The sequence below is a fragment of the Dreissena polymorpha genome, chromosome 13 (genome assembly GCF_020536995.1).
Source record: "Dreissena polymorpha isolate Duluth1 chromosome 13, UMN_Dpol_1.0, whole genome shotgun sequence".
NCBI lineage: Eukaryota > Metazoa > Mollusca > Bivalvia > Myida > Dreissenidae > Dreissena > Dreissena polymorpha.
In genome coordinates, this window is record NC_068367.1 from 14530289 (window position 1) to 14674467 (window position 144179).

Sequence of the window (144179 nt, forward strand, 5' to 3'; positions counted from 1 at the left end):
GTATGCTTATCTTTAGCGTTAATTATTTTGAAGAGAATATAAAAAGTAAATGAATAAATATTATATTATATGATTATATATGTACGATTCTCCTCTTGTGTTGTGGATGGATTCAGCTCTGAAGAATGTCAAGACGTATTTCGAATTAAGGAGTATTGTATTGTTTACACAACCACATTGCATACATTGTTTACTGTCTATTACCACGGCCTAGAGTAATTATAAGCAGGCAGTTAATTATGTAAAGCAGTCGTGAAAATCCCTAGTATTAGAAACCCTGGCTGCTTATGATTATCGAACTAGCTCGTGACAGCGGTATTTAAAATTGAAACCAACGAAAAAACATCGCAAAACTTTAATCAAGTTATAATTAAAAAAGAATCACATATTCGATAATACAAATCACAGATGCGATATATTAATGAATAACGTAAATCCAAATTATTGCACAATTATTTGAGATGATTTCAAACACACAAACGAACTAAACGAAACCTAAAAATTAATCAAATTCGGATAACTTTAGTATCTTTTTGAAAAGTAAAGTAAAAGTAAAACAACGAATAAAATAACGTAAAACGATAATGAAGTTACACAAACAAACTGTAAGCTATTATGATTTTTAATCAGTATTCACGGATTTATGTGAAGTCCTCACGTATCGAGAAAGGTTTGTTTTGCGTTTGTACGTTTTGAAACACTCCTCACTACTGTAACAGTTGTCATGCATGTGGGTATTGACGTGCTCTCTGAGGTCATTCTCACTCCTAACTGGTAACATTTCACCAATCCCTCTTTTTTGCACTTTTCTCTCTAGCCACGAGTAGGTACTTGTCCGCAAAGCTCCTGCCGCACTGTACACACACGTGACATTGGGGTCCTTTGTTCGTTGAAGCCTTCTAAGATTGTAGGCATCCTGAGAAAAAAAAACATATTTTATTCACGTGACATTTCAATAAGTAAACACGCTATTTCAAAAATGTTAGTATCTGAAGACACGCGTTCGTTAGTTTTAAATTACAAACGATTTGACGATTATTGAGTTATTTCAAAATATATGATAACCTGAGAGATGAGATATATTGTATATTTGTGTTGTTTCAAGAAAATCCGTTCATCTGTTTGTTAGCATAACTGTATAAAAATGTAACTATTTTTAAGGTATTTAATCTTACCTGAAATGCTTTCCCACAGCAGTTATAGTTTCCAGAGTTAGCGTGTCCCCTAATGTGGCGCAATAATCCAGCTCTGGTCTTCGACATTTTTCCGCATTCGGAGCATTGAGCCATACCTTAAAGCAAATATAATATCAAAAATAATATACGATACATTACTTCACCTGACAGTAGTGTTTGGCGCCAAAATAAAAATGGAATTTGATACAATAACATAAAGTATACACTTATTTAAGGTAAGCATGGACTTGTCATCGATTTAAGATGCTCCAGCGTAAGATTTTAATATTATAATGGGGATTGTACAGCATGCCTGTAAATCATAATTATGTATTAGTTTAATAAGCGGTGCAAGCGTAGTGTATAGCCATTATGTGTTTTACATGCTAGCACATTTAAAAAATCCCGTTTCAAATACATTGTTGACAAGCATTTTCTTAAACAACTAAATAGAACTGAAAAACTTAAAAACAGTATACCACACAGATCCGTTGAAAAACGTATACCACACAGATCATATTACTGTAAGAATAGTTTTCTTGAATTTTGTTTTCTAAATAAATAAAAGAAACCTGAAAATGGATGCAAAATGTTATAGTGTTAGCTCCGCCCATAAAATTTATTTCTTAATTTCACCAGAGGTGATGTTTTTGTGTAAAATAAAATAATGTCCCCACACTGATCCTACCCTTTTCTAACCGTTCAAACGCGCGGTTGCACTTTACTGAAAAAATACTTATTTGTTTTATAAAATCATGATACCTATAGAAAACTCTCATGAATTAGCGGTCTCTCCACTTTATCCTATTAAAAATGGTGACATATTAAAAAAGTTATCCTTAAAAATCTTACCTTCGTCGCGCTTTTGTTGATATTTAACTCCCCACACAGATCTTAAAAAGTCACGTGGTATAGGCACCGTGATATTAACGTACGTGAAATGAATAAACTAAAAACTAATTCGCTCGTTCGTCTTATCTTATTTTACAACCGATTGGGGTATATTAAATCGGGTTTGCATCCCCTGACAAGAACTTGTGATGTGCTTATTGTTTTGTGAAAACTTATTTCCGGCCTACTAGCAGCACTACATACATGATCGCTAACCTAGTCTGGGATTTCCTTTAACGTTGATGGAAACAGGCAATCTTATAATGTTATATTCATGGGTAAATTGACGTTGAAGTTAGGTCATGTATTACATCGAAAGCAAGAATAGGATATTCGTCCAGACTCTGCAGTACAGAAAGCCTCAGACGTTTTACCCATCGTTTGTAAGCCTTTGGAACCAAATGCGAAGCACATTCCCAGTGGTGCCAATATTTAGGCTTATGAGAGGGGGCTTGTGAAATAATATAATCTGCAAAGGTAACATATGAAATCATATGGCTTGTAAAATATGTTTTACTTGTTTGCTCCATAAGTATATTCCGCCGACATACTAAACATGGTCTAATGCGACCCCTATTTGCCTTGTTACTTGTTTGTTAGTTTGAAATATAGATGTTTACTACTTCTGTTTTATTTATTCCTTTTTAAGTTGTATTGTCTTGTTGTTCGGCAAATAGAATTTAGAGATTGTGCTCATACTTACAATATCGTAGTAACGTTTCGGTCTGTATAAGATTATACTGACAAAAACGTCCTAACGTAACGCGACGGTATGTAGAAGATATGATGTTGCGTTCCGACATTAGTGGTGTGTAACCACTATCCCGGCGAGTCAGTTCTGGTTCCCCGCCGTAAGAGTTACGGCTCGTGTTTGTATTGAATAAACCAAGAACCTGTTCTGTTTTTCTTCTGGTAAGTGCACAGTTCTACTTTTTGCTTATTTGTTGTCAATTTACTGTAGCTCTCGAAGGCCAATGAGGCATTCCTGTTTTTGTCTACAGTAACCTCATTTATATGATCGCCATAGCTTGACACTGCCAGCAAAAGAGTTTTCAAACCCCAATTATGGCGACCTTCATTGGTAAACATTGATGCGACCTTCACCTTTGCATAAAGTTTGTTCTTAGGTCATGTAAGAAGGTAAAACATTAGGTAAGTTTCTTAGTAACAAATTTGACTCTACGTTCATTGTACTGATATTGGATAAAGTATTGATATTGGCATGTCTAAAGCATGTCTAGTCGCTCAAAGTTTTGTGATCATCAGAGCAGACAGGGTAGTTCTTGACCATTATATGCGGATGAACAGCCACGGTGTACTACGCTGGCCGCATATAACAGAAGACCCATTTTCTCATGTGCTGCTCATATAAGCCCGCATAAACAATATAGATGTGCAAACATTTTAGGTATTTGCCTAGCTCTTTCAATTAGTGTGAACATCTAAATGAAAACACGTTCGACTTATTGGACATTGGTCATGGTTGCTGGCTATGCCCCTGTAGTTCCAGGACTAGATTTTGTTCAGTTGGAATGCTCAGTGGGGCAAAGCACCTGGCAAAAAAAAAGAAGATAATCTTAGGGGTAAAAAAGAAATATTGAGCATTAAAAGTAATTATTTGGAATGTACTTAATTTACTTAAATTAACTTAATATATAATACCAGTATTTTCCCACAAGCTGTATTTTGCATTTGTCATCATTATTGCCATGAACAATCTCAGGATCTTCAACCTTAGGGGAACACAGTGAGAAGCTTAATTGCTTTGGGAAGGAGTCCAGTACCTATCAAAATAGAAAACTAATTATTTGATGTTTGAAAAAAATAACATGATGTATATATCATGCATGATTGGTTGATTTTGGTGTTAATTTATATACTACATGCATGTATGTTTATTATTAACAACAAAAGACACTTCTTATGTTTACACAATTCTGTCTCCTCAGATTGTTATTTTTCTCTTACAACTTGGGGAAAAAACATGAAATTATACTTGTAGAAATGGGTTAATTATATATTATTTCCTTTCTTTAGTAATATTGCATATTAGAGATGTTTTAAAACAAATTTCTTAATTAATTCTTGCAGATAACATTCTGAATTCGCCAAGGATGTTGAAGGCAGCCGGGTTAAGGGTCCTTAATCAGCCGGTCAAGGTTTGCCATTTTTTGTAGCTCCCCAGAGCACTACATAATCACGGTGGGCTTTTGTGATCGACTTTTGTCCATTATTCTTTGTGTCATGTGTCAGCAATATTAACATTATGAACACTTTAGAGGCCTTATTTAGTGTCGAATCTTCATGAAACTTGGTCACAACTGTTGTTCAAATGATATCTTGGCCAAGTTTGAAACTGGGTTGCTGGAGAGCAGAAATTACGTCACAATGTCAAATTAAAGAAATAGGGTGTGACATTTATTGCTGAATCTTTATGAAACTTGGTCAGACTTTTTTTTATGATGTCTCAGTTGAGTTCGAAAATGGTTCTAGCTCGCGAAAAAGAATGTTTTCCAGATAAAGCTATAGTGAAACCTTGTGAACACTCTAGAAGCAACATGATATGCAATCCAGTCTTAATGAAACTTGGTTTGACCAATTGATAGATTGATAGCTCTCCTGAATTCAAAAATGGTTTTGTTTCATAGTAAAAACATGGCCCCAGGAGGCGGGGCAGTTTATATGCCTATAGTGCAATCAACATTAAACTTGGTCAGAATATTTGTTTTAATGATAGCTCTGCCAAGTAAGAAAATGATTTTGGTTTGACGAATATAAAATTGCCTCTATTGATTGGGGCATTGATCCTTGTATGGCTATAGTGAAGCTTTTTTAACACTCACATTTTTACTCCAACCTTCATGAAACTGCTGGACAGTTGTCCAAATCATATTTTGACTGAGTTTTTAAACTGGGTCATGCGAGGTGAAAACTTACCTTGGACTTCTGATAATCGCGCTTACTTTATGTGTTTGTTTGAAAGCTTATTTTATCTTCGGGTCTCCCATCTGTCCTGAAACGAAGCAAAGGCATTCTTTCGGTTTCATGACTGAATCTTCACAAAACGTTGACACAATCTTAATCTTTACAATATCTGGGCAGAGATCAAATTTGGGTCACCTGTGTCCAAAAAACTAGGTCATCTGTTTACATTTTACAAAAACCTTTTGACTACAATAGAGGCCCAATTTATGATTCAATGGCCAACTAATGTGTGCCCGAAAAGTAGGTCACTAGGTCCAGTTCCGATTCATCATTTAATACTTACTCAGGTGAGCAATTCAGGTCAAACATGGCCCATTTCTAGAAATTTGAATTGAATTTTATGCATGTTCAGGTTTTTTTCTCATCATTTTTTTTTTAATATGACTTATACCTGTGGAATTAGGAATTTTAGCATCAATTTACAACAAACCAGGAAAAAAGATTTCAAAGTACCTCAGTAAGCATCTGCTTTTCTGCACAATCAAACGTTAGTTTTTAGCTTGACAATTCTCCAAGTATTACCAGCCTTTCTTCTCGCCTTAATGTTGTCTAGGCATCTGCGTAATGCTCTGGTTTAAGTTAACTTGCAATACCTCTATAATCACTGTTTCTACTTCAGGTATTCTATTTAAGCTTAACACACATGTTTGGTGTTATTGTGTTTGGTCACTTACAAAATTAATAATTGACCTGAAATTTACAGAATTATGCCCCTTTTTGAACTTGGGCAGTGGCTATGGTAGACATGCTTAATCTCCCTTGTCTCAGTGGTTCTTCTACAGATATTCAATTGAAAATTCTTATATGTGAGGGTCATTGTTGGAGATCATTGTTAAGTTCCATGACTCGGACCTTCAATTTAGCAGAATTATGCATCATTATTTTACTTAGAAAATTGATTAATGTAAACATGCAACATCTCCATGCATGTTTTTACTACAGGCATGCAATTTAAACGTAAAAGAAGTTTTTTTATTCTTTGGACAAGGTCACTTCCAAGACTCTGACCTTCATTTTATTTAAATAGAAAATTCTTGTTAACATTTGCGTGCAGCTGCTCCATTAGCAAACCTTAACCAGAAAACGTACATTATACCATTAAAGGGAAAGAATAATTTAGCGCACTTTGGGCAGCTCTTGTTAGGTTAACTCTAAAGTACTCTAGTAGAGTAATTTTATACCCCTGAAGGTGGTTGCAGCAATCTGCAGTCGAGGTATCCACAGAGAACCCATAGATGAGAAATGGAAGGCTGCAGCGGCCAAAGAACTGAAGGGACAAGATGTGTCTGAAACCCTCACCTGGAAAACACCTGAGGTAAATTACGTATTAGAGAAATATTTACTTTCGTTTCAATTTAGTAAACCTCCAATTTAATGGCAATTGTTGTTAAAAGACGCACAACTGCTTAGAATGAAATAAAGCACAAACAACTAGCCCTTTGTTTTATCAGAACAAAAAACTGAAGAACCTGAAACAGAAAGTCAACCACCTTTATCCAAAAATAATAAATTTAATTCCTTAGCATCAGAACATCAGAGTCTCATGATGCAAAAATGGGCCTTAAAACATATAGGAACCTTGTAGCCACAGAAATGCTTCTGGATCTGTATGGTCTTGTGAGGAGTCATGAGGCCTGCTTATGTACACATTGACCAGGAAACCTTACCTTACTTCATAGGAGATAGGGTAGCTGCTGACCAGATTGCGCAGGCTGGTCTGGAGATACACTAGCTGAATATAGCATAAGACCCATTTTTGCATGATTTGGCTCAAATTGTGGTTTATCGGCAAATTTATACAATAAATTAAAATTTCTTCATTAAATGCCATTTTCCCGCTTTACTTGCAGGGTATTAATGTAAAGCCAGTGTATACTGTGGTAGACACTAAGAACAAGCAGCGTGAGGTCCCGGGAGAATTCCCTTTCACAAGAGGTCCCTATGCTACCATGTATACCCACAGGGCTTGGACCATAAGACAGGTAGGCTACTTATTCTGTAAGAGTTCCAGTTCACCAGAGGTTCCTATGCTACCATGTATACACACAGGGCTTGGACCATAAGACAGGTAGGCTATTTATACTGTAAGAACGTTCCAGTTCACCAGAGGTCCCTATGCTACCATGTATACACACAGGGCTTGGACCATAAGACAGGTAGGCTATTTATACTGTATAATAGTTCCCATTCACCAGAGGTCCCTATGCTACCATGTATACACACAGGGCTTGGACCATAAGACAGGTAGGCTATTTATACTGTAAGAGAGTTCCAGTTCACCAGAGGTCCCTATACTACAATGTATACACACAGGGCTTGGACCATAAGACAGGTAGGCTATTTATACTGTATAATAGTTCCCATTCACCAGAGGTCCCTATGCTACCATGTCTACACACAGGGCTTGGACCATAAGACAGGTAGGCTATTTATACTGTAAGAGAGTTCCAGTTCACCAGAGGTCCCTATGCTACCATGTATACACACAGGGCTTGGACCATAAGACAGGTAGGCTATTTATACTGTAAGAGAGTTCCAGTTCACCAGAGGTCCCTATACTACAATGTATACACACAGGGCTTGGACCATAAGACAGGTAGGCTATTTATACTGTAAGAGAGTTCCAGTTCACCAGAGGTCCCTATACTACAATGTATACACACAGGGCTTGGACCATAAGACAGGTAGGCTATTTATACTGTAAGAGAGTTCCAGTTCACCAGAGGTCCCTATACTACAATGTATACACACAGGGCTTGGACCATAAGACAGGTAGGCTATTTATACTGTAAGAGAGTTCCAGTTCACCAGAGGTCCCTATACTACAATGTATACACACAGGGCTTGGACCATAAGACAGGTAGGCTACTTATTCTGTAAAGAGTTCCAGTTCACCAGAGGTCCCTATACTACAATGTATACACACAGGGCTTGGACCATAAGACAGGTAGGCTATTTATACTGTAAGAGAGTTCCAGTTCACCAGAGGTCCCTATACTACAATGTATACACACAGGGCTTGGACCATAAGACAGGTAGGCTATTTATACTGTAAGAGAGTTCCAGTTCACCAGAGGTCCCTATACTACAATGTATACAAACAGGGCTTGGACCATAAGACAGGTAGGCTATTTATACTGTAAGAGAGTTCCAGTTCACCAGAGGTCCCTATACTACAATGTATACACACAGGGCTTGGACCATAAGACAGATAGGCTTCTTATTCTGTAAAGAGTTCCAGTTCACCAGAGGTCCCTATACTACAATGTATACACACAGGGCTTGGACCATAAGACAGGTAGGCTATTTATACTGTAAGAGAGTTCCAGTTCACCAGAGGTCCCTATACTACAATGTATACACACAGGGCTTGGACCATAAGACAGGTAGGCTATTTATACTGTAAGAGAGTTCCAGTTCACCAGAGGTCCCTATACTACAATGTATACACACAGGGCTTGGACCATAAGACAGGTAGGCTACTTATTCTGTAAAGAGTTCCTGTTAACGAGAGCTACCTATGCATTAGACAGGTAGAATATGGAGATGTTGTGATAGTTGTGTGATTTGGTAATTCAAGTAAAGTATAACCCACTTTATACTGTAAACAAGTTTATGTTAACAAGAAGTCCCTATGCTGCCATGTCCACACACAGGGCTTGGGCCATCAATCAGTTAGGGTATGTCATTGTGATGATAAGTGTGCTGTTGTGGTAAGTCAAGTACAACCCACATAGCAATGTATGAGATTTCCCATTCACACAGGGTACATAAGCTTCCATGAACACCCACTCGGATCAAACCATTGGAATAGGAGGTTATGTATAAATCATAATTCAATGGGATGTGAAATATATTATTCTCTATAACAAGTTAAATTTTGGTCTTAACACTTATTTGATATTAGGAGTTCCTTTATTGCTTTCTTAAAAAATCACATTGTTTTCTGTATTATCTATTTCTGATAAATGTATAACCTTACTTTCTTATGTTGAAATTTCAAAAATGAAGAATTTAGAATAACCTCTGTCTCTTGTAAATCAGAAGTGTTTCATGCTTGTCTGACAACATGTTTGTAAATTATTAACAACAAAAGTTTCCATGGCAGCTTGTTTGTTAACTGTGTTCTTGGTTTAGCACAGTGTAGAAAATGTCTTTCATTTTTATGAAAAAAGATGCAGCAAATTAAATTAATTATCTTGACAACATGAAATGTTACCATGGCATTGTTGGTTGTTTTCAGTATGCGGGGTTCAGTACTGTAGAGGAAAGCAACAAGTTCTACCGGGCCAATATCAAGGCAGGGCAGCAGGGTCTCAGTGTGGCGTTTGATCTGCCCACTCACAGGGGGTACTGACTTCTGTTGTTAAATACGCCTTTATTTTGGTTCCAAGACAGTTTACATTTTTAGCTCGGCTGTTTTCGGAGAAAACCCGAGGTATTGTCATAGCCAGCTCGCCGTTCGCCGTCAGCCGTCCGCCACAGGCGTCGTGCTAAAACCTTAACACTGGCTCTAACATCAAAGTGCTTCCACCTCACTGTGACCTCTGATATAAAACTTTAACATAGGCTCTAAAATCAAAGTGCTTCCACCTACAACTTTGAAACTTCATATGTAGATGCACCTTGATGAGTTCTACACGCCACATCCATTTTTGGGTCACTAGGTCAAAGGTCAAGGTCACTGTGACCTCTAATATAAAACTTTAACATAAACCTTAACATTCGCTCTAAAATCAAAGTGCTGCCACCTACAACTTTGAAACTTCAAATGTACATTCACCTTGATGAGTTTTACATGCCACATCCATTTTTGGGTCACTAGGTCAAAGGTCAAGGTCACTGTGACATCTAATATAAAACTAACTTTGCCTCTAACATCATAGTGCTTCCACCAACAACTTTGAAACTTCATATCTACATGCACCTTGATGACTTCTACTCTAAAATCAAAGTGCTTCCACCTACAACTTTGAAACTTCATATGTAGATACACCTTGATGAGTTTCGCTTTCGCAGCCAAGCTTGCATCTTGAATGTTCAAAATTAAAAGAAGTTTGTGAGTCATATTTACCAAATGAAAAAAAAAGTTTGTGATTAATTTTTTCACAATTTTGACCAGTTTGTGACACATTTTTCACAATTTTCAACAGTTTGCCACTAATGTTTTCGCAATTTTAAAAGTTTGTAAAGCATTTATTTCACAAAATGAAAGGGCAAATGCTGCGTCAAAAAGATGAAAAAAAGCTTTGTTTGATCAAACCCTCCACAATTAGAAGCAAATTGAAATTGGCACTATGCAACCAGCATAGTACCAGAACAGCCTGAGAATAACTCATTCTCTGTTCAGGTTTTATGTTGCTTGCTACTCATCACTACCTTAAGGTTGGAAATGAAACCTTTTAAATTGGAAACTATTTAGAAAGGTTTTGAAATTGATTATATTTTTAAGGGACAACAAACTTGTTAAGTGCGTATCTGAGTGGTAAAGGGTTATCCTTCTTGCCATAATATATCATAGGTATAGGACTGGCCTTCAAACTTATTTTATTCATAGAAAATTTAAACTCTTCATGTTTTAGCTTTAATATACAAATTTATATTATAAGAAAATGCACATTCATAGGATTTTGTTATACTCCAATCTTCAAAATGGAATATTTCAAGGTATGCATTCAATATTATACATTTTCAGGGCTTTTTATCATTTTGGCAATATTACCTATACAAGTGAAACTGTGAATTTTAGCTTCAATTTACTCTAAATGGGGGGGGGGGGGGTTATTGTTTAGTATGTAAATTTTGAACTATTGGTGATAAAATGAACTTAAATTCCAAACATAAATATCAATGAAATTAATATTACAACTTCAAAATTCTTTATTTTTAGACTACAATCTTTAAAATGGAAATTTCAAGGTATGATTCTGACAATCCGCGTGTCCATGGTGATGTGGGAATGGCGGGTGTGGCCATCGACTCGGCAGACGACATGAAACTTCTCTTTGACGGGATCCCACTGAACAAGATATCGACGTCAATGACGATGAATGGTGCAGTGTTGCCTGTTCTTGCCATGTACATTGTAGCCGCTGAGGAACAGGTACCTCAAAATCTGTTGTTTTTGTTGCCTTGGGTATTAGTCTGTTGATGTTCAAAAGGCTCTTTAGACTTTCTACATTGTTCATCATATTTAAATGAATACGCAATTCTAATCAATCATCACAGTTGGGTATCACTTGTTTAGCAATTAAACATTATCTGTAAATAAGCTTTTCACTTTGGAATATAGTTTTCAAACCATCACCTGGTAATATTGTGATTTGGATGAATGGAAAACTAATCCCAATAACAATAGATGGCTAGGAGATCAGATTAGTCATGTCAATTGGCAGATAGGATTATTCTTGTAAAATCATGTGTTTCTTGCTTTACTTTTTCTTAAATGTAAAATAATGAAACATAATGTTTTAACATAATTAAACAGATGTTTACATGAAGAAAAGTAGTTAAAACTGTCATTGTCTCGTCATTAATAATAGAAAAAAAACACTTTCACTAGCCTTAGAACTAAATGCTGATCAATTTGCATTTGTATCATTTATGAAGGCAAATTCTAGTAAAACATGCATACACATTTCCACAATTGGCTTTTATGAGCAACTTGTTCTATCGTATAAAAACTCATATCATACCATATATCACTACCATATAGGGCGTGAAGCAAGCAGAACTCGCAGGGACAATCCAGAATGACATCTTAAAGGAGTTCATGGTACGCAACACCTACATTTTCCCCCCAGAGCCGTCCATGAAGATTATTGGGGACATCTTTGAGTACACCTCTAAGGTAAGGATGTTGTCAAAACAACCAACAACATGTCAGTCATGCACTTGTTAAGTGTTGTGTTGTCTGTTTTAAACTCTTAAAGCCTGTAAATGTAGCATGTATATGTAAGTGCTTGTACGAGTTTCAAGCTATTTAGTAATAATCTAAAAATGTGTGCTTGTATCTAAGTATGAAATGTAAAACATGCCTAAGTTAAACTCCATATAGATCTGTAAGTTGTAGAACATGCCTAAGTTTAACTCCATATAGATCTTTGAGTTGTAGAACATGCCAAAGTTCAACTCCACATAGATCTGTGAGTTGTAAAAAAAAAGAAGCCTACTTTCAACTCCATATAGATCGGTGTGTTGAGAACAAGCCTAAGTTCATCTCCATATAGATCTGTGATTTGAGAACATGCCTTAGTTCATGTCCATATAGATCTGTTAGTTTAGAACATGCCTTAGTTCAACTCCATATAGATTTGTTAGTTTAGAACATGCCAAGGTTCAACTCCTTATAGAACTATGAGTTTATAACATGCCTAAGTTCAACTATATATAGATCTGTTAATTGAGAACATGCCTAAGTTCAACTCCATATCGATATGGGAGTTGAGGACATGCCTAAGTTAACTCCATATAGATCTTTGAGTTGTAGAACATGCCTTAGTTCAACTCCATATAGATCTGTGAGTTGAGAACATGCCTAAGTTCAACTCTTATCAATTTCTGGGTTGTAGAATATGCCCAGGTTCAACATTGTACCCATTTCTTGTATGAACTTGTCCAAATTAGGCTCCATATACTTTAAACTGTTTTTTATTTTCACCAGACCAATCTAAGTGTTTAATGTGCATTATAAGCCCTTCCTACCAATGCATGCTTGACACTGTTAGCTGTCAGTTGTTACTAATAGTGGTGGAATGAACCTATCCACTAGCACTTAATCTTTCTAAATAAGAATTTAAAGGCACAACAAACCTTCAAAGTCTTTTTTGTAGAAATTTGTCAAGTGCAAGTCTTTATTACCCCCAGCAACAGGCGAAGGGATACAGAATTCGCATTGTCCGTCAGTCCATTCGTCTGTCTGCCAGTCACAAAATTTATTTTTTGTCGGGAGATATCAATTCAATGAATTTGCTTGTTGATTTTTGTATTCAACTCTATCTATTTCTTTGTTTTCAAACATGCCCAAGTTAAGCTCTTTATTGATTTCTTTGTTCAACTCCATATCAATTTCTGTGTTATTGAACATGCCCATGTTCAACTTGATTTCAATATCTGTATTATAGAACATGCCCAAGTTAAACTACATATCAATTTCTGTGTTATAGAACATACGCAAGTTCAACTCCATATCAATTTCTGTATTATAGAATATGCCCAAGTACAAATTCATATCAATTTCTGTCTTATAGAACATGCCCGAGTTCAACTCCATATCTATTTCTGTCTTATAGAACATGCCCAAGTTTAAATCCATATTGATTTCAGTCTTATAGAACATGCCAAAGTTCAACTCCATATCGATTTCTGTCTTATAGAACATACTGAAGTTCAACTCCATATTGATTTCTGTGTTATAAAACATGCTCAAGTTCAACTCCATATCGATTTGTGTGTTATAGAACATTCCCAAGTTCAACTCTATATTGATTTCTGTCTTATAGAACATTCCCAAGTTCAACTCTATATTGATTTTTGTCTTATAGAACATGCCCAAGTTCAACTCCATATTGATTTCTGTGTTATAGAACATGCCCAAGTTCAACTCTATATCCATTTTTGTGTTATAAACATGCCCAAGTTGAACTCCATATCGATTTCTTTGTTAAAGAACATGCCCAAGATCGATTCCATATCAATTACTTTGTTACAGAACATGCCCAAGTTCAACTCGATATCTATATCTGGCTATCACATGCAAGAGGCTGGTGCTGACGCTGTCTTGGAGTTGGCCTTCACCATTGCCGATGGTCTGCAGTACATCCGAACAGGTAGGACACTAGTGTGGAGGGTTAAACACGAAACTTGTGTACATCCGAACAGGTAGGCCACTATTGTGTGTGCGGGGGGGGGGGGGGGTAAACATGAAACTTGTGTACATCCGAACAGGTAGTTCACTATTGTGGGTGGTTAAACATGAAACTTGTGTACATCCGAACAGGTAGGCCACTATTGTGGGGGGGTTAAACATGAAACTTGTGTACATCCCAACAGGTAGGCCACTATTGTGGGGGGGTTAAACATGAAACTTGTGTACATCCGAACAGGTAGGCTACTATTGTGGGGGGTTTAACATAAAACTTGTGTACATCCGAACAGGTAGGCCACCATTGTGGGGGGTTAAACATGAAACTTGTGTACCTCATCAGCTCAACATCTCAAGTGTCAATAGTTTTCCTCTTAGGAACTTCATTCCTTTAAAATAACGGTGTAAAGATTTTGTGAAAAGTTAAGAAGGTAAATGCCTTTGAGTAAACATGTCTTGAATAAAAATAAAGATCAAGGGTGAAATAGTATATGGGGTAGTAAATAGTATACCTGTTGGGACCGCCTTTACTGTTGTAACTGAGGGTTATGCTGATAGATATAAATATTCATTTTGGGCATGAAATATTTCCACATCTGCTTCTAATGTTAAGCGAGTGAACTAGAATGATATATGAACATGCCTTAATGCTTGCACAAATATATATCATTTCAAGTATACTATCAAAACCTCTTGTGTACATTTGTAAAACACTGAGACATAAGGAAGGACTATAATTATGTTCATTTACTGGTCAAGAACTGGTGGTCATTTTGATATTTTGCTTCTTTCAAAAGATCATTAACTGTGTTATATTAACAGTAGTGAAACAGACCTTGTTTTCATGAGAAAGTGCTTGCAATTGTACATTTTATAATTTTGTGTGAAATCATACTTTTCAGGCATTGAAAGGGGTCTGAATGTAGACAATTTTGCGCCACGTCTGTCATTCTTCTGGGGCATTGGAATGAACTTGTATATGGTAAGTTATTGTAACAATTGTGCTGGAGTTGAAGTTATTGTACTAATAATGATCCCATGTGACCCAGTTTTAAACTTGGCCGAAGATATTAATGGGATGAATGTTTTGACCACGCTTCTTGAAAATGGGGCACTAATGTTGCTTCTTGAGTGTTCACAAGCATTTATTATTTTACAATTTATCGAAACTCATACTCAAAAAGCATGTTGAGGCAGGTTTTGTTCAAAGAGTATTTTGCAGGGAAGGGAAGGTTGATCAAGCAAGGTAATATGGTGTCGAAAACTGGGTCTCTTGGTAAAATTAAAGAAAAAAGCTTTTTAACACTATAGGCCACAATTATTGCTCAATCATCATAAAGCTTAGTTTGAACAATTGTCCCGATTATTACTCGACTGCTTTCAAAATTGGGTCTTGTGGGTTTAAAAAAACTAGGTCTCTCAGGTATATAAAAGAAAATGTCCGTTATCTCAGTCGGTAGATCACTGGACTACAATTTGGAGGATCTCTGGCATGTCCACCTTAGTTGTGCTCGGTTGGGTATGGAGCTAAAATTCATGTTAAAAATAGAAAGTGCCTCTGGATTTTCAGCTATTTATACGCACGTTTGGATTCTGATCCACTTGTCTTTAGCAACATTTCAGTAGTAGGCAAGATTGCCAGGCAAGATTCTTTAATTTTACATGCTGTTGTTAAAATTTATTCTATAGATAAATGAAGGAGATGTGTACAATAGATTGATCTGGTTATTGCCATGGATCCTCTCTTATTCTGAAAGGAATACCTGGTGATTCCATTTGCCCAAATATCAAATACGTTAACATGGGCTTGTTAAACAATTTAGACAATTGCATTGTAACAGTATTAACAAATTTAATTGTAAAACATGATGTCCACAAGCTTTAGTTGGAAAAATTGCTCATTTCTCCAGATATAATTGACAGTCACGCATGTTATATATACGAGCCTCGTTCTGAAAAACTTGTGAATAAAGTGTCGTCCCAGAATAGCTTATGAAGTCCGCAAAAGCTAATCAGGGACATTTTCTTTTGTTGTTGAATTTTTTATTTGTTTGAGGTCTCTTCTGAAAGAAAATCCAGTGCAGGCGGAAAATGTTTTCCCTGATAGCCTGTGCAGACTGTGCAGGCTAATCTGGGACGACACTTTATGTACATGCTTTAAGCCCAGTTTTCTCAAAAGGAGGCTCATTTTATACAATTTACGATGCCAGGAAATAGCAAAGATGCGTGCTGCGCGCAGGCTGTGGGCCCACCTGGTGAAGGAGAAATTCAGCCCCAAGAGCTCGAAGTCCCTGCTACTACGTGCACATTCACAGACCTCAGGCTGGTCACTTACTGAACAGGTAACAGTGATTGTAATACCATGCTACATGTATGTACCATTTATAAGACATGAATAGGAAGAAACTGCCCCTGTTTTGTTAAAAAAACAAGCTAATATTTGTTACTTGGTCACCTCAAAATTATTTTGTATGTGAATTTAAAGTTTGAAAACATAACTGTGAAAAGAAGCGATTTACATCCCCATCAACCATGTTGTCTACCGTGATAGAACCTATTTGAAAAGCTGTTCTTGTTTTATTTTAGATTTTTAATTAGCCGGATTTTTTTCGAAAAAATCTCGGCTTATAGATTGATGTTGTCGGGCGGGCGGGCGGGCGGGCGGGCGGGCGGGCGGGGTGGCGGCGTGCTCGAAAATGTTAAAGTTCTTATTTCATGGTATAACTTTGGTATGCTTGGACCTAGAGTCTTCAAACTTGACATGAAGGTTGGCCAGGATTAACAGATGACCACTGGTCATTTCAAGGTCATTCATTTGAAGGTCAAGGTCACTGTGACCTTCAATATAAAAAATGTTAAAGTTGTTATAACTTTGGTATGCTTGGACCTAGAGTCTTGAAACTTGACATGAAGGTTGGCCATAACTAGTTAGTAACCACTGGTCATTTCAAGGTCATTCATTTGAAGGTCAAGGTCACTGTGACCTTGAATGTAAAAATGTTAAAGTTCTTATTTCATGGTATAACTTTGGTATGCTTGGACCTAGAGTCTTCAAACTTGACATGAAGGTTGGCCAGGATTAACAGATGACCACTGGTCATTTCAAGGTCATTCATTTGAAGGTGAAGGTCACTGTGACCTTCAATATAAAAATGTTAAAGTTGTTATAACTTTGGTATGCTTGGACCTAGAGTCTTGAAACTTGACATGAAGGTTGGCCAGAACTAGTAAGTAACCACTGGACATTTCAAGGTCATTCATTTGAAGGTCAAGGTCACTGTGACCTTGAATGTAAAAATGTTAAAGTTGTTATAACTTTGGTATGCTTGGACCTAGAGTCTTGAAACTTGACATGAAGGTTGGCCAGAACTAGTAAGTAACCACTGGACATTTCAAGGTCATTCATTTGAAGGTCAAGGTCACTGTGACCTTGAATGTAAAAATGTTCAAGTTCTTATTTCATGTTATAACTTTGGTATGCTTGTACCTAGAGTCTTCAAACTTGAAATAAAGATTGGCCAGTACTAGAAGATGACCACTGGTCATTTCAATGTCATTCATTTGAAGGTCAAGGTCACTGTGACCTTAAATGTTAAAATGTTAAAATTGTTATAACTTTGGTATGCTTGGACATAGAGTCTTCAAACTTGACATGAAGGTTTGCAAGCACACTTAGATGACCACTGGTCATTTCAAGGTCATTCATTCTAAGGTCAAGGTCACTGTGACCTTGAATGTAAAAATGTTAAAGCAAAACAATAAATAGTATTATTTCATCTAAGTTTATTTTCTTACATTTGATAATGAAATTGATGGAAACTTCAAACAATATGTTACTAATTTGCTAATAAAAAAATTGAGATCAAACTTTCCTAATTGTCAATTCAAGTTCATATTTGTGACCTTAAATGTTATTGTTGTTCATGTATATGCATGCATTCAAAACATAACACAAGGTTTGCTCATGCCTTGAAAAGTACTTACATTTCATTTTGACCTTTGAACAATATTTCAGTAATTTAAGTATTGCATTGACAAAAACACGAAAGGTACTTTCCTGTCATTTAAATCAAAAATCCGGCTTCAATGCGGTCATCTCCGACCGCGGAACTCTTGTATTAATCCTTGCTGGACCTAAGATTAGATTGCATTCAACACGTATGGAGAGGATGCAGTGCTAAAGATATAAATATGTTATTTTGTTTTATTGTCCCCTACCAGTTTCAACGGAGGGGACTTATGGTTTGAGCTTTGTCTGTCAGTCTGTCAGTCAGTCAGTCAGTCACACTTTTCTGGATCCTGCGATAACTTTAAAAGTTCTTAATATTTTTTCATGAAACTTGAAACATGGATAGATGGCAATATGGACATTATGCACGTCATTTCACTTGTTCTTATGCCGAAAATTCTGGTTGCTATGGCAACAAATAAAAAATAAAAGTTCTGACAATGGTGGAATTTCTGACAATGGTGGAGCTGGTAGGGAACTATATTGCTTGGCAGTAGTCTTGTTTTTTATGTTTTGCAGTTTTGCATATTGAAAAAAAAAGCCACATACATATTGTGCATTTACTAATTTCTGTACATTTTAAGCCCTCTTATTATAAGAGCAATTATATCGAGCATAATTGCATTATGTGTCCCTAGGACCCTTACAACAACATTATTTGCACAGTCCCCTAATTATAAAAGCTATAATATAGAATACTATTTCATTCTATGTCCCTAGGACCCTTACAACGACATCATTTGCACAGTTCTCTGAATATAAAAGCTATAATATAGAATATCATTATGTTCTACGTCCCTAGGACCCTTACAACAACATCATTCGCACAGTCCTCTGATTTTAAAAGCTATTTTATACAATATCATTGAGTTCTACATCCCTAGGACTCTTACAACAACATCATTTGCACAGTCCTCTGATTATAAAAGCCATAATATACGATATCATTACATTCTACGTCCCTAGGACTCTTACAATATCATTCGCGAAGTCTTCTGATTATAAAATCCATAATATACAATATCATTGAGTTCTACATCCCTAGGACCCTTACGACAACATCATTTGCACAGTCCTCTGATTATAAAATCCATAATATACAATATCATTATGTTCTACGTCCCTAGGACCCTTACGACAACATCATTCGCACAGTCCTCTGATTATAAAATCCATAATATACAATATCATTATGTTCTACGTCCCTAGGACCCTTATGACAACATCATTTGCACAGTCCTCTGATTATAAAAGCTATAATATACAATATCATTATGTTCTACGTCCCTAGGACCCTTGCGACAACATCATTTGCACAGTCCTCTGATTATAAAAGATATAATATACAATATCATTGAGTTCTAAGTTCCTAGGACTCTTAAAACAACATCATTCGCACAGTCCTCTGATAATAAAATCCATAATATACAATATCATTGAGTTCTACGTCCCTAGGACCCTTACGACAACATCATTCGCACAGTCCTCTGATTATAAAAGCTATAATATACAATATCATTGAGTTCTAAGTTCCTAGGACTCTTAAAACAACATCATTTGCACAGTCCTCTGATAATAAAATCCATAATATACAATATCATTGAGTTCTACATCCCTAGGACCCTTACGACAACATCATTCGCACAGTCCTCTGATTATAAAAGCTATAATATACAATATCATTGAGTTCTAAGTTCCTAGGACTCTTAAAACAACATCATCCGCACAGTCCTCTGATTATAAAATCCATAATATACAATATCATTATGTTCTAAGTCCCTAGGACCCTTACGACAACATCATTCGCACAGTCCTCTGATTATAAAAGCTATAATATACAATATCATTGAGTTCTTAGTTCCTAGGACCCTTATGACAACATCATTCGCACAGTCCTCTGATTATAAAAGCCATAATATACAATATCATTGAGTTCTACGTCCCTAGGACCCTTAAAACAACATCATTCGCACAGTCCTCTGATTATAAAAGCCATAATATACAATATCATTGAGTTCTAAGTTCCTAGGACTCTTAAAACAACATCATTCGCACAGTCCTCTGATTATAAAATCCATAATATACAATATCATTGAGTTCTACATCCCTAGGACCCTTACGACAACATCATTCGCACAGTCCTCTGATTATAAAATCCATAATATACAATATCATTGAGTTCTACATCCCTAGGACCCTTACGACAACATCATTCGCACAGTCCTCTGATTATAAAAGCTATAATATACAATATCATTGAGTTCTACGTCCCTAGGACCCTTAAAACAACATCATTCGCACAGTCCTCTGATTATAAAATCCATAATATACAATATCATTGCGTTCTACATCCCTAGGACCCTTACGACAACATCATTCGCACAGTCCACTGATTATAAAAGCTATAATATACAATATTATTGAGTTCTACGTCCCTAGGACTCTTACAACAACATCATTCGCACAGTCCTCTGATTATAAAATCCATAATATACAATATTAATGAGTTCTACGTCCCTAGGACTCTTACAACAACATCATTCGCACAGTCCTCTGATTATAAAATCCATAATATACGATATCATTACATTCTACGTCCCTAGGACTCTTACAATATCATTCGCGAAGTCTTCTGATTATAAAATCCATAATATACAATATCATTGCGTTCTTACATCCCTAGGACCCTTAAAACAACATCATTCGCACAGTCCTCTGATTATAAAAGCTATAATATACAATATCATTGAGTTCTAAGTTCCTAGGACTCTTAAAACAACATCATTCGCACAGTCCTCTGATTATAAAATCCATAATATACAATATCATTATGTTCTACGTCCCTAGGACCCTTATGACAACATCATTTGCACAGTCCTCTGATTATAAAAGCTATAATATACAATATCATTGAGTTCTACGTCCCTAGGACTCTTAAAACAACATCATTCGCACAGTCCTCTGATAATAAAATCCATAATATACAATATCATTGAGTTCTACGTCCCTAGGACCCTTACGACAACATCATTCGCACAGTCCTCTGATTATAAAATCCATAATATACAATATCATTGAGTTCTACATCCCTAGGACTCTTACAACAACATCATTCGTACAGTCCTCTGATTATAAAAGCCATAATATACGATATCATTACATTCTACGTCCCTAGGACTCTTACAATATCATTCGCGAAGTCTACTTATTATAAAATCCATAATATACAATATCATTGCGTTCTACATCCCTAGGACCCTTACAACAACATCATTCGCACAGTCCTCTGATTATAAAATCCATAATATACAATATTATTATGTTCTACGTCCCTAGGACCCTTATGACAACATCATTTGCACAGTCCTCTGATTATAAAAGCTATAATATACAATATTATTGAGTTCTAAGTTCCTAGGACTCTTAAAACAACATCATTCGCACAGTCCTCTGATTATAAAATCCATAATATACAATATCATTGAGTTTTACGTCCCTAGGACTCTTACAACAACATCATTTGTACAGTCCTCTGATTATAAAATCCATAATATACAATATCATTGAGTTCTACGTCCCTAGGACCCTTACGACAACATCATTCGCACAGTCCTCTGATTATAAAAGCTATAATATACAATATCATTGAGTTCTACGTCCCTAGGACTCTTACAACAACATCATTCGCACAGTCCTCTGATTATAAAATCCATAATATACAATATCATTGAGTTCTACGTCCCTAGGACCCTTACGACAACATCATTCGCACAGTCCTCTGATTATAAAATCCATAATATACAATATCATTATGTTCTACGTCCCTAGGACCCTTACGACAACATCATTCGCACAGTCCTCTGATTATAAAAGCTATAATATACAATATCATTGAGTTCTACGTCCCTAGGACTCTTACAACAACATCATTCGCACAGTCCTCTGATTATAAAATCCATAATATACAATATCATTGAGTTCTACGTCCCTAGGACTCTTAAAACAACATCATTCGCGCAGTCTTCTGATTATAAAATCCATAATATACAATATCATTGCGTTCTAGGACCCTTACAACAACATCATTCGCACGGTTGTCGAGGCGATGGGTGCAGTGTTCGGAGGCACGCAGTCCTTGCACACAAATTCGTTTGACGAGGCCCTGGGCCTGCCAACTCCATTCAGTGCCAGGATTGCTAGAAACACGCAGATCATCCTGCAGGAAGAGTCGGGAATCACCAAGGTAACCAGGCATTTAGAAGGTATCTTCATGGGAATGGCAATGTTTATGGAATTAAGTAAGAATCTGTAAAGTTTAAAAATATTTATTTTTAGCTCGATTGCATCAAAAGCCTTAAGCTAATTTAAACACTCTTGAGTCCGTTTCTTGGGTATTCATATTCAGGTGGCAGATCCCTGGGGAGGGTCTTACATGATGGAAAGCCTCACTGACGAGATTTATGAGGCCGCCCTGAAAGTTATCAACGAGGTAGGATATAGCATATTTTTAATTTGAGCCTCGAGGTTTAATGCATGTACATATAGTGTTGTCCCATATTAGCCTGTGAAGTCTGCAAAGGCTAATCAAGGACCTTTATTTATTTTCTTGCTAATCAGGCACATTAATCCCCTTTTATTGTATTTTGTGTTTGATGGGAGACTCTTCTTGGCAAAAATCCAGTGTTGGTGGAAAGTGTCGTTCCTGATTAGCATGTGCCGACTGCCTGTATCAGTATTTGCCTTGATCTTACATTGACATCTCTAATTGGTACTTGTAAGCTGCCCCCGGTAGGGTGGCATATAACAGTTGTAACTGTTCGTCAGTCAGTATGTCAGTATGTGTGTATGTCAGTCCGTCCGTCCGGAAAAAAAAATGAACGTTGACCATAACTTTTGCATTATTGAAGATAGAAACTTGATATTTGGCATGCATGTGTATCTCATGAAGCTGCACATTTTGAGTGGTGAAAGTTCAAGGTCAAGGTCATCCTTCAAGGTCAAAGGTCAATATTTTTTTTAAATAATTTCAAAGCGGCGTTCTCATGAAGCTGCACATTTTGAGTGGTGGAAGTTTAAGGTCAAGGTCATCCTTCAAGGTCAAAGGTCAAAAAAAGATTATTTTTTTATTATTTCAAAGCGGCGCAATAGGGGGCATTGTGTTTCTGACGAACACATCTCTTGTTTATCATAGTATCATCCTAACATTTACACAAGTTATTTCTCCTTTTCAACTTATACACTGCTACATAAAGTGTCAGGAGTATTCTTTATAGACTCTAGTTAATGCTGTTGCTACACATTGGGTCAGGTCTGAATACATGTGGGAAAGCTGTTTTCCCAGATTAGCCTATGCAGTAAGCACAGGCTTATTATTTAGGGACCACACTTTACACCTTAATTGAATATTCGTTTTATTAAAGATTTTTTTTCAACGAACAATTCCATAAAAGCGGAAAGTGTCTTCCCTGATAAGCCTGTGCCAAGTGCACAGGCTTTTCTAGGACACTCGCAACATACATGCATTAAGACCAATGAATTCAGGTAGAGGCTATGGGAGGCATGGCGAAGGCAGTGGCATCTGGCATGCCAAAGCTGAGGATAGAAGAGTGTGCAGCAAAACGTCAGGCACGGATTGACAGTGGATCAGGTAAACACTTCACTTTGAAGACCTGGACCGTTGTATATAAAAATAATGTATCCAGAAAATGAAATGATCAAATTGCAAAATTCAGTTGGGTTTCCTTTAAAAGTAATACCTTGGTAAGTTTTTTCAACAGGATTTTTTTTCAGTAGTTAGGAGTATTTTTTGTGAAAGGCTTCTTATAGTATACATGCCAGCCACCTCGATCTTGGCGGGACAGTCTTGCTTTTGGGGTATTTGTCCCTATATCCCGATGTGACAAAATTTGTCCCGTTATACACACATGCCACATATACTTAAGATGATGGTAGTTTTATACAAATGTCTCCAATATTTTCTATTTCTGAATTATTTTAAACTTAAATATTCTTAAGGCTTAATGTTTGTTATTCAAATTTGCTTAAGCATAGTGTGCCAAAAAGTGGGGCACATTCAAAAATTTCAAGTTTTGAATTCAACTTGAGAATTTTAGCTGATCCTTGCACCTAGAGTGTCTGACCCAATGGAAGTGAGGCATACATTCACAGTTCCCAGTTGTCATTTTATTTACAGAAATATATATATATATATATATATATATATATATATATATATATATATATTCAGTCGAAACCCAATGGCTCGAACTCCCCGGGACGGACAACAAAAGTTTGAGCCATCTGGAATTCGAGCCAATCAATTTCTAATATACTTACGTTTATTAACATCAATCTTCAATTATAGATTTACATCTCGAAGTGAAAGGTATTACCGTAATGCTGCCTAAACTCGGTACTATTTTCTGTTTTTGAATTAATAAGAACCAAATATATACTTAGTATTTTTATTAATCAATACTTAAGAACAGTTTCACATACTTACAAGTACACAAATACCATAATATATAAGTATATTATATCAGCCCGTTTTTACGTTGCACATTTACAGGTACATGTAAGGAACAGCACGAAGAAGCAAAATATTCATAAGCATTATATGCACATCTTTAAAAAATGCCATATTGTATACAAAATATATATACTCAAATAAAATAACAATTGAGTCGATGACATGTTTGCAATTATGGCAAGCCTTTAATCAAGCGCTCCTAATCAATCAATTGCTTTATGCGACCAAAAGGGAGTTCAAGCCAAACCAACAGAATAAAATTTGAAAATTGTGACTGTGACTGTGAAAACAGTTTGAGCCTTCCAATATTGCGACCCTCTCGAATTTGAGCCATCTGACAGAAATTTATATGAATATATAGCAATACAAAATTTGTGCTTCGAGGAGAGTTCTAGCCAACCGGAAATTTGAGCAAAGCCAGTTTTAGCCATCAGGTTTCGATTGTATATGTGTGTGTATACATGTAAATAGAAAGTGTGTTCTCTACAGACTGAACTCAAATATATCTTTTTCGGTCTGGATTATGCAAAGATAGTGGATACAGTGTCTGCTGGTCCTGTGTTATAAATCTGCACCTGAAAGGTTCTCAAGATCTTATCTTAAGACAATGTGTTCTATCCACAAAATAGACACGAGAATGTTGCCATTAGTCTTCCGCTTTCTAGCCAATCGAGCAAAACAAACATGTTTAGACCAAACTTAGATGCATTCCTTGATAATATATGTGTTATTGACAGAGGTGATTGTTGGGGTAAACAGATACAAGCTGGAGAAACCAGAGAGGGTTGACGTCCTGTGCATCGATAATAACGAGGTGCGAGAGAAACAGATTGCTCGCTTGAAGAAAACCAGGGCAAAAAGAGACGAGGCTAAGGTATTTTTTTTCCATTATGATTCCGGCTTAAAGGGGCCATCCAACAGATTGGTAAATTGACAAAATTAAAAAAAGTTGTTTCAGATTCGCAAATTTTTGTTTTTGTTATGATATTTTTGAGGAAATAGTAATACTGACCATTTACCATGCTCTTAAATATCCATTATATGCATCTTTTGACAATTTGAAACCCGAAAATTATAAAGCGTCGTCCAACACGAAACAATTTAATAATTTGGAAAGTTCTGTTGTTGTAGTTATATTTTGGAAAACTACAAGGATTGCTTATATAGGTAAAAAATACATCCACTCTAAGCATGAGCATGGATGGTCGAGTTGTCTAGGCTGGAGACTTTTTGCTCCAGGATTCCCGGGGTCAGTGGTTCGAGCACTGATGAGGGTTACTTATGTTCCTTTTTTATACGCCCGTTTAAAAAAAACGGGACGTATTATAATTTCACCTCGGCGGCGGGCGGGCAGCGTCCACAGCAGTGTCCGCTCTCTAATTCAAATTGTTTTCATCCGATCTTCACCAAACAATATCTAGGTCAAGTTCAAATATGGGTCATGCCGGGTCAAAAACTAGATCACGAGGTCACTTAGTGCATTTCAAGCATTTAGCATGGTGTCCGCTCTTTAATTGAAGTAGTTTTTATCTGATCTTCACCAAATTTGGTCAGAAGTTGTGTCTAGATGATATGTAGGTCAAGTTCAAATATGGGTCATGGTAAAGTTATCAAGTAGTCCAAAACCTTCAAACGGGCGTATCTTGTGACAGTTTGGCACACTTGTTTAAATTGTATTCTTGTGTTTTTACTGGAGATTTTTAGGTCAAATGTTTGAATTGATCAATATAAAGCATTTAATGACATGCTTCAATACATGCCAATATCTGTTGGACGGACCCTTTAAGTATTTATACCAATATGCCATGGGAGGTATAAAGCATTGCACATGGTCGTTCTTTCTTTCTGACACTTGTGTTTTAAACTCCTTAAAGTGCCGGGGGACTCAAAGTTTATCAGTTGAACGACCTTATTACCTTAAGGTGTCGATGACGGTAAAGAAAGAAGTTTTGGCTGGGACCAGTTTTGGAATACTTAAGTTTCTTTGTCTTTTTGTGCATGGTAGATTATTATATTGAATTTGTCTGTGTACATAAATATGTTGTGGTGGCATCAGTGTCTGTGACACATATCTAGTTTGTAAATGATTGAACAAAATGAAATAAACCATACGTCAACTTTTCAATAGTGTACCATTATCGTGGTAGAATCAAAAGCGTTCTGAAAATTGTGTTAGCCATTCTTGGGCAAATGTTTTGTTAATACCATTGTTAAAAATCAATTCTAATGCATAATTTTCATTTTCTTGTTTATTTTACTTATTTATATTTTACTGGTCTAAATGCAAACTTTACAATGCTTTGGATGACATACCCCTGTATTGTGGGTGTGAACTAGGGGAACTTTAATGACACTCAAAATAAGAAGTTGAAGTAAATAAAATAAACAAAGGTATATAATAAACATAATACATAAGTAATCAATCTTGTTTCAAATAAGATTTATTGATTTAAAATTGCCATTAAATGTTTTAGTGGCAAATTTACAAAAAATTAGGTTGAACAATTGAAAGCCATGAATAATTGCGTCATTCTAGGCCCAAGAATCTCTTGCCAACATCACGAAGGCTTGCGAGTCCAACGAAGGGAACCTGCTAGCCCTGACGATTACGGCTTCACGACTGCGCTGCACTGTTGGAGAGATTACTGACGCCATGGAGAAGGTGGGAGGGTAACATCCACTTGGAGATGTTTTTTTACACCTAGGCTGTTAAGTAATTAGGTGGTTTCTGGAATTACCATGGACATGTGTCTGTCTGTCCATAGACGCAAACTTGTCAGATGAAGTGCTCATATAATTGTCAACATAAAACATTAATAATCGCATGAAATGTTCCTTGTGATTTGAAGTTGTACATATGCAATTATGATTATCTTATTTTTTAACCCTTTACCACTTAGATAAGTTTTTTGACGCACTTGTAGTCCCTTAGAAAGTCACATTTAATTAAATACCTTTCTTACTAGATTCAAGTTTAAAAGGCTTCATTTCCAATCCTGAGATACTGATGAGCAGCAAACAGCAAACAACCTGAACAGACTTCGAGTAACTCACAGGCTGTTCTGGATGCTGTTAGCAAATAGTCATTTTCACTTTTCTTCTGATTGGAAAAGAGATAAACTATTACCTCTCTCTTTTTGGCATCAGAGTATTGATTACATGATTACTACAACTTTCAACACAATAACACATTTGAGATTGTTGAGCACTTTTAATTTAGTCCTCACTGCTGTTACAAACTATGGCCATCTTTAATGGAGACAATTAATTTTTGTAATCATGAAGTTTTCTCCTACATAAGGGTTTTTCATCTTACATCATATCAGCATATATAAGTGAATTTAAATCAGATGTCATTGAAAATGTGTTCAAGGTAATAATTTGTTAAATTAAAACATTTTTTAGCATATACCGGTTTTGTGCCACTTGGACCATTCAGAATGGTCTGGAAGACCATGTGAAAAAAACAAAAAAACAATTTCCTTGATATGGGCCTCATTTTGGGAAAAATGGGCTCCATGCGTGTGCAGAAAGTGTTGTTTCTGATTAGCCTATGCAGTCTGCACAGGCTACTCAGGGAAAACACTTTTCACTTTATTACAAGTTTTGCTGAAAGGAAGTGGAAAGTGTTGTCCGTGATTGTGCAGACTGCATAGCCTAATCTGAGACGCCATTTTACGTCCATACTTATGTACTGAACCTCAGAACACGGCTTTTATGAATTCCCATGTTCCTCTACAGGTGTATGGTCGCCATGTGGCGAGCAACCGGTTAGTTAGTGGAGCCTACAAGACAGAGTATGGGCAGGAGAAAGAGATTGATGCAATCATCAAGAGAGTGGAGGTGCCATATTAAATCTTGTTTGTCTGACATTTTCATGTAAAATTGAAAAAAAGAAAAAAAATGTAATTTTCTAAAAAGTTGTGGTTCCATATTTTGTATCTGCGTTTTTGAACAAAATATACCTCTTGCACAAATATTTCAACTTGTTTAAGGTTATTTACAAAATTGTTTAATGCACATAATTTATATTGTAAAATATCTGACATAAAAGTCGTTTGTTGCAAATAAGTAACATTGACTTAATTGCACATAATAGCCCACCATTCTTGCACACAAAACGTATTGTCCAAATATATTAAGAATTTATAGGTCAGACCTTTACAGTTCGCCTTGTATCCTTTTACATAGAAATTCCAAGAAAACGAGGGTCGTCGACCACGTATCCTGGTTGCCAAGGTGGGACAAGATGGCCACGATAGGGGTGGCAAGATTATCGCAACTGGATTCGCTGACATGGGATTTGATGTGGATATCGGCCCACTCTTTGCTGTTTGTGCCTGATTAATTTTATTGGTTTTGACAAATAAACGAATAAAATTACAAGATAACCCTCAAATTTAGAAAACCTCTAACATCTTTGACATTAAACATTGATATGCCAATATTGCTATTTATACTGATAAATATTTTCATTTTGACTAGAGATCTGATTAGGATATTTATAACTAACACCATCACAATTGATGATTTCAATGCTCTTATGGTGTTTCTTTAACAAGAAATCCAAAAACTTACATGTGCTTTAAGTGTCGTCCCTGATTAGCCTGTGAAGTCTGCACAGGCTCAACAGGGACAACACTTTTGGCTAATATTGTTTTTAACCAGGTTTTTAACCAGGTTTTCCGAAGGAAAAAACTGGTTATTAGATTGGCGAATGCGGGCGGGCTGGCTGGCGGGCTTGTCCGGGCCGTAACTATGTCGTTCATTGTCAGATTTTAAAATCATTTGGCACATTTGTTCACCATCATTGGACGGTGTGTCGCGCGAAATAATTACGTCGATATCTCCAAGGTCAAGGTCACACTTTGAGTTCAAAGGTCAAAAATGGCCATAAATGAGCTTGTCCTGGCCATAACTATGTCATTCATTGTGAGATTTTAAAATCATTTGCCACATTTGTTCACCATCATGGGACGGTGTGTCGCACGAAAGAATCACGTCAATATCTCCAATGTCAAGGTCGCCACGACAAAAAATATATTTTTTTTAAAAACAAACTTACAAAGGGGGTTAATTTTGTTTGTTCATTTCAAAAGCTCAGTTTGAGTTTTCTCCCTTTATCAGATTTTTTTTTCACAATGAAAACCTGGTTTTGTGACAATTTTGTCCCTTGTTATGTTTTGAAAGGAAGTCTGTTCTTAGCGAAAAAAATAGTTTGGGCAGAAATTGTTATCCAAGATTAGCACATATATATATCTCATATATATATTTGTTATGCTCCCCCAAAATTTATTTTGGGGGGAGCATATAGTTGCCGTTTCGTCTGTCCGTCCGTCCGTCAGTGTGTCCGTCCGTGCACAATTTTTGTCCGGGCTATTTCTCAGCAACTTATGACCGGAATTGAATGAAACTTTATGGGAAGCTTTACTACCAAGAGGAGATGTGCATATTATCAGTGGATTCTGGTCGGATGATTTTTCACAGAGTTATGGCCCTTTGAAATTTTCCATTAACTGTACAGATAGTGCAATTCTTGTCCGGGCTATTTCTCAGCAACCAATGACCAGAATTCAATGAAACTTAATGGGAAGCTTCACTACCAAGAGGAGATGTGCATATTATCAGCGGGTTATGTTCGGATTATTTTTCACAGAGTTATGGCCCTTTGAAATTTTCTATTAAGTGTACATATAGTGCAATTCTTGTCCGGGCTATTTCTCAGCAACTAATGACTGGAATTCAATGAAACTTCATGGGAAGCTTCACTACCAGGAGGAGATGTGCATATTATCAGCAGGTTCTGGTCGGATGATTTTTCACAGAGTTATGGCCCTTTGAAATTTTCCATTAACTGTACATATAGTGCAATTCTTGTCCGGGCTATTTCTCAGCAACTTATGACCGGAATTCAATGAAACTTTATGGGAAGCTTCACTACCAAGAGGAGATGTGCATATTATCAGCGGGTTCTGGTCGGATGATTTTCACAGAGTTATGGCCCTTTGAAATTTTCTATAAAAAAAATCTTGTCTCCCCCAACTACTGTGGCTTCAAGACGTTTTCTTTTATCTGAATATATAGTGCAATATTGTGACAGAAAAAACTTTGGGGAGCATCACCCATCTCCGACGGTTTCTTGTTGTTGATGGCCACAATATCAGTTTAACATAGTTGTTCTTATCATAAGTAGACCCCCAAATATCTTAACTATGATAATTTTACTGAACATCATCATCATTGATGACTTGATTGTTGATTTTTTAAAAGGCATCCAAAAGTATGATGTTTATTGAACAAGGAATCCAAAACTATAATGTTTCATTAACAAAGTATCCAAAAACTTACCTATCTTGTTGAACTGTGACCATCTTGTCCCAAAACCCCTAAAGAGGCGGCCCAGCAGATAATTGCTGCATACACAATTGATTATTTAAATTTTCTGTATGAGGTTTCTTAAGCAAAAAAATCTCGTATCTTACCCATCATGTTCCACTATGTCCCTCTCGTCCGTAGACTCCCCGAGAGGCGGCCCAGCAGGCTATCGATGCAGACGTTCACGTGGTTGGAGTGAGCTCCCTTGCCGCCGGACACAAGACACTTATTCCCGAGATGGTTAAGGCTCTCAAAGACCTTGGACGCCCGTAAGATAGTATTTAAACATTTTGTTTTTTTCTTGTTCTTTGTTTGTATGTAGGTTACTATGTCTAAGTGGATATGGTGTCCACATAGCAAACGGGAGGTCAGGAGTTCTATCCTCACTGTGGGAACTTTTTATGCTCCCGGATCGAATGTTCGGGGGTATATTGTTTTTGGCCTGTCTGTCTGTCATTGTATGTGTTAGTCATTATCCAAAACTATAACCTTAATCATAACTTATGCAATATATTGAAGATAGCAACTTGATATTTGGCATGCATGTGTATCTCATGGAGCTGCACATTTTGAGTGGTGAAAGGTCAAAGTCATACTTCAATGTCAAAGATCAAATACATGGCTTCAAAGCGGCGCAGTTGGGGGCATTGTGTTTCTGACAAACACATCTCTTGTTTATATCTACCTTTAGATACCAAGTACTGGTTCTACCAAAGAAATTGACTTGAGAGCGTTTCAATAAGCCATGGGCATTTGATGCAATCAAGCCAAAATATATGGGTGTATTTTAAAGTTTTTGAGGTCCTTTAGTGGCTGATTTGTGTGAGAACCTGAGGCATTTTCCAGCATTCCTGCTTAATAAGCTTGTTAGACTCAATGTTATAATTGCCTAAACGATTTCAGTCTATTTAGGTTTACTTTAATTTATAAGCCAGTCTGTGTAAAAACCTTGCTTAATGCATGTGTGAATTATCGTCCCAGATTAGCCAACACTTTTCACCTAGACTGGATTTTTATTTAGAAAAAGTATAAAAATCAATGATATCCACTAAGAGAAGTCTGTATAAACTACACTTGCTAATGTGGTAGGACACTCTACACACATACATTTTGCCTGGTTTTCCCTGAGACTGGCTCATATTAAATGTTGATGTGGTCTTGTGCTGTAAGGACAATTATAGTATAACAGCCCAATAGGGTGACCACAATAATTGCCACAACGATTTGATTTTGTTTCGTTTTGCTTAAATTTATAAGCCAGTTTGTTTGAAAACCTTGCTTAATGCATGTGCTAAAATTATTGTCCCAGATAAACCAACACTTTCCACTTTTCATTTAGAAAAAAGTGGAAAAACTCAATTAAAGGGGAAGTTAATCCTCTACGTGTAGTCTGTATATATCTACACTTGCTCATGTGGTAGGACACTGTACACACATACATTTTGCCTGGTTTTCCCTGAGACTGGCTCATCTTAAATTTTGATGTGGTCTTTTGCTGTGAGAATTATAGTAAACCTGTCATGTAGGGCAACCACCAACTAAACTCACATATGCTGGGAGTGGGAAAAACTGGATGACCTTGCTGAGAAGCGCATGAACTAATAATTGGACTGCCTAGTCCTATTTACTCCCCTTAAATATTATTATCTACTTAAAGGACATTATTTACAGATTGACAAATATATGTTCTGCAATGTTTGCCTCATATTGACTTTTTCATCAATATAAATAACCTCCCATAAGTGGTCTATAAAACTCAAAACAATATGCCTACGTAGTGGTCTTGAAATTCCTTTAAGTCAGCTATGCTTAACATGCAAGGACCTATTCATTCTTATGTTAGTTTTTACACCATGGAATGTGCATACTTCAATAAAGACCTTCTGCAACCATGTTAACAAAGACTTTTAAAGTTGTGTGTAACTTAAACATTTTATTTCGCTACTCCTGTTACAATTTTAAGACTTACCATTTAAGTGTGTAATGGTAACATGTTTTATTGCAGTGACATCTTGATGGTGGCAGGAGGAGTTATTCCCCCTCAGGACTATGAAATGCTGTACAAGGCTGGAGTGTCTGCCATATTTGGACCAGGTAATGGAAACTCCTCATGACTATGAAATGCTGTACCAGTCTGGAGTGTCTGCCATATTAGTACCAGGTATTATTGTACCTCCCCCCCCCCCCCCTCAGGACTATGAAATGCTGTACCGGTCTGGAGTGTCTGTCATATTTGGACCAGGTAATGTTGCCCCCTCAGGACAAGGAAATGCTGTATCAGTCTGGAGTGTCTGCCATATTTGGACCAGGTAATGTTGCCCCCTCATGATTATGAAATGCGGTACCAGTCTGGAGTGTCTGCCATATTTGGACCAGGTAATGTTGCCCCCCTCAGGACTTTGAAATGCTGTACCAGTCTTGAGTGTCTGCCATATTTGAACCAGGTAATGTTGCCCCCCTCGGGACTATGAAATAATGTACCAGTCTGGAATGTCTGTCATATTTGGACCAGGTAATGTTGCCCCCTCAGGACTATGAAATGCTGTACCAGTCTGGAGTGTCTGCCGTATTTGGACCAGGTAATGTTGCCCCCTCAGGATTATGAAATGCTGTACCAGTCTGATTTGTTTGCCATATTTGGACCAGGTAATGTTGCTCCTTCAGAATTATGAAACGCTGTACAAGTCTGGAGTGTCTGCCATATTTGGACCAGGTAGTATTGCCTCCCTCAGGATTATGAAATGCTGTACAAGTCTGGAGTGTCTGCCATTTTTGGACCTGGTAATTTTGTAAGAATGTAAACAAGCAGTGTTTTCAGGTGGCCAACAACTTTGTAAAACAGGAAATTATCATTTAAGTTCCCTAAATATCATAGTAATGATCCTTGGGAAAGAAACTCTGGAAAAAACGTGAGTGTCTGCCATTTTTTGACGAGGTAACATCACTTAAAACATTGTTTATGAGGGATAGTGACAAGTACTGAAATGTTCTTAATAATTTCTGACTTTTAATAACAAGAAACAAATAACGAAGAATTTTGAAATTTGGCAACAATTTCATATAAATAATCATTCTAGGATTAATCCATACAAGTTTACTGCATTTCATTTGAGCTTAGCTCTGGGAAAACCTGAGTTAATGCTTGTGCCTAAACAGTTGTCCCAGATTAACCTGCACAGTATGCACAGGCTAATCAGGGAAGACACTTTACGCACATGCATTAAGTCTGGTTTTCCAAGAGCGCTACTCATTTTTAGCTCATCTATTTTTTTTAAATACATTATGAGATGAAGTTTTGTGTTTAGGTCCATTTTTCTTATAAAGTATCATAATTTATTTTTTGAAGCACCTTTAAAAAAAACACAAATATTTTTGTTTATGCCCCCGGATCGAATGATCGGGGGCATATTGTTTTTGGCCTGTCTGTCTGTCATTCTGTCCCAAAACTTTAACCTTGGTTAAAGTTTTGCGAAAACTTTTGCAATATTGAAGATAGCAACTTGATATTTTGCATGCATGTGTATCTCATGAAGCTGCACATTTTGAGTGGTGAAAGGTCAAGGTCATCCTTGAAGGTCTAAAGTGAAAAAATACAATCCAAGGGAAGTAATAAGCTTTAAAAGGGAGATAACTTCTTAACCTGCCAAATGATATATTGAAATTTTATTTCAAAGCAGCAGAATAGGGTGCATTGTGTTTCTGACAAACACATCTCTTGTTTTTTAACCAGGTTTCCCGAAGGAAAAATCAGGTTATTAGATTTGCGAATGTCGGCGGCGGGCGGGCTGGCAGGCGAAACAAGCTTGTCCGGGCCATAACTTTGTCGTTCATTTTGAGATTTTAAAATCACTTGGCACATTTGTTCACCATCATTAGACGGTGTGTTGCGCGAAAGAATAACGTCAATATCTCCAAGGTCAAGGTCGAACTTTGAGTTCAAAGGTCAAAAATGGCCATAAATGAGCTTGTCCGGGCCATAACTATGTCATTCATTGTGAGATTTTAAAATCATTTGGCACATTTGTTCACCATCATTGGACGGTGTGTCCCACGAAAGAATTACGTCAAATTTAAAAGGTTAAGGTCGCCACGACTAAAAATATATTTATTTTTACACAAAGGGGGTTAATTTTAAACAATCAGTTCAGTTTGAGTTGTCTCCCTTTATCAGACTTTTTCCAAATTGAAAACCTGGTTTTGTGACAATTTTGTCCCTTGTTTTTTTTTTTAAAGACTGTCCAACCATCCCACCCAATTATCCCCTCCCCTCCAAATTTTTTATATAAATTGTTTCATTTATGACAGATAATGTAATAAATGACTACACCCCCACACTATACACCCCTTTCCACTAACACCCTTCCCCGTTTTTGATTGAAGTATTGAGATAGGTCCCTTCACCTTTAAGAGCTGTCTGCACCCGCTAGGCGGTGCTCTTGTTATGTTGTAAACTAACACGCACATATCATAGTATACATGTATGCATGCTGTAGGTACGAGGATACCAGACGCTGCAAACCATGTGATGGATCTCCTGGAGGGGAAAGGCCCTCAGAAGAACAAGGCCACTGCTTAGCTCACATACCAACCAATATAGGACCTGCCAGCATGCAGGGTGTCGTGTGAATGTAGAAAGGAATGATTATACTTCATGTCACAGACAGCTTCCTTAAATGGACACAAACATCTTTACTGGGTTTTTGGTTGGAATTAGTAGAAATAAATTACCTCCTTTGGATTATATGGGTCTGTGTAATATGTAACAAAGAAGCACATAGTCCTGGGGGTTTCAAAATGCAATTGTTGGACATTTTTCGATTGCTGCAGTAGTAACGGCCAACTTTGTATCTATATGTTTATGTATATAGTACTAAGACAGGGAAATATATACCAAAATATACGTACAAGTTCCCTGTTCTTTGAAGATAACTTAACTGTCATTGCCCATTTGATGGGAGTGTCATGAAAAACATGTTGCCCATTCGATGGGAGTGTCATATAAAACATGTGCATGGTATCAAAGTGTGATATGAAGTTGTTTTTAATAAGAAAACTGTTGAAAACAACGAAAATCCAAACACTTAAATAATTAACTAACAAATCAATGCAGGTGATCCAATCAGAAAGACTTATAGAAACCTATTATTATAACAGAAGTTTATTATTTAAATTCGACTTACATCAGAGAAACCATTAATAAAAAAGTGTTCTGAGTTGTGAAAATGCATATTCTGTCAATGAAACTAAGAAAATGTGTTAATTTTGATATTATTTTTTATATTCATTATCAAGTTGCATGTTAATTTTTGACTGTGTTGTTATGAAATGTCTCTAAAATTTATTATTGTAATTTGTTGTATTTGATATCCCACAGTAATATGAAATAGTGAATAAATGAAAGCCTTACTGATACAACATGTGTTTATTATCTTCGATGTTGGATTGAAAGTGGTGAACAGACCCCAATTTACCACTGATTGCGGTTTAACTTTTTTCAAAGCATCTAATTTCATCAATCAAACATCATTTTGAAATAAATATTACAACACAACAACACATAACTAATTGTTTTTTGCTAACTTATTATTTGTCTAGACATGAAAAGAGTATAACAACAACAGTTGATACCGGTACCTCACGTCCTGAAAACATTGTTCAAAGCAAATCTAATATACAGGTTTGAGGAATTTCGTGAAGTCTGCGCCAGATTTGGATTAATTAATTGACCGGGGCCCGTATTCACCAAACAAATCTTAGACTTAAGTCTAAGAATAAAGAAAATTCTTTAAATTAGAATATTCAATAATTTCTTTATTGTTGAGTCAAACTCTGCAGTAAACATCTCTATATTATTCTTCATTTAGAACATTTTGTTAATGACATAATCACCGGTGGAGGCCTGTATATATTCAAACACTGAACACATTTTTCTTGGTTCTAAGTCTATTCTTAAGTCTAAGAATCAGTTGGTGAATACGGGTCCGGAATACCTTTTGCTCTATTATTAACGAATAATGTTCATCCCATAAGACATTGAATACATTTGCGAAAGTGTTAACGTTAGTTCGGGTTGCAATGGGAAACGATAGGAATACATGCGACAAAGTGATCTCTCTGTTTTAGCCAGATTTTTTTGGGGTTGCAAACATACTAATTGACCAGTGTCAGATATTTTATAGGGCTTCACTCTCAAGTTCAAGGTCAGATCTGGTTAGGGTCTTCATATAGATTCAGTAGCCAAGCTCGATGGTTAGACACATTTTGCTTAGGTCTATATACTCAGAGACGTAGATGTTATCTACGTCTCTGATACACTGACTAAGTCAAATCAATGTCGTTGTTTAACCGCATCTTAGCTGTGTCTGCATGTGGACTCAGTGAGGTCAACCTAGCTTTTGAAGCCAGATTTGGTTAGATTTAAGTCCGGTCATATTAAGGGGTCCAACAGACTAGCTTTTGGGTCAAGGTCGCAGGGTTCTAGACTATCCCCTATCAGGAAGTGGAAGGACCATTTCCAAGCTCCCATGTGGTGGTGATATCTCTAGATATAGGGGCTAGTTGTAAGATAAGCCACGCCTACTAGGACAAATAAACATCCACAGACCAACTAGCGATCGCGTCCAATACTAGTACCCCATATGTGCCGCGACAAGATCACCATGAGATCAAGAGGTGTCCATTAACCTTTACCCCCAGGATATATGCTCACATCGGAGGGCCTTTGAACATTCGTTAAGGCTTGGGTAACCCTGACAGAACTCCTTGAGGTCTAGAGAGAAACAACTAGGCTGCACAATCAATACCGCCGAACATGACACTAATGTTTTTGCTTGAGGCTGCATACGGACTCGGGACAATTTTTAAAGGCGCTATGCTTTAGCCGGGTATTGTTGATTTCAATGGGGCAAATGCCGCTATGATACAGCCAGGGATATTTCAAGCTTCATACGAAATCGGTCGGGACAATTTTAAGGTCACTATGTTTTAGCCGAATATGCTTTATGGGCTCACTCAGAACAAATTCGCTATGCTTTAGATAATGTTACTTAAGTCTGCATACGGATTCGGTCTAGAAAATCCTTTAGCCTGTTATTGTTGTTGATTTCAGTCGCGCAATAAACGTTATGTTTTAGTCAAGGTTATTTCAGCTAGGCTGCATAAGACTCAGTAGGACCAATTTAAGTTACAACAAAAAACGTACCCTGGTCAAACTAATTTGAAAAAGTGTAACAAAATATAATACAATAATAAAAATTACAATAATAAGAAAAAACTACCCCAAATATGGTTTTAAAGTACTCTTTTGGTAACAAAGGATTATACAATTTTCATGAAAAAAGGGTTATGAAGAAGAAAACATCAATAAGTACATTAATGTGCTGCGTATTATTGAAATTTACAATGCGAACTTTTCTAATATGTTGGTGTGATTGTGCTTGGTACTTAAAGTGGCCTTTTCACAGATTTTTGCATATTAAGTTTGTCATTCAATGCTTTATATTGATAATTGTAAACATTGGATCTTAAAAGCTCCAGTAAAAAATCAAGAATAAAATTTAAAAAAAAAGTAAAAAAAAGTAGCCGGTACCAGGGCTCGAACCAGTGACCCCCGGAGTCCTGAAGTTAGTCTGAAGTAAAATCGCATTAGCCCTCTCGGCTAATCCGCCAGGTATACACCGTTGAAGTATTGTATACCTCATATAAGCAATCTTCGTAGTTTCGTAAATTTAAACGACAACAACAGAACTCTCCAAATTATTCAATCGTTTCGCGTTGCAACGCTTTATAATTTTTAGGTTTTCAAATCGTCAAAAGATACATATAATGGCTATATTGGACTATGGTAAATGTTCAGTAATACTGTTTCCTCACAAATATCATAACTAAAACGAAAACTTGCGAATCTGAAACAACTTTTTTCAATTTTGTCAATTTACCAAACCGTGAAAAAGATCCCTGTAAAGAACTAATTAAAGTTTGAAAAAAATCCATGAAACACCTGTCACCCAGCATGCTGGCATTGTCCTAAAATATCATTTTAAGCAGGTGTGAAAACTTACATAGAAGGATGTATATAGTCAGTAGTTTCAGGTTGCTGTTTCATTACATATTTTGCGTCAAGGCTGACGTGATTTTGCGTTATTTGTGAGTATTGTGTTCAAAGTTGTGATAGGCGTATTAATCATTTCGTCAAATAATCATGACTTACAGTTCCATGATGTAACGAATACGACGGGAATTTTTCTCAACGAGAACAGATGTCTTGACAATTCCAAAACTTGCTTGCGTCAACAAAATAATGTAGAGTTGGGTAGTCCAAACGTATGTATCTATTATAGACACATTACCCGACTCATTCACTTGAATATTTTATGCTAATGAGCTTTTTACAAATAAATGATTTTAATGTTGTGTATGTTTCCGCTTTGAAAGGAAAGAGTGACATATAGATTTTCTTCTGTCCGCCTGTGACGAATTTTTGTTTCGCGGGTCACTCAAAACGTATTGCTGCTAGAGATTTGAGAATTAACCAAAAATAAATGATAAGCATGTAAATCACAGGTGGTTAGCGTGTGGCTATGATATTAATTAGTGAAAACATCATTTTGAATGATAAATAATTATATTATAACGAAAACTTAAATTTTCTGAAAAAAAAAATCACTATCAAATATATATAAACTATATATTGATAGTGATTTTTTTTCATAAAATTTAATTTTTCGTTATAATATGATTATTTATCATTCAAAATGATGTTTTCACTAATTAATATCATAGCCACACGCTAACCACCTGTGATGTAAATTGAACAACTCCTTACTTTTTTTCAACATATCTTTATTCATGGCCCTTTTCATTAAAAATGACATTTTTAAACTAGTAACGCGCGTATTTAAAAAACAATTACTGCTAGATGACTGACACTTTACAAACATTAATGAACTATGCAAGCATTTTATTTGCAGATACATACTACTGTTCGGGAAATGTACACATAAATACCAAATTTGTGTTCTTAAGTCACAAGTATTACTTCATCGATTCATAGCTTGATCTTTAACATAGTTGATCGAAAAATAACCGTGTCGATAAAATGTACACACAATATGTTTTTTTAAATAATATGTATACACTGATTTTAACAATTTAACTACATTCCGTTTTAAACACACAATAAAACACGATTTTTCGTTCATTATTAACATTTTCATTTCTATACGTAGAACTACTTTGGCGGAAGCATAATTCCCCAAACCAGGAAAATGTGATGCGTCTTAGAATAGAGGTGACAATAACGTAGTGACAACAACATCTATGTATAGAATGACGTAGTGACGTCACCATCTATGTATAGAATGGTAATTGTGGTATTGCATGTGACGTCACAACCGGAACCGCCGCCATTTTGAAGGGCTTCCCTGTTCTAAAAATTGACATCGATACACTTGAGCAAATTTTAATCTTAAAATAGCAAATATGGTCGTTAAATAGAGAATAGCAGGTTACTGTCTGATCTTTTTGTAATATATCAGGCAAGGCTTAGACAGTTACCTGTTTTTCTGTTAATCATACCTCTACGTCCCCGATTTTAAAGAAATAATGAAAAATCGCTTAAAAGCTGCAGTTTTAGTGGAAAAGAATATGACTTTTGTCGTTTGACATGTTAAAAATGACGTCAAAATCACGCGCGCTTAATATTTGTAAAAAAATGTTTTTTGCTGTTTGTGTTGCATTTTGTGTTTAAAATATATTACATCTTGGTATCAAATTGTTTGTTTTGTTAAATCTGATCGGATTTTACTAAAAATGATTACTTTATAGTTGATTCCGAGTCATATAACCATCCTCCACACATAACTGATATACAAACTTTCTGTTGACCATGATATAAAAAAATATATCAGGCAACGTTATATCAGGCAGATATCAACGCGGTGGTATGATAAATGTTCTATTTTTGGTTGTACAAATCGAAACGATCGTAATCAGAGCTAGAGTTTTACCGTTTGCTTGCAGAAAGGTAATCACAAATCAGGGTGAAGGCTGTGAAAACTGAGCTTTTAATTGCGCCGAGTATGGCTGGCAAATATCGGCCAGGACTTCGAAAATAAGAATCTACAGAATGTCAGGGTCTGTTCAGCGCACTTTTTGAATGGTAAGCTTCGTTATTTTGCACTTGCTTGTATAAAATTCTTCATATAAACACAAAACTCGGCAATTTACCTGATTTTACCACCATTTAATGCTCGAATACCCCGCCCACTTATTTTACGCTATGACTTCAAATTTCATTAAAACAGCACAAAGGCTACAGGAAACATGTTCACGGGGTGTTTCCTGTTTATATTAAGACACACTGCATTATTGTAAGATATATTTTCTAATGTAGTATTGAAATGAGTTCTTGATTTATTCAATTTGTATTTTTAAATTTCAGGAAAGAAGTCGTATCTCATTGACAGCCTGTCACCCGACTGGGCCCCAACGCTGAAACTTGGTAAGAAACGGCATGCGTCAGAAACTGCTTCAGATACGTACGACAGAATGTCAGACCGAAACAGGCGAAATTCTGAAATAGATGAATCGGTTGCTGTTGCGGTCGAAGCAGAAACAGAGAATGGCAGGTCACCTGTGGAGACTGGGATGTATTTCAATACCGACATCGACAAAGACCTTGTGGACGCTATGCAGTCAGAGTTGCAGCAGTTACGCACACAGAATACTGTTTTGAAAGATAGGGTCATGTCGTTTGAAACAAAGTTTTCCATGGACTACTTAAGGGACAATAATGAGAAGGTAAGGCACCTCACAGGACTACAGACTTGTACGACTCTAGTGATACTCTACAAATTTCTTGAACCATTTCTCCCGACAAATTTGGTTATAAACAAATTCAAGGTGATGACCCTTACTCTAGTGAAATTACGGTTAAACCTTTCAAACATGTTCCTTGCCTATGAGTTTGAGACCTACCAGTCGACCATTTCGCGATTACTGACATCAACTATTTCCGCAATGTACAATCGTATGAAAAAAAAAACTAATTAAATGGCCTGAACGTGAAACTTTACAGAAAACAATGCCAATAGAATTTCGCAAGAACTTTGGAAAGAAATGTGCTGTGATCATAGACTGTTTCGAAGTAAATGTCGAAAAACAAACCGGACTGAGAGCTAGAGCCGAAACGTGGTCTTCTTACAAGCACCATCATACGATTAAATTTCTGATAGGAATAACACCACGGGGAACTGTTTCGTACATATCAGATGCATGGGGTTGTCGAGTAAGTGATAAGAACATAACAGAACATAGTGGATTTTTAAATAAATTGTTACCGAGAGATATTGTTTTAGCTGACCGCGGGTTCGATATCAGCGATAGTGTTGGGTCTGTTTGCGCGCAGGTTAAAATTCCAGCATTTACGAAAGGGCGAGACCAGTTGTCACCGCTTGATGTAGAGGCCACTCGACAACTGGCACATTCAAGAATTCATGTGGAACGTGTCATCGGATCAGTACAACAAAAAAATACAGTACTGAATGGCTCTTTGCCAATTAACTTCTTGATGAACAAAGAAAGACTCAAACGGGAAAACAGTCACTGATAAACTGGTCACAGTGTGCTGTGGGCTTGTGAATCTATGTGATTCTGTTATGGACTTTAATTGAACAGTATAAAGTTGATTGTACTGGCATTTGTAAAATCACTGTATTCAGGAAACAACATTTCATGTCGATATGGGGAACCCCTTGCTTTCGTTCTGAAGGTTTGAAATCCATATATTGATTTCGAATCTGTAACTTCTCACAATGGTGAGCATATTGTAATATATTCTTAATCAAAGCGCTGAAGGCACTGAAGTTGTTCGCTATTGTATAATCTTAGACGCAACTAAGTTTTCAAAAATCACGTTATAGCTTTTTATATCGCAAGTTTGAAATGAACACAACCCATTCAAATTTCATTCAGAGAGTGTGTCTTAAAGCACAGGTCGAGATGTGTTGTTGTTGTTTTTTCTCTCAAATCAATAATAAAAAAGATAATTTAAGCTTTATTTTGGGAAAACGGGGCTTAATGCATATGCATTAATTGTCATCCCAGTACCAGAGACTCTCTTTAAACGAAACACACTATAAAATCAGAAAATGTCGTCATTGATTAGCTTGTGCGCATTGCACAGGCTAATCAGTGTGCACACGCTAATCTTATTTGACATGCATTAAACCCCTTTTTCCCTGAAAGCAGCCAATATGTACACATTTTAATGATAAACTGGCCGATGTTGTCGCACAAGCTGTTAAACTCTAGACTGGCCAAATTGAATGTCGTCTTACAAGCTGTTAAACATAATTGACCATATACACACACTCGATGTCTGCAGTGTACCAGTGGTGAACTATTAACAGGCAGATGCGGTGGTTATCGTTCCTAGCGTAGTAGAGCAGACGCTCCTAGCATTCGTCGTCTGAATAATTTTACTGCAGGTAGTGCAGGCCTTCGAGTGCTGTCGTTCATGCAAAGCGTGCGCTCTCATTGGCCAATATCGATTTTCCAATACAACGACGCTCCGCCTAGCGTAGTTAACAGCATACTGACTTGCAAAACTCGCTCTACATTAGTTGCTCGCTAGCGCGACCAATTAAAAAGCAGCATGTGGATTTGCGCAACTCTTTATTTTGGTTCGATTGTTTTCGACATACGCGGAGTTAATGCTCATTGTTATACAACCATGACAATTTGTTACTTTGGATCGCGCGATCTTCAAATAGCATTGCAGCTAGAGGGCTGACACTTAACAAACAAACATCAGCATGTAAACTTCCGCATCTGTTATCCGTACTTTGGTTGAATGTGTTGACATAACAAAAGTTATTACCTTTTTTACTTTTTGACTGAGTACTTTCTGGTAAAGGTTCATTTCGATCAAACTGATGCCAACCAAGGATAAATTAAGTTCAAGTCTAGGCTTATTTTATCCTACTTTCAGACTTGAACAAAGATTAGTGTCGCTACGTTTTAGCCAATATTAGTTTCGGACTACTTAAAAATTCATTAGGGTCAAAGTTAAAGTCGCTATATTTTTTGTTTGTGTCTGAATACAAACTCTATCTGATCCCATGTTAACTAATCTATGTTTCGGGCAGATTTTGTTGCTTGTTCATTAGTTTAGACGTTCATGAAGACTAAAGCTAGACCAAAGCTATATGGGTTTATTTTTTTTAAAATCGTTTTTGCACTTCATAATAATAGACTCAGTCGATTCATGGTCAAGGTCGCTTGATTATTTCACTCATATATTATTTTCGGGTCAGGTCAAGGTCATTTAATCCAGCTAGTTTTAAACACCGCTCTGATGTTTATTGACGAATGTTTACCTTCGCGTTGCGTACTGTGAAAATGTCAGTAGCTACGCAACCACTTGTTGAGCGCTTATCCTTCGTATCTGACAAATAACGTATGAGTCACTCGCTAGAAATAACTTGATGGGATGGTAACTTGCTACATGACATTAATGGGCTTACTTTATAACAGTCGTTATATTGTATGGTATGAACTATATGTAATAATTATTTGAATTCGTATGCGGAACACGTTTTCACCTTCATACGTTTTTAGTGTTATTTAATTAATTTAATTGTTGTATGATACTGGCGTACAAAATGTTCTGTTTCGCAACCGAGGCCAACGCTTACTCATCTCGTTTCTCGGACGTGCGTCAGACCCAGAGGATGAAACACCTTCTAATAGAAACATTCTTCAACCTCTTAGAATGAACCCTATTTAAAATACCTACACGTTGAGTGTCTTTAGACAAGTATTAATACAAACACTGAAAAATAATATTTTGAAGACAAGACACTTGACTTTTTACGTAAAATGCAGTTAAAGTAATATATGTTTTACAATTAAAGTAATATTTGTTTTACAACAATCGCTAACATATCTGTTCCTTTAAACCGCATACTAGTATTTAAACGGACGTATACACTCGTAACTTTTTTATGTTAACGCACAGTCATTTTCATGCTTGAGTATCGCTACATCTGTATCCGCATCAGGTTACTCAGGCATTTAAATGTGTCAGATGGCGTAGACTGGTCACTGGCAGGAAATATTGAGGTAACAAAACACTAATTCCCATTTCCATAGGATCCCATTATAAAAATATAAACTTTGAAAGCAATTTTTGCTTTTTTTATGAAACACACTTTGGAACATTTGTATTATTTTAAAGATGGATCTGTCCTCTATCAAAAAGTCCCCAATGAAATGCACACACATGTTTCAGACTCACATAGGATACAGGGAATAATCATACAGAGCATGGATGATATCGCCACATGGCTTTTAAACCAGAAGAGAAAAGACACTCTTTAGAAATAGGCACTATTTTCGATGGATACAAAATGATTTAGGGGTATATAACCTATGGCTTATTCAATATTCAATTGATATCCGGTTTACGTCGGTTTGCTATTTTACGTTGCACAGCTACGTACCGCTAGTCCAACGTGGCTCTAAAGCACATCAAAGTACTTTTACGTGGAAGCATAGCGCATCAACGTGATACGCGCGTAGTGCAACATAGTTGTTTGAATCTATGTATTTTTAGCCCGATTGCATCGAAAGCCTAAGGCTTATTTAAAATGCTCTCGAGTCCGTTCCCTGGGACTAGTACCAGTATTTGGTGTCTAATGGAACGATCTAAAACAATTCCCCTCAGAACGGATCGAACCCGTGAACTCAAGGTCGCTAGGCGGAAACCATATCCATTACGCAACGGCAGTTCAACATAGGGTTAAGCGCACCAATGTGACGCAAATTAGTCGGTGCATTGTTCAACGTGCCAACGTAGCTGTAAAGAGTTTCACCCAAACACAAGTTGCTAGGTGCGTAGTTCAACATGACTCTAAACGTATCAACATGACAAAAGTAGGTGTTTGGGTAGGTCAATGTGGTAGTCTAGCGCATCAACGTGAGCATTTAACAAATCAACATGACACGAGTTGATAAGTACGTTGTTTAACGTTGCCGTTTAAGTGCATCAATATGACACAATTTGGTTTATGCGTAGTTCAACTTGGCAGTATAATCATTATAACACAAGTTCGTAGATGTGTTCTTTAATTTGGCCGTGCCGCGCATCCACATGTCAAACGCATCAGTTTCACATACGTTTTGGTAGGCGCTTGTCAGCGTGGCAATATAGCGAGCGCATCAACGCGACACAAGTTGGTAGGAAAATAGTTTAACGCGGCCGTTAAGCGCATACTCGTTACACAATTTGACAGGTGCGTAATTCAAAGTATCGCTAAGCGCATCAACATTTCCGACGTTGAGGGGCGCGTAGTTCAACGTTGCCGTAAAGCGCACCAAAGCGATGGTAAAACGCATCAACGTAAGGCTCATTTTGGATGATGAGTTCAATTTCTTTATTCAACAACACTGCTGTTTAAAATTGCAGACGTTTTTTTTTTACTGAACTTGGGTTTTGATAAACAAAATACTTAATAATTAGCGGGCTCTTTGCTGTGTAAACTTATTTTACATTTATTTGGTAGATTGTGCACACGACACATTTCAGTTCCTAGCCGGCAACCAGTCTCGACAATGAAAGTATATATACGTGACAGCTCGGCCGGGCGCGACATCACTGCAGCGTATCTCGCACAGACAGATCGAGTCGAAGTGAGATATTTAAGACGTTTCTTCCTCCTGAACTCAAGTTTAAGTCAAGAACATGGTAAGAATATTTTCATATATTTTTTATATTTTAATTTAAACAATATTTCGTTCTTCTGTATTTGTACATCACTTTCGTGTATTATGTTCGTCAACACTTCTTTTCGTACTGACGCAAGTACTGCTGCTGCTGCTAATGGCGATGCTGATGGTGGAACATTCGGTGTTAGTAAAGGTGCAGCTGATGATTTCACGCTATTAATAATGGTGATGATATGAGTGGAAATGTTGGTGATGATAACTGATGTATGTTGTAAAAATGAAACTAATGATGATTACGACGATGATGATGATGATATGATGATGATGATTATGATGATGATGATGAAATGAAATTTGCAAATAGAATTGGCATCAGAATATTCCTATGGAATGGTCTTGCCAAACAATTTTTAAACGATCACAAAAACTGACTTGCATGAATACAAATTTATTCTACATAATGCGGAGTGCCCCATGTTTTAAAGCACGCCCCAGGCAAATCGACTGATAAATATTTATATACATACACACTCACATACGCATGGTGTATTTCAGAATCGTAATATATGCTTGAATAGCCGTGCGTGATCATAGTAACACATTCTTAACATTGCTGCTTGTTGTTGAAATGAATGCGTATGGTATTTCACTAGGACCTTCCTTTCTCTCGTGGTTTATGAAATGCTGACACTAACGCTGCAGAGTTTGCGATAACGACGCAATCGTATGTAATTATACAATGATTTTGCAAGGGACACACATTTCAAACAAAACATGACTTTTCTTTAATTCGTTATTTTTCTGTTTAGATTAACCCCGTTATGCCTAGTGGATTCTCCCATACTTCTAAATTGGATCAATTTATTTCCAAAATTAGGGATGTCTAGTATATTTATTTCTATATTTAAAATATTTCTTACATAAATTCCTTTAAGCAAACAGCGCAGCCCCTGATGAGACGCCGCATCATGTGGCGTCTCATCTGGGTCTACGCTGTTTGCCAAGAGCTTTTTTTCTAGACGCTCGGCATAAATGGGTAAATTCGATGGACATTTCACGCACGTTAACATAGATGTTAAGTTGTCGAAATCTTAGTGATAGAATGGTTATGCTGGTCGACTGTACGCTTGAGTTCGTTGCCTTTTCAGTGTTTCTCTCAAAATAACAATACAATATTATGATTGAAAGTCGTCGGCTTTTAGGCGATAATAAAATCATTGTTCAACTTCTATTTAATGAGGAAATGGTCAGTTAAGAGTGTCTTTTACTGTTTTATGAGTGCACTTCATTGTTTCATAACATTGCATAATTATTACAACCAATGATGAGAGAGGAACAAAACGTGTTGCTCGTTTATACAGGGGCTGATCCAGGTTATCTGGTTAGGGGGGGGGGGAGGGATATTTAAAGATTTGCTGGGGGTCCAGGGGTCCGCTAGGGCCCCTGGTGGGGCAGTGCAAAGCCCTGCTAGGGTGTCCAGGGGCGAACCCCCCCCCCCCCCCCCGAAGCTCCACGATTTTAGTGATTTTGAAGGCTTTTGACGACTATTTCTCGAGCATGTCACGTCTAATGTACTTTCATCATAGTACCTTCTTATAATGCCAAAAACTTGCATAGTTTATATGTACCCGGTAATACGGATGGATATAGCCGGAAGAAATGCTATAAAGAAGAACACATTGAAAGTTATCAGGTATTTACTGTGATTAGTGGGAAATGTTGTGTACGAAAAAGAAGAAAAAAATGAGTTTAAATATGTGATTTAGATCTAGTTAAGTGTGAAACATCAAATGAATTGACTTTGCTTTGTCGATTTAAGGGGGTGGAGGGGGGGGGGGGCGTACGCCGCGTCCTTGGAATCGCCTATGGTTTATAAATATCACATTTATTTCCGGTTTCCAGCGTGAGTGCATCTCAATACACGTGGGTCAAGCAGGAGTCCAGATCGGTAATGCATGCTGGGAGCTTTATTGCCTGGAGCACGGGATTCAGCCCGACGGACAGATGCCGTCTGACAAATCCGTCGGCAAGTGTGACGACTCGTTCAACACATTCTTCAGCGAGACAGGAAGTGGAAAGCACGTGCCGCGTGCGGTGTTTGTGGACCTCGAACCAACAGTCATAGGTGTGTTAGCTGTTTGTAATCGCGCTCGATTAAAATAAAAGCTATTTTTTTCTTTGTTAATAGAATTAGTATAAAATTACAATTATTTACAATTTGAAATGGATCAATATTAAATAACATGATGTTTTATTTCATTAATCATAAAACTAACAAAATACGATCTTCGTTGAAATGCTTCGATATATGACCACATACTTATGGTAAACTTGGTCCCAAAATGGCGTCCAAAGACTTTATCATAGTTGCCAATGCGCGTATTTTTGCGACTGTTTTAGATGAGGTGCGCACCGGCATCTACCGTGATCTGTTTCACCCCGAGCAGCTCATAACGGGCAAGGAGGACGCCGCAAACAACTACGCTCGCGGCCATTACACCGTCGGCAAGGAGCACATCGACCAGGTCTTAGACCGGATTCGCAAGATTGCCGACGGATGTACGGGCCTGCAAGGATTCTTGATCTTCCATAGCTTCGGAGGCGGTACTGGGTCTGGGTTTTCGTCGCTGCTCATGGAACGGTTGAGCGTCGACTACGGTAAAAAGTCTAAGCTCGAGTTCGCCGTGTACCCCGCGCCTCAGGTCGCAACGGCGGTCGTTGAGCCATACAACGCCATCCTTACCACGCACACCACCTTGGAACACTCCGATTGCGCGTTCATGGTCGACAACGAGGCTATTTACGACATCTGCCGCCGCAACCTCGATATCGAGCGACCGTCGTACACAAACCTGAATCGTCTGATTGGCCAGATCGTCTCATCCATCACGGCCTCTCTCCGTTTTGACGGCGCCCTTAACGTGGACTTGACCGAGTTCCAGACCAACTTGGTTCCCTACCCCCGCATCCACTTCCCCCTGGCTACATACGCCCCCGTCATCTCAGTCGAGAAGGCCTACCACGAGCAGCTCTCCGTGGCAGAGATCACTACCGCCTGTTTCGAGCCAGCCAACCAGCTCGTCAAGTGCGACCCGCGACATGGGAAGTACATGGCCTGCTGCCTGCTCTATCGAGGAGACGTCGTGCCTAAGGACGTGAACGCTGCCATCGCGTCCATCAAAACGAAGCGAACCATCCAGTTCGTCGACTGGTGCCCCACCGGCTTTAAGGTGGGCATCAACTATCAGCCACCCACCGTGGTTCCCGGCGGCGATCTCGCTAAGGTGCAGCGCGCAGTCTGCATGCTGAGCAACACGACCGCCATCGCGGAGGCATGGGCCCGTCTGGATCACAAATTCGATCTGATGTACGCCAAGCGAGCGTTCGTGCACTGGTACGTCGGTGAGGGCATGGAGGAAGGGGAGTTCTCGGAGGCGCGTGAGGATCTGGCGGCGCTCGAGAAGGACTACGAAGAGGTCGGCGTGGATACACATGATGACGTTGCCGAGGATAACGCAGACGAGTACTAGACGTGTCAGTCTTAGTAGGACTAAGATATATGTATATGAACTTCTTGAAAAGGGTTAATGTCAATATATTAAGTACTTGTTAAGTAAACATAAAACACGATTTCTTTCTACTAGTCCTACATTACCTGTCATAAGCCTCTTTTGATGCAATGCAAGTTTTCTGAAGAAAAAAATATTTACAAATAATATTATTGTTTTCCCGAGAATTATAATAACATATATATTTCCTTTGAATACATATTTTATCTCAGTTAATTAGTGTGTGTTTATTTATTTTAAATTTTAAAAATAAACTGATAAAATAAAACTTTTTTTGGATGTTATTTATAAAATGCGCACAATAATATACAATATTTGTACAAGAAAGGTTTGCACGAAACCATTTGGCTCGTAAAAGCTAAGTTCAAGTAGTCTTCTTGAGAATGTTATACCATATTTGAAAGGGCTCTGTCTTACATCTTAAATACACTTCGTTTCGGTAGTTCTTCTTGAATACTCTGAGCTTAAGGAAACGAGAATTCCGATTACCACTTTATTACAACGGAAAACTGTGAAAATTAGTTTAACTGTAGAGTTGCGGAAATAATCATAACTTCAAGTATTTTGCCTTCTTAGGGTGTATTGGTATGTTTAATTGTAACAGAGTTCGATGAAAATGAGCAAAACAGTTTCTATTTAGACGAATATATACTGACTTAAAAATATCTTTAGCGTGGCTGAAATTATGGGGATCGACTTAGCTTGATATTGCATGAATAGCAAAGTTGAGCGCGCTACCCGGAACATTCGCCGAGTCGAACGGAAAATCGAAGAAAATTCAACCTTAAATACATATCAAAATCTTAAAATGTTCTTTAAATAACGATCGAGAGAAACACGAATGATTGTTCAATGAATTTGAACGACTGAAGAAAAAAGTTATGCGTTATTGTACGCGATTTAGTGTCGTGTTTTTGTATGTGTGTGCAAAAGCACTGTTTTAAAGTGACAAGAACTTTGTGTGAAAATACTATACTGTGAATAATTATGTACAACATACACAATTAGTTTTTTTACGTTCCCCGATAAGCAATTATTTTAGCTAAGTCGCTGTTTCTCGAAAATATGTGAAAATCTGGCCGAAATTTTCGAGAACATGATAGGAGAGGTAACTGGCTCCGATGGCTCACGTTAACACAATATGTTAACGCACATGTTACGTGGCCGATTTAAAACGAGGAATAATTTACTAGTTTCCATTTTGATAGTAATAGTGTGCAACTTGAATCATCACGAGGGCTTAAGTGTACTTGAACGAAAATGTCTTTTTTATGGTAATATTGAAGACGAAAGCCATGCACTTCTAGATTGCTTTTTGTACGATGACATAAGACACTCTTTTATTAGAGAAGGCTAAGCTTGTAGATAAAACATTAGTTAGAATGTCTAAAAATGAACAATTGATATTCCTTTTCACAAATACTGAAATGATACGTTATTGTGCCAAAACCTGTTTTAATATTCTACAACGTCGTATTTTATTCCTGTGCAAATAATGGCATTGTACTTTCTTTAATCATATGTACTTTTATTTGCGTTTAGGTAATCATTGCTAATCAGTTCACCCACGATCTGATCTTGGATGATATTCGTATTTTATGTTTATATTATACGAGCATTTTGGCCCGATTTACAACTCTCAGTATTTTACAAATTCATCAGTCTTATAGCAGTTTTTAATTAACGAATAGCGATGGTCACCTAACTTTAAATACTTCGTGTAAATATGTAATACCGGTAGTCTTGAAGTAATGTAATCTTGAATAAGTATGTCTCTTAAAAGTATTCAATAGAATGGCTGTATGCATGTTTTATGTGTATATTTGTATATGTGTTTGTATAATTATGTATGTATGTATACGAATTTGACAATAATAAAGTTTGAATACTGTTCAGCGTTGCGTCAAAAATGATGCGCAACAATGTAATTTTTATTTAGTATCCACCTGTATGTAGCGGTATAGCTTTTTTCAAGTTATCAAGTTACTCGGTGTGTAAGTCAAAGTATAGTAAATGGCTATGCAAACATTAATATATTCAGTTAACAACTTCTAAACTATTCATTCTCTCTATAGATGGACCATGATCTTTGGTGGTTATAGTATATAAAAGAATATCGAAGGAAGTTAAGATCGATGGATTTTCCGTTGAATCTCTACCGCGTGTATTTACCCCATTTATGCCTAGTGGACTCTCCCATCCTTCTAAATTGGATCAATTTATTTCCAAAATTAGGGATGTCTAGTATATTTTTTTCTATATTAAGAATATTTCTTACAGAAATTCCTTTAAGCCGAGGCCCTTTTTCTAGACGCTAGGCATAAATGGGTTAATTAGCTATGTCTGCAATAATCACATTTTGTTGCCTTACAACAACAATGTGCTATCACCATTATTGGTGCGCATGATTGTTACATATTTCAGATTTTAAAATACATGAGAGAAGCAAGTAATAGATGTTTTACTTTTTTATTTGGCCGCACCATTATTTCAGCATGTATCAACAATTGTGTTACACTTATGTAAGAACATCAGTATTTTAACAAATATACACACAACTCCAGAGAAACATCCTAGCTTCCAAACCACTGAGAGAAAAACAATCAGAACATTAAACAAGAAGCCCCAGAGGGCACTGGCTCGCTCACCTGAGAGACTAAGATGGAAAGAAACAAAGATTAAAACACTTCAGCATATTTCAAATTATTGGTATGACAAGACTGACTTTAAAAATAAGGTGTTCCAAAGTATTTACAATAGGCCTACATAGAAAATTACCCCACCCACCATGTCGGCCATGTTTTTAATACCCAGATTTTTAAAAAATATATATATAAGGAAAATGCTTCTTACATACATATAGAGAAAACTGCCCCATCCCCTGGCGGCCATGTTTTTTCACTGATCACGACCATTTTCAAACTCATCCGACATATCAATAAAACCAATGTTTTGACCAAGTTTCATGACGATCGGCAAAAAAATGTGACTATCAGAGTGTTCACAAGCTTTTTTAGTATATAAATATAAGGAAAATGACCCCCGCACCCCCCCCCCCCCCCTGGCGGTCATGTTACTAGATGGATTAAAACCATTCTTCAACTCAACCGTCATATTCAGGAAAAAAAATGTTCTGACCAAATGTCATGAAGATTGGGCAAAAAATGTTCACATGTTTTCACTATATACATATAGAGAAAACTGCCCCCCCCCCCCTGGCGGCCATGTTTTTCCACCGATCATGACCATTTTCGAACTCTTCCAAGATATCTATAAAATCGACATTTAGACAAAATTTGAAGATGATTAGGCAAAAATGTGACTTCTAGAGTGTTCTAAAGCTTTTTTTACTATGACCCCCTGGCGGCCATGTTTTTTTTACCGATCCAAAGCAATTTCGCACTCAACCATCGTATCCAGGAAACAAATATTCTGACCAAATTGCATGAAGATTGGACCAAAAATGTGACTTCTAGAGTGTTCACATGTTTTGACTCTAGAGAAAACTGCCCCGCCCCCAATGAAACCAATGTTTTGACCAAGTTTCATGATGATTGGGCATAAATTGTGATCATAAGGTTTCTCTATAGCCACCCCGCCCCCTGGCGGCCATGTTTTTTAATGGACCGGAACATTTTTTGAACTCAACCAACTTATCATTAAGACAAAGTTACATGAAGATTGGGCATCAAATGTGACTTCTACAGTGTACACAAGGTTTTTCTTTTTTTGACCTAGTTTTTGACCCAGCATGACCCAGTTCTGAACTCGACCATGATATCATTGGGACAAATCTTCCGACCAAGTTTCATGCAGATCAGACAATTAATGTGGCCACAAGAGTGTTCACAAGGCAAAATGTTGACGACGAACAAAAGATGATCCCAAAAGCTGAGCATGAGCACGGTTGTGCTCAGGTGAGCTAAAAATAAGGCTGAAGTGATAAGCCTAGCCTGAACACTTTAATGTAAATGAATAATAATAAAAATAACAAGAGCACCGCATAACGGGTGACACGCTCGGCTGCGAAAGCTTGTCAGATTTTTTTTTTTTTAGAGGTCACAGTGACCTTGACCTTTGACCTAGTGACCCAAAAATGGGTGTGGCATGTAGAACTCATCAAGGTGCTACTACAAATGAAGTTTCAAAGTTGTAGGAGGAAGCACTTTGATTTTAGAGCCTATGTTAAAGTTTAATATTAGAGGTCACAGTGACCTTGACCTTTGACCTAGTGACCCAAAAATGGGTGTGGCGTGTAGAACTCATCAAGGTGCATCTACATATGAAGTTTCAAAGTTGTAGGTGGAAGCACTTTGATTTTTGAGCCAATGTTAAGGTTTTAGCACGACCCGTACGTCGGACAGCGGACGTCAGGCGAGCTGGCTATGACAATAGCTTGGGTTTCTCCGAAAACAGCCTCGCTAATAATAAATGCTCAAATTGTCACAATTTAAAGTAAGACAAGAAACCGTCGGAGACGGGTGATGCTTCCCAAAGGTGTTTTTTTTGTCATAATATTGCACTACATATTCAGATAAAAGGAAACGTCTTGAGGGGCATAACTTTGGACTAAATAAAACGATGGATGGTTTAGCAACTTCAAATTTTCAAAGGGCCATAACTCTCTAAATAAATCATCTAACTAGAACTCACAAATAACATGCGCATCTCCTCAAGGTAGTTAAGCTTCCCATAAAGCTTCATTGAATTCCAGTCAGTAGTTGGGGAGAAATAGCCCGGACAAGAATTTCACTATATGTACAGTTTATAGAAAATTTCAAAGGGCCATAACTCTGTGAAAAATCATCCGACCATAAGCGGCTGATAATATGCACATCTCCGGTTGGTAGTGAAGCTCCCCATAAAGTTCCATTGAATTCCCGTAATAAGTTGCTGAGAAATAGCTCGGACAAGAATTGCACTATATGTACAATGGAAAATTTCAAAGGGCCATAACTCTGTGAAAAATCATCCGACTAGAACTGGCTGATAATATGCACATCTCCTCTTGGTAGTGAAGCTTCCCATAAAGTTTCATTGAATTCCGGTCATTAGTTGCTGAGAAATAGCACGGGCAAGAATTGCACTATATGTACAGTTAATGGAAAATTTCAAAGGGCAATAACTCTGTTAACAAGAAACCGTCAAGACGGGTGATGCTCCCCAAAGTTTTTTTTGTCACAATATTGCACTATATATTCAGATAAAAGGAAACGTCTTGAGGGCACAGTAGTTGGGGGGACAATAATTGTTTTATAGAAAATTTCAAAGGGCCGTAACTCTGTGAAAAATCATCCGACCAAACCCGCTGATAATATGCACATCTCCTCTTGGTATTGAAGCTTCCCATAAAGTTTCATTGAATTCCGGTCATAAGTTGCTGAGAAATAACCCGGACAAGAATTGCACTATATGTACAGTTAATGGAAAATTTCAAAGGGCCATAACTCTGTTAAAAATCATCCGACCAGAACCCCCTGATAATATGCACACTTCCTCTTGGTAGTGAAGCTTCTCATAAAGTTTCATTGAATTCCGGTCATTAGTTGCTGAGAAATAGCCCGGACAAAAATTGTGCACGGACGGACGGACGGACGGACGGACAGACGAAGCGGCGACTATATGCTCCCCCCCAAAAAAATTTTAAAAACAATTTATGAATTGAATAAAAATGCAAAATATATCAATAACATTACAAGTTAAATCCTAAATCCGAGACATCGTAATTTAAACTTGCCCAAAATCACAAGACACCAAAAAATAAAGCCAGTGACAACACAGGCAGATTAAATTAAAAACAAGAGGGCCTAAAAGGCCCAAAGTCGCTCACCTGATATAACAAGATATTATTGGAACAAATCTTCTGACCAAGTTTCAAGAAGATTGGAAAATAAATGTGGCCTCAAGAGTGTAAACAAGGTTTTACTATAACCATATATGGAAAAATGCCCCGCTCCCTGGCAGCCATGTTTTTCAACCAACCGGCATCATTTTTCAACTCTTCCAAGATATTACCGAGATGAATCTTCTGACCAAGTTTCATGAAGATCGGACAGTAAATGTGGCCTCTAGAGTGTTAACAAGGTTTTACTAAAGCCATATAAGGAAAAATGCCCCGCCCCTGGTGGCCATATTTTTAAAGCAACCAAAACCATTTTCGAACTCATCCAAGATATCATTGAGTCCAATCTTCTGACCAAATTTCATGAAGACAATAAATGTGGCCTCTAGAGAGTTAACAGGGCAAATGTTGACGGCGCACGACGGACGACAGACAAAAAGCGATCACAAAAGCTCACCATGAGCACGTTGTGCTCAGGTTGGCTAACAAGCTTTCCCTCTACTAGTATGACAATAAATATAACAATAAATATAATATAGAAGAATATACAGCATTGTTTTTCAAAAAAGCATAATATCAATCATGAGCAATAGCCTAGAACAACTAAGCTTTTTTATTTTACATCTTGCACCATGTACATCTTTGACCTTTATTGTGACCTTGATGGATGCCGGACTTGCGTGCAACAAGCCTTTGATGCATGGGTAACATTATTTGTATAAATTGCATGCAGGAAGTTACAGTCAGGACTGTTTAATGGTAAAGTGAAACCTTTGACGTTAAGTATGACCTTGACCTATAAGTAAGGGGTGACGATTGTAACACGTCACACTTCGTTTTTTATGGTGGACATTTGTGGTAAGTCATGATAAAATTGCATAATAAATATCAGGTTACAACCTGAACAAGCTGTTTTCTGGTCTTTTTGACCGTTGTCTTATTATGCTGAACATTTGTGTTAAGTTATTTTAAAATTGCATGATCAATGACAAAGTTACAGCACAAGCTTGGACACACACACACAAATAAATGAAGAAATAATTCTCTTAAATAGCTTACTGAGTGTAGCAACATGTTTTTTGTGTTTTAAATATTTAAAAATATACAGTGTGTTTCGTTTACTCATGCTGTTTTTCTTTCCTCCCTGTCTCATGGTTTACACTAGAGAAATTTGGCACCTGACTACTGCATTTTCCTTTGCTTCACCAGCTCAGCCAGGTATTTGAATCTCTGGATACAGTCCTCCTGAAATAAAAATAATGTCACTCATGAGGTTGATAAAAAACAACAATAATATACATTACAGAAGCAAAGCAGAGATTTCAATCGATGTCATAGGAGAGTCCTTCTTTTTGATGCATGTAATTTGACCGTTGTCTTATTATGCTGAACATTTGTGTTAAGTTATTTTAAAATTGCATGATCAATGACAAAGTTACAGCACAAGCTTGGACACACACACACAAATAAATGAAGAAATAATTCTCTTAAATAGCTTACTGAGTGTAGCAACATGTTTTTTGTGTTTTAAATATTTAAAAATATACAGTGTGTTTCGTTTACTCATGCTGTTTTTCTTTCCTCCCTGTCTCATGGTTTACACTAGAGAAATTTGGCACCTGACTACTGCATTTTCCTTTGCTTCACCAGCTCAGCCAGGTATTTGAATCTCTGGATACAGTCCTCCTGAAATAAAAATAATGTCACTCATGAGGTTGATAAAAAACAACAATAATATACATTACAGAAGCAAAGCAGAGATTTCAATCGATGTCATAGGAGAGTCCTTCTTTTTGATGCATGTAATTTTGCCAATTTCAAAATTTTGCGATCTGTAAATCATCTGCCTTTCATCATTTGAATGGAAATGTTTCCAATAAGCTAACTCCACAATACATTTTTGTATCATTCGATTTGTGAAGTTTACACAATAGTTCACTTAAGTTTCAGCAAAATATTGCAGAGCATTTAACAAACAGGCTGAAACAAAATTTCTCTGACATCAGTTTTGAAATGACATTTCCCCTGAAAATTTCAAGCATAGGGTCATTTGATTCCTGGTGTTCGAAATCTATTCAAATCCCTGGAATGATTATTTCGATGTTAAACTTCTTCATGAAATAGAATGCTAACACCATAAAAGCCAAAAGGAGCTGCGCTGATTAGGACTATGCATAAAATAAAATATAACAACAAATTAAACATGTACATAAAATTCAAGATCCAACCTATAGTTATTCAAGCAACCATTTCCAATCTGCAACAAACTTTTCGTTTTAAATACCCTATAAATAGAACTGAACTTCATAACCAACAAGGCTTGTGTTTGTGAAACAAAATGCTCCCTACTGCACATTGAAGCCACACAACAGCTAAATCCTTAAAGTGTATTTTTAGAGTAAATTGTTAAATCAAAGGCCCATAACTTTGCCAAAAATCTAAGGACAATAACAAAACTTGAACTTGATCTTTTAAGTCATGTAGGTAGACTCACACACCAAAAATCATGTCAATATCTGCAAGCGTGTAGGTGAGAAGTACGGAAAACTGTTATTCTAGAAGAAATTCAAATCAGTGACTTCACCATAAATCAATGGACCTCCATGAAACTCAAACTTGATCTGTTAGTCATACAGGTAGACCCAAACAGTGCAACAGCTATATGTAATCCTACAGAGGGCATAAAAAACTATTCTTTTAAGGTTTCAATTTCTTAATAAAATATGTAAATTAGACTATGAAAGCCACAGGGAGCTGCCCTGACCATACCAATATGTATCAGTAAACATGAAATGCACTGAAACAAGACTGTCACATTCAAAATCTGGTCGTTTAATCAATAGTTTTAATTATACATACTTTTTTTTCAACAAATCAAACTGAATGTTCAGAGTATTATAATGTCACACCCATATCCATTTCTCTATTTCTAACATTACTTCTTTAACCAAATACAGCACATTGTATTGTGAATATAATTTGTATTATTTCTAGTGCTTGTTTACAACTAAACAAGGGACAAAATTGCCACAAAACCAGGTTTTCATTGTGAAAAAAAAATCTGATAAAGGGAGAAAACTCAAACTGAACTTTTGAAATGACCAAAAAAAATTAACCCCCTTTGTAATTTTTTTTTTTTTTAATCTATTTTTAGTCGTGGCGACCTTGACATTGGAGATATTGACGTGATTCTTTCGTGGGACACACCGTCCCATGATGGTGAACAAATGTGCCAAATGATTTTAAAATCACACAATGAATGACATAGTTATGGCCAGGACAAGCTCATTTATGGCCATTTTTGACCTTTGAACTCAAAGTGTGACCTTGACCTTGGAGATATCGACGTAATTATTTCGCGCAACACACCGTCCAATGATGGTGAACAAATGTGCCAAATGATTTTAAAATCTGACGATGAACGACATAGTTATGGCTCGGACAAGCTCATTTATGGCCATTTTTGACCTTTGAACTCAAAGTGTGACCTTGACCTTGGAGATATCGACGTAATTATTTCGCGCGACACACCGTCCAATGATGGTGAACAAATGTGCCAAATGATTTTAAAATCTGACAATTAACGACATAGTTATGGCCCGGACAAGCTTATTCCGCCAGCCCGCCAGCCAGCCCGCCAGCCAGCCAGCCAGCCAGCCCGCCCGCATTCGCCAATCTAATAACCAGTTTTTTCCTTCGGAAAACCTGGTTAAAAAACAAAATGCTCATTTGCTTTGTAACACTTACAATTTGTTTTCCAGTTTTTTGCCAATTCTCTTACCAATTTATTATCCCAACCCTCTAAATTTCTTTTTTTCTAATTTTCTTTTTCCATATCCCACCCTACCCAGATATGCACAAACAAATCAGAGTACATCAATTTTTTGTAATACTAAATCTGAGTATATCAATTTTTCATAATGCTAAATCTGAGTACCTTAATTTTTTGTAATACTAAATCAGAGTACATCAATTTTTTGTAATACTTAATCTCAAAACATCAATTTTTCATATTAATTAATCTGAGCACATCAATTTTTCATAATACTAGATCTGAGTACATCAAGTTTTCATAATACTAAATCTGAGTACACCAATTTTTGATAATACTAAATCTGAGTACATCAAGTTTTAATAATACTATATCTGAGTACATTAATTTTCGATAATACTGAATCTGAGTACATCAACTTTTTGTAATACTTAATCTGAGTACATCAATTTTTTGTAATTCTAAATCAGAGTACATCATTTTTTCATAATACTAAATCTTAATACATAAACTGTTTGTAATTAATACTAAATCTGAGTACATCAATTTTTCATAGTACTAAATCTGAGTACATCAATTTTTCATAATATTATAAACTAAATCTGAGTACATCAATTTAAGACATCTTCTCACAACCACTTTATTACCTTGCTTTTCCCAGGTATGTGCTCTGCAATTTTCTCCCATCTCTGGTCTGTTCCTTTGGGATACTGTTTCAACGCCCACTCAAGAATAACCTGCTGATTCTGCGACCAAACCTCAGCATCTTCTGACCCCAGATCCAGATCCAGACCACTTGATCCTTTGGTGGAAGGGACACTAGCGCCCAGCTTTTCATTCACTGACACCAACAGTTTTTCTCCATTTGACTTTGGCTTATTAGAAGTAAAGTTTTGACTTGAACTTTCTGCACCAGTTGGACATGCTGACTGAGTTTGAGTGTCTGCATCTAGCATTTCATCAGTGTCTGATTTTGATATCATTAAAGTTCTATCAATATTTTTTGAATATTTACTTCTTTTTCTTACTTTATTTTCGGTGTTTTCTGTGTTGCTGATCTCTACTGTAACAACATCATCCTCTGATTTGGATATGACATTGTCACTTATTTGAACTCTGTTTTTGGTCTTCAGACCAGCTGAAAAGAAAACAGAGAATACTTGTTTGTTTTCAGTATGATTAAATGTGTAATTATTAATGGTAGAAAAGACCATCCATACATGTAAGAACATTTGCGCATATAAAACATGCCAATAGGCCCATCAGGATGCAGCGTTTACTTAAATAAATGTAATCAAAATGTAATTTGAATTTTACAGACGAGTCCTGACATTGATCTCATCAAATGTGACATATATTCTACAGTTCCGGAACTACTTTCTTTTTGAGCAATTTAACAACAGAATTTGTGTGAGTGCAAAGATGGAATCAGTTTTAAGATATTCATTTGAGCTTGATAAAGGTTGAAGGCTTATTGAGATACTCTTGAATCCGTTTTGTTAGAAGAACCAGTATTTGGTGTATTTGGGTTTAATCTTAAAACGCTGCCAGAGTTGGACCTCCCTGTTTGCGATATATGCATCGCATCCACTACTCAACCCCGACCTTCAAGGAAGTATTGTACAATCACCAATTATTTTCCAAACCTGTGACCTCCAAGTTGCGTAGCAGACATCATATTCACTAGGCAACTGCAACCTAGTAGGACGTATTGCTTAATTACTAATGATATTACTAACATGTGACCTGCCAATTGCTTGATAACATCACACACACTACTGCCAACTGTAACCTAATAGGAAGTTTTTCTCAATTTCTATTAAATGATGTTACAAACCTGTGTCCTCCCAGATTGTTTGGAAGATATGACATCTTTTAGGGCACTGCGACCTTGCAGAAAGTAATGCTAAAACACCACACTGCTGTAACCTTACCTTGCACAGAGGTGCTGAGATTCATCTTGAAGTTGCCCTTCATCTTCTTACACTTGGCAGTTACCTGCAATGTCAGATGGCTACATAATACAAGAACTCTAATTTGGAAAAGTTGGGCATATTATGTGTAACATATTGAAAATCGCACATTCATTTTTTTTCTCCTTTTCTTTAATGAAAACGTTGAGCCAAAGATAACTTTCCAAACAAATAATAAATACAAATATTACACCATAGAGTTTGATGCATATATTGTCAGCACTAGTGAGGTCATTTCAATTAAGGCCAAAAAAGGTCAAGTTTAAATCGCAAGAACAACTTAGTTATTGATGGCACAAGGATATCTAAGGTGATGTCCTATTTACCGATTCCAGGCACTTCATGGTCAAGAGATGTATAAATTCATATATGTAGACATAAGCAAATGATATGAACAGACTTAAGAGCATTTAAATAAACCTTAGGCTTTCCGTGTAATTGAGCTAAAATAGAAACATTTTTAATAACTGAATAATACAGCACCCATTGTACTTATTTCACCTCTGATACTGGCCTGCCAACCATGTCTGCAATCTTCTCCCATCGTTCCACAGTGCCTCCCGGGAACTTGATGTACGCTTTGGATAGTACCACATAATCCTCGTCTGTCCACTCCCCTGTCTGTCAGATATAGCAGTATTCAAGATGTTGGTTTTTAAATTTTGAACATAACCGACACAAATATTTCTGTAAAGATTAACCAATCAGGCCACCCATTTCTGATGTGTACTTGTTCACAAATGCACATTGTACAAACTCTCATGAGAAAAGCTCACTGGCCATTGTCAAGTGCACCATTACAATTTAATATTATTTTGATATGCTTGAGGTTAACAGTTGTGTTCAACAAAGAAAGAAAAAGACTTAAATTCAAAAAGCAAAACATATCATACCTTCATCCCAGTTTTACAATACGTCTCTGAAGCACTGTCTTCACTGTCCTCCTCCTCTGGTGACATCCCGTACATTACCGGTGTGACATCCGACGATATTGCTGAAGCTATCACTGGCTCATGTTTCACTTTCCGCTTCTGTTTTCGAAGATCTGAAACATTTATTTTGCATGTGTTTTGCTAACAAGGCACGGACGGATCTTCATGGATTGGAAGTAAATTAATTGGATTATCAAACAATGTGCTTTTATTTAGCACTGACAAATATTTTTGAACTACTTGCTGAATACGTCAATTTAAATCTTAATTGACATTTAAAGCCTGATTAACGGCTGCTTTAGCATTTTTTACTTTGCATAGTTATTATTTATGGAATACTTTCCAACCTAAATCCAAAACAAGAGCACGGCATAACGGGTGCCAACGCTCGGCTGCGGGTGCATTTTTTAATAAATGAAAGCTTGTCAGGATTAAATTTTTTTTTTTAAGGGGTCACAGTGACCTTGACCTTTGACCTAGTGACCCCAAAATAGATGTGGCGTGTAGAACTCATCAAAATGCATCCACATATGAAGTTTCAAAGTTGTTGGTGGATGCACTTTGATTTTAGAGCAAAATGTCAAAGTTTTAGCACGACGCCAGCAGACAGCTGACGGCGAGCTGGCTATGACAATACCTCAGTTTTTCTCCGAAAACAGCCGAGCTAAAAACTACACATTTAAATATATTTAAAATGACATTTTGTTGTTTCTTTATTGTTTGATTTCTTTACGTGCTATCCCGTGTGATGTCTCAGCAGTAAATCAAGTAAGAACAATTTGTACCTGATAGAATGTTGGTATAAATTACTTAACACCAAAATTAGCTTTGTGACAGTAACAGCAAGTTGACTATTTGCATAAAAACATCATTTTCACACATCAATAATTGTTGTTTAACATTTATACTTGTTCCTAATTGCGTTTTCTATGTCATAACTATTCCTATAATTGTATCTTGTTTAAATTGATCAAGGCCAGCAGTCTTTATTCATATAATACCATTATATTGTTAAATAGTTATTTGCATAATCGCTTTTCGCCTGCAGTTTTCAGTAAAATAAAATTAATGATCTTTCATTATATAGGATATGACTGTCTCATGCATTGAACTATTTAAATAATATCAATATCAAATACCCAATTCTTTTAAATATTCCTCCCTTTTTCGCTCCTCTTCTTGTCTCTCTTTCTCTCTGATCTCCTTCGCAAGTCTTTGCTGCTCTCTCCTTTCTCGTATCGATTTAGGCAAGGTAACCAACTGCAGGGTGGCCCACTTTGTGAACGTGATAGGCCACAGGTTCTTTATATGTGGCTTTGGTAGTGCCTAGATCAATTATAGTTCTACAGAGGTTGACACTACACTAATGTATCTTATCAAGAAATCAAAAGCTGATCTAAAGTTTTCTAATTCAACCCAAGATTCATAAAACAGAATAGAGTACATGGCAGTGTAATATATAAACACTAAAAGCAGATCTTCTTACTATGTATGTTTTACACGTTAAAATTACGAGAAACACTATGGCACTTTAAACCCCACATTAACATTTGGAGCAGAGTTAGCAAACTAATTGACAAACAAGAGCTGTTTGTAAGACATGCATGCCCCCCATATGGGCTGTCAGTTGTAGTGGCAGCCATTGTGTGAATACGTTTTTTTGGCACTGTGACCTTGACCTTTGACCTAGTGAACTGAAAATCAATAGGGGTCATCTACGAGTCATGATCAATGTACCTATAAAGTTTCATGATCCTAGGCATAAGCTATCTTGAGTCATCATCCGGAAACCATTTTACTGTGTCAAGTCACTTGACCTTGACCGTTGACCTAGTGACCTGAAAGTCAATAGGGGTCATCTGCGAGTCATGATCAATGTACCAATTAAGTTTCATGATCCTAGGCATAAGTGTTCTTGAGTTATCATCTGGAAACCATTTTTCTAAGTGAGTCATCGTGGCCTTGACCTTTGACCAAGTGACCTGAAAATCAATAGGGGTCATCTGCGAGTCATGATCAATGTACCTATGAAGTTTCATGATCCTAGGCATAAGCGTTCTTGAGTTATTATGTGGAAACTATTATACTATTTCGGGTCACTGTGACCTTGACCTTTGACCTAGTGACCTGAAAATCAATAGGGGTCATCTGTGAGTCATGATCAATGTACCTATGAAGTTTCATGATCCTAGGCATAAGCTATCTTGAGTCATCATCCGGAAACCATTTTACTGTGTCAAGTCACTTGACCTTGACCTTTGACCAAGTGACCTGAAAATCAATAGGGGTCATCTGCGAGTCATGATCAATGTACCTATGAAGTTTCATGATCCTAGGCATAAGTGTTCTTGAGTTATTATGTGGAAACTATTATACTATTTCGGGTCACTGTGACCTTGACCTTTGACCTAGTGACCTGAAAATCAATAGGGGTCATCTGCAAGTCATGATCAATGTACCTATGAAGTTTCATGATCCTAGGCATAAGTGTTCTTGAGTTATCATCCGGAAACCATTTTACTATTTCGGGTCACCGTGACCTTGACCTTTGACCTGGTGACCTGAAAATCAATAGGGGTCATCTGCGAGTCATGATCAATGTACCTATGAAGTTTCATGATCCTAGGCATAAGCGTTCTTGAGTTATTATCTGGAAACCATTTTACTATTTCTGGTCACTGTGACCTTGACCTTTGACCAAGTGACCTGAAAATCAATAGGGGTCATCTGCGAGTCTTGATCAATGTACCTATGAAGTTTCATGATAATAGGCATAAGCGTTCTTAAGTACTCATCTGGAAAACATTTTACTATTTCCGGTCACCGTGACCTTGCCCTTTGACCTAGTGACCTGAAAATAAATAGGGGTCATCTGCGAGTCATGATCAATGTAACTATGAAGTTTCATGATCATAGGCATAAGCGTTCTTGAGTTATATTCCGGAAACCATTTTAATATTTCGGGTCACCGTGACATTGACCTTTGATCAAGTGACCTGAAAATCAATAGGGGTCATCTGGGAGTCATGATCAATGTACCTAAGAAGTTTCATGATCCTAGGCATAAGCGTTCTTGAGTTATCATCTGGAAACCATCTTACTATTTCCGGTCACCGTGACCTTGACCTTTGACCTAAAGATCTCAAAATCAATAGGGGTCATCTGCGAGTCATGATCAATGTACCTATGAAGTTTCATGATCCTAGGCCTAAGCATTCTTGAGTTATCATCCGAAAACCATCTGGTGGACAGACGGACGGATATACGGACGGACCGACATGTGCAAAACAATATACCCCCTCTTCTTCGAAGGGGGGCATAAAAATAAAAGTTTTTGATAACAATTTAAGAAGTTCTTTCATAATTATTGCATGTAAAGTGCCCTTCAAAATCTCATGAAAATGTATGAGATGTTGGTTCTGGACTTGACTGCAAATTGCATCATGTGGTATGATGTATATTGACATACCCAGTTTACAGAAAATAATGACCAAATTACCAGGTATTGAAACTAGTGAGCTTAAAATCGTTTTTATCTGATAAGCTTTCAAAATAAGATAAAACAGCACAGTTTCTGCCTACTTCCAGAGTTTGATGTAAGTCCTCCTCCAATTTCTCATTAATTGCCACTGCCTTGCCACGCTTCCCCTTGGTCTCTCGTTTCCGTTTAGACATAAAGAAGTCCTCCTGAAAGAATTACACAGACAGCAAGTGTATTTATTTAGTAACAGACAAAAGGAATTGTACCCTCCAGTAAATATACAGACACAACCAGAAGATTTACAGGCACAAGGAATTGAACCCTCCAGTAAAGATCTTTACACTAACAGAAAGAAGGACTTTACCCCTGCTGTAAAAAAGCACAGATAGCCAGTACATTGACAGGCCGAAGAAATTGAACCTTCCTGTAAACATGCACAGACAGTCCGAAGTAAAAGGAAAATAATAGAATGTTGCAGTAAACATGTACACAGCCAAACTGAACCCTCCTGTAAAGATGCACAGACAGACGGTAAATTAACAGTCAGAAGGAATTGAACCCTCCTGTAAAGATGCACAGACAGCCAGTACATTGACAATCAGAAGGAAATGAAACCTCCTGTAAAGATGCACACAAAGCCAGTACATTGACAGTCAGAAAGAATTGAAATCTCTCTTTTAAGATGCACAGCCAAACTGTAAATTGACAGGCAAAAGGAATTGAAACCCCGTGTAAAGATACCTAGACAGTCAAAAAATTAAGAGTCAGAAAGCCTTGTTATTTATTGATTTAGTTTTTAAGTCCAAAAGTAAATCAAAATAAGGTCAGTTGATGTGAGCATTGAATGGAAGTATGAAAGCTGTTTGAAAGAAGTATTGATGTTAGTGTTTTTCCCAGGAGGGTAAAAGGGCATGGCACATTATTTTCAAAAAGGGCATTTTATTGCGCAGTTTAGGCAAAAAAGGGCAAAAACTTTCCATCGAAAACTGGTTTTTGGAGAAACATGTAATCGCATCAGAGACAGTTGTGGAACAAGGGCTGTTTGTAAAACATGCATGCCCCCCATATGGGCTCTAAGTTGTAGTGACAGCCATTTTGTAAACATGTTTTTTGTCACTGTGACCTTGACCTTTGACCTAGTGACCTGAAAATCAATAGGGGTCATCTGCGAGTCATGATCAATGTACCTATTAAGTTTCATGATCCTAGCCATAAGCTTTCCTGAGTTATCATCAGGAAACCATTTTACTATTTCGGGTCACCGTGACCTTGACCTTTGACCTAGTGACCTGAAAATCAATAGGGGTCATCTGCCAGTCATGATCAATGTACCTATCAAGTTTCATGATCCTAGGCATAAGCGTTCTTGAGTTATCATCCGGAAACCATTTTACTATTTCGGGTCACCGTGACCTTGACCTTTGACCTAGTGACCTGAAAATCAATAGGGGTCATCTGCTAGTCATGATCAATCTACCTATCAAGTTTCATGATCCTAGGCATAAGGATTTTTGAATTATCATCCGGGAACCATTTTACTATTTCGGGTCACAGTGACCTTTGACCTAGTGACCTGAAAATCAATAGGGGTCATCTGCTAGTCATGATCAATCTACATGTACCTATGAAGTTTCATGATCCTAGGCATAAGCGTTCTTGAATTATCATCTGGAAACCATTTTACTATTTCGGGTCACAGTGACCTTGACCTTTGACCTAGTGACCTCAAAATCAATAGGGGTCATCTGTGAGTCATGATAAATGTACCTATGAAGTTTCATGATCCTAGGCATAAGCGTTCTTGAGTTATCGTCTGACAACCACCTGGTGGACGGACCGACCGACAGACAGACCGACCGACCGACAGACCAACATGAGCAAAGCAATATACCCCCTCTTCTTCGAAGGGGGGCATAAAAAACATAAAAATATAAACAAGCACACTCAATGGTAATTGATGTGTTTAACTTACTTTGATTTATATTAATATATTTACCTTGCAATGTTCATTTAAGTTTCATGCTGTTTCAATAAACTGTACAGCACAACAAACATAATAAAGCAATATATACATGTGAATCTGATTATACACAGATCCACTAGCTTATAAATGAAAACACATTTGTCTTATCCCATTTTCTTACAATAATCTTGTCAGGTGTTTTAACTTTACAAGTTAACTGAACGCTAACAATTTGCAAACACTCGTTTCCGTGAAATACATCCACCAAGTAGATTACTAATAAATATGTTGTTGGTATCTAAAACGTTTTAAGCATCGTTGATAATCATGGGCATTTCATTAATCCCTTCTAATGATCTTCATCGTTAATTTGATCATAATTTGCCATTTTTGCCAAGAGTCACAATTTAATTCTTTATAGTCCGCCATCTTGTTAAAATGATGCATGCGACAGGTGCGCATAACAACGTAAAATCGTATAAAATGTCCGCCTAATACCAGATTCGCATTTTGTTTAATTAGTACATATAACAGTAATTGTTTCAATAATTAATTATCTTAAAGACGATAACGATAAAGATATAACTTTTTATTTTAAATTAATTACATGCACAAATATATGTTTTTGTATAACTGAATTATGCATGAAATGCACAATTTCCACAAGGATAGCATCGAGGTTTTCATCAAAAGTCTCCGAAGTAACTGTCCACGATTTTATCGTGGAGGAAATACACAGAACAGATCGATTAGTGTGCTTGGTATAACAAAGCAACTGAAATTATCAATTGATATTGACACAGGGTTATTCACGCACGACTTATTCACAACCGCGTGAATCTTCACTGCCTTAGGGCCATAATCTGGTACTAGTGGGCTTAGAAGTTTGGTCAAGAGGCAATTAAGATGTTATCAATAAAGCATGGTGAAAAACAGCGGGTGCTCATGAAAGGGCAGGGTGGCGGCCTTTGGAAAGGGCAGCATGGCGCTAAATGGCTTTGAAAGGGGGCAGCTTGGCGCTACAAAAAATGACATGGCGCCCGGCCACGCTTAAATGACCTGGATAAAACACAATTTGTTGAGCAAACCATCAAATTAGTTTTAACAAGAATTAACCCCTTCGGAATTAGTCTCAGTCCAAAATTAGGTCAGTGTCAAGGTCAAAATGAGGTCAGGATATGTGGGTGTGTTGAGAGTGTTCATAGATATCATCCATACATGAGGTCAGGATATGTGGGTGTGTTGAGGGTGTTCATAGATATCATCCATACATGAGGTCAGGATATGTGGGTGTGTTGAGAGTGTTCATAGATATCATCCATACAGAGGTCAGGATATGTGGGTGTGTTGAGAGTGTTCATAGATATCATCCATACAGAGGTCAGGATATGTGGGTGTGTTGAGAGTGTTCATAGATATCATCCATACAGAGGTCAGGATATGTGGGTGTGTTGAGAGTGTTCATAGATATCATCCATACATGAGGTCAGGATATGTGGGTGTGTTGAGAGTGTTCATAGATATCATCCATACATGAGGTCAGGATATGTGGGTGTGTTGAGAGTGTTCATAGATATCATCCATACATGAGGTCCAGATATGTGGGTGTGTTGAGAGTGTTCATAGATATCATCCATACAGAGGTCAGGATATGTGGGTGTGTTGAGAGTGTTCATAGATATCATCCATACATGAGGTCAGGATATGTGGGTGTGTTGAGAGTGTTCATAGATATCATCCATACATGAGGTCAGGATATGTGGGTGTGTTGAGAGTGTTCATAGATATCATCCATACATGAGGTCCAGATATGTGGGTGTGTTGAGTGTTCATAGATATCATCCATACAGAGGTCAGGATATGTGGGTGTGTTGAGAGTGTTCATAGATATCATCCATACATGAGGTCAGGATATGTGGGTGTGTTGAGAGTGTTCATAGATATCATCCATACATGAGGTCAGGATATGTGGGTGTGTTGAGAGTGTTCATAGATATCATCCATACATGAGGTCAGGATATGTGGGTGTGTTGAGTGTTCATAGATATCATCCATACATGAGGTCAGGATATGTGGGTGTGTTGAGAGTGTTCATAGATATCATCCATACAGAGGTCAGGATATGTGGGTGTGTTGACAGTGTTCATAGATATCATCCATACATGAGGTCAGGATATGTGGGTGTGTTGAGAGTGTTCATAGATATCATCCATACATGAGGTCAGGATATGTGGGTGTGTTGAGAGTGTTCATAGATATCATCCATACATGAGGTCAGGATATGTGGGTGTGTTGAGAGTGTTCATAGATATCATCCATACAGAGGTCAGGATATGTGGATGTGTTGAGAGTGTTCATAGATATCATCCATACATGAGGTCAGGATATGTGGGTGTGTTGAGAGTGTTCATAGATATCATCCATACATGAGGTCAGGATATGTGGGTGTGTTGAGAGTGTTCATAGATATCATCCATACAGAGGTCAGGATATGTGGGTGTGTTGACAGTGTTCATAGATATCATCCATACATGAGGTCAGGATATGTGGGTGTGTTGAGAGTGTTCAAAGATATCATCCATACATGTATCAAAGCTTATACAGCAAGTGGTGTTGATGTTAGAAGAATTGGTCACTTAAGGAGAACCAAGAATAAGGACTTTCCTAAGTCCAAAAAGAAGTAAATGTCATGGTCAAAATAGCTTTTTTTACATCAATAACGAAGCAATATAATTCCCAAACAAATAATGGGAGGAAGATGTTTAGATAACAGTACCAGAAATTCAAAGAAAGAAAATTTTCCACAAGATATGCATGATCGCATGAGATTTCCCAGAATAAAATACTATATTTACGAAAAATAACCTTTTGTCAATATGCTTATTATTTGCACTTGGTGTGAAAATATGTTCACTAGTACAATTCAGAAGTATTTCTTAATATTTATTGCTAAAATGTATTGCTGTCACAGAAAAGCACAATAAACTCACAATACTTTCAACAAGGCACAACTTCATAGAATATGAACAAAGCAAGCCAGTTTAAACATTGTACAGTAAAAAGTTGAGTTAAGCTTCTGTGGACAAGCTCCATGAACAGACCGACATTTAACAAAAAAAAGGTGATTAAAGTATAACTGGTGGTTTCATAAAGACCTGGTTGGTGTGTAACTCACCAAGCTATTTTGACTAAAATATTGTATAATAACAACCTAGGCTTCTTTACTCTCCAACTTGTGGGCAATAGATGCTAGACTTAACAAGAGCACAGCATAACGGGTGCCAACGCTCAGCTGTGGGTGCATTTTTGAATAAATGAAAGCTTGTCAGATTTTTTTAAGACGTCAGTGACCTTGACCTTTGACCTAGTTCCCAAAAAAATGGTTGTGGCGTGTAGAACTCATTAAGGTGCATCTACATATGAAGATTTAAAGTTTTAGGTGGAAGCACTTTGATTTTAGAGCTAAATGTCAAGGTTTTAGCACGACACCAGCAGACGGCGGACGACACGACGAGCTGGCTATGAGAATACATCGGGTTTTCTCCGAAAACAGCCGAGCTAAAAACCTTATAATGAGGACAATATCTCAAGCCCATACCATAGCAAGCCTCCTCTCCAAGTAGGCAGCCCACATAACAAAGTACTGTCCCACAGTAACGATCAGGGACAGCAGGCCCGCCAATTCCAGTAGTCCCAGCTTGCGCGCCTTGCGAAAGTAGAACACCGGCTGGCGCCAGTCCGGCAGGCCATTATCCAGCACGTTGTCATACCTGCATGCATGAAAAACCAGGGTGATATTGAGCCTTGGTTGCGTTGCCTTGGCTGACAATTGTAAATGTGCATGGCCAAGTTTACCTTTATCAGCTTTATTTGTATTTCCTGTTTTCACTTACAGATAGTTTTAAACAGAAGAGAATTTTTTTATTACATTAATAACGATTATTGTGTCAGGACTGCACACACATATTTATGACACTATTATCCATACAGACTAAGCAGGACCAAGCAGTTATATATATTTTATTTAAGATTGAAGTTCAATTAAAGTCAATGTAGGAATCAAATTCAAAATGAACAAGAGATGTATTTGTCAGAAACACAATGCCCCCTAATGCGCCGCTTTGAATTTTTTTTTACCTTTGACCTTGAAGGATGACCTTGACCTTTCACCACTCCAAATGTGCAGCTCCATGAGATACACATGCATGCCAATTATCAAGTTGCTATGTTCAATATTTCAAAAGTTATCGCAATACTTTAACCAAGGTTAAAGTTTTGGGACAGAATGACGGAATGACAGACAGACAGGCCAAAAACAATATGCCCCCGATCATTCGATCCGAGGGCATAAAAATCGAGGTATCTACACAATTTTAATGAATGTGTATGCAAATTAAAATAAAAGAATCCTCCTTTACAGTGACAATAGATACCATTGCCATCATTGCACAAAAAAGACTTTGTGTATTATTATGTAGAGAAATTAAGGATTCTGGCACAGTTGATACAAGCGTTTGACCAACTGATCTTTTGTAAGAATTGACTTAATAGCAAAAAACACATTTCTCACTTTTTTCTCTTCTCCTCTTCTTTGAGTATTTCATAAACAGCCACCAACTGTAAATAGCAAAGCAGCAGAGATATTTATTTACATTGAGAATACCATTACAAACTGACAGATACATGAACTTATCGCTCTATTAAATATTTTATCTGATGAAGATTGCATTTTACACAATAACCCACGCAAACAGGTTCATAGACTCATTTATATGTTGATAAACTTTCTGAGTATCATCAATGTTACTGTATTTAGTTCTTCTCAAAAATACAAGAAAATGAAAGTTTTCATGAACAGTGAGACATTTGTCAAACCGTCTATGATACCTGGCTTGAACATACATAAGTAGCTGAAACCATGGCTTCAGTCTTATCATGTATTGATAATGTAAGATTATAAGAAGGATCGAGTTAGTACATGTGCTACAGTACAGGCAACGTGTACTTTGACAAAAACGCGTGTCTGCGGTGTTCAATTTTCCCGATGGGTGACATTTCGCGGGGGGCGGACACGCTACTGACCGCGGTGTTCGGCGAACACCCAAAATCGCCGCGATTGCACGCTATCATTAACTGTAACACCCGTGATCACCGCAATGCCGCGCGGCCATTGATACATGTAATACCTGTCTGCGATGGTCATTCAAGAGTTTTAAATTTACATGTACAATGTACAAATGAACATAATAAACTACATGTATGTGCAAATGTATGCGTTCTTAAAGTGATATTATGGGCAACTAACAGTATTTGCAATATACAATGTAGGTGTGTATCGTAACCGTTGTTTGTTTTTTGTGTTTTCGCTCGATATACACTTGTATTTGTTAATGCAGCATCAACATAATTAAACAATATCCCGAAAAGAAAAATAATCCATTTAAATATCAACCGTACTTTCGTTTTGACAACTTACGACAGAAATGAATCGATGTACGATGCGAGTCTAAATGTAGTTTTCATGCAGATTCTTTCATACCACACAATGACACAATTTGGTTTTACGGATCATTTCAGATTAGAGGGATGGGTGAGTCATGTAACATATCGAAAATAATATAATTTTTTTATAAACAACCGGTAACAAGATGAGTTGTAGATAATTTCAGATACCACATTCATTATAACTTATTGTTTTCACCCGTTTCTTTTCAGCTCAATTCAACAGTAACAAAATGCCCATCACTTTAAATTATCTACAACTCGTCTTGCTTCCAGTGGTTAATAAAAAAATATAATATTCGATATTTTTCATGACAGTTCAGTCCTCTAAGCCGAAATGATCCGTAAAACAAATTTGTGTCTTTGTGTCGTATGAATAAATCTGCACTTAAATGAAATTTAGGTTTACATCGTACCCCTAATCATAACGAAAGTACAATTGATATTCAAATGATTTTTTTATTTTTCCGGGATATCGTTTTAGAATGTTGATGATGCATTCATAGATACAAGTTTATGTAAAGTGACAACACCAAAAAATAACCGACGGTTGCGATAGACACCTATAAACATTGCATATATTGTTAGATGCGCATAATATTACGTTAAATACTTAAAATATCCTTCGACCAGCATGTACATAAAAATAGACTATATTTACTTGTATTCATTATCGCTTAAAGCGGGTATATACGATTTTTTATATGTGTTTAATTGTAATACATTGATAAAATATGTTACAATAACACAAAATAGGCAACAAAAATTACACATTAAAGCCGAATTTCATAAAATGCAGCAAAGACAAATTAGCGCCCCGAGTCGATTGTGACGTACATATTTTCCTACAATAACCGAAGCATTCGTCTTTGCATTAGGATCGGAGTTAGTGTTCGTGTGTCGTATAAATAGATATCGTTGCAGGAATTCAAATAAACCGTTAAACTAAGTTTAGATTCACATCGTACATGTATGGTTTACATGCTAGCGAATTCGGCTGCACAGCCGTTTTAAATTTCAAAATTAAATATCTGGCTTATTTCGCATTTTTCGACACGTTCTTCTTAACTTTTATTTTAATTTATATTTAAATATATATATAATAAGTTTATTACACATTTTATATAAATTCATAAATATTTGACAACAACGTATATACCCGCTTTAAATAAAAGGGATCAATAATTTACGTTTATATTTAATTATTTTTTTTTGCGAACACGATGAACACCGCGGTAGATATAATGGGTCCGCGGTGATTCGCGGTGTCCACCTTATTAAAAACGGCCCCCGCGAATATTTGATCTAAACACCCATCGCGGGGGTCGTTTGGTAAGCGAACACCGTAAAATAAACACCGCGACGAGTGGCGTTTGTCAAAGTACACGTTGCCTGTACTGTAAACATATAACATAACAGAAAGGTGACACAAAGATTATCATTAAAAATTATTATATTCTAATATTTGGAATTATAATTTTATATATTTGTTCTTAACTTTAAACTTGCCAAAATATCAATTAATAAAAATATAAGAATTCATACAAACAGTATTATTTACACCAAGTGTCACTTTGAGCAAGAACACTACAGATTCTACCTCGTATTATGCCCAAAACCAATTTTGCCTGCAACGCTAAATTTTGATTGAAAAAGGCTCGATTTTAATTTTTAATTTATTAATTTTGATAATACATTATCTACCCACATTTTCTTTCTATTAATTAGTTGTTAATTAAAGCTCAACCAAACTACCCGGTAGCTTTTCATTTCCTTAAATAGATGTTTGGTTCTATACTATGATCAGTCTATTAGTCTTTTACAGATATATATGTAATAAAGATTGCAAATGGTGAAACCTGTCTAAACTGAACTTCAGCATCAGGTGCATCGTTCTTGTCCGGATGAAGCTTCAATGCCTTTTTCTTGTATGCCTTTTTGATCTCAGATAAATTGTCATCCTGCAAACAATCACAACAAAGTCAAATTGTCAGTTGGTTAAGTGTGAAAAGAATTTAAACATTTTGAAAAATAGTACAATGTGAACAAAATCAGAATTTTTCAAAAATAACAGTTATACAATGTGATTAAAATTGTTTTTAAACACATTAATTTTCAAGCTGTGGAGAATGGGTGGTATCTAAACTCAGCGTGAATTTCGAAACAATTCATACATCTTGGGCACCTGCCATTTTACTTTAACATATCAGTACAAACAAAACAAGTGTTGTACTATAACAAACTGTCTGGGTTCAGGGGTGTCAATGGCCCCAAATTTAAAATCCAGAAAATTAGGCCGGGGTCTGTGGCCGCAGGTCCCCGACGGGGATAAAGGGTAGGGCCCACCCAAAGCCCTTACTTATTGTACTTTTTTACAAGTCTTTCTAGTTGTAATTTCAGGTAAAAGCAATGTGTACTGGTATAAACCAGACCATCGGTATCACCTTATGTGTATTTGTAATTCTATATTTTGTTCATAAAGAACATCAAAAATGAATTCAAATCGACTTTATCTGAAAATGACAGTCTGATAAAATGTACATGTTTTGCACATGAAATTAAATGTGCATATCGTTTGACTGCATGAAATGAAAACCAGTTACCTAGCAAATACATAATCAGTAAATAATCTGATTAACATATTGCTTTACAATATGTAATTGCAATGAGTAACTTTGCTCATTTATCACTTTCATATTTCAAGATGGTAGACAATTACAGTTTTGTTGATTTGCAATATTTATTTTTTAAGTAGCAAACCGCTTACCAATCAGAAATCAATTAAAAACAAGACTAACGCCAAGCAATATTAGTCCCCTACCGGTGAAACTCCACCAATTTTCAGATTTTTTATTTTATATTTGTTCCCAGAGCAACCAGAACTCTTGGTGTAGGAACAAAATGTACGGACGTGCAAAATGTCCATTTTGCCATCTGTCCACGTTTCAAGTTTCATGAAAAATATGAAGAACTTTAAAAAATATCTCAGGATCCAGAAAAGTGTGATGGACTGGCAGATTGACAGACAGACTGACACACAGAGCGCAAACCATTAGTCAATAAAACACCGGGAAAAATTGGTACCGAGCGCAAATTACTGGAATGCAGAGGAGGCTATAACAATATTCATTCTCAACTGATCGCACTATCAAACAAATTTGCTCCTATCTCTCAATCCCACCCCCCCCCAAAAAAAAAAATCATTGAATTTACATTGATCTCAAAATTGACCCTGGACAGTTCCAGTCTGGATTTCCCAAAGTAATGTACCCTGGATAGAATATGGGCCCAGGAGCCAATACAAATACTGAGTCTGTGATATTTGTGTAGGAGGGCATTGGACGTTTCGTCCCACTGATAATATATAGGCGGATAGGTGTGAATAATACCGTATAGGTGTGAAATCATAACAGGAAACTTTCGCACCTTTGATTGTTACATCTGTTCAATGGGAAAACAACATTGTTTTTTTTTCAAGATTGTTTAAGAGTAAATTTAAAAGCTTCATATAATACATTAACAATACATTACATAAATATATTAAAACATCAGAAGTGAATGGAAACATACATTTTAAACAAAAAAATTGCATCCTACCCAATCTTGTACAGTACACTCCACGCGTTTTCCCCAATTTCCCTCCATACTCCGCGGGTTTCGACCTGGAGGGAGATTAAGAAAATCCCGCTATACGCGGCGTTTGCATGATTTTGGACGCGGCGGTAAACGATCGGCAAAACTGATAAGCCGACGCGGCGGCCCTCGGCGTTGGCAACGCGGGGGAAACTCCGCGTTTTACGAGATAACGATCAATTTAATTTTGTTTGACTTCCTGATTTTCAAATAAAATTACATTTATTACAAGTTCATACATGTACATGTAGTATAATATTTACAATTAAAAAAAAACAAGATAGATCGATCCCGACGTGGTTGTAGAAGTAGTTGTTGTTGTATAGAAAACTCGTTGATTTACGACACACAAAACGTCGTCTTTTAACTAATACTAACCAATTAATATAAACACAGTTTGCAACATTGTTTTTATTTTGATAATTTAATCCAAAGTTTTCATGTTAGCAGCTGATTTTCTATACTGAACATGTATACAAATGACCAAGGACCCTACAAATCTCGCAAATCTGTGTGAATTGACAGTTTGACGTAATCATAGAAAAGCCGCTTCCTGTCTAAAGGCATAACTTACTCAAGTAAACACGTTCAACGAATGCATAAGGAATGGTTTTAATTGTCGGAACAAAGTTAATTCTCTGCTCGCTAATGCATTGATTTTCTCTTTGTTTGTAGGTTATTCCATTGATTGCTAAAAGGTGGTAACTATTGAGTTGATAATTGCATTTAATATTCACAGTTGTATTCTTGTTGCGTCGACATTCTAAACAATGTTTACCAGTAATTATGGACCAAATCGGCAGAGTGACATTCACACATGTTAATCCCTTTTGTCAAAACATCGCAGACAGCAGTCTACACAATAGGTCAGTAGACAAGCTTTGCGTGTTTTCATAACGTCAAACACTTAAAATCCAGTTCCGCCCAGATGTCTTCTTTATTCAGTTTACAGTACAATAAGTGTTAAAATAATTACTCTACTAAAATACCGTAACGATAAAGATTCGGCGTGTTCGATTTGAAATTATTTTAGAGGAAATATCAACTTATTCGCGATATAATTTCGTTAATAAATACCAAAGAAACTTTTAACCGAAATCAACAAAATTCAATGTTCTCTGCGCTACAAAGTTTGTATAAAAAAAATCAATACACGCACGCTTTGCAGGAGTATACATTGTACCTTGACCTTGTACATTGCAGCATAATTTTCGCGCGCTTTTGTCTAGAAATATACGTGTAACTGTATATTGGAAGCATTCGTAAACGTCGTGTTAACAATTAAAAATCGTAGTGTGTTTCGGATTACTAATTATTATTCTCATTTGGAAATTTTACGGAACATTTATTCTTGTGTCATATATGTTATGATTTAAATATTAATTTGTCAAATGTATTATATTCATTCATATTGTAGACGTACCTGTGAATTAAAAAACATGATTTTTATACGTATTAATTTTGTATACAATTATCTTTTTTATACATGTACTACAGTATTTAAACAATTTATTATAACAATGTTTTTATTTTTTGGCATGCCCAGTAGCACACTGCTAACGCGGCGTTGCGCGGCGATCACTGATAAGAACGGAAAGTGTCTGCATTTACCGACAAGCCTAAAGTAATACACGCCGCGGGAATTAGCGAACGCGGCGTAACGCCGAGCGTTTTATCGAGTTCACCTCGCTCTTCCAACGCCGCGTGAACACTCGCTAGCAGAATAAATCCGCGGAGGGAGCGCGTTTTTTGGGGAAAACGCGTGGAGTGTACTGTAGGATTATCTTGTGTTGGCAGAGATTACATAAAGTACGATTTACTACTATTTCCGATATGAAGCGCTGTCAATGAAAGTGTTGTGTTAAGATCGTCCGCTTCACATTTCAATTTTTATGGGAATTTAATAAAGAGGACCAATAAAATGTATGGGATATAGATAAATTTGTGTAATTTTAGTTAAATTTTTATTTTGAAATGCAATTTTACCTGTTTTTTTTCTCATTTGTTTTTATTTGTTTTTGTTTATAAGCGTAGTTATGTCACTTCATCAAAATATTAGAACGCGTGTGACATCATCCAAATGGTCGCATTCTTAATGTAAACAAAGTGGTTGAAATTAGGTCATGGTAGACTAACGGTAATTGTACGATATATTAAACATAATGAACTATGCACACATGTTTTTATACTAACAATAAATCATTTTTTTTATTATTACAAGCGCATACACATGATTCATAAAAAAAAACAACACTTAATGCTTTATGTTTATTGCATATAATACACTATTTACAAATATTAGCATACCAACGATTAATCATTTTATTTGTTTGTTATTAATTATCATAATTGTCAACATTGTTGTAATTTTCTACATTTATATACACCCCAATATCATTCACACCTATACGGCATTATTCACACCTATCCGCCTATATATTATCAGTGGGACGAAACGTCTACCCCTTTTCAACACAAATATCAGTGGCACGAACTGGTAGTGGCACGAATCGTCCATAAACCAACATTTGTCACTCTGACTGTAATTAAAAAAATATCAATTACGCGTTTTATATCCAGGAGCTCGTAAAAGTTTCCGTTAATTTCTTCAACCAAATCAAACAATTCTAAATCTTCGCTATCCCAACTGTGTACACTTGATACAAAGAAACTTAAAATAATTAAAATGTTGACAGCCAACATCGTGTAACCGGAAGTTGATATTTTATTACGTGAAAACTGTACCCTACTGTGCATATGTATCCGGGTTATACGGACCATGGACCATACGGCCCAGATTAGTGGACCATACGGCCCAGGTTTGCGGACTATACGGCACAGACTTGCGAACCATACGGACCATATATCTTTACGCCATGTAGATTATTGTAATACACGAAATACTACACTGCTGTGATACTATACATCTGTTAAAACACACAAAAAAAACGGGAAATGAAACGTTTGTGTTCATGATTATTTCAATCAAGTTATTCATATTCTCAGATTTGTTACTCATTTTAATTGTGTCATCAATTATTCACTTAAACAGTATGCATTCATGGATAAAATCTTTTTTTTATAAAATTGGACATTAATGCTTATTAAATTAATAGATGCAGCTTGGTGACAACGTTAATTAAAATTTCTTACATAACTAAAATATTTTACAAAAAATACACATGTGCATCTATCTTAAAAAATAAATGTAAACAACACATGTTTTATCAATGTATCGTTATTAAACACGTTTTTATACCAGTTACCTATTTAATACATGTTATTAAAGGATGAGGCGTCGCCAAACTCCGAAAATGATCACCCCGACAAAGTACACAAAATGGCGACCAATACATCACCTGCAAATATCCCATCTGCAGCCTCCCCAACACTCCATGGTACACCGATTGTGACAGGAACGTTTATGCCGCCTCATCTCCAATTTCTGGCCAAACAAACTCCTACGCAACCCTCCTACATGCCATGGGGAGCGGTATCCCCGGTGGCCACGATGAACGGACAGCCAACGCCCGCTCCACCAGGTATTGTTAATAATGACCTGATAGCTATGCTCATTAAAAGACTGGATAGCATGGATTGTAAACTTGCCACGCTAGATTCCATCCAAACAACTGATAACAGTTTAAAATGCCGTTTGCAAACTATGGAACAAACGATCAACGATCCCCAAATCAAAGTGCGTGATCTTGAAAAAAAACACGTGAATTTGACACCCAAACAATGTCAGATATAAACAACACTCACAAATACCTGGAAAACTTTATGGAAACACATAAACAAAACGGCCAAGAACACTCAGACATTGTCAACGAATTAAAAAACGAAATACAAGATCTCAAATGCCGCAGTATGCGGGACAATCTCTTGTTCCATAATTTGCCAGAGGAAAAGGAGGAAAACTGTTAGCAAAAAGTGTTAACATTTATTAAAGAAAAACTAAATATTGAGGAACGCGAGGTCAGGTTACAAAGAGCCCATCGTATAGGCCCGTTCAATCCCAGCAAGACAAGGCCGATTGTCGCCAAATTCAGCGACTATCCAGTGCGGGAAAATGTTCGACGAGCTGCGAGAAAATTAAAGGGAACAAACTTTGGGATCTCAGAACAATACCCAAAAGAGGTCGTCGAAAAGCGCAGGCAGCTGGTTCCAATAATGCGTCAGGCGCGGAAGGACGGGAAGGAGGCGTATCTCAATGTGGATAAACTGTACATTAACAAACAACTCTACCGTGGACCGTGTTAGGACAAAAGTGAGAGTGTCATTAAATGTCTTTCATGGAACGTAGAAGGACTTACATCCGACAAAAAGCAGTCTATCGATTTTGATAACTTTCTCTGTGAGTACGATATTATATGCCTTAGTGAATCATGGACTAACAGTAACTCTAACATTGATATTATTGGATACTCTAACCCTATTCATTCATTCCGAAAATATCAAAATCGCCGCGCTAAACGATCAAGTGGTGGCCTTATTGTTTATATTAAAAATAATATTAGAAAGGGTGTAACTTTAGTCAGAAACACAATCGACTGTATTATCTGGGTTAAACTCGACAATATTTTTTTTCATATGGATGATAATGTATATATTTGTTTTACATATATTGCCCCCGAATCGTCCCCTGTCCATAACATGCATAATATAGATATTTTCATCCAACTGGAGCAAGATATTCTTTCTTTCAACGATCGTGGGAAAATTTTTGTAGCTGATGACCTTAATTGTAGAACCTGTAGTAAACCGGATTATATTCAATATGATCGGAATTTAGGTGTCGATGAAGTAATTACCGTCGATACTCCAACGCCTCGTTCTTCTCGAGATTCTACTTCAAATCGCTTTGGTGATTGTTTACTCGATATGTGTAAAGCGACAAATCAACTGATAGTAAATGGGCGGTGGCCGGGCGATGGGGGTAATTTCACATGCATGACCCATAACGGCACAAGCGTGCTGGACTATTTAATTACACATCGTAGTAACTTTGATTTAATTGCCAATTTTACCGTTGGCGAGTTTCAACCTTTTTCAAATCATGCGCCGCTATCATTCTCACTAAAACTGAACACTGTGTGTCGGAACGCCAATGGAAATGTTAAACCTAAGTATTACAAATTTGATAACAAATATAAATTAGTGTTTACAACCGATGTAACAGCTAATTTAGATTCTCTAGTCTATGATTTAAACATTGAAATCAGCGGAAATGGAGATGTTAATTGTCTAACGTCGATTTTTACCAACTTTCTATGTAAATACGGTAATAAATATTTCGAAAGAACCTGTGGTATTCGGAAATCATGTTTTCAAGAGGGAAATGACTCGATAGAGTGGTTTGACGAAGAATGCAAAATAAATATAACCTATATAAACAAGCGGTTAGAAAATTTACCAATACATTGGCGGACGCGGACAGAGCGGATCTATATAATAAAAAAAGATTACAAATATCAATGTCGAAAGTCAAAAAATTCATTTAATAATGCCCGCTGTCGTACGATGAATGATCTAAGGCGAAAGTCACCGAGATAATTTTGGAAAATATTTAAATCGCGAAAACAATCGGCAACCGGAGATGATATTTCAAATGAAAAATTTAAAAACTATTTTAATACACTCATGTCTGGTTGCGACACGCAAACGAATGATGATTATTTAAACTTTATTAGCAATTTGATAATGACCAAGATATTGGATCGACATTTGAATGCCTAGATAGCCAAATCTCAGACACTGAAATTTTAAAAGCAATTAAGAAACTTGGTGTTAATAAATCACCATCGATTGACAATGTTCTGTATGAATATTTTAAGGTATGCGCACCACAAATAGTCCGCCCGCTTAACACATTTTTTAATCACATACTGGACACAAAGTCATTTCCCCGTGCTTGGGCCTCGGGCATGATTATCCCCATTCATAATAAAGGTGACCAATCTGACCCAAATAATCATAGGGGGATTACACTAACAAGCTGTTTTTCTAAATTGTTCACTATAGTATTGAACGAGCGACTTAAATTATGGGCTGACGAATTATGGCCGTATAGACCCAGTGTTTGTTTTAAACTCGCTGATACAGAGACAAATATGTAATAAGAAAAAATTGTATTGCTGTTTTGTGGATTATCGTAAAGCATATGACTGCATAGATAGGAAAAGACTGTGGTTCAAACTAATACATTTAGGAATCGACGAAAAATTATTATCCGTGCTCCGTTCTATGTACAGTGAAGTTAAACTTTGCGTAAAACATTTAGGAACATTGTCAATTTTTTTCAATAGTAACATTGGACTATTCCAGGGGGAGATCACCTCTCCGATCTGCTTTTCTTTCTTTCTAAATGATATTGAGATGCACTTACAGGAAAATATAGATGCAGGTATAAATACTGACCAAATCGCTATTTTCTTATTACTTTTTCGCTGACGACGCAGTGCTCGTATCAGAATCCAAAGATGGACTGCAAAATTCTCTCAATAGTCTTTATTCATATTGTCAAAAATGGAATTTAACAGTAAACATCGAAAAAACTAAAGTAATGATCTTTCGAAAAGGGGGGAGGGTAGGTGCTACCGATAAATGGTTTTATTATAATAAAGAGGTAGAAATTGTTAACTCCTTTAACTACTTAGGGATTGTATTTACCAGCGGCGGGTAATTCGCTCTAGCAATGAAAACACTTGCGGGGAAAGGATTGCGATCTTTACATGCGCTTATGTCTTTAATTAAGAATAACAAAGTACCAATAAATATAATGTTTAACCTATTTGACGCGTATGTCCTATCAGTATTAAATTACTGCTCGGAAGTTTGGGGTTACGATCAAGGTGAAACTTTAGAAGGAGTACACAAAAAGTTTTGTAAATGGTCCCTTAATGTAAAACCCTCTACAAATGCTCTTGCATTGTACAGCGAACTGGGTAGATTTCCACTGTATATCGAAAGATACATTAGAATTGTTAAATACTTTTTAAAGATACACACAGTCAAACAAGAAAATTGTATTTTAAATACCGTTTTAAACGAACAATTAAATAACATAAATGCTAACAATTTTCATTTAAACTGGGCATCAAAAGTGCGTCTGATACTTCAATCCTCGGGCTTACATGAAATATGGATGTATCCGAACTCTGTTAAAATAGAAACATTCATCTCAAAGATAAGAGTCCGACTTCGCGATATCTATATTAGCGATTGGCGATCAGGACTAGAAAACTCAACGTTTCTAGATGTATATAGAGAAATAAAACTTAATTTTGAAAAGTCAGCATATAGTAGCCAGTTGGAAAATCCAAAATACAGAAATGTATTGGCCAAATTATATTTATCATCACACAAATTAAATATTGAAATCGGTCGTCATAATAATGTGCCTAGACAAGATAGAAAATGCACCCTCTGTAACCTAAATGATATAGAAGACGAGTTTCATTCTGTCCTAAAGTGCCCCATATATATCCATATTCGGAAAGAATATATTTCAAAATATTTCTATGCTCACACGAGTATGCTTAAATATGTTCTACTTATGCAAAGCGAAAATAAAACTACTTTAAAAAAGTTAGCAACATACTGCCAAAAAGCTTTCCAACAAAGAGAAACGTTAATATCTACAGTTTAATGATAAAATCGGTGATTTACACATCACTCAAAGCTTTCATACATCCAAATCGTTTTGAATATTCAGGTTTATGTATGCGTTTTGCTGTATGTGTTTTTATTTGCTTTTCAAATATTTAGTGTATTGTATAATTGGTATGAAGGTTTGACGCATACAAACCCTTGGATCATGTTTGTGTATTGTTTGTGCTGCTTCTCCTTTAATTTATTTTTCAAATACTTAATGTATTGTATAATTGTTACGAAAGTAATCTTGACGCATACATACACCTGTATCATGTTTGTGTATGTTTGTGTGCTGTTTGTATTTTTTATTTGTTTATCAAATATTTAAAGTTTTGTGTAACTGCAACGAAAGTAATTTTGTCGCATACATACTCCTAGATCATCTTTATTTCTGTTTTTCGCATAGATGGTCGACGCTGGGGTATGATACAATTTAAATTAAATTGACTAGTGTATATAGAAGGAGATTTTACTTTTAAAACTAAGATTGCCCTCTAACTGATACTATTTTAATATTTACTAAGGAGCAATATCCCAATAGACTCACTATAGTTTCGTTTTTCGTATAGGTGGTCAACAAAGGAGAAAGAACTAGTATTAACACTAATACATTGCTTAACTACAAGTAAGCGTAACACATTTCGACATATGATTTTCATTACAAACAGCTTTAAAGTTATCAGCATTTCTATCCGATAAGTATAAATTTCATTTAACAACGAATGAAAAATAACATTCAAATATAAAGTTGGATTATGCGGTTATATATGCCCATCATACGAATTCATATTCATGTATTTTCCCTTGTTAAAAAGACTCAAAGGTTTAAATGCATACAAAAAACGAGTAATATCTTCCATATGAAGATTGAAACAATAATTCTATTCACTAGTGCAACTTGTTGCAGAATAATACAATTAGTGCTGCAATTATTGAACTACGTTTGAAATTATGTTATAACATTCTCACGAAAACACCTTAACATGTTTACTCCTTATATTGTAAATTGATCTTTCTTCGAAATGAGTATATTTTTGTTTGTATTTACTTTATGCTGTTATTGTATACGATTGTAAATGACGATGAGCTTGTAATGCTTAAGTCTGAATAAACGATTCTGATTCTGATTAAAGTTACGCAGTAAAACCTATATTTTAAAATGTCAATACGGGTATAACACTCGCATTATTGACTCGTATATTTGCATCTCGAATACTCCCTATTTATGACACTTACTGATTGGTGTTATCTATTTCAGTTTTTGAGCATATACCATAATTGATTAACACGTATGTAATTACCAATTAAAGGTAAAGTGCGACAATCGTTATTATTGTAGACAGCATCGGCATATGTTTGCATCTCGAGTACGCCCATTTATGACACATGTTGTTTGATGTTAATATTTTCACTAATTGATAATTGATGTGTCATTAAAGACTCTGATTTTTTATGTGTGTTTAATTGTAATATATTGATAAAAATATGTTACAATAACACAAAATACGCAAGACAAAATATACATTGAAGACGAATTTCATAAAATGCAGTAAAGACAAACAAGCGCCACGAGCCGATTGTGGCGAAGATACATTTAATGAATATTAATTCACACATGTTTTGTATGGTCCGCACAGGGCCGTATATTCCGCAAATCTGGGCCGTATGGTCCGCAAATCTGGGCCGTATAGTCCGCTAATCTGGGCCGTATGGTCCGCTAATCTGGGCCGTATGGTCTGGGCCGTATGGTCCATGCTCCGTATTGTCCCTAATTCCTGCGCATATTGGGCCTCATTACACTAAATTTTGTAAAATGTCGAAGCGTTTCAATGTCAATCTCCGCGCAGAGTTGTCGTTCCTTGCTGTCACATACATGTACAATCTCTGCCAAAACAATGAACTTCTACTAGATTTTAAAGGATTATATATTTGTTCGTTTAAGTGTTATATTATAAAAAGTGTATCATTTTCTTTTAAATAAAGTTTAGTGTATAAATTGAGGCACATAATAAAAAAATACCTAAATTAAAAAAGTAAGAACAGGAACGTTTGTTTGTATAGGTCCATTGTAAGAATAACGATTCAGCTATGCTGGTTCCCGTCAAATCTCTGCGCGATGGTTGTTACATGGTGTCGACTTGTTTTGTCAACGGGTTTTGCTACCGTTAATAGACGACTTTAAAATATATAGTTTCTTGTAAATGGAACTGTTTCTAGTTCAATATATATTTGTTTATTAAACCAAGGATCATCATTTTCTTCTAATATTAAAGTGATATAACTTAATTTTGGCCGTTCAGGGATGACCAGTGACCGATTACATAACTTGTTACACAAGGATTGTTTGCTGATACCAATACGACCTTTTCTCTAATTTTTAACTTAACATTAAGACCTTAGCCCCTACCGATGTAAGGCAACACAGAGGCAATGATTTCACATGCAAACATGTTAGTTAAATACCAGATATAGTTAACATATAGGCCATCTTGAATGAATGGTCGTTTTGTATTGAATTTATTAAACAAGTCATCTAAATAAAGATAAAAACGAGGCTTGCCGAGTTTTTATCTTTATTTAGATGACGATTTTAATAAATTCAATACAAAATGACCACAAGTCTAAGATTCTATTTATTGGTGTGGTGAAAGGTTTTCAAGGTGATGGGTCACAGAGTTTGAGCTCCTGTGCTTATTGTAAAATACTCATACAAGGCAGTGGTAAACAAGGATATGTCTACATGAAAATGTTTGGAATAATGTGAACTACACAATGGACTAATTTTCATGTAGAAAAATACATAAAAAATTAAGTAAAAAGTGAAAGAAACATTTTTCCTTTGTTGGATATAGTGATCTATAAATAAACCTTTTTAGTTAGCTATATCACAAATATTGGACAAATATTGGAGGAGCAATTACTGGATTAGCTGACGGATTATAGCTGGTGGATAGTTGAAAATAAACTGTTACAGTTAGCTTTTATATTGTGGCAAATTAATTTTACTGTTATCTTTAACCGGTGACTACTTATATACACCTGAAATCAGATTAACATCATATCTGTTCAGATTCACTATGAATGCTAAAGACTCAAATTGTCAAAATATCAACCAGCAGGAAAAATGGCAGCAAAAGGGAGCGATCAGCCAAAGAGAAATCATTCAGAGGTCAGCAATGACAGCATTAATGATAGCACCTCCATTAAACTGCAGCTTGAAACCATGGAACTCACTTTAACAGGTCTAAGAGAAGAATTGAAACAAATGCTAAAAAAAGATGACATTGAAAATTTGATAACAAATACAGTCTCTAAAATAATTTCTGAAATGGAAAAACGGAATGAAGAATTCCTTACTAAAATTCAACAAAACATTCAAACTGAACTGGAAAACAAACTGCTAAAGATCACAGAACATAGCATTAAGGAAAAAACCAATGAACTCGCTGACCAGATTAAATGCTTGCAGTTTGAAAATGAAACCCTAAAAGAAAACCAAGCGAAACTATTAAAAGAACACAAAACCGCCCTCGAAAATGTGAATGATAGAATAAACAGCAACACAAGGTTAAGCGAAGAAAACAGCAAAAGGTCCAATCACAATGAGCAGTATTCTAGGAAAAACAATATCAAAGTTATGGATGTAAAAGAGGAACCAAATGAAAGCATTACAACCCTCTCAATAAAGGTAACAACTTTATTCCAAGACCAAAACATCGAAATCAAGCCTGAGCAGATTGTTGCAATCCATCGGATCCCGACTAAAAAAGGACAAATAAGACCAGTTCTTATAAAACTAAGAAATAACGACGACAAGAGCACGGTGATGAGGAAGCGAAAGGAGATGAAGCAATCTGGCCACCGCCTGGTAGATGACGTAACAGCCCTCAATACAGGATTGATGAGCCGCCTACAACTCCACAAGGACATTGAGTCCACCTGGTTTTTTAACGGGTCTGTGTTCGCGAAAACCAAACGGGAAGATCGCATCAAATTTGACTTGTATGACAATATCGACACGGTGATTAAGGAATACAGTGCCAAACGGAAATAAACGCACACTTCTTCAACTGTGTGCGACCACAGCACGGATCGGACCTGCCTCTGCTGATCCGTTGAGCCGCGCATTTTTTCCCTTTATCACTATGTTGTAATGTTGATAACTCCTTTTGTATATTGAAACCTGATTTTAAAACACTTGTTTTGTCACCTCACAAAAATTAATACCATAAATGTTAAACATCAGATGCATTTCTTAGTTAATTGTATACTAAATGTATATAATTACTATATGCGCCCGATACTGTGTCATATTCCTGTCATATATACTACTCACTGTATAATATATCTACATTTATTTATATCTTTAATTTAAAGAATAATCAAATCTGATATGTATATTCTTCTTTGCTTTTATTTTTGTCTTTGCATATATACACCGCAATTTATGACAATGGTAATAATATTATTTTACTACCAAGAATGCGGGAAGCATATTTTTAATGCAATATAAAGCGATATAGATTAATATATACATATATACCCTATCGAGAACAAACTCAATATGTAAGGGTTTTTTTTCTTTGTCAAACTGAATAAAATGTTAACCTTTTATCCAAAGCCACTCAAACTAAAGAGAATGTTTTGTCTAGCCTTATTCAAGGGCAGTCATCCATGAAACTGCTGTATGCCTGAATGTTTACAATCTATTTATAGAACAGGTTTTTACCACTACTGACCTAATTATTCAATAATGCAGAGAGGAGCTTTCATGTAAACAATATCTTACTAAATTGTGTAAGGATGATGTTGAATTGATGTAATCTTATGTTTTCTGTTATTATAGATCCCCTTTGTATATAATCTAACAACAGTATAACAGGTAATATATAGTACTGTAAATCACCATGAGTTTAACATGTCACATTATAAATCACTCATAAGGTATATATCATTAGCTATTTAGTAATAGTATAAAAGCATCTCTCAACTGTTAAAACAGAAGATGACAATAATTGTACATGTAAATGTTTTTTGTTTTTATTTTGAATACTTTTCTCCAACTCTTTATCTGAAATTGTATAATTATTACTATATGATTTTCAATGATATAATTAACTGAGATATCTTATCCCTACAAATGGGTGCTGGAGGTTTCGGTAAATGACAAGTTCGGTAAATTGATTTATATAGTAAAAGCCGTGGAGGTTTCGGTAAATTGATTTTATAGAGGAGGTATACCTACAACGAGGTGTTAATGACACCTATTATCGGCTTACAATAACATTAGAGGCATTTATTTGCAAACTGTGGATTAATTTTGAGTTGAGTAATTAATGCTATGCCTAAGGTAAAGAATTAAGGGAAATGAATGAGCTACCTCTGAAAAACGAATTCTGTAAGGAAATTTTTGGTTAATTTTACGATTTAAATAACGCAATACTGTTGTTTTTTTAATTGGTGCTTTTATTTAAATAACATAATAGTAACGTAATAGTAATAAGAAGTAATGATTTATGGCGGAATCAATGTAAGCTCTTCAATTAAGTTTAATGCTATTTTAAAAAGTTTCTTGTAAAATATGATTTAATAAAAATGATTTCATGTTGAATTTTATATTTATTTATATGTTTTATTATTTCTTTCTGGTTGAGAAAAACACAAGAAAAAAAACAATATATAAAATTTAATACGTGTACGTAATTAATAAAAAGTAATATAATGATACGCGTTATGTTTTATAATTATGTTAAGTGCGCGTGCCATTGAACGTTGAGTTAAGCGAAGAGATACACATAATTGAAAACTGATAAAAATGACATCTAACACAACGCCAGCAGAGTGAATACACTGTGTAATAGCAAGCTGCTGTGATGATCATTATCTTATCAACTTAATACACAGGCACCTGGCTACTGTACTGGAACAATGGGTTTTACGGCCAAAATAACTGATATCATTTTTTGCCTAAACAAATCGGTTCAATAAAAAATAATAACTGATTTACTTTGTAATCCGTTTTTTTAGCAACAAGTAAAACATGGATGCAATATATATATTTGAATATTTCATGTCATTTAAAACAATAATGAGGGAGTAATCACATATTAATAAGATACATTTTTGACACACTACAATATTAATACAACACATTATTATCATTCAGATTTTCCGCATGCTGATTTAATTTAATTACATTTCTAATACAAATGAGATACATGTACGACACAATTCAATTTAATGTTACATTTCAACCATATCAGTTGTTCATCGTTCAAGACTCGTCGTCGTCGAGCATGTGGTGGACCGCTGTGGATGGTCCCAGGGCATTGATGTGGCTGATGATCATTTCTTATTTGACAATGACCACTATACTTTTATAATTACCCAATTACATAATAATGTTATTTTTACCACAAATAAACATCCTTTGATGTCACCACCAGTATTTTTGGTAAACATGATTAAAGAAGGAAAACGTTTGTTTATTTCACAGTTTGAAAGATACTGGTCGTGTATGTAAAAACTCGGCCACCAGTGTTAAAGCATGTTCACGATCTAAACATACATATCTAGATTATTTTAAGAATAATACCTTATGTGCTGACCTGATTGTAGGAAAAAGAAGCAAGAAATTTATTTATATAAGAAACAAACATATTTGATAACATTACCAATACTAAGATAAATATTCCTCAAGGATCATCTATTTGAAAAAATAGGTGATCCATCTTGGGGTTAAACTAATACTGAATGAACACGCATAACCTTTTCAACACAACTTTCATGCCTTTATATGTATTCCTGAATAATCATAACAACAAATCTGGAAATAAGAATATTTTATACAAGTGTAATTGCACTTGCTAAATAATATTGACTTAGAGTGTGGCTAAGGGAGGCTATTATAAATTTGTAATACAAAATCCATATAATCTTTTATTATAACAGACCAAATGTGATTCTTGATAAATTTGTGACATAAAATCCATATAAAGTTAATATGTTTTCTATAATATTACAGAAATATCATCTGTTTATTTATTAGTTATAAGACCCACTATGTAATAAATATCTAATAACTTTGTTTACATTGAATCAAAAGTGTCACTGTTGTGGATGCTCTGAACCTTGATATTTAAACTATTTCATAATTAGAGGATCAGTATTGTACATAGGCACTACTATCTTTATCAGTCTATAGACTTATAGTTTCTTGATAAACATACTATTTAAGAAAGTAAAAGGTACTTTGATATTAACCTTTTAGACTAACCAAAAAATAGCAAACTGACTATATGAGATTTAAAGGCCATAAATGCATATCATAATTTAAGTCAGAACTAGTATTAAAATGGGAAAAAAAAAAAAATTGTTTTCTCAGTTCAGGGATAGTAATATAGACGGGTAAAATTTATATTGTACTGTTGCTATATAAATGTTGTGTTTCTTTCTCTATCTTGATATTATTTTATGTTCCTTATACGCGGTTTCTTTCTCTATCTTGACATTATTTTATGTTCCTTATACGCGGTTTCTTTCTCTATCTTGACATTATTTTAATATAGACGGGTAAAATTTATATTGTACTGTTGTTATATAAATGTTGTGTTTCTTTCTCTATCTTGATATTATTTTATGTTCCTTATACGCGGTTTCTTTCTCTATCTTGACATTATTTTATGTTCCTTATACGCGGAGTACCATGCTAATTTAAAACGTATTGTTTATAAACATGAGTATTATGCATAAGCACATAGGCTAACCGCTTATGTTTTGTTCACATGTTTTGTTTTATAGTCGCACTGTATGTGTGTTTTTTTGTATGTTTGTATGATTTCAGAATGTATTGTCTATTTATGTTGTGTATGTGTAGATGTCTTTCCAGTAGAATCTGTGTGCGAACTTCAGCATTTTTGTATTGCCTATTTATTTGTTTTGACAGAGATAAAACGTATTGTGTATTTACTGCAATTGTGTATTGTGTATTGACTGTGGTAATTGATAATGGCTGTTGCTGTCTATGGTATGTTAACAAAAATGTCATCCTTTGTATTGAGAATGGATAATTTAAAGATTGTTTCATACAACTGTCGTGGTCTAAATGATGTTTCAAAAAGAGCTGATGTTTTTAAATATCTAAAAAGTCTAAATGCCCATATATATTGTTTACAGGATTGCCATTTCACTTCTTCAATGGAAAAACAAATTTACTCAAATTGGGATGGTGAATGCTATTTTAGTTTTGGCACTTCTAATTCAAGAGGAGTTTGCATTTTATTTAATAAATGTTTGACAAATCTGAATGTTAAAGTGCACAATCAAGAACAAGATATAAAGGGAAATTTATTAATTCTAGACTTAACAATAGATAACCATAGATTTACTCTGTGCACTCTTTATGGACCAAATACTGATACTCCTTTGTTTTATAGTAAACTTTTAAATATAATAGAGACCATAGGTAATGAGTCTTATATTTTATGTGGAGATTTTAATCTAGTACTTGACGTGAATATTGATTATGCCAACTATAAAACTTTGAATAATAATAAGAAGTCAAGGGAATTGTTATCTTCTGTAATCAATGATAAAAATCTAATAGACACTTTTAGAGTTATAAACGGGGATACAAAATGTTTCACTTGGCGAAAGCCTAACACTGTCCAACAAGCTAGATTGGACTTTTTTCTAACAACTAATGATTTTAGTCAGTATATTAGGAAATCTGATATACATGCTAGCTACAAATCAGATCAATCCCCTATCACTTTGGAATTTAATTTTAGCAAAATAGAACATGGAAAGGGCCTGTGGAAATTTAATAATTCATTACTTTATGACCTAGAATATATTCAATGTATAAAACAAAAAATTGAAGAAATTAAGCAACAATATGTCTTACCTGTGTATAACATTGAATATCTTAACACTATAGAAAATGATTTAATACAGTTTACTATAAATGATCAACTGTTTTTAGAAACTTTATTAATGGAAATCAGAGGTAAAACTATATCATATTCGAGCTTCAAATCCAAAAAGAGAAAAGAAAGAGAATATTATATTTTAAAAGCAATTGAAGACATTGAAAAACAGTTAACAAATGAAAACATTGAAGAGCTCAATCTTTTGCAACAAGAACTCATAGGCATTCGAAACTTGAAAATGAAAGGCGCTTTCATTAGAGCTAAGGCGAAGTGGATTGATGAAGGCGAAAAACCCTCAAAATATTTTTGTAATTTGGAAGCACAATATGCATCTAATAAAAACATTCCTTTCATTGAAAACGATGAAGGTCAGCGGCTATTTGATAATCCTGGTATTTTAAAAGAAGCTGCCCAATTTTACAAAACATTGTATACAAAGTCTGTCTTTAATGACTCTTATAATGTACATGATGACCTTAAAGAAATAAACACAATTAAATTAAACACTGAACAATCTCAATCATTAGAAGGCCTTCTTACACTTAAGGAAATATTAATTACTTTAAAAAATATGAAGCATGACAAAAGCCCAGGATCAGATGGTTTTACAGCAGAATTTTTTAAAGTTTTTTGGAAAGATTTAGGCCACTTTATAGTGAGAAGCCTCAACTATGGTTTTACCTCTGGAACCATGTCAATTACTCAAAAACAAGGTATAATCACATGTATACCTAAAGATAATAAACCCAGACATTTTTTGAAAAACCTAAGGCCATTAACACTTTTAAATGTAGTTTACAAGCTTGCATCTGGGACTATTGCTAACAGATTAAAAACTATCCTTGATACTCTTATTTCTAAAGATCAGACAGGATTTATTAAAGGCAGATATATTGGTGAGAATACCAGACTTTTATATGACATTATGCAATATACAGAAGATAACAATATCCCTGGACTCTTGATGACCATCGACTTTGAAAAGGCGTTCGATACCCTTGAATTTGATTGTATAGAAAAAACATTAGATTATTTTAATTTTGGTACAACATTGAAAAAATGGATTTCACTTTTCCTACATAATACCTTGACGGCAATTCAAATCAATGGGTTTTTGTCAGAATTTATAACAATTCAAAGAGGTTGCAGACAAGGAGATCCAATAAGTTCCTATATCTTCATTCTGTGTGCTGAAATTTTGGCAATTAAAATAAGAAATTGTAATGAAATTAAAGGAATAGTGATAGAAAATATTGAATATAAAATTTCTCAGTTTGCTGATGATACATCTCTCTTTCTGGATGGCACAGATGTTTCCCTTTATGCTACCCTCGATCTTTTAAATAACTTTGCCTTATGTTCTGGATTGAAAATCAATTATGACAAAACAAACCTTATATGGATTGGCTCCAAAAAGTTTAGCATACAATCAATAAAAACTAAATATAAACTAGTCTGGGGCACAACAAACTTTAAAGTTTTAGGAATATTATTTGATGTTGATTTAAAGAAAATAATAGAAATAAACTTCACGAGTAAACTGGAAAAGCTGCACAATATCATAAATTTTTGGAAAAGAAAAAATTTAACACCCCTAGGAAAGATAACAGTTGTTAAATCACTACTACTTCCCCTTTTTACACACCTGTTTGTAGCTCTTCCTAGCCCAGGAGAAAAAGTTTTAAAACAAATAAATAGCCTTTTTTCCAATTTTATATGGGATGGACCAGCAAAAATTAAACAAACTATTGCTATTAAATCATATGATGATGGAGGAGTTGCCATGACTGATATATATGCTTTTGAAAAAACTATGAAAATGACATGGTTAAGGAAAATTGTATCAAGTAATGGAAAATGTTTCCAATTTGTATATTCTATGTTTGATGTGAAGAAAATGTTTAATTTGGGAAAAAAATACATAGAAAAAATTATGATAAGTTTAAAAAATTGTTTTTGGAGAGATGTCCTTACATGTTACATTGAGTATATTAATAAACAAAATGTCAGTAAGTGTGAAGATATCCTTGATATGCCGTTATTTTATAACCACAATTTTAAGATAGGTGGGAATATTATATATAACAAAAAAATGTATGATAGGGGAATTAGATATGTAAGAGATATAATGTGCACTTCTGGAGAATTTTTAAAACAATCTGTATTAGAAACTCTCATTGGCGTTAAAATTAACTTTCTTTTTTATGAAGGTTTAATTAGAACTGTGAATGCATTTATCAGACTATCAGGACTTCCATTTATTAAAAAGCCAAATATACAATGTGCATTTATATCATTTTACTTGAATAACATTGTATTTGGATATAATCAAAACAAACTTGTCTATAAATGTTTTAGCTATAATACAGATATACCCACTTGCCATTTAAAATGGAATACACTTTTTAATAACGTTGAATGGACAAAAGTGCATGCACTTGTTTTTATTATATCTAAAGACACTTACACTCAGTGGTTCCAGACAAGAATTGTTCACAGAATCCTAGGAACCAAATCTTTGTTATTTAAAATGAACATTGTTCATGACAATTTATGTTCTTTCTGTAAAGAAAATGAAGAAACCCTATTACATATATTCTGGGACTGCATTTTCACAAAGAGAATTGTTAATTATGTTGTAGACTTTTTAAGATCCCATAATGTGCAAAAATGTACTGATATTTCATGTCAAACAATGTTATTTGGTTGTACAAGTATTAACATGACTGATATTAATATTCTTATTCTTGAAATTAAAAAGTATATATTTGTATGCCAGAGAAAGGGTCTATTACCTTCAATAAGGGGGCTGAATAATTATCTTTGCGTAGCATGGGAGATTCAATCTAATACTAAATGTAAAGAAAAGAAACTACTTAACTGGTCAATTGTAAAACTTTTTGTAGATCAATAGAACAGTGTTATTGTAAATTGTGTTGTTTACTTAAAATATTTAATACCATGGTCGTTTGATTAATGTTTTTAATTGTCTGAAGTCAAAACGTTTGATTAAAGCTTATGTTTTTCTGAAGTCCAAACAATTGTTGTTTTTATACGCCCGTATAAAATACGGGACGTATTATGTGAAACCCCTTGGCGGGCGGGCGGGCGGCGGGCGGGCGGCGGGCGGCGGGCGGAAGGCATCACTTTGTCCGGACTCTAATTCAAATTGTATTCATCCGATCTTCACCAAACTTGGTCAGCAGTTGCATCTAGTTGATATCTAGGCCAAGTTCGAATATGGGTCATGCCGGGTCAAAAACTAGGTCATAGGGTCAATAAGTGCATTTTCAAAGGGGCCACTTTGTCCGGACTCTATTTCAAATTGTATTCATCCGATCTTCACCAAACTTGGTCAGCAGTTGCATCTAGTTGATATATAGGCCAAGTTCGAATATGGGTCATGCCGGGTCAAAAACTAGGTCATAGGGTCAATTAGTGCATTTTCAACGGCGCCACTTTGTCCGGACTCTAATTCAAATTGTATTCATCCGATCTTCACCAAACTTGGTCAGTAGTTGCATCTAGTTGATATCTAGGTCAAGTCCGAATATGGGTCATGCTGGGTCAAAAACTAGGTCAAAGGGTCAATTAGTGCATTTTACTTTGTCCGGACTCTAATTCAAATTGTATAAATCTTATCTTCACCAAACTTGGTCAGTAGTTGCATCTAGTTGATATCTAGGCCAAGTTCGAATATGGGTCATGCCAGGTAAAAAACTAGGTCATAGGGTCAATTAGTCCATTTTCAACAGCGCCACTTTGTCCGGACTCTTATTCAAATTGTATTCATCCGATCTTTACCAAACTTGGTCAGTAGTTGCATCTAGTTGATATCTAGGTCAAGTTCGAATATGGGTCATGTCGGGTCAAGAACTAGGTCATAGGGTCAATTAGTGCATTTTCAACGGCGCCACTTTGTCCGGACTCTAATTCAAATTGTATTCATCCGAAACTTTTAAACAACTTTTTATCCTGCGTCAAAGTGGTATGGGGGTATAAGTCACATTCAGTGACAAAGCTCTAGTTCAAGTTGAATTCACCAAACTTGGTCAGAGGTAGTATATAGATTATATATCAGTCAGGTCTGATTGGAGACATGCAACCGATTAACACATGCAATATTTTTATGCAATATTTTTATTTTTTATAAAAACACTATATACAGCAAAAATACCAAGAAATAGACAGATTTACCGTTTACTTTTTGAAATAAAAATAAAAATGCAACATGCATCATTCGTATTTTTAGCAGTAATTTACCCAATTTAGCCATAACGTTGTTTTAATTTTAAAAATTGAAGGATGGTCTTACAATTTTCAACATATTTAACAATAAACATAGCTTATATGCTATATTAAATTAAATTAGGTTAGAAAAGAAATAAAAAGCGTCGCAAAAAGTATGCGATGTCGGCAGGATTTAAACCTGCGCTGGAAGATCCCAAAAGATTTCTTGTCCAGCGCCTTAACCACTCGGCCGCGACAACATCACATCAGTGCAATCTTAAATTAGATATGCATAAGTAAACAGGTAAAAAGGCTCATCGAGCTTTGAAGAAATCGCGAAATCGTATTTTCAGATGATAATTGGATCAAAGTCAATATTTATAGTGAAAATAATGTATTCTAAATGAATTAGGTAAACACATATCAAATTTCGAAGTTTAAAAAAAATAAAGTGCATCCCTCGGAAATAACCGATCATTTAAGATCGGTAATGATCGTAAAATAAATCGCGGGAAATCATTAGAGGTGCGCTACCTTAATAATGTTAAATCCCTTACGCTGTCCACCGACGCAGTGAAGTGGCCAAAGATCTGTGGGATTTTTCTCCAATCAGCTAATACCACAGGTGGTTAGCGTGTGGCTATCATATTAATTAGTGAAATCATCATTTTGAATGATAAACGGGCGTATCTTGTGACAGTTTGGCACTCTTGTTTTTGTTTCATAACATCGCATGTATGTGTCTGTGTATGTGTGAACTGTAGGATTGTGTCTATATAATGGAATGCATGGATTTTATATACCTCTATTATATTATTCATTTGAATTGTTAAACAACTATATTATATACTAACAGAATAACATGAAAACTAATGATACACTTTGTAATGTATGGAGGTGAATAAACGCTATAAATTCAAAAAAAAAAAAAAAAAAAAAAAAAAAAAAGATTCTATTTATTACATGACCAACAAATTTTCTTTGTATTTTAATTATGCTCTTTTCACCGTTCATTCACATTGTAAAAACATTGTGTACACACAGGTCTTACTGACAATAACGTAGTGACGTCACCATCTATGTATAGAATGATTGTAAAAAAAAGTTTCACTGAAGAAATTTGCTGGAAAAATGACGTCATTTCGTCAAAAAATGACGTCATTTCACAGTTATATAACTAGTGTAATAACACCCGTGTAATAAACAAAATTGAGCATTACGTTATTTCACTCCTGGAGCGTAGGCCATGTTATAAGTTCTCTTAATATGATTATAGGTGCTACCTAATTTACGGGCAAAAGCTTTTAAAGTTTTTTTGATGTATTTTTAATAAATATATGGATATATGATTGTGTTCAAAATATGATAATTGTTGCAATAATTAAGTAATGCATAAAAAAAAAATCAATCTTAAAACGAGTTACATGTTCCAAGCTTAAAGATCTAGCATCTTATTTATTTTTTTTCTAGCCACAGGAATTTATAGCTGGTTCGGTGTCTGTGGTATAGTGGATGGGGTGTCTGCTAACTGGCTTAGTCACTGGGAGGTCTCTGTATTGATCCTTAAAGTGGAAGCATTCTTTAGATAACCCTAAAGACATACTATGGCGTACCATTTGGGTTGAAAGTCAAGAAGACCTACACGTTAAAAAGAGAAATGTACGTCGAAGTACAATAATTGTACGTCGACATGAATATAAAAAACACTTCGAAGAATATATTTGTACGTCAAAGTACAATTTGTACTTTGACATACATGTTTGTACTTCTACGTACACATTTTCTGAACAGCCAATCAAAACACTAGTCTCTTGAGCCGCTTTTCCTTCAGATTTATTCATAATAAATGTTTAAAATCTCTTTTTTAGATGAGGACAAAATGAATAAAAATATCAGAATGGCAAAAAAAACAACACATAGAAGTTTCAAGTATTTAATGCATTGAAATAGATTATATACAAATTTGAAGAAGATTCAATTGTTACCTTTTTAAAATAAAAATTATTCAGCATATTGTGTGTATGAAATGATCATGCGGGGCGGAGTATCACGACCGTCCAGCGCATTACTGTGTAGGAAATTCCCAACGGTAACCAGTTACCAAGCATTGATGGGGTAAATAATGTATTATATACTCCCCGTTGGTCGTATTTTGTGATAACCATAACTTGCATAAGTCAGAGGTAAATTCCGCCACGCCAGGTCAATAAATACGCACAATATCTATGAGTTAGCGGTCGATAGTCGCATAATTTGGTATAAATTATAATAATAATAATGTTTAATAAATACGCACAATATCTATGAGAAAGCGGTCGATAGTCGCATAATTCAGTATAAATAATAATAATAATAATGTTCAATATCAAAAATCTCTAAAAGCAACAGACGTTAGGTGTCTTCTGATTGGCTAACACTCAAGGGTAGGTGAAAATTGTACGTCGAAGTACATTTCTCGTTCTACTTAGTAGGTCTTGTAGACTTTCGAGGTCATATAGACACTATATACTGGTCCTACCCAGGAAACAGTTTGCTTCATCAAATGTCTCAATTCAACTTGACAGCTTGCTAAAGCAGTTGCATTTAGCATACAGTACAATGATTTAACATAATCAAAATCATGGGATGTGTCAAATCAATTTTGATTGACAAATTTGACAGGATTTTTTTTTAATCCAAAAAGTTTTAGACTGTCAAATAACACACACTACGTATTGAAAGCCATACCTGGAGCTTTCGTCTGTATATCACTGACTTCATCAGAAGAATGATTTCTACTGTTGGGAAACGTTAACACCACTAATTGTCTTCTTATTTATTATCAATGTATAATTATGTGTAACAGCATAACAACATACTTGATTCGCAATTAAAATATTTAATAAATACAGGTATCTTGCAGGTTTCTAATTTTCTTTCGCAAACTATTGTTGATTAGTTTAAATTTTGTCGCCACTAAATAACTAGCCATTTTGTAGCAATTCTAAAATCACAGTCTAAACTGCATACACTTAACTCTATAGTTACAATTTGAATGCAAATGTTAGAATGCATCATGTTATATCATCCATATTATTTATTTAAACATTCAAATAACACATAACACAGAACAAATATAAAAAGGTATGTGGTATTGTGTGGAGATACAAAACACTTCACATCATTTATTTGCACATAAAATAATAGTTACAAAATAAGTAAAACTAAAACACTGTCATCAACCTACATTTCAAGAATATTTACGTATGTCGCATAATTGATGTATTTCATGTCGCATAATTGGTGTATTTCATGTATATTCCTTGTTCGGTGTAACTGAATACATAATATCTGTCTTCATGAAGGAATGCATAAATGGGCATCATATGTCGTCGTCAAATTAGACGAAAAAAATGCACCAAGTTATGGCCCATGGCTGGGTTCACTAATTTGTTATGTCTATTGTAAGCACATGCAACACTGTTAATTTGTGTATATTTTAATGTTAAATGACAGGTGACAGTTAAACAAACGTGGTCTCGCTTAATTATTGGCATATATATGCACAAGATATGTAAGTCACACATAAAGCCATCCCGTATCAGGTAATTCAACTCATGTTAAAGTCAATCATCCAGACAGCCGTCACCCAATTTATTTGTCCATTATTGTATAAACTGGCATCTGCGTTGTATGAAGGACAGTCTTACTTGAACGGCCGAATATACAAGTCGCATTATTGCTGGCTTTCGCGGGATGGGCCCATTGCGGGCTTCGCATGTATCTTGTATTTGACAAACATTTTGGAAACGTCGTGTTGTGTTAATAAGCAGAAATAAAACGCAAAGAAATCAGAAATGAACTTTTTTGGTTACTGTGTCTTTTCCACGAACAATACGCAATTACGCTACACAGTACATTTTATGGAGCCGTGTACCATGGATACGACCGAAGTACGATCACAAGTGCGATCACGTGCCGAAAAAATGAAAACATCACAACCACAACGCGACAAGAATTCAGGTCAGTTGTTTAAAAAAATTATGGCAAACTTGGGGAGGGAATTTCAAAATTTATAAAGTAGAAAATTAAAGTAAAAGGCGTCATGACAACGAAATTTTTAAGAATTGTTTTAAAGAATTTTATGTAGTTAGATGTTAAAAATAATAATGATGATAATTAAAATGTACGAGAAAAATAAGAGTATTCAAAACAGTTTTGTTTATTATTTTAATAAAGAAAATAAGGCGGGTTTTGTTTATTAGAATGATAAAGAAAATTAAAGAGGACGAATAAATAAAATTATTGGAAAATTTAAAAATAGTTTCAGAATTGTAAAAGAAAGAAATAGGAAATACGAACAGTAATGGTAATTGCGAATATGAATAGGGCAGACACTTAAAAAAATTATTATGTAAATATGTATATACGTCATTGTGTTGATTGCAAATATATGTAGGATATCGGTAATATTGAAGGTCTTGAGTAATTTTAAGTAAGAATTTAATGCGATCTGACGCGTATAGCGCAGTGAAAATATAACGATATGTACGCATTAAATTTCTAATATAATTGTTTAAGGTTACAATTATATTTTATGAGCACGGCTGACTGATCAGCGTTCGGACATACCGAGCCCGAGGTTCTGATAACCTTAGCGTCCTCATGAGTAAGAGAATTTATCCCTGTGCCATCGAAGCAAATTACGCTATGGACAGAAGATGCGATGTCGCATAAGAATTATTTGAGTAGTTCGATTAGGAGCAAAGACCTGAATTTTGAAGTATACCGATACGTGTTCTTATATTATGAATGCATATATATAAAAGTCTGCCTTGTCATATTTGCGCATTTTTACAAGTGCACAGGTCAAACATGTCAATAAATCTATGCCCAACGGCAAAACTATAGTGATAAAGACGAGGTTTATGAAACCATGATATGAACAGGTACGTCTATCATTACCCATTACTCTAGGTCAATAAAGTGGCGCGCGCCTGTCAAAAATTTACCGGCTGCACGTGCGTAAAATGATTATGCCTAAGGCGGTACACAAGTCATATTAAGTAAATGGCTTGTCAGATGTCAAACTTTCAGCTACTTATCCGAAGTATGTTTTGAGGAATTTACTAATATTTTTTTTAAGTGTCTGCCCTATTCATATTCGCAATTACCATTACTGTTCGTATTTCCTATTTCTTTCTTTTACAATTCTGAAACTATTTTTAAATTTTCCAATAATTTTATTTATTCGTCCTCTTTAATTTTCTTTATCATTCTAATAAACAAAACCCGCCTTATTTTCTTTATTAAAATAATAAACAAAACTGTTTTGAATACTCTTATTTTTCTCGTACATTTTAATTATCATCATTATTATTTTTAACATCTAACTACATAAAATTCTTTAAAACAATTCTTAAAAATTTCGTTGTCATGACGCCTTTTACTTTAATTTTCTACTTTATAAATTTTGAAATTCCCTCCCTAATGCGATCTGACGCGTATAGCGCAGTGAAAATATAACGATATGTACGCATTAAATTTCTAATATAATTGTTTAAGGTTACAATTATATTTTATGAGCACGGCTGACTGATCAGCGTTCGGACATACCGAGCCCGAGGTTCTGATAACCTTAGCGTCCTCATGAGTAAGAGAATTTATCCCTGTGCCATCGAAGCAAATTACGCTATGGACAGAAGATGCGATGTCGCATAAGAATTATTTGAGTAGTTCGATTAGGAGCAAAGACCTGAATTTTGAAGTATACCGATACGTGTTCTTATATTATGAATGCATATATATAAAAGTCTGCCTTGTCATATTTGCGCATTTTTACAAGTGCACAGGTCAAACATGTCAATAAATCTATGCCCAACGGCAAAACTATAGTGATAAAGACGAGGTTTATGAAACCATGATATGAACAGGTACGTCTATCATTACCCATTACTCTAGGTCAATAAAGTGGCGCGCGCCTGTCAAAAATTTACCGGCTGCACGTGCGTAAAATGATTATGCCTAAGGCGGTACACAAGTCATATTAAGTAAATGGCTTGTCAGATGTCAAACTTTCAGCTACTTATCCGAAGTATGTTTTGAGGAATTTACTAATATTTTTTCGTTGTAAAGAATTTATTTTTTTGAATAAGATATCACAGTAAGTTGTCATGACGATATTTAACAATAACTAAGGGGATATTTATAAATGTTTGCCATAATTTTGAACAACTGATACTTGTATCACCACGACGCAGATAAAAATATCGAGATTTGAAGACAACGCCGAAGAAGAGCGACTTCGCGAGACAACGCCTTCCACAACGAATAGAAGAAACAAACAACATAATTAGAATGGAACATCACGGCGTTTACTCTTAAAGTGAATACCTGGTTCTATCGCTAAAGGAAGACCAACGCCAGAAGATTTCGAAGGACAACAAGTGACGCAACACTGGACACAATACTTGTGACGTTAAACACTATAGAGTAGATGCAGCCGTTCAACTGTTTGACGTGCGTAGATAACGCATTTGGAATGATACTTCCGAAGCCTAAGACATCAAGGAGAACACTGCTATAGTTAATACCTCGTGAGCATTATGGCCAATAGAAGATCTTAATGTCCCAAGAGAAATGAAGACGCTGGAACCAAGAACAAAAGTACAATTAACAACAACAGAAACAACAATGCGATCACAAAGGTTTTAACAGACGTCACAATTGATTAGCAACGCGGTACGCATCAACACCATATCCAGAGACAACATCACGATGGATTCAACAACAGAAACAACGACGTAATGACGGCTGGTTCAGCGACAAAAACAACAGAAACCACGATGACATATCCAGCCTCGATGTGAACCTTGATACGCAGATGAGTGCAACCGACCACGTGCGATTTGCCTACACAGCTTGGCGATAGATAGAGCTTCTTCACGACAGCAATGGTAGATAACATCACCCATGAATCAACATAGACAGAAAACAACAAACCAAGACATCTACTTGACAGCAACAGGTACATATTCAACCCGGGCAATACCTTCTTCGAATGGACAGCACAGGAGGTCACTAGTCAAACAACGCCTGTAGTGTTACGTGGACAATCGATCAACGTCATTTAACATTGATACATGATATTGTAAGACACATGTCATTCAGGATTTGATCTTTCTAAAGATTTTAAATCATAAAATATAAAATCTTTCTTTAATGAAAATGAGGTGTGTCGCATAATTGATGTATTTCATGTCGCATAATTGGTGTATTTCATGTATATTCCTTGTTCGGTGTAACTGAATACATAATATCTGTCTTCATGAAGGAATGCATAAATGGGCATCATATGTCGTCGTCAAATTAGACGAAAAAAATGCACCAAGTTATGGCCCATGGCTGGGTTCACTAATTTGTTATGTCTATTGTAAGCACATGCAACACTGTTAATTTGTGTATATTTTAATGTTAAATGACAGGTGACAGTTAAACAAACGTGGTCTCGCTTAATTATTGGCATATATATGCACAAGATATGTAAGTCACACATAAAGCCATCCCGTATCAGGTAATTCAACTCATGTTAAAGTCAATCATCCAGACAGCCGTCACCCAATTTATTTGTCCATTATTGTATAAACTGGCATCTGCGTTGTATGAAGGACAGTCTTACTTGAACGGCCGAATATACAAGTCGCATTATTGCTGGCTTTCGCGGGATGGGCCCATTGCGGGCTTCGCATGTATCTTGTATTTGACAAACATTTTGGAAACGTTGTGTTGTGTTAGAATATATTCAACGGAAATAAATCACGATAAAAACAGAAAGGAACTTTGTTTGTTACTGTGTGTTTTACACGAACCATACACAATTACGCTACACGTATATGAAATTACAAAGTGGTGTTATTGTATTACCTTTTACAAAATTAACATTGCTGGTTTTGTACTAGCCATTAAACATTTATCATGGATTAACAAGTAACAACCAATTTATTAATTACACAATAGAACGGAAATCATATTAATTGCATTATGCATTTACTAAACAAGCTATTTGCTACTGTTTAGAATTACACTATCTTACTAAAAATGATCACATGTACTTAGTGCTTTTACATACTTGTGGTAAGTTTTGTATAACTAGTTTGACAATTATCGGCAGACACTTGTCGATATACAGACAAAATTTGCATGGGAACTTTCATATTATTTCAGCATAATTGCCTTCAAATTGTTAATTTAACAACCCTTTGACATTGTTTGCACATCTGATCTTATTATACAATAGCTGATTTTTGTTTATAGATAGACATATATAGACTTTTCAAAGTTCTATAAAAGTTCACACATGTTCCATCCAAGTAAACAAACAGAACCAATAAAGATCACCACAGATAATAACTGTTTGTTTAGCTTGAAATTTGATAGTTCATGAATCCCTCCTTTGTTGATTTCTGTAAACCAAAACTGTCAGTTTTGCTGGATAGAATGGCTTGTATGATGCCCAGCTCTTGCCTTCGCAGAACAGCTTCTAAAAACGGAAAACCAACACATATCTTAAAATTTGGTCAATAATGGCATTAATGCAGACACTTTATAAATGTCTTGTTTTTTGTTGATTTCGAATCTGGAAGATTTTTTACGTAAGATTGTGGTACGAAAATCCAACGGTATCGGATTTTGTGGTTTTAGGCCTAAACTAATTATAGTGATATGTAACCTTTAGGGATATCGGTAAAGTGCGAGCAGACGAGGTGTAAATACGTTAAAAGTAAAAGCTAAAAGACTAAAAAGTTAGATCGGAATATCTTTAAATTTTGTGAATAAATGTGTTCCTGGTGGATAACAACGACAACTTACCAGACTATTGCTCATGATCACACGTAAAACTTCTTTCTGAGACATTGTGTACACACCGGTCTTACTGACAATAAACGAAGTGACGTCACCATCTATGTATAGAATGCTTTCTGAGAGCGAATGGAAAATGCGTCACATATTCTGACAAATAAACAGTAGGGTGTCGTTATTGAAATACCGCGAGAATACTGGAAGAATAGAGATGCCAACTTTAATGTTTAAAACAAATAATTTTTTAACAAGCGTTTGTGATTCGTCAGGATAATATTAACAATAAGATATCGAAAGATCAAAGCAAATAAATTCGACAGAAATCTGAGATTCGGCAATATATTAAAGACGGGTTATGTTCACCTAAATTGTGTTTGGTAAAGACTGTCACTATATGTAGTGAACCAGTCTTCGGCTTATACCCACTGAAGAAGAGCATTCAGGGGAGATAATTGAGTAATGCCTTAATTCTGGAACGCTTGCGAAGAAAAACAAATAATGCGAGAATATTTAGGGCGATTCGCTACACAATTATGATGTCATTGATATAACTTTTCCTGAGGTATGTATTTACATGTGATTTAGCATATGTCAAAGTGTTTTTGATTTGTTCAAGGTCATAAATAGCATCGCGAAAATATATGTCGCGTGGCAAATTTTTTTGAGACGTATCCATATGTGGTATTCTCATGTAATTTTATGTCTAAATTCCCATATGTATGAACGGTCAACGCCCGCTTCGCGGGCTTTTGCCCGTATTATTTCGTTTAGAGTACGTGACAGATATATGCACATATGCCTTTGCAAATAGATTGCTTTCACACCATCTATGTAACCTTACGAATGTAAATATTGTAGGGTACCATATTTATAAAAATAAGGCGTGTGGTAGAAATGCATACGTTCGCTTTTTTCAACACAGTAATGCCGCCATGCGGTGATAAAGAATTTATTAAACATAGAAACGCAAGGTGAACTCTCTGTAATATAAGGTTATAGCCAAAGTTTTTGGAATCCAATGCGCAGAAAGTAAACTACGAGGATAATAGTGGGAACGCATTATTTTTGTATTTTTTCTGTTAAAAATGGGGCTGTTTAAATATCAAAACAGTGCTACTAGTATTTTGAATTTATAATGAAAAATCATTTTTGTGTATTATCATTTTTATTGAAACAACCTATATTAACTGGAGCCAGTTTTATTTATCTTCGAACGATATATTTAACCAACGATAAAATTGTGACAAAAAAATGCGAGGAATTAACATGCAAAAGTAACGGTAAGTCAGTATATTAATTTCAATTAAATATTCAAAATGACCGTTATTTAAGCAACATATTTGTCATGATAAATGTCTGTTTTTTCTTAGCTAGAAACTTTGCTTTAAATTTTGAAATTTCAATATCTCGTCAGATTTTGTTTATAAGACAGGGCGAGTATATACTTGTTTGCACATTGATATTCATGACTTTGTCTATGCATTTGTGCGGAGCATACGATTCAGACTGGTCCGATCGAGTCGCCAACCAGACTTCGACTATCGCCCTCAGATTTCAGAACACAAGATCTGGGCCAAGTATCATCAACATTCTCAATTGGTTAGCTCAGAAGATGAGATTTTAGTTTTCACTCAGCTTAGCATTGACGATGTCGATTAACGAGCAATCTCAAATCTCAGCTATAAGATTAGTCTTCATCAAACTCAAGTCAGACTCTATATAAAGAAGTGAAACTCCGGCTGCTGGAAAAGTATTGCATTCTGATTATAAGCAATTAGTTGGTCCTTTATTTAAGGCAAGTGACCCATTGCCAAAACAGTACGAAACAGCACATCACGAAACATCACACACACATAGAAGAATAAAGCTGGGGTTACCGCCTTGGAACGTTCAATGCAAAGCATTGGGGGTTTAAATCGGCTTAAGAGCGCTCAACCTCACACATGGCCCAGCAATATTCATGATACATATAAGTGTAGATAAAATGTAACCTCATAGCATTGCAACTCAAATTAAACAATAATAAAAGGGAATTAAAACGCATTCAATTTAATTACCAAATACTTTCTCAATGGTAGGTAGCAGACCAGTGCAACAGAGTTACAACTTTTTGAGGAACGATGAAATGAAATTACGAACACGTTTCGACTATATCCCTTCTTTTTAGATACAGATTTAAGAATATAGCATCATATAGTTGATATTTCAGATAATCATCGTTCAAATACAGAAAAAAATCAGCAATAATGGGTGTAAAAGATCCATATTACAAAGCTCAAATACAAAAAATCTGTAAACATAAACTTAAGCATGATGGCCAACCTCGGCCCTGTATCACGATTTGTTTGTTCACATGAGATGATGAGATTTGAGAATCCACTCAGCTGAGTATTTAGAATGTTGGTCAGCTCACGGACAATCTCAATTCTCAGATATGAGAATATGTTCAAATAAATCCTAAAACACAGGGTTGAGTTGGGCTCTAAACTCAAAATGTCTGTTGTGAACAACAACGTGAGCATGATGGTCAAACTTGTTTACAAAATGATAAGAAAAATTTAATGTCGAGTTAGAATATTGACTTAAGCATTTTCGTAATACCAGTCCTTGATCTGAAAAATTAAGAGAAATCTCAAAGTTGAGTCCGAAGATTCACCTTAGTATATTTATGATACTAGCCAAAGGTCATTCGAATGTATGGCTATTTATTTTTGGTCTAATTGTTATCGTCAAACAACTATGTATACAACACGTTTTTCCAGCTGAAACGACTAAAAAGCCTAATTGTCTTGTGAGGGTGTCCCAGCCACTGGCAAGCATGCTAAACAAATCAACACCAGCAATGCCAAGCCGGCCTTCGACACAACCGAGGGGCTTCCCATTCCAAGTATACGAAACAGCCGTCGAGCTTCCTCTGTCGCACCCACGGTCTTCTCCACAGCCACCTCTAACCACATTCAATCTCATTCGGTTAGTCTGGAGTACGCTGCGTCCACCAATCGTGAATTGCTTATTGCATCCCAACTGGTTCTTCCAGGCCCTCAAACGACAAAGCCTGTCCTGGACACACACACAGACTGCTCTGGTTCTTCTGACGAAGATCAGCATTAATATTCATCAGTCTTTAGGGTCCTTTTACTCCCTTATCTCCCCCAGTTTATATTTTGCTAGAGAGTCCACTTTGCGTAGTACCAAACAAATCTTCCGGGAACTTTCGACTTATTCATCACATCAGCTATCCCACAGGTAACTCAATAAATGATTAAAGATTAAGAATTGACAAACAATTGTCGAAATATAGAAATCGCAGATAATCTCTTCACTGCTATTGTACAAATTATTGATTGAAAAGTATTCGCGGCAAAGACATTATTATACAAAATGTGAATAACCACATCCGCATTTAATTGATTTAAATAAAGGATGCAATAATTTGTTTGTACATGTCAGACAATTGTAACGCGACAACGAATTTTATTTTTTCGAAACTGCTTATATAACTAATAGTCGTACTTTTGTAATTGTATTCGAATGCAGAATTATTGACACCTTTAAAGGGACCGTCAACCGCGATAGACGAAAAAAGAAAAGTTCTAAAATACCGTATTTTTACAATTATTAGTTTATATTGATTAAAATATCAGGACTGGCATATTACATTAATTAAGTCGTATCTTCTGCATTTGTTTCGCCATGTAAATGTTTGTGTTTTTGCATGCCGGTAATGATAAATTTAATATCACAAATATCTGCGAATTCCAACTTTGATTAATACTGTGATATTATTGTTATTATTTTTAGAAAGTTTGATATTTGGACAAGGTTTGCATATTTCGAAGATAAGGATTTTGAAAAACAAGAAGTGCAATCTTATCAGTTATCGAACGAATCTTGCATCATTTGTGTCTGGCAACTGCTTCGCAAATGTACAATTTCGATCAGGTCTAAAGCAAAGTTATAAACATAGTGTTTAATTTACCAACTGACCAAGTTTCTAGAAGAATGGACTGTAAATGTGATTTGTAGAGTGGTAACAAGATTGTACGATAGCCATATAAGGAAAACTGGCCCACCCCCTGGGAGACATGATTTAAAGCATTTAAAGTTTTTGTGATGTAGCTTTACCTGACGCGTACCATGGCGTTATGATCAAAGAGCTTTTATTTCAGTATTTGGTTGTATTCTCAATATATAAAGTATACATGTTTTGAGTTGTACAGTCATATGTCTCATAATTGTTGCATTGCGAAACGTAAATAGATTCATGAACAAATACAATTTAAGCATCAAATCATTTTGAAAATTGAAGATTAGGTCATGCTTGAAGTACATGTATTATAATTTAATTTTAATTAATATTTTCAATTGCTATACCATGTTGTTTGCTTGAAGTAAATTCCATCGACCATGTTTGTGAAAAGGTGCTTTAAATGTGGTTCTTGACAAATAATACAGTCCATTCACACATCGACTTCTTAAAGGGGCCTTTTCACAGATTTTGGCATTTTTTAACTTATTCATTAAATGCTTTATATCGATAAATGTAAACATTGGATCGTAAAAGCTCCAGTAAAAAATCAAGAATAAAATTAAAAAAAGGAAAACAACATTGCCCAGACCAGGATTCGAACCAGTGACCCCTGGAGTCCTGCCAGAGTCCTGAAGTAAAAACGCTTTAGCCTACTGAGCTATTCCGCCGAGTACATATACTTGAAGTATTTTATACCTTATATAAGCAATCTTCGTAGTTTCACAAAATTTAACGACAAAAACAGAACTCTCCAAATTATTCAATCGTTTCGCGTTGCAACGCTTTATAATTTTAAGGTTTTAAAATCGTCAAAAGATGCATATAATGGCTATATTAGACAATGGTAAATGTTCAGTATTACTGTTTCCTCACAAATATCATAACTAAAACGAAAATTTGCGAATCGGAAACAACTTTTTTCAATTTTGTCAATTTACCAAAGCGTGAAAAGATCCCTTTAATTGGTTCGTATTAAGAAGACATTGTCTACTTCAAAGATCCGTCATTGATATAAAACATCACATTCATCCCATTAGGGGACATTGATTCCTTTTCATATGGGTAGCTCAATAATACTCGTCGGCTTTCAGCCCAAACCGGCTGTCACGTCGATGAGGAAATATTATCGTTTGAATATTGATGTGTTTTTCTAATTTAACAATTTAATTTAAAGAAATTGCTGGTATTATTTCAGATTTTAATAAGTAAACAATCAAAATATCATTAGCATTATCTTGCAACACCAAGAATATTAAAACCCCACAACTAAGTTGTCGCTAGCTGTAATATATTATATTTATTAATGCACATGTGTTGAAAATGTAGAGCGAAAGAAACAACTTACACCAAAAGTAAACATCACTGTATGTATACCTACAAAACATATGTTAACTATGCAAAATGCAGACGAGGTATGACGAATTTGAAGCGACAATCAAAAGTGAGTGAGTGGTTTAACACAATTTAAATTGCGGATTAATTGTACTATTATGTGATAAGATTGTAACATGCTGCTTTGACTATTTTACACTGTAGTTTTGTTTGTTTTACATATTTGAGACGAAACATATTGTATTAACATTAAATATGATTTTAAAAGCGACATTTACCATCAACAACCGTCAAGCTATGAATAACTGAAAATATGAACCAATATTTTAGTTAAATCTTTAACAACAGCTTGAATATAAAAATCAACACTACATTCTGGCCGTTGAACGTTGGTCTACGGTTTGACAATCAGCAAGCCGTTTTTGATAGGATGAAGAACGAAACCTGGCAGCAATATACAGCATCGAAAGATGTGCCAATAAGTGCACACACTTATTAAAAAATTTCAATCGCAACCGATGAAACCAGAAAATTGAAGGTTGGTATCTTAGAATTGCATATGATTACACTTGTCATATTGTATTATACATTTATCGTACGCATATGCGCGTGTATGAAACTGATGAACCAAATGATTTATCCAATAAAAGACCATTACAGTGTGTAATTGTATGCCCATAGTATTCTGAAGGATGTCTTACTTGATCAATAGAAACATCCCGAGTAAGATGTCCGACATGCACTATCACTGAATATATTCGGCTGAATAAATTACAATTTGTTCGATTTTTAAAAATGCTGCTCTACTAAATATGCATACAGGTAGAATGCAAATATATTGTTTATGTGTTGTATTTCATTGAGATTCGAAGCAATATGTTTTACTTTCCTTTTGGACTTAGCATCGGAAAAATGTGTGTATGGTGTTTATATGCCGGTATGCATACTGACCGCGAAATAAATGTTAGGTAGAGACCTCTCAGCGAAATACTGTAAGGAGTCCTTCCTTCTTCTATGGACTTTTCGTAAAAGCTTCGATTCACCTTACACAATTCAAAACATAGTTTAAGAAGTTACAAAATATTAGCCCATAACTGACCTTTATCAGGTCTGATTCATTTTGATTACATACATTTATATATAAGATCCGCAATTTTATTCACGTTCATAGCTTGACGTTGTGATAATGTGTATGCAATTTATGCATGATTAATCTCTAGTAGTAATTCATTGTATTGTATTACCACTGTCAATAGGGAACATTTGCTAATATTGTTAAGGAAGTTAGCTTTGTTGCATTTTCACTGGTCACTAATTATTTGCAGAGAGGGATCTTAAGTTTGATTGTTTATGTATAGTGATGTGTATGTTTGTATAGTGGTTTGTGGTATGTACTCTCCAGATATGCAACTGGGATGATTGCCTTAGATATATAGGATCTGGCACGAGTTGTCATATCATACCATATTTTATTATACGAGTTCAGGAATTTTGTTAGTAAGCGAGCCTTTGGCGAGCTTACTAACGAATTTCCTGGATGAGTTTAATACAATATGGACTGAAAACACAACGAATGTCAGATCTTTTTAATTGCATGCTTTTAAATGAGCAAATTAAATAAATATTTACGCAAACATAATGATAAATCCCGAATGTTGTTTACATTTCGTGACGTCATTTGACGTTGCAACGTCATTTCAGCAAAATAACAAAATGCGATTGGTCAATGGAACGAAAACAAAGCCAATGAAAACGCTTAAAAAGTATATTACACATATGTAAGATATATTAGATCTGGCACGAGTTGTCATATTATACCATATTTTATTAAACGAGTTCAGGAATTGTGTTAGTAAGCTAGCCTTTTTGCGAGTTTACTAACGAATTTCCTGGATGAATTTAATAACATATGGTATGATATGACAACGAATGTCACATCTTTTTTATGACATGCTTTTAAATGAGCAAATTAAATAAATACTTACGCAAACATAATGATAAATCCCGAATGTTGTTTACATTTCGTGACGTCATTTGACGTTGCAACGTTATTTCAGCAAAATAACAAAATGCGATTGGTCAATCGAACGAAAACAAAGCCAATGAAAACGCTTAAAAAGTTTATTACACATGTGTAAAATAAAAAAATACACGTCATGGTTATATTACATTGGAAACAGGGTATGGCATGTGATAAAAATACTAGCTGATGTGATCATGAATTTATCTCTTAAACTATAATATTTTGTACCTCCTTACCGCCAAGCTCACAATTTTACACCCATCTATCATAAAAGTAACACTATAAACATGTTGACCTGTGCAATCATATGTTAGCAATGGCCGATTGGCTCCTGCCCGTGTAAACGCATTTCCAACAAAGCATGTTTTATAATAAAAATGAATTTCATGACTTGAATACCGGTAGTGTGAGGTTTATGAGTTTGATAGGTGCTGCAATAATATGTTAAGATTTAAAGCTTCTTTCAGAATATGTATATCTGTACCTTGTTATGTGGCATCCATGTCATCTTGTGTTTTGAATAGATGGCGTTTGTCAGTTATGTGTTTTGTGATTTTATAAGTTTGAATATAACTGTTAAGAAAGCTTAAATCTTCATGAAATTCACTTCCTTTAACGATTAATTTTAAGTGGTTTGGATCGTTGTAGATATCACAGTGTTCCTGCACAAAGAATGATCAAATAACCTTTTTACGGCATTTACCTTCATTTCAATTCAGTGACAGTAATATCGTTAAGTCACATATTGAATATGTGTAACTATTGAATATATTTGTATAATATATGTTTTGTTTATCTTTCATGTTGTTGATAAATCAGCAAGGTGTTTTATTCCAACTGAAATTAGTGATGAAAATGTTACCTTAAAATGTCGAATATTGAAATAATTGTAAACGGCATGTTGCCGTATACTGTAGGGACTGCCTTCCATACGACTGATTCAATACCTCGCAATTTGGAAATATTTATTTTATACCTCAATGACGATTAAATATTTGCATTTTTCCTATTAAAATAAGGAATTATATACTTTTATGTTTAAAAACTAGCAGACAATTAAAAAAGAAATGCTAGTTCACTGATTAACTCAAGGGATATTGTGGGGTAGTTTTCGCATGAACACAATCGTTTTTTTACAATATTTTTCGATGTGAACGACTTTCATCAGAGCTTAACATTTTTAATGAGTTTTCTTTTGTTTGCATATACTCCGATTTGGGGCTGCTGCTTCAATAATTGCATGTGTTATCATAAACCAGTAATTTGCTTTCATGAAGAACACTTTTGAACATTAAAATGTTGATTGAAGCCATTGATTGAAATGCATGGCATATTGACTTGGTCTTTTGTCACCATTCCTTTTATATTCGCGTAGAGTAGTTACGCAAGCCAATTAATAGGACCAACAAATTGTATATAATGAGAATGCAATACTGCTCTAGCAGCTGGAGTTTCACTTCTTTATATTCAATGTAAATTTAATTAATATTTTGTTTTGAAAAATCAATTGACATCCATTGTATGCACATTTAATTGGTACAATACAAATACCATTCGCTATTCAAAAATGCCTTTTTCAAACAGTGTTATTTTTATTGTGATCATTATTTCATGACACAACGATGGGCACATTGATAGGGTCAATTAATATTTGTTATATCGATCAACTGTCTAAGATTTAAAGACATTTAAGTTGACTTTTTTTAAATAATTGCCGGATTAAAAAATCAGTTCTGCTGTTAATATTAGTGGGAATAGCATGTTCTGCTATGAATATTGATGATATGAGATGTATCGATGTGTAACAATAAATTATGATTCTATGAGATATGTCTATAAAGTATTTATACTAAAACAATAAATTATGCAATTGTTCAGCACACCGAGCAAATTATAACATATGCATGCAACATAGTTTTACAAAGTCTGATTATAACTCCTACATAATTTGTCAGGTAATGATATACTCATAATAATTGGTCAATTAACAACGTTTTTATACGTCAACTTAAACGCACATCGGACGCACAAGGCCACCAAGTGGAAAGTTTACAATTAGTAAATAATGCATTCAGGAACATCAGGGTTTTCATTAGGATTCTTTGTAGCAGGCTTTTGAGTTATTTGAGGAGGCCAACGTTCTAGGGGGTTTTGAGCGATTTTGGGCACATATTTTACATGATTTTCCTCAGTTAAAATAGAGGATGTTAATGTGAATTGTAAAGTCCTCAGGTTACATCAACTCACAGGGGTGTCAATTGTCCCAAATTTGAAATCCTGAAAATAAAATCTGGGTGCCGATAGGGCCACGGTGGGTTCAGGGCACACCCTGGACAGGGGTCCAGGGGGCCAGAGACCCCCGGAAGCACCTGCAATTTAACTTATTTGAAACAAAGAAATCGCTTCTCCTGAGCTTTAAGACACCTGTATTTTTAAGAGATTCAAAACAGAAAAAAATACTTTGGCTAGCAAATATCAAAATCTATTTCTTTAAATTTTCATGTAGATGCATGGGTCGGAGGTGGAATGTCCCCGTCGGGGGCGAAGGGCCCGGGCCCTAGCTTAATGTATAATTTCTGTGCAGTACATAACATGTATTCTTTACAGTATTAATGAAAATCTGAATTAAACAAACACTGGAAATTTTAACATTTTAATAAGTTGTAACTTCCAATAATGACTATGACATTTCAAAATATATAACTAAACCAATTTAAATGACTAGTCCACAAGTAGTTATTGCAAATAAGAAGAAACAGTACACACTGTAAACATCTTTATCACATGTCAAACAATAACATTCAATATAATTAACCTCTACTTAACACGATCCCATTTTACCAAGAGTATGTGAATAGCAATTCAAATACTATTACCAAAGGAGTAAATTACCTTAAGAAAAATAAAGTCTGATAAACATCACAATAATTAAAACAATAATACTGAAGCATTTTATGAGCAAATACCTGACCATTTATAAGTAATACTGTGTTAAGATTACACAATGACTGTCTTTTTCTGAAATAATTGATTATTCAGTTTATAAAAATTGTGTGCCTGTTGACATGAGAATAATTGTTGTTTTTTTTATTAACTTAGGCAATTATTTGGGAAAAAAATCGGGCATATGTTGCCCCAGCTGATGCAATCTTAGGATTTAAATATTTTGCTGAGGAATCTTCTTTGGTCCATTTTTTTCAAATACAAATTTGGACATAGCTTAAAATTGCAGTGCCTATTCAATATATTTAGCATTTAAGCCAACCAAATCCGACCTTAATCAGGAAAAAATCAGGAGAGTTTGGGGCTCGAGAGTTTCATTTATCCTAATGAAAGACTCACCCTCCTGTAAAATGTGGTAACAAATAAATCCACTTACCGCTCGGAGGATCAAAACTCCGCGGGAAAAAACAAACATCAACGAAATCTGTCTAAAATCGAATAAAAAACGAAATGTAAGTGTAGCAGGAAAGTGCATTTATCCGGAGGTGCCGGTAAATGATAAACGTTAAAAAAACTGGAACAAGATAACTTCAACAGCGAACTATCGTTCTTACTCGAAACACAAACGAAAAAGTCGTTTATTTTTCTTTTTTTTACATATCCAATTGTTGACTTTGTCACAGTTTGTGACCTTGAATCAAAGTCGTACAGTCTCGTTACCCGCTCCGCGATTGGACAATTATATCGATACGACCAATGAGAAAGCAGTTAACATATATCGGTTAAGGTTGTTTACTTCCGTTTCAGACAGTTAGTATATTAACAAATACTAAATATCTCGTCATCGTCGTGAAAATTTGCCGATGTTTTGTTTTAATTTTCTTTCCGAATTTGAGCCGGCCTGAATAACATTTGAGGCGGTCAAATCGGCCGCCGGCCGCCTCCTAATGAAAACCCTGTGAACATAATATGAGAATCATTAAGGCATTTACACATTTTTTTTTGAAAAGGCCATTTTTTGTTTTCAATATTGTTATCATAGGATTTTATTAATTTTTGTTTCCCAGAAATAATCTGAAACATAAAACTCTTCGATTGAGACTTCACTTTTGAGTTGTTAATTATAAGCTAATGCTAGGCTACGAGTAGTTTTTTCGCGATTAGCAAAAATCATAACCTTGTAAGTTCACTCTCGATCAAAAGAAACCATAAGGTTTTATCATTTCAAAAGGAAATGAAGCAAAGTTTTTTTTTATATTGGTTAACAAAAAAAATATGTTTAAATAACACGTGAGTTACTTGATCGTCAGTGAAAATTTTCGACATATTTAACAATATATTAAAAAACCGAAAACAAAAATTAAACTCAATCGAATAATATTTGAAGCGAAGTGATACAGAAATTACTAATATTCAATTACAACAGCGAATGTCAGTTTTGTAATCATGTTACAATTTTACGACGTAAAAGTGCATGAAATCGCAAGACACTAAACACATTTGGGCTTTTGAAATAGTCAGTATTCAATAGCTTTGAATTTGAATATTAATGTTTTATATTAAAAAGCGTGTTATCATGGTATATTTTGTTGTATGAAACAAATATCTTCAGTCATAGCTAGGCCTTTAAGACAATATTTTTAAGCGTCGATATGACCACAAGTTCAACGGAGCTATTTATCCAGGTTTGATGCACAATGGGCAACAATCTATCCGCTTTCTATCGGTATATGTTTGTGATCTGGAAACTGTAATATTTTCTAGTGCATTCAATTTCTAATTTCTAATCAATGATTAAAAAAAAACTACACTTTGTGTTATGTATTTGAATGTGTGTCTTTGCTTCAACGTTGAGTTTCAAATGGTTTCAAATGATGACTATAAGTACATTTTCGTTACTAGATGAAATACACTAAAGCATTAATTAAAAAAACAAAGTATGACCCATTTTTGGAAAAGACATTCCTAAAATACATAGTTTAAAAATTCGTGGAGGTGGCAATGTTAATAAATGTCTTAAGTCAAGGCATATGTTTAAATTTACTAAATGCAAATGCTATATTAACTGAGCAGTTTTAGTCATTTTAGTCATAATAAGAAACCTATGACGTACACATATGATTTAGATAAAATCGTTGTAAGAAGAAGTTTAGCAAACCATATTTTCTTCGCTAATAAAATATGTATGTATGCGAATTGACGGAAGGGCACCACCAGGAGGTGAGCCTGTGGCTTAATTTGACTCAACAAGGGGAAGCCCATTGTGCATCAGTACGCATACATACGCATTATACCACCAAAAACGAGTAAAATCCAAAACAAAAGGCCACGATAGCCCTGAAACGCTCACTTGGTACTTGTTATTCAATTGTCAAAGACTTGACATGGTGATTATTACCCTTAATTATCAAGTTTTAAATATTGCCTTCATATTCTACATTTTTTCCATGAGCTCTTCAACTTATTTTAGACACACGTGGCACAGATTGCATTTTCTTAGAGAGTTTCAAGATGAAATTCTTAGACTGAGTCATACTTATGGCTTCTAGATCTTAATCAATACTTGTCTCAGGTTTTTACCTTTTGATCTAGTTTTTAGACACACTGACCATGATCCAAATTTCGTCTCGATATTGTAAAAGCAACATTCTAATCAAGTGTTATCTACCTAGAGTTATACTTGTGGCAACACGGTTTGTATAAGGTTCCACCTTGTTATGTAGTGTTTTGACACAATTGTCCCTATTTCGAACGTGGTCTTAACACGACCGTTAATCACGCGCGCCACCTCTTTTTTGAGATGCATTTATAAATGAGCCAATGCAACTTCCGAGGTGGCGCTCAGGCCCGGATGTTTTGAAATAGCATGGATAATTTTACAGGGTGATTAGGTTTTATATGTTTTTACAACATATTTCGCATTATTTTTTCAATCGGGCAATGTAGTGCGATTCAGCGAAGATTAATTCATCAAAAAATGTACAGAAACATACATTCTTATCACATTTAAAAACGTGAGAATCTTTATAAGTTGTGGCATGGTGGAGTTTTTAAAAGCATTTCGATGAGTTTTTCCTGTATGACGAGATATTTTCCGCCCAATTAAATCGCTAACGGCATCAAACGATTGCGTACAACATACATTAGATGCAGCATGCACAAACATATTGGCTTCTTGCCGCCGTAGTAGATAATTTTGCATTTTTCCAAAAGAAATGGAGCCAATGCTTATGAGATGGCGCAAATAATAGGAGGTGGTGCTAATGCAGGATTTATCAATTAACAGGCGTATCGCAATGACATTATCACATGACGTACATTTGATAGATAATATTATTTGTTATATTAAATTAATTTTTCAACGTACATACGAAGGCCCAAATCTTTACAGAACATAAACACATTTTATTATAAATTAGATGTTGTTTTATTAATATATAAGTGATCAACTCAATTAAGAAGTCACCAACATGTATAAAACATATTGTACGATATATACAAAACAATTGTAATACTCAATAAAACCAATAACTTTATGTTCAACATTATCAAAATAATTCATTGAAATATTTGTATACATTATGATAATTCACGAAATAAATATAAGATAATACTTCTTCTTGAAACGATGATTTGTGGCCCTTAATCCAAATGCTTAATTTACTTAAAGGCCAATGTCAACGAATCTTAATTAGGCTCATATATGTTGTTTTTCCCACTATCAACTCCAAAAAAAATGAAGAAAGCTCGGTCTTTTTCCGTTAACTTTTTTTTGTAAAAAACATGTTGTTATCTTACAAAGACGAACGTTAAAATCAATCAAGACAGTATTAGAAAACTACCTTTTCTAATTGAAAACGCACGCGACTAAAATGTGCTATGTAGTAAACTTACAAAAAAATAAAATAAGTCCTGTAAACATAATAAAAACCATAACATACAATATTTCACTTTTAGCTATAAATGTGCATTGGTGCCACCTCCTAATCTGAGCGCCACCTCCTTTGCATTGGCTCCATCTCTTTTTGAAAAATGCAAATTTATCTATTAAATTGGTTAGAAGCCGATGTTTTTGTGCACGCATTAACTTGTACGGGTTAAAAGCAATCGTTTTATGTAATGAGCGATTTAATTGGCTGGGAATTTGCTCGTCACACAGGTAAAGGCATTGATTTGCTTTTACGATTTCTACCATGCCATAACTTATAAAGGTCCTCACGTTTCCAAATGGAATGTGAATGTATGTTTCTGTACAGTTTTATATAAATTTGTAATCGCTGAATCGCACTACATTGGCCGATTTTTAAAAATAATGCGAAAAATGTTGAAAAACATATTAAACCTAATCACCCTGTAAAAATATCTGTTAAATTTCAAAACATCCGGACCTGAACGCTACCTCGGAAGTAGCATTGGCTCATTTATTAATGCATCTCAAGAAAGAGGTGGCGCGCGTGATTAACGGCCGTGCTTAATATTGTCGAAAAACATCTTGACGAGGTTTCATAAAGATTGTGTCAAAAATGTGGCTTCTATTCTGTTGACAAGATAATTTTAACGACTTGACCCGGCGACCTAGTTTTGGGACGCACTTGATCCATATAAAAACTTAGATATATATATATATTGTCAAGATAAACATTGTGACTGAGTCGTAAATTGTGCTTGTAGAGTGGTAGATAGATAGTAATAACATGAGATTTTGGACGACCATGACCTAAGCTTGGAATATACTGGTAAAATGTCTTTCTTATACTTGAAATTGTGAGTTAGTTTTTGGACAAACGTGTCTCAGAATTAGGCAAGACCTAGAAATTGTTAAGATAAACATTATGACCAGGATGTATTAAGATATACCAACAACTGCGGAAAATGGGTTGGTCACAAGCATATAACAATTTGACCAGGTGGATAAGTTATTGAACACATATGTCCCAAATTCGAATTCAATGTCTTTATGATTATTCTGACCAAGTTTCATCAATAGATTATGAAAAAATGTTACCTTAAGAGTATTTTCAAACTTAAAGAAGATTTTTTCGTTAAGGATTTTACATGGTTACCTTCTTTCTGTACACACGTTTGCACAAATCTAACACAGATCTGAACTTATCCAATCTATTGTAAAAAAATAAGATTTGAATCAGGTTTCAGCAAACGTAAGTTCTAATTGTGGCTTTTTGTGTGTTAACAATTTTTTTCTAAGATTTGTTCTGGTCACAATGTGTTTGGTAACACATGACCCAGATTGTAAGGCGGTCTAGATGTAGTCGAGATAAACATTCTGAATAAGTTTAATACAGATAAATAACAGATGATGCCTTTAGAGTGTTAATTAACCAAACGTTTATGACGTGCAAAGCACACCACACGACGTCGGGTTCGGGAGATATGGTTATCGGAAATGCTTACATGGACCCCTTTGAGCTCAGGTTCTAAAATTAGTTGAAACATATTTATTTCAAACAAGTTGACATTATTTATACATAGAATATCATACAACAATACTCATACTTTAATGTTCGAAAAGGATTATAACGAAAGACACAGTCTTATGAAATAATATAACAAACATGCGTATGGCAAGCATATGCGAGCATCAGTAAGTGCTTAATTCATATTTGTAAATATATACTGTTTTTAGATTTGTATTTGAACGCGAAGAACGCGAGCGAATAATTATTTTAAAGGTGAGTGAATAATCAGCACTAGGCATCGATAACCCTATGTTCACATGGTATTTGCACAAGTATCATTGAGTTCATTGATTGTTCTGATGATTTTAAAAACATAAACGGCGTACTAATACACAAATAATTTCCTTGTGAAATTAATGGCATAAAAATATCGTTTCGTCAATCTGTGAACATGTCATTCTAAAGCACTGGCACTAATGTGTGGTAATGTGTGTTTTCAGTCCCACTTAAGAAAGGGGGGGGGGGAGCATATAATAATCCAGTGCGTCAGGCCGTAATTCTGTCCGTCTACAGTTTTTGTGTAGCGCATTTCACAAAAAGTATCGGTGATAGATTTGTAACAATTTTCAAACTGATTAACCAGCATATTTACTTGCACACCTATGTATGTTGGTGATAAGCGGTACAAGAACGCATCATTTAAAAAACAAACCCCTTTTTTCCAACACAATTTATTACAAGAAAGCAAATAAATACATCAAGCAGTATAAAGAATCGAAACTCCAGCTGCTGGAGCAGTATTGCATTCTTATTTTAAACAAATTCGTGGTCCTTTATTTAGTGCAAGTGACCAATTGCCAAAACAGTACGAAAAAGCACAATACGAAACAACATACACACATAATAGAATAAAGCTGGGGTCACCGAATTGGAACGATCAATGCAAAGCACTGGGGTTTAAACCGGTTTTAGAGCGCTAAACCTCACACTTGGTCCAGCAATTTTCATGATACATATAAGTGTAGAATAAATTTAACCTCATAGCATTGTAACTCAAATTAAATAATAATAAAAAGGGAATTAAAACGCATTCAATTTAATTACCGTTTAATTACTCAATAGCAGGAGACCAGAGCAACAGAGTCTCAACTTTGAGGAACGATGAAATAAAATTACGAACAAGTGTCACCTACATCCCTTCTTTTTACAAAAAGATTAAGGAATATAGTATCATAAAGTTAATATTTCAGATCATCATCCTGCAAATACAGGAAAAAGCACCAATATTAGGTGTGAAAGATCCATATTACATAGATGGTTGTTTACGTGACAGCTTAAAAATAAATCAATCGAGAAGACGGTCATAACGGCCCTAAGGCGCTCACATGAAGCTAAGCGCACCCATTGCTTAAGACTTGAGCAGTTGATCTAGTTTTTGACCACACTTGACACAGTTTCAAATATGACCTTTATTGACAAGATAAAAAGTCTGAACAAGTTAAAGATACACTGAGTCAACAATGTAGCGCTAGTTTGATAACATGGTGTATTTTTCATTGTACATGGTCACCAAGTTTTCAGACGCATCAGACCCAGATTCAAACTTGACTTAGATATTGTCAAGATAACAATCTGACCGATTTCAGCAAGCTTGTCATAATGTTAATTCTAGAATGATACAAACATTTGCTTGGTGAGCTAGTTTAACGCACATGACCAAGATAACAACTCGTTCTAGGTATTGCTGAAATATGTATTATTCCCAAGTTCAATCATGGTTGAATAATAAATGTGGTCTCTATAGTGGTTTCAAGGTTTTTTTCTAAGATTTGATCTGGTGACCTAGTTTTGGGACACACGAAACCAAGAATTGAACTCAGCTGTAAAAATGTAAAGATGAACCTTTATCCAAGTTACACCAATATCTACTGATTAATGTTTTTCTAAAGTGATAATAAGTTTTTTCTTATACATGACCTGTGATCGAACGCGCATAACATAGATTTATACTTTGAAATATTGTGTTGATATAAACATTGTAACTTTTTTATCAGATCGATTAAAACACAATTCCAGAGTGATAACAACATTCTTATATGATTTTTCCTGTTTACCAAGTTTTGAAATCACGTTACATAGATTCAAACTTAGCCTATATATTGTCAAGAAACACTGTCAATGTTTCATCGAGAGATATATATAAACGTGGACTCTAGAATGGAAACAAGGTTTTAATAAGATTATACCTGTTGACCTTGGTTTGCGACATCGTAACGCAGATTCAAACCTAGGTAAGAATACGTCAAGATAAACATTCTGAACAAGTTATATTTAGATTGAGTCATAAATATGTCCTCTATAGTTGTTACACGATTTTCTAACATTTGACCTGATGCCCAAGGTTTGAGACGCAGATGATCCAGTTTCAAACTCGGTGTACAATTTGTCTAGATAAACATTCCGACCATGTTTTATAAAGATCGGATGACATATATAGCATCTAGAGAGGTAACGAGCTGATGGTTGACGACGCAAACCGGACACCGCTCCGCGACGGATGCCGGACATAATGTAATCACAATAGCTCACCATAAGCGCTTTATACTCAGGTGAGCTGAAATTTCCAAACCAACACAATACAGTAATTCAATCAGAGATAAGAAAATGCAATTTAAGTAATATAGACGAAGTTAAAGACATAGCATCGACCAAACTGGATATGTTTCTAGCTTTAATATAGCGGTATAAGACAATATTTCACAGTATACACAACGTGTAAAGCTAGTGCACATTTTTAAAAAGAAATATTCTATAATCCGCATATAAAGCTTACGGTACATATTAGAATCTTATGTGTTAAACAAAACACTTTATGTATATACATTTAAATGACTTTCACCAAATTTTGAAAATCTTTATCTTGCAGATGCGTGCAATTTTTTAAACATCGGGTTTTTTGTGAACATCGTAACTAAAATACCGCCAACAAATCGAATAATTCACAGAGTGTAAACACATAATTGGAATTATTGAAATAAAGTCGTTCACGCGTAACAAACGCCCACGTTTTCCGTCAATTTATCGTCAGAATAACTTTACAAAAAAGTGCATGATTAGAATAGTCATCAAAGTTGGGATTCGCAATTATGTTTGATATTTACAATTACTGACATGCAAACACACGGACATGAAAAGACGAAATAATGAAAAAATATAATACCTAATTAAAAGTATGTGGTCTTTTATTTCAAGTCTAGGACCAAATGTCTATACTTTACTTCAAAGCTTAAAAACAAATGACAAACAACACATAATAACACATTGTAGTTTTAACATACATGTGTATACGTAGGAATGTAACATGCGTATTGTGTGATCATTTCTACGCCCTTGATGTACGAAAAATATGGGCTACATTTTATAGGATGGTGCACTTGATTTTACGTTTAAAGTGTATTCAATATTTTCATTGCTTGTATATTGTATCAGAATTACTTTTTTTATGTAGCTATCACTTTTTATTGGTAAACAACAACAAGGACTGGTATGAACTAAATCGCGACTTGCATAGTCACACTTGTTTATTAGCAACGCATCACAGCAGCAAAAGCTGGTTGTTAATCTTATAAACAATCATAAATTTTACGTTATTTAACGTTTATTACATATACTGAATATTGTGAAAATATAATCTGAAAATAAACCTGTTTTGTTTTGATGGTGTACAATAACTTCAATTTGCTTATGAGGATTAACATTTACAGGTTTTTTTTCAAAAAGGGTTAGGCCATGTACATGTATAAGGGTTTGGAGAGTAAACTTATACCAGGTTTACATCCAGAATTATTTTTAATGACAGTTCCAGGGCGGTGACAGAATGTAAGGATTTAGGTGAGTTTTTGCGTGTTTGTGTTCTGTGTCGACTGTTTTAAATGACTCAAATGATTTCGTGATATAAAAAGATTTGTCTTCTATTTGTGGAGCTGATTTTGTATTCATTTTGTTCATCGATATCGAAGTTATTTTGTTTGAATATATTCATGTTTCTAATTTGCTTTACTTGGCTTTGAAAAACATGACAGTCTGATTTACTGTTTATGTCCCAAACAACTGTTCCCTTGAATTATTTGTTATGGCAATACTGTTGACAACACAGACGTCAGTTTCGACGTCCTTTTCTTGAATGCCAATGAATCGAACAGGCTGCAGGTAAAGGTCGCTGTGTTGTAGTGGGTACTGATGCAGTTGCTTGAGTTGGAACACCTTGATGCGCAGACGAGTTTTGACCCGACCTTCTTGGATACGTCGATTGCAGTACCAGTGTGAACATATCCTTGAAAGACCGAGAAATGAAAGCCTGAAGAATAAGAGCATGTAAAGCATTTATGAATATTAATACTAGGCTGCATTTCTACATGTACGAAAACGATTTGATTGTCTTACCATTTACTGTCTTCTAAGCACTGATTAGTTCACACATGTATTATCAAATAAAACTTGACATAAACGATTTAGGCTTTTTACGTACTGACACCGTTACAACGCCGATCAGTTGCAAACACCTTCGGTTGTTTTTAATACAAAACTGAGACAAGTATTGTTTTGTAAATGTATTATATATCAATAGACTGTCTAACATACCGTTTCCTGCAGAATATGGAACACCTTCCACCTCCACCTCACACAGAGTAAGAACGTCGACAGGAGGGTTACGTGTGATTCGTACCCACTGTCCGTACACCGGTGTGACTAGATCAAACGTGTGTGAAATACCGACTTCTCCCGGTCTAAATCCTTCACGCGATTGAAAGCCGCGCTCTGAAAACCCGACGTAAAGCTCGATGTGTGTAAGTCTATTACCTGAAATACATGTATACGAAAGAAACTGTTAGCTTCCGTGTGATGAGAACTACCAGTTGTTATTCGGAACGCAGAGAGGACTCTTTTATTTCCGCTCAGTTACATGAAGTACACATAAGAATTACCTCAATACATTGATTTGTGTAATGCCAAAAACAGTAAAATGACAAAGATTCATCATATGCGAATATTAATGTAGAACATAACCGTTCAAAGTTATTTTTTTCCTAGAGCACAGATGAGTGCATAAGTCATTACATATCCATACGTCAATGATAAAAAGCAATAACTGATATAGTTACCATGCATGAATGAACAGATATCTGATCAGTGCAGTATTTGAGGAAAGTAACAGTTGTATAAAACAACATCTTAATAATTCGTTGAAACATAACATATTTATCATTGGCGGTTAAGGTATAAAGAATAATTCGTACCTATAACAGACTGCAATTATGGTATTAATATCTGCATAATGTGTTCCACTAACAACGTCTGTAAATAAAAACGAACGTGAACCTGTTTACTTTTGTGGTCATGCAACTACCAGTAATGTGCGTTTGTCGATAAATACAACGGTTTAAAATTTTTACAAATTGGCTGCATACATCAATTTTACCATTGAAATCCATTTACATCATTATTTTTTTTTAAATCCTATTTCATGTTACAATCAATTATCGGAAAGTACGGACCCTTGCCTGTCCCAGCTATTGTTGTATTATTGTTTGTTTGTTTTTTAAAATTTCAAATCATACTAAGTTAGTGTTATTTATCGGTCGGATTTTCTATATCTGAATACAATACAACCGCGGGACATAAATTGAACAACGCGGCTTCAAAGTTCAATCTAAGTCAGAGTAAGATTTAACTAAATTATGAATTAAAACAAAAACACAGCCGCTTTAAAAATGAAAATACTTAGTATAACTGAAAGTGTAGATTCGATTGACAATACAAATCCAACAATACGCATTTTCATTTTATCTTATTTTCCGTTTAAATTGTCCTGGCTCGTTTGTTGATTTTTTTATATAATAATCAGGTGATTTAATTTGGTATATGAATTTGAGGTCGGGTTATTTTTTTTTTACCCCAAATATTGCACTTTCGGTCTGCCCAATATTCAGTGTGCATGATCAACGGGGTTCACATGGGTTTACACAAGGCTGGACAGAATGAAAACACACCGTTAAGAACTTTATTTTTGCAAATATCTGAAGTTATTGAAATATGCTTTCAAACATATTTAGTGCATAAAATACATTTTTTCTTTTAGTTTGTGCCGATATCTTAAGATTTAAGAATTTATCATTGAATACGTCTGAAATCGGTGCCAAAATTTCATGTTGCGTGCAGCATAACCGTGTATATGAATTGCTGTAAACATCGAACTTTTGGCCAAGAACACAGGCTTATTAAATAAATTAAATCTGATGTTTTTCATATTGCCTGAAGCCGCATAACTGTCGTTTATGCACTAGTTGAAATTCTTAAGAAAAATTGTTGTCAAAAGTTATTTGAGCAAAAAGCACCACTTACCGGCGTGTTTACATCCATTAACATCCATTTGTGAACCCCATACAGTCACGTAATCCTGTACCCTGGGTAGGCTAGCAATCATTGTCTTAATATCAACGCGCCAAAATAAACAGCAGATATTCAAACTGTGGATATTTCCCATTCATTGACATGGATGCTTTGAAATGAGAAAATTCCCCATAAATGGACAGAATTTGATTCAGTGCATTTTATTATGCATGTGCTTTGCTGTTTATAGACACGCGCAATAATAGACAAGTCCTAAATTAGGAAATCGTATCATTCAAGGTACATACACGTGAAAAAAGTAACCTTTTATTCCAGACAAGTTTCCTACTGAATAAACAATAACACTAGCGGAAGGGTTCTTGCTAATTGTCCAACACTAGACGTGTCTGATTCAATGCATATATGCATGAAGCAGAGGATTGTATTGACATGCTCAACCAACAACGGTATTTTTTCTAAAACATAAACAAGATTCTCATATGATTTTTTGTATCGAAGACCATCATTGTTCATGCAACTAAAGAAAGGTCTTCAATTCTCTAAATACAGTAATATACTGACGTTTTCCACACAGCGAACGAATAAGCACAACAGCCTTTTTACAAAATTAAAGGAACACACTTACCACAACAATCATTCCTGTTGAAAATCTTGACACTTCGGATGAGGAATATCTGCTGGAGATTAACCCACCATGAGGTATTGAACGACTTCGTGGCTGCGCACGACCTTCCCGCGTTCAAATCCGGTGACGTATTCCCGTCAACGGCACGATCCGCGGCATCAGTTTGATAAGTATCCGTCTGGTAGGCAGGCTTACCAAGGGCAACGTTAACAGCAGCTGTTTAATAAACCAAAGTTGTGAACATAACTGTCGCCATATTTACTTCATAGACATTCAAATATCGCCTAAATCCTACCGGTGAATCAATTACGTTCCCGTCCTTGAAAATAAGACAATGCTGAATAAACAAGTAAGCAAACTTTTCTAACTTATTGATCGTAGTGCTATTTTTTAGGTCACACGTTTCACGTCGTCCGTCCGCGCCCGTTTGGGTACGTGCATCAATCGTCTATCAGTTATTTTAAAGTACTTATCTATCGAAATGTTGATCTTAATGCGCTACTACATAAAAGAAAGTATGGTGACCTTCTTGTAAGCAATTCACTGAGTTGTCTTAATATCTTTAGTGATCAGGTTTTCCTCCACAAGTAACGATCACATTTAGGCAAACAAAAATACCTTTATAACACATTGATGTGTCTGCTTTTTTCTGAATGTACACCCTATTTTTACTGTTATTACATCTCCGTGAATGGGTTTAAATATACACTTTAAAATTTAATCGTATCAAATATTAGGCCCATTAAGAAGGTACAGTCTATTTGAAATGTTCATTTCTCGGGACGATAAACGTAAGGTCAAATTTGCCTATCATGTCAAACACATATAATACCATATTGTTTAAAGTAAAACACAACTGTATATGTACATATAAGAGAAGTTTCGACGCAAAATGCGTTAACATAGTATCGTTAATTGGTTGTCTTTCTTACGGCTCAATCCAATTTATTATATTGTTCCCTAATTGCAATACTTTATCAGAACAAAATATTTTATATTATTTTCATTAATTGAGATTATAAATTTGTTTTAGATACAAGATACCTAAATCTTACCAGACGACTGCAAATGAACGAACACTTGAACAATAGAAAACATAACAAAATGCCAGCCTTCCATTTTAAGTCCTTTCCACAGCAGCACAAATATCTATTTGCAGATGGTTGGTATTGGCTTCAAAGTATTTGTGTCTGATGCAGCGTTGACGACGCTTTAGGATCCAACCAATCGTACACATCGACAATCTGTTGACTCCTCCTGAAGATACATCTGGGGTATATTCAACCGTGACACATCGATAATCTCCGGAATCCTCCGTAAGATAGATCTCGCTGGGATATTGTGAGCCATCTTGCCTTGATACAACCAACGCGTGATCAACTGTATTTTTTATTTGGTTATTGGCGTCGCACTGAAGTGCGGCGACTCGTATGCAATACGTTTTTTTCGCTCATGGGAGAAGAAGTTATTTTACGGATCAATGTTTATATTTTTGTTGTCAGAATATCTTGCATAGTGGTGATTTTGTGTGTAAATTAGTGTAAATAAGCACTGCATTTGTGCCTATTACATTTACTACAACATTTATTGCCAATAATGCGAAGCTAATTCTTTTAATTAATAACTGATCACAGGGACTGGGCAATATTAAAAGATCACAGGGAATGGGCAAATACGCGAACCGGTGAAACTTTCTGGTTTTGTATAAAAACAAAACATAATCAAAATATATTTATTCTGTGGTTTTTCTAACAAAAGCGCAGACTTTTGCTGTTCGAGTTTTGGTTAACGCGTATTTTCTTCAATTTTACAAGACGACAGCGAATACACGGTTTATTGCTTTATTGATAACCGTTACACTACAGTCACTTATTAATATCTTAGTTAGAAGGTGATTTTTCAAGCGGTTCCGTAGTGTAGTGGTTACACGCTCGCTTCACATGTGATAGGCCCAAGGTTCGAGTCCCAGTAGAATCAAATTATTTTATTTGTGTTCTATGTTAACTTTGTTTTGATGTAGACATTATAGTTTAAATAAATATGCTGTTTTATTGTTACCATTTTTTGTTTTTAATTATGCCCATGAAATAAATGTGTGAGAGGGTGGGGGGGGGGGTCGTAAACACATTACAACTTTTACAGTGTTTTCATATCAATGAGTACTCAACACCTATCGTAAATTAGCAACGTAAGAATAAGTTCAGATTCATCTCCCCTTGAAGTTGAGAAAAATATGAAATTACGCTTACAACATGAAGCAAATTGTTTAGAACCTACACAGTTCTGTTCCATTAATGAAAACTGCACACGTATGCCAGTAAAAAAAGGAAACCAATGTAAATAAAATGAACTATGAAATGTTTGGGGGTCACAACACAGAATCATAGATAATGGTTATTTTGGGGTTATAACACATCATCATAGATAATGGTTATTTGGGGATTATAACACAAAATCATAGATAGTGGTTATACCAGTATCTTTTTCTATTTTGTTTAAACTAATCGGCGAATATATTAATATTTACAGTAGAAAAAAAATCGTTCCATATAACTTCATTGAGTGCCTTTTACACTGAAATTCCCAACGCCCTTTGATGCTTTGCATGAATAGTTATCTTGTCATTATTGTGACATTACTTTATTTACGATTGTATGCATTAAAGACGGTATAGATATATATATACGTCTTAATTAAATGTCTGTTCTGTTAAAAAAAAAACTACTAGGTGAATTTTCGTTGAATGTATTGTACTGCATGTGTCACTAAATATGTACTTGTTTAAGATTCGCATATTGATCTGCTTTAAAAATAGCATAATGTTTTCCAACTGTGAGTAAAATTAACTATAATCTATGCAAACCATTATTCAATTTGTACACCATATATATATATATATATATATATATATATATATATATATATATATATATATATATATATATATATATATATATATATATATATATAATATAATATGTTTTGTTTTACTTGCCTTATTCTCTGTCAACTATGTATTATATGTTTAAATCAATGTTGTTGGCATATCTATATTCTATAAAGTTAACTTAACTTATGTCAAATGTCAATGTGCAATGACATTTTAGCATGACATTATAAGCTGAACAAGATTGTAGATCTATTAATGTTGGATGACAAATGCTATGATGCTTGAACGAAGTATGATAATATCATGTAACAAAACTTCGTTGCAATATTTCTACTTCAAAACATACCCTTAAAATGTACGTTTGATATGGGCATCGTATTTGATCGTCTGAAGACAACAATTTAAAAAATAAAACTGCAAAATTTAACCTTTCATGCAGTAAACGTCTAGTATGGTTAGTTTACTATTAACCTTTTTGCATTAAAAGAACTTATAACTTATTTGAAACTCTCTCGTGCCCGTTTCCTGGGCATAGAACCAGTAAGTGGTATCTTTGATGTAGAATTAAAGAACGCTCCAAAAGTGGGAATCAAAGCGGTGACCTCCCGGTCGCTAGACGGACACCATACACATGACAACACGGCATAGTTTTGATCAAATATACTGAACCATTGTAGAGCTTTGTGTCTGAAGTTTTGGTATACAAGATATTCACGTTTAACGACCATTTATCAAATGTCTTACAATTTACATGGCCTGTTCAAGCCTCGCATATGTCTGGTTGAAAAAAGACAATAACTTACAACAGCAAAACTACGGAATACCGTTGGAGCCGTCTTGGTTACACATTAAAATCCAGAGGGCGACAATGCGATAGTGCGATAGTACGATGGCGACAATGCGATAGTACGAAGACGACAGTGCGACAATACGATGGCGACAGTGCGATTGTACCATGGCGACAATGCGATAATACGATGAGGACAGTACGATAACGCGATAGTACGATGGCGACAATGCGATAATACGACGACGACAGTGCGACAATACGATGGCGACAGTGCGATAGTTCGATGGCAACAATGCGACAATGCGATAGTGCAATAATACGATGACGACAGTGCGACAACACGATGGCGACAGTGTGATCATACGATGGCGACAATCCGATAATACGATGACGACAGTATGATAACGCGATAGTACGATGGCGACAATGAGATTATACGACGGCGATAGTACGATATGACTATCGCATGGTCGCCATCGTACTATCGCACTATCGCCATCGTATTGTGGCACTGTCGCATTGTCGTCATCGTACTATCGCGTTGTCGCATTGTCGCCATCGTACCATCGCATTGTCGCCATCGTGCTATCGCATCACATACGGTATGCCGTACAAAACACTATGATATTTGATTGTTTTAAATAGTTAAACGAATTCATCAAGACATTGACATCGATCATTCGATTGTGTTTGTTATCAAGGTAACTAAATACGATTAACAACAGATTGCATAGAATTTATCATGAACATATAATTTATCATTTGTTTTTAAATATTATGGTGTATAACTGAAGCTGTTGCCTATTAGGACGTAAGGTGACTTACATGAATGGCATTCATAAAACAGTTCTTCGTAAAAAAGTAAATTTTAATGGACCCAAGTAGCTATGTAAGTCCTGTGAGGTGTAAATCTGCGTCCAACAAAGTCCTGCCACTCGGGGATTGATATTGAATACGTTCTAAAGCCCTAACATTTACCTTTGATTGTGTTGTCTGTTATTATATTAAGAACTTTTAAACAACACTGATCGACTTAGCTTTCCCAGGGAAAGTCTGCATGCTAATTGACTGCCGTTCAATGATTAAAATACTGTTTATCATTGATATACCATTTACTCCTAATCACACAAGAGTTCCAATTATTTTCATGTGTAAAGAAAAGCTGTTCAGTTTACAATTGTAGATACAATATCTTCACTCCGTAATAGTTTCTGTAAAAAAATCGTTGTAATCATGAAACATTTCTATAATAAGTAATGAACTACGAAATTCTTCACCGCAGTTTTATCATGGCCACGTCCAACTAAAACCTGGATTATTAAAATTGCTGTGCTTTGTCATTAAACATTTATAATATTAGTGATACCATACATAATTCTTCACAAATTTTGTTGAGATGCATATCACGTTTATTTGAAATTGGATGTTTATGTATAAAATCAATTAAATAGTGTTATAATGTTTAATTTCTGTTCGTTTCCCGGCCACATAATCTGTACTTGTATCAATGACTTGACTTTTTTGTACATCTAAGCAGGAAAACATTTGATAATTTGGAAACAAAGCAGGAAGCTAATATTTTGTAATTTTCACCATGACCTAGCGCTTAAGGTGTTGACTTACGGAACTGGAGTTAATTTTATCCCATTTTCAACGCGACATTGACGGTATAACACCTTATGGAATATACTAGCATGTATTCAACACTGTGGGATATACCTGTCACGTGCACAGGGCACGTGCACGAACTACTTTTTACTTTACCACTGAATGATTTTTTCATTATTAATAAAGTCGAGAAAACTTTAGCTTCCAAATTATACGACCTTCAACCTTTAAATCTAGTCATATGACATAATTTTTTGCCATCCGTATAATGAATCAGCTGATAAATGGCGTCATAAAATGACACTTATTGCGTCATTTCCCCCCCCCCCCCCAAAAAAAAAAAATTGACGATTTATTATAAACGCGACTTATTTCACATGCACATGTACTGTATATCGACATACGGTATTTGAATTGTCAATTAATCACATTTTCCTTATTTCGTGTAATGTGCATTGTTTATAATCCATGCATATACTTTTGACATTTAAGAATGTACAACAAGCCATACAAATATCGCACAATTCATAAATAATCTGCAATATTTGCTTTCGATTTAATTCACGTTAAGCATAGAGCTGTGTAAAGTATAAGATGGTAAAAATAGCACCACAATGGAATTCGGAACGTTCCATATTGTACACGGGTATTACCTACTGCTTTATCTGTTGTGTAATGGAATGTTTTCCATTCTTTGTGTATTTATATATTAAATTATTTTCTTGTACACAATAAGGGCATTTATCATAGACAAATAACATTGTGCAAGTTTAAACATAATTATGTTTGTATGCAGAAATCTGCAAATGCATCCGAGTTTACCAACGGCTATTATTTGATAAACTGCGCCGGTTCATTTTAACAGCATTAATGTTCATAGAGTACATGACGTAGCGTGTGACGAATAAGAAAGTTTAACGAATTCATTTGAAAAAAGTGATAGGATGGCATAAGGGTCTTTATTTAACTATGCTAAAATAATTATTAAAGACCCTAGATGCAAAATCGCAAATTATTGAGTTAAATGGATAATTAGATGGATTTTACAGGATAATTAAAAGTAAGATACAAGTTTGAACGTGTTTTGGTTTTTGTTTTTACTTTTGTCGTTCCCTGTTCTCGGGGAAATGATTTTAACATGGGGGCCATTGATGCATCGGATCACACACGGCATACCCATAACATTATATAAAAACAACACGTTCTGCGCGTCCTTAAATTCGTCGTCCGAAGTTGGAAAACGTATTGCCCTGCATATTAAGTCAAATTACGTGTCAGTCGCTGCAATTGTCTGTTTACTCGTCGATAGTGTACATGTAGAATCTATGTTGACATCGACATCATTTTGTCAGGAGAAATCGCCGCCATATTGGATTTTGATCATTTTCTTTCGAAAATAAAATGAATTATAGTAAAATAAAATCTTCTTTTCGCGGTCGTAATGTGTTCCATTCGCATGCTGCGTAAAATTGAATCGAGGCATATAGTGATATTTATACTAGTTTTACAGTTTGTTTGTGAATTTTTTAAAGACTATTTTGCGTACCAGAACAAATACATTTATATCACAACGCATGGTTACATTCGTTAGATTTTAAAGGATTTTTAAGAATGAATTAAACTAATTGTTAGGCTAAGGTTAGTTAAATGTCACGTTAAAAAAATCAAATGGGATCAATAGAATACTAGGATTAGCGTTGAATACATAGAAGGCTCGCGCTTCCGGCGTTCTTAGCCTCGCAACATAACTTTCTCTGTATTCAACGCTAACCTAGTACTCTCTATGTCTTGAACGGGGCACGTTTTGATATGGCCTGTTGCATATCCAACAGCAAATTACAACTGAAGGGTACATATTGCCTTCCCGTCGAACACATGACATAAAGGATAGGACTCGGAAGTAAAGATGTTAACGTGTGTAATAGATCAATACTTACCATTAATTGAGAGGGGTAAAAAAGTTGCTTGCCATTAATTAAGAAGGGGAAAACTTTAATAAACGACATATTATGCGGTTTTAAAAGATAACTGATGTATTTAGGGTTAATTTAATCAATTAATAACAATGGAATGGCTCGGCTCTTGAATTTACGTTTTATTTGATTTTTCCAGATGTTTTGTACATAGATTAAAAGAATCCCGGTAAATTTTACATTGATTTACACGTGTTCTTCATGCACTATTAAATAGTTACAATATAACCCTTTCTTTACAATGGAATTTAACAAAATACAGATTAAGAAAAGAACATCGTGTCAAAATCGAACGACTATAAGCTGTGCTACTTTTGCTTTATATCGTCCGTTTTTTGCGTTCCAGGCAGCATCATCCCTGAGAGCTACTACTGGGGCTACTTCCCGGATGACGGGTGTCAGTGCAGATGTGAGTCCTGTGAGTACAGGGAGTATGCCGCCGGCTGGTGCCACCGCTTTTACACAGCGTACTATTGCTGCCCCTTCTACGGATAGGACCAAACAGGTAATGGCAAATATTCACCTTAGTTTTTCTTCACACACACACCATACATGTACGGTGTGTATCATCACACAAATTATACCTATCTAAAGTAATCTGTGTTTAGCCATCATACGGAATCGTCTCGTTCTTTCACCTTCGACGTATGTAATAACTCAAACTAAACGTACAGGTTCAACGCAAAGTTGTGGTTCCTTTTTACGCCTGCTAATCTCCAAACTGCTCTCAGTGATATCTCATTTAGATCGCAATGACTTAAAATGTTAAAATTCGTAGACAATACAGTATTGTACTTGATGATATACTTTGTTATTTTGTCATGATAACTGGTATATACGAGTAATTGATTGTGAATGTTATGTATGTTCCCATGGATAACAATGCAGAAAAAAATCCGTTCCAAATATCTGTTTAATTGGTACAATGACGGCAATTAATTATCTTATTTGTACATTCATTAATGGGATCAACAGATGATGAAAGTACACATACAACCACAATATTTGTATACTATGTTTTAATCAAATAAGTTTACAACTTTGTCGTAATAGTAGTTATATGTTTAAATGTATTTAAATGTATAATAAATAAGGATACACTTAGTTACAATCCAACTATGAGATTGTACATTGTGTGTGTATGTGTGTATGTCTACATTGTGTGGGTGTGTCGTCAATGAGTTGTGTAGGGCCACTGGCCTTTATTTACCTAAATACTTATTTGTGTTTTGGTTTGAGTATTATAGATTTCTCAATGGAAATGCAATTGGACATTACATATACGTTTGTCCCCGTATCATACCAATAACATGTCAAGTGCATGTGTGTCTTCACTTGAACCCATAATTTTAATTAAATTAATGAGTTAGTTTTAGATGGACTATACATGATAAAATCAATGGGATATAACGCCTGTCGTCAACAACTACAGAGTACGGAAGGGTATAGAGCGAGCCTGACGGCGGATTATAACGTTTGCAGAATTGTGATACACATTCCGTCATACATTGCTATTAGTTTCGCGATCGAATCGCATACGCCAACCAACACCGATTAATCAATCCATTCAATCAACTAATGTTTACGAAGTAAGTGGTAAGCTTAAAGAATGCGAATCCTTCATGACTGTGCATAATTATAGTATACCGAGTATAAACTAGAAAAACGCATTGACACACGAACTATGTTTTGAACGTGTGGTTCACTATTCCAACATAACTGCTGTTTACAGTTGAAAACTATTCATGTTTGATAATGCTATTGGCACCTTATTAATCATTACGTATTAACTTAATGTTTTTAAGTGTGACACGGGCGTCAACTTATATATATTATTTCTGACAAATCAGTATGTCCGGTGTCGCTAAACATGTTGACATGCTTATTTGTAACTCGATAATGATACAAATTGAATTGTGTTAAGCTTTTAAAGGAAAGCCTTAAGAGTCATGGTGAACATTTTCATTGTCGTTGTGTCAGTTTATGTTGTAATACAGCTTGCAGTTAATATAAAGTATGATTCATTACGTTATGCCATAAATTAAAACGAATTGGTACATTTGGACACATCGATCTTGCTTTGAGAACCCACCGTATTATAGAGTTCATTGCATTTTGTCAATCAGCGTTACTGTTGTTTCAACCGACAACCGTGAGCATAAGGAACTTCTTTTCTTAAACACGCCCTGTTTGTTTAAAGCTAGCATGGTTCAATATGCTGTATACAGTTATATGTTAACTGTGTCTAACTAACTTAATACATTTAAAAGTAAAGTGTGTTTTATAATATTAAGACAAATAAGTATTTACTATATCAAACCCACCTTTAACTGATCTGTTTTGTTGTCAGAGACACTAAAATGCATCAAAGTTTTCCGAGTGCTTTCATGGTCGTTTACCCTTAACACGAGTCAATCGCCTGAATGTCAATTGCAAGTCTGCATCGCTCTTTACTGACATAGTTTGCATCAGACAGGGGCGATCCTACTTTCAGATGATGCGACGTAGTGCTATTTTGAGAAACGACTCTTACCCTGAGGCATATATATTTACAAAAAGAAACTGGTCATCAGTGTAGGGAGACGATTGAAACATAAATATTATCATGTTCTTAACGAATTGCCTAGTATGCCGGAACTCCTAAATGGTTAAATATTATTGTGAGGCAGTGCAAGCCAATAGAAACTATTGTTTTTATTGGTTCAGATATATCATTAGTTGTTTTTGTGTTTTTGTAATGTGAATAATCAAGTAGAAGTGTTTGTGTCAATAAATTCCATAACTCAGAGCAATATTTGCTTTCTCTATCTTCATCGCTGATGAAGACTATGTGATATCGTCGAAATATACGAGTAAGCAAATATTGCTCTGAGTTATGGAATTTATTGCCTCAGATTATGAATCCAGAGAATGAGAACAACCTAATTAGTTGACGTAGAAGTGTACTTTGAAATGTACCGTTAAGGTCAATGTCAAACTTGATCGCTAGAGCCCTCGACATCGATAGAATTGACACTTGTTTAAGTTATCAGGGTGTTAAAGTGATTCTGTTCCTTATACGTATTTGTCCCAAAATATATTAAAAAAAACCTGTGCCATTGAAGTCTACTCAATATGTAGTGCCATAAGTTTATTAACATAACTATGTTATCCTAGACGTAAGACGTAATAAAGGTGCAATTGAATTTACCAGGCTTCAGTAATTTAAAGTCAGAACACGATGTCATATTCGTCATGGTTTGGTTGATGATAGTTCACAATTTTGTTCCATGTTGATTTATATACAGGTACAATATTACTCTCGCTCCGACCATTTTTAACTGCGTTTTTGATATTGGTATATACTTTTGTTAGGCATGAAATACGTTTTTTAACGACTTGACTTTGTGTTCAAATAACCTGCTAAAGTGTCCAACGAAACGCCTGAGCCACTACTGCAGTAATGGTTTTCTCGCTAAGCCTTCCTCGGAGGGGGTAATAACGTGATAGTAAAGCTTTTTTTCTCTGTTTTATAGCCCTTATTACTTGTAATAATTGTTTAATGCCGCTAACTTTACAGCCATATCAGCACTACAGTTACTAGCGGTTATTTCGTATTACTATTCGTTCTATATCTCGTCTTTACTCGCGGAACAATTTCTAAGCGGAATAACTTATTACAGCTCCACTTTACATATTGCTGGGAGTAAAGTCGAGATATAAAGCGAATTTCAATGCGAAATAAACGCCAATAACCTTGTTACTGAGATTGCTGGAAAGTAAGAGTTATTCAACAATTTAACAAAAGTAATAAAGGGTATAAAACGGCAAAAGTTAAGTGTCTCTCCATGGACATCGTCATCTTGGTTATTAAGTGATAACCTTGTATGTTACTGCATACAATTTCCCACCAGCGTTGATTAGTCTGGTATTTATTAAATTGTCGCCTTCGTATGTTCATCACTTGCAGCGCTTGTATACACAGAAAAACTCTTATGCACACAGCCGTTTACATATTTTTATTTTCACAATTTAAAATAGTGTTACGACATTTTTAAGTTTTCTGTAAGTATCGTTTGAAATAAGTCGCATTATGGTCCATTCCATTTATATGTGGCATGATAATAAAAGTCGTTAGGTGAAGAATGTTAGTTGTGGTTTTAGTGATGTAAAGAGTCTGTTAACTGTAATTAACAATATACAGGCAAATTAGCATCAATATCAGATGGTTCATTATTAAAATTAAAAACAAGAGGAAATTATTATGTGTATACAATATAATAATATACTACACTGTGGCACCCATTTGCAAAACATGTACAATTTCCATGTGTTTTTATGCCCCCGGTAGGGTTGCATATAGCATTTGAACTGCTCGTCCGTCCGTCCGTCCGTCAGTCCGTCCGAAAACTTTAACATTGGCCATTACTTTTTCAATGTTGAAGATAGCAACTTGATATTTTGCATGCATGTATATCTTATGGAGATGCACATTTTAGGTGGTGCAAGGTCAAGGTCATTGTCATCATTCAAGGTCAAAGGTAAAAAAATACAATCCAAGGGAAGTAATACGCTTAAAAAGGGATATAATTTCTAAATCTGCCAAAATGATAAATTGAAATTGTATTTCAAAACTGCGCAATAGGGGGCATTGTGTTTCTGACAAACACATCTCTTGTTACGAATGTAACCATTCATATAGAATCTGAATTTTATGTGTACATCATAGATCAACAAAAGGTTCTTCCAACATTTGTATATTTCATAGTATTCTTATTTTTACTAGGCATGTTAAAATATTCTTTGTCATACTTTACATCCAAATCAAACGTGTGATCAAATGTATCGAAAGAAAAATGATAGACGCTTTTGATCAATAGAATATCATAACTTGCATTCATTTACCTTTGAAAAAATAAGACAGCATTAAGGGCAAACATATAACATATACTATATACTATATTGCACGACATGTACAATTATTGACTTTATATATAAGAAAAAAAACATGAGCAGTATCACTATCACTTATTTTACCAAATGTGATTAGATTAGATGTCCTCTCGAACAAAAATGTACACCACCCTTATTTCGAACAGTATTTACATGTTTAAATCAAACAGCATCCACGTTGGCGTAATTATTCAAAAATTAACTACACCACGTTTCTTATAAGCCGAAAATAGGCCGCGTTAAAATGCCTAAATGTGTTTATATAATATCGGACTGTGTAGTTCAACCTGCGCCAGATTTGACATCCGTTGCCTATCCCGCCGATTGTCACTCGTCATCGCTTTTTGTGCGCCTTCGGTGGAGTTCGTCGCATATGTTATCCCGCCTCTCGCCTCTGATTTCCCGCATTTACTGACCACACATGTTTGTGTATTTACGTATTTAAGAGTAAATGTATTTAGGTATTTATTTATTAATCGATTAATGAATGCATTTTCACATACATTTATTTATATACTTATTTGGTTTAAACAGTTTTTATTTATTAATATAATGACAATTTGAGCATGACATGTGAAATACATTCGTACAATAATGGATGACAAAACAAGATACTGAAAACTTATATGAATTCTTCTCCATAATATATAGAATAATATATACTTATTTTTTTAAGTAATTAGTTATTGGCGGATTTATGTATGTGCAGATTCTCTCAAGTCAACGACACATATTGGTTCGAGTGCACACAGGACGAATAATGCCACGTTTTCGTGTACATGTGTACGAAAACATCTCATCGGCTGTAATTCTAAAGAATGTTTATTCCTAAAATGATATATCAGACGACATCAATTGCAATTTTCCGTTATTATGATTGTTATCTAAACAGTTCATTAATGTCTACTCGCGTGAATTGTTGATAAATTGCAACCACACGTCAAGCGTTGCCTATATGCACTTGTTTCCTTGTTTTTTAAATCGTGAGACGAAAACATTTACCAGAAAGGTAAATTTAAACATGATATGCGCTATCCAGACAAACTAATGTAATGTGCGGAATGACTTGATTTGCTTGATTTCTTTACAAAAGACGCGTGAATTATATCATTTAATACGTGGATTGCATATCTCATGATAAGAACAGTTTAGCTTGTTTTATAAATTAATGTTAAAAGTTCTTTATCTCTAAAATATTTTATATTTATCTCTAATATATCTTATATTAATATACACTAATGATATCTTAAATCAAATAAACAACGATAATAATTAAGAACGATACTACACAATGACCTGCATTAATGTTTAAAAAGCACCAAATGTAATTTTAAATATTGCAAAAGACAAATAGATATACAAACTAATATAATGTGCGACATAAATACAAATATCAATCAAGAGCGAGGACCTAGTTTTACACTAATTCATCTGACGCAAAGCATGTAAACATATATCAAAACGGATAAATCGACCGCCATTTATATCTGCCTGAAAACTGATAACAATAATACCAATCTAACCCTCTTGTTTATTTCACCTGTTTATTCAATATACTGTATTTAACTGTACACAAAAACATTCTTGGAATTCGAATTGTAAATCATAAACAATAGGCATGTTTCTAGAAAACTGGCTTATTTTTAGAGATAATGAGTTTGCGTGGATAGTAATTGCATATTAATGGACATGTGAACTAAAATATGGAATAAATAAATTAGAAGGTTTGGAACACACAAAGGGAAACGTACTTGTTAAGGCAAAATATGACAAACGGTAGCATCTGAATATTCCCCTGCGATTTAACAATTAAATATCGCCAATAAAATCCAATTCCCTATAAAAGAGAGTATTTATAAGTCAGAGAAAACAATAGCACCTTCTGCGCCAATCGTGATACATCGGCTATCTCGGATTCCTCCGTAAGATAGGCCTCGTGGCTTACGGTCGCCATATTGCCTTGTATAGACCGTTCCATAATCGATAAATTGACCGCCGCCATATTGTCAGTCACGTGACTGTCCGCCATTACACTGCTGCTAACTGGTGCGAGACTGCGATTCCAAAAGCCAGTAGAGAATACCCGCTTAACCGTTGTCGGATAAATAAATTACTTAATGAATTAATGTGAGGCGATTATCACATTTTTGTTGTTTAAATGATTGTTTGAAGTTGAGATTGATTGTTACAAATAAAATGTTTAAAATGCTTTCGTGTATTTGTTTTTTTTTATATCTGTAATCAAGTGGTAATCATCGGCGAAAATTTGCCGGTTCAGTCGCTCATACTATGTCTTAGACTTGTTACTTTTAACGTTTCACAAACAAT

General features: G+C 35.3%; 4 protein-coding genes and 1 long non-coding RNA gene across 13 annotated transcripts; 2 read left to right on the plus strand and 3 right to left on the minus strand.

Annotated features, from left to right (window-relative positions):
• Positions 1-343: 343 nt before the first annotated feature.
• Positions 344-2081, minus strand: LOC127855952 (uncharacterized). Of its 2 annotated transcripts, XR_008037795.1 has the most exons (3): positions 2028-2081; positions 1176-1291; positions 344-916 (listed from the first exon to the last, which is right to left on the minus strand). It is a non-coding gene; the product is annotated as an uncharacterized LOC127855952 (long non-coding RNA). The 2 variants fall into 2 exon arrangements; XR_008037794.1 differs by lacking the exon at positions 2028-2081 and having other exon boundaries at positions 1176-1491.
• Positions 2082-2892: 811 nt separating this feature from the next.
• LOC127855945 (methylmalonyl-CoA mutase, mitochondrial-like) lies at positions 2893-36242 on the plus strand. Of its 6 annotated transcripts, none has more exons than XM_052391865.1 (20): positions 2893-2978; positions 4158-4225; positions 6241-6366; positions 6902-7033; positions 9295-9401; positions 10971-11154; positions 11767-11901; positions 13762-13879; positions 14817-14896; positions 16125-16256; positions 21990-22166; positions 22329-22412; positions 23465-23570; positions 25190-25326; positions 26989-27114; positions 28194-28295; positions 28644-28784; positions 30969-31096; positions 32833-32921; positions 35321-36242. In XM_052391865.1, exons 2-20 carry the CDS (start codon positions 4181-4183, stop codon positions 35401-35403), a joined length of 2232 nt encoding a protein of 743 aa, XP_052247825.1. In that variant the 5' UTR covers positions 2893-2978; positions 4158-4180; the 3' UTR covers positions 35404-36242. The 6 variants fall into 6 exon arrangements, with proteins under 6 accessions (XP_052247825.1, XP_052247826.1, XP_052247830.1 ...); XM_052391866.1 differs by lacking the exon at positions 2893-2978 and adding an exon at positions 3128-3218; XM_052391870.1 differs by lacking the exons at positions 2893-2978; positions 4158-4225; positions 6241-6366; positions 6902-7033 and adding an exon at positions 7082-7119.
• A 10195-nt stretch (positions 36243-46437) lies between these two features.
• On the plus strand, positions 46438-50393 carry LOC127855948 (tubulin alpha-1 chain-like). The gene is made up of 3 exons (XM_052391877.1): positions 46438-46575; positions 48459-48681; positions 48957-50393. The coding sequence occupies exons 1-3, from the start codon at positions 46573-46575 to the stop codon at positions 50084-50086; spliced, it is 1356 nt and encodes a 451-aa protein (XP_052247837.1). The 5' UTR covers positions 46438-46572; the 3' UTR covers positions 50087-50393.
• Positions 50394-52580: 2187 nt separating this feature from the next.
• Positions 52581-79944, minus strand: LOC127855947 (dnaJ homolog subfamily C member 1-like). Of its 3 annotated transcripts, none has more exons than XR_008037793.1 (12): positions 79789-79944; positions 75450-75551; positions 72659-72705; positions 71687-71858; positions 66227-66331; positions 63784-63970; positions 62606-62757; positions 62214-62333; positions 61674-61737; positions 60387-60877; positions 57531-57653; positions 52581-57212 (listed from the first exon to the last, which is right to left on the minus strand). XR_008037793.1 is itself a non-coding variant. In XM_052391875.1 (12 exons), the coding sequence occupies exons 1-11, from the start codon at positions 79924-79926 to the stop codon at positions 57591-57593; spliced, it is 1641 nt and encodes a 546-aa protein (XP_052247835.1). In that variant the 5' UTR covers positions 79927-79944; the 3' UTR covers positions 52581-57212; positions 57587-57590. The 3 variants fall into 3 exon arrangements, 2 of the variants coding, with proteins under 2 accessions (XP_052247835.1, XP_052247836.1); XM_052391875.1 differs by having other exon boundaries at positions 57587-57653; XM_052391876.1 differs by lacking the exon at positions 57531-57653.
• Positions 79945-125990: 46046 nt separating this feature from the next.
• Positions 125991-130777, minus strand: LOC127855968 (fucolectin-4-like). The gene is made up of 4 exons (XM_052391907.1): positions 130714-130777; positions 129659-129874; positions 127264-127482; positions 125991-126979 (listed from the first exon to the last, which is right to left on the minus strand). Exons 1-4 carry the CDS (start codon positions 130775-130777, stop codon positions 126753-126755), a joined length of 726 nt encoding a protein of 241 aa, XP_052247867.1. The 3' UTR covers positions 125991-126752.
• Between the last annotated feature and the right edge of the window lie 13402 nt (positions 130778-144179).

Excerpts from the sequence above, each read along its gene's own strand:
- LOC127855945 (XM_052391865.1), top strand. The coding sequence starts at position 4,181 with ATGTTGAAGGCAGCCGGGTTAAGGGTCCTTAATCAGCCGGTCAAG. Across the intron at positions 4,226-6,240 it reads TCCTTAATCAGCCGGTCAAG|GTGGTTGCAGCAATCTGCAG; the intron begins GTTTGCCATTTT and ends ATACCCCTGAAG. Across the intron at positions 23,571-25,189 it reads ACGGATTGACAGTGGATCAG|AGGTGATTGTTGGGGTAAAC; the intron begins GTAAACACTTCA and ends TGTTATTGACAG.
- LOC127855948 (XM_052391877.1), top strand. Across the intron at positions 48,682-48,956 it reads CCTCGAACCAACAGTCATAG|ATGAGGTGCGCACCGGCATC; the intron begins GTGTGTTAGCTG and ends CGACTGTTTTAG.
- LOC127855947 (XM_052391876.1), bottom strand. The coding sequence starts at position 79,926 with ATGTTGGCTGTCAACATTTTAATTATTTTAAGTTTCTTTGTATCAAGT. Across the intron at positions 75,552-79,788 it reads AGCTCCTGGATATAAAACGC|GATGACAATTTATCTGAGAT; the intron begins GTAATTGATATT and ends GATTGTTTGCAG. Across the intron at positions 72,706-75,449 it reads CTGAAGTTCAGTTTAGACAG|TTGGTGGCTGTTTATGAAAT; the intron begins GTTTCACCATTT and ends TGCTATTTACAG.
- LOC127855968 (XM_052391907.1), bottom strand. The coding sequence starts at position 130,777 with ATGGAAGGCTGGCATTTTGTTATGTTTTCTATTGTTCAAGTGTTCGTT. Across the intron at positions 127,483-129,658 it reads CAACAGGAATGATTGTTGTG|GTAATAGACTTACACACATC; the intron begins GTAAGTGTGTTC and ends CATGTATTTCAG. Across the intron at positions 126,980-127,263 it reads TCCATATTCTGCAGGAAACG|GCTTTCATTTCTCGGTCTTT; the intron begins GTATGTTAGACA and ends CTTATTCTTCAG.